Below are 134,703 nucleotides of genomic sequence, written 5' to 3'. Positions count from 1 at the left end.
TGAATATTTTAAAGAAGAAATGCAATTTGATTTGACATAAAAGCCAATTTTAATTTTGAAATGATATTTGAATTGAGTTGAATTCAACACTTTTACGGGAAGAATTCAATAAAGCGTTGGGCGAATGTTTCAAATATTCCAAATGTCTCAAATCTCCTGCATCCTGATGAAATATTTTTAAAATATTATTTTATTAAAACAGCGACTAATAAACCGAAAATCGTAGCCTCTCAAGGACTCAACGATGTCAGCCATTCCATCCCCAGTTACCTCTGGCCCTTTTGCAACGTCCTTTACAGTCCCTAGGTTGACTGTCGAGTTCAATTGTCTGAGTCACGTACCAGAGTTTTCCTTGCGTGTCGTCACCTCACCCTTCCGCCATCGTTTCGCGAGCGCCTCCTTTAGGAAAAGTTCCGGCCCTTTTCAGTACAAGAACAATAGGATCAACACGGAAGCAGTAATAGCTGCGGGTCTAGCTGGGCTGTGTAAGACAATGTCACGATTGTTCGGAAACATCAAGATTGCAGCTTCACACCGTCCGTCCGTCCCCACATCACGCCCCAAAACGTTCGGAAATTGCGGTCTATCTCTTTGGTTCATCACCTGAACACTTCCTCGTGTCTGCAAATGAGCACACCGAGGGACAAGGAACGTGCCTTTCCGGTTGTTTCTTTCAAAACACTCGCCCGCACACACGTTCACAAATTTACATGATCGTAGAAGCGTCAGAGGATGTTAATGTTGTTCCGACATCGGATGCTGGCACTGCTGCTGACGTTGGCATTGTCGGTGTCGTGTTGAAATTTGCCAACCCAAAATCTACCAAGGGGACCAAGTTCGTTACGTTCTCGCACCTTGGGCGAGACCTGGGCGTGATTGGTGGAAGGATGCACCGAAATTTTCCAAATTGAACGTTGGGATGATTGGGGCAAAGCGAATTCAACTCCTACTCTCGTGACTTTTGGGTTTTGGCTGATAACGAACTTTTGCACGACAGCAATTTGTTCCACGTCCTGGTCACGAGCAGTTGATCCTATCTCGACTTGGTCTGCGATAATATTGAGTTGAACCAAAACGGGACATGTTTTAGAAGAGTCGATTTGGTTGTTTCTATTTCAATCGTTAATTGACATGAGTGCAGGATATTTGATATTGTAGATATTTAATAATATAAGAGTTACAATGAGAAATTAAAGGGTTGTTTTTGATTTTTATTAATAACATCTGAAAGTAAATTATTGTTCATAGTTTAAAAACTACACAATTTGAGGCATTTAATGTATTATTCAACTTTTAGAAAGACATATAATTTGTCTTGTTCTCTAGTATTTCCAGAAAAGAAACAAATATTGAAGATGATGGAACATTGTACACTGCCTTTTAAATAAATTGTTAAATATGTTTATTTTCACTGAGGCAGCTGCAGAAGGACAGCAGAAAAATCGCTACAATAATATGATGTATAAATATTATTAGATTTGCTAGGTTTCAGTGGGCTGATCATGTGATTAGAATGACACCGAACAAGCCACGAGAGCAGACGACCAAATTGGTAGATTCAAACAGTTGTCAAGTCAAGTTGATGCGTCTGCGAATTTTAGAGCAGAGGAGCGTAAATTCGCTACGTAAATAAGGAATCGTAGAATTATGTTAAAAATCTAAAAATGGGTAAATTTGAATATTGAAAACTCGGTAGAAAATTTCTGCCCAGTGACCTAAATTTTAAAAGAAACCAAAGCGACTCAGTTGGATTGCACAAATGTTGTATTATTTTCATTGAAAAAGCTTCAAATTTTAAAGAATCTTTTTTTAGTTCTTTACCAATCATTTAAATTTATTCAACATACTTTACCATTATGTAAACTTTTCAAGATATCGTTAAAATATATCAATCAAGACACATTCTCAACCAAATTCACGCAATAAGTTTCGCTGTGATGATAAATGATATGGACTCATTTACATGTTGTTTATTGTACTCGAAATGTCAAACCCCTTCATTTGACTTCTTGTTGATGATGGCATCAATCACGTCCTTCTACTACTTACTCCAAAACCACCTTCATTTTGGTGAGCTGATGCTTTAGCTTAAATTATTCATAACCAACCACTGGATCGGTTTCTTCCGTCTTGCAAGATCATAAATCTTTCTTCGTACACTGGTTTTGCCGCCCAGGAACACATCTTACGAAGGCGAATTGGGACGAAACACACGCCATCTTCATAGTCGCGAGGCTATTGCCCTGCTGTTTCCTTAGCGAACAAACAATCCGATAACGATCGGGGAAACGATTTCTGGCCGTTTGTTTCGAACTCTTTGCCGGCAGCTGCTGTGGGATGGTGTTCCCTTTTTGGAGTTGCTCAAAAATACGTCACCGGGAGCTCCCCCATTGGGCTAAAAGATAGCCGTTTCGTTCCGACCGTAAGGTCGGGGGTTGTTTTATTCAAAATTCATCACCATTTTAACGAATACAGTACAACTTGTGTGCTTAACAGTGGTAAAAATGTGAAGGCGTGTGTGTGTGGTTCTTCCTTTTTCTTTCTCATTTCTTAACGCGCGCCTTCGTCAGCAAGGAAGGAAATGAAAAATGGCCGAGAACCCCTTTTTTCTAAGACCTTTATTCAGATACGTTTTTAAACGTCTTGTTCTTCCTTTTTATGCACCAACAAAAAACATCCCGCCTGTTTCAGCAGTATGAATACTAATTTTGATGCTGCGCCCCATACTTTTTGGCGATAACGTAGAACTTCGTGCCTTTAATGACGGTAAGATTGGGAATGGCAGAACCATTTTTTCTCTTCAACATTTGCTTCTTATGCTTGGCCTGGCATGTTTACATGATAGCAATAGAAAACTCCTTTCTTTTGGTTCTAAAAAAGTAGAACCGAATCGAGATTATATCGCGATGTTGAAGGAGTCGTCAGTGACGCGAATGAGGTCACTGGTTTTTAGATGTCCTTTACGGGATGGTAAAATAAAACCTCACTTAAGCGTGTTTCTTACTAAATAGCGTTTTTGTTTGGAGTTTAGTCATTTTTATCCATATGAAAAACCATGTTTAACAAATGATTAATTTTTAAAAAAACATTTTTTTTTATTTTAACTGCATAATAAATCGCAGTTTTACTTACCCAAAAATTCCTGGGTTTATAGTCAACGTCTCAAAAATGTTAATGATAAAACAGATTAATAATATTGTGTTAAGGTTCGAGAACTAAAAACTGGTTTCAATATGAATTCAAAAATGTAAACTAGCATTAGCAATGAAATAAATATCTATCCAATCCATCCAATCCACTTACCCAAAAATTAAAACAGTGTGCTTGTAAATGGAATTTTTTAACTGATAACAAAATTCGACAAGGGTGTATATGTAAAGAAAAAAAAACAAAACGCCGATAATACATTTTGCATTCGTTTATTTATTTTTGCTGATTTATATTTTTTTTCTTATATTCTTATGTTTGTTTTCTTTTCATTCCATTCGTGGTGGAAATCATTCATCATTCGTACAATATTTCCTGCCAAACATGTTTTTTTTTCTGGCCACACATTCTTTGTTCGGTGTATGCTTTTGTTACATGAACAACTAAAACCCCTTTTCTATGCGTATTCGTTTTGTATGTAATTTGCACCTGCTTAGTTTTGTTTCGTAATTTGTCGCTTTTGTTTACCATTCGCTTCCTGTCATCGTTTATTGACTAATCTTTTCGTTAAGTAAAAACCAAATTCTTTTTAAGCGCAACTTTACATAAAATTCGCATAACCGGTATCGATTTGTTCATTAAATACCAATTAAGAAAAAATATTGTAATTTTGCATAACAATTTTCTTATCCTTTATGTTGCATTTGCTGTTTTTAATGAAGCGCACCGAACTTTTTGCACAATTTCGGATTGCAGTGTGGAAAAAGGTGAATGAACGAAATGCAAGTTGAATAGTATGAGAAAATTAACGTTTACTTTTCGATTATTCCTAGGTATCGTTAACCGTACAATCGTACTGTGGGTTTAACGAAAAGTGTTTCCTCGCAATTTACACCGTGACGCGCCTCCATCATTCGGTTTACGCTTCTTAGCTGTGTGTACTATTCATTAATTATTTTATGTACCTTCGTTTAAATATTACTATTATAGTTTCCGCTTGATATTCGAAAGTAGCAACGGCCTCGTTTTGTTTATCCTGCCAGCTCGCTGCTGCTGTTTGATGTTAAGGAAGTGGATCAAACTTGAACTCCACGCACGCTCGGGAAGAAGAAGCTTCACCCATTCGAACTTTGTCGATTTAGCACGTTCAGTAGAAACTTTCGCTTTTTTTCAATCTCATTTTCGCTACAATGAGAGTTACACCGGTTTGTTTAATACTCTTTCATCTCCAAACTATTCGCAGCAACTGCCGATGACTCCAATTGCAAGTTGTCTTTGTTTGGTTTGAAGTTTTTCTTTTGTTCTCCATTTTGTTTAATTATTCAATACTGTGCGTGCTTAAATCAATGCTCGATAATACAGTTATTTACAAACGTGTGTGTGTGTGTTTTTATGACGTCTATCAAAGTGTGCGCCACTTGTGTGTGTGTCAGTGATTTAATTTTTTAAATTCCGGAAATAGGTACACTTGGAACATCAGGATCTTGAATACTTTTGTCTTAATCGTAAGCTATACGGCACGTTTCACTGAAATATGAATCGATCGTACCAAATCGTTGTCCAACTTCAGCCATTTGTACGGCACCGTACAACGACAGATAGCTTGCCATCGAAAAAAAAATAAAAAAAACTTTATTCCTACATCTCATCCCAACCGTATCCCTTCTGAACCTTTCCGTCTACTTTCGATGTACGAAACTTCACAAAATAACCTTTGGGAGCGCGTTCGTTCTGAACAATCTTAAGCCAAATTTGATTAGTTTGCGTGTGTTTCCTTCGTCTACTAACTTAAGCATACCCTCCTGCCCCCTCCCGAGGAACAAAGGGGACCTGTTTGTCGGTTTTTTACTTTAGTTTTGCTTATTTAAAAAATATATATTTATGTATAGCTTTATCATACACAGAATGGGCAGCCGCACGTCGGGAGCAGCTGCTGCGTTGCTTTATCGTGCCATAATTCCTTACAGTGATTAACGGTTACACTACTATGCCTTGCAAGTGTTTTCGCCCGTGCGTAGAGAATGTATTGTACTGCTTGTTTTTGGTTTCGAACGCGTGCCCTCAAATCCAGTTTCCGTTTTTGTTTTTTTTTTATATGCGTGGGGAAACTCTATGCCGCGAAAATGAGGTTGCAAAATGTCAAAACTGAAACCAACGCTACACACAACAACAAATCGCTACAGCAAAAAGGCAAAACGAACGTTTTCTATTTCAATACGAACTATAGCACGGCAAGAGAGGGGGGAAAATGATTGTACTGCTGGTACGCTATCGTTATGTACAGTGTAAGTTTTGAGACGGTTTCAGACGCTGAGCAGTACTGGATGCCGCAATTTCAGCTGAATAACACTGGCTAACAACAACAACCAAAAAAAAAATTCAAGACTCCAAAAGCAAATACTGCATGCGATTGTAAAAAGCTTTTCTTAATGGATGATTTTTTAAGAAAAAAGCTTTAAAACTTTTGGTTAAAACCAAAAGATACAAAACGATCAACACTAATTGTTGTTAAGTCAGATCGTGCAGGTGGAGAGTAGTACCTCCTCTACGCTGCGCTGTGAAGCTCGGTTTAAAATTCAGCAATAAAATACTAAACGCATCGAATATCTTCCGAACAGATCATACCACCGACGGCACGGAACGTAACCGATTCCACTAATATTACCAGGCCCGCGTCTGCAACGGCAGATAGCCTCCGCACTGCTGCTGGTGGCTGTTCGTCATGAAGTTGTTCTGGTTGCGGTACGCCATCGCCAGACTGTTGGACATGAGCGCATTATTGCACGGCTGCTGCAGCATCTGATGCTGATGGGCAGCACCATTGTACGACGATAGCAGGGCCGCCGTGGCCGTATCGGGCGAATGTGCGTTCGTGTCGTTCAGCAGCACGATGCTACCGGCACTGGTTGGACCTCCGCTGCCGTTGCTCGCACCGCTGCCCGCACCGGTTCCATTGCTGGCGCTGCTGCTACCATTGGAGCTAGGTCCGCTCGTTCCACTGCCGGCCGAACCACCGCCCGACCCACCGGCCGAACCCGACCCACTGCCACCTACGGCCGACTGCTGTTGGTGTGCATTGTGCTGCTGCTGATGATGCTGTGCTGGATGCTGCCCATGCTGGGACGGATGCTGACCGTGCTGCTGTTGCTGGTGTTGTTGATGCTGCTGCTGCTGCTGCTGTTGCTGCTGGACGGCGGCGGCGGCAGCGGCGGCCGCGGCTGCAGCGGCAGCTGCCGCACTGCTGCCGCTAGTGTTGTTGGCGCTCGCGTTCGAACCGCCGGAACAGGGTTTGCCATCTTTAACTAGTACTGGTACGGCCACACGTCGTGGTGAGCTGGCTGACTGGGATGAAAAACAAACCGCGCATTAGTCGGGCGAAGGGGTGCGGGCGTCGATCCCGGGGGCAGCAGCGGCGGCATCATGCCGACCAGCATCGTCGCACCGGGACCGTAATGTGCCCCCGGAAGCAACTCGTCCTGGTCCTGATCGAGCAGCTCCTGGTCCTGCACCCGTAGCTGATCATGCTGTTCCTGCTGCTGGTGCTGGTGTTGCTGTTCGTGCTGTGGATGCTGCGGCAGTTCGGTCGGGGTGGTGCTGGACTCCGCTAGTATGGTCGTGGTACCGGCAGCAGCAGCACTACCACCACCACCAGCAACAGCAGCAGCAGCAATAGAGCCACCCATCGATGCACCGGACACAGTACGACCGAGGCTGCGCACGTGGTGCTGAGCACGATTACTAACCTGATTATGTTGGTTCTGTTCCGCCATCGCCTTCTCCTTTGCCTGTCGTTTGCACTTGTACCGATGATTTTGAAACCAAATCTTCACCTACGAAACATGGAAGAGAAAGGTACAGAACTTAATGTCGTTTTGCTTTTGAATTTAAAACTTATTTACTTAATGCATTTAACAAGATCTTAACTAAAAAGAAAAGGAAATATTTTTTTAGAGAAGAATTTCGGCATGATCTTAACACTTTTGTATTATTGCAGATTTGGATAGTGGAGAACTTCTTATATCACCCAACCAAGGAAATTTGTAATCAAAACTTGGCGATCACCTGAGCCTTGGTTTTGATTAAAAATATATTGCAGGACTAGTCTGTTTGAGGTTTGTCCAACAGACTTCACTTGTTCGTATTTTGGGGGTTTGCAGGTTTTGATAAAATATTAATCCGCACTCAATTCATCTTGTACCTCCGAGAACAGAGCAAACTAAAACATTACATTCTTCGCACATTACTTTCTACTGAATTTCGCAAGTTCCAGAAGACGTTGTCCCGAATTACCAATACCTGAAGTAATGGCCATTTTGTTTTTCAAGAATTGTCTAGAGAATGCAGAGCTTTTATTGGAAACATGTTATGAGAATTATCAACAGTATTCTTCTTGGTGGAAGACGTATTGTACCAAACACTAAAGGCAGCCATTACCATTCAGTGTGAAGAAGATCTCGTCTATCCTTAGGTTCCCAATATCTTCAAATCCCCAAATGCAACTGACAACGACAAATGCTTTCATATCACAACGTCTATCTAGTGCAGATAGGAATTGGATTAAATGCTCTCTGGGCTTTCATCAATAGAAAGAAGATATTATACATTCTACACGGCTTATGATATCCAACCTTCCATCGAACATAAAAAGCCAACTTATTCGTTCCAGAGTGGGGCTAACAATTTTTCGTAATGGCTGATATAAATTGAATGATAATGGTATCATTTGTTGTCTATGCTGAATATGTTGGCGATTGCCGATATCTATGCTGAATCATACTTCAAGATCACTCATTACCATATTCTTTTGTAAGGCTTTTCATAAACTCTATGTTAGCTGAAGATAGAAGAAACAACTGCTGGAATGTGTAACAATATGGTTTCATCTCTAACATCCGTTAACAGCCGTTGATACGAAGAATCTTTGAGAGATTTAACAAGCAACTGTTTGAAACGTCGTAAATCAAACGAAATCCTCTCTACGACTTTAAATGCTGATCATTGAATCTTACGCTTAGTGCATGAAATTTAACGCTTCGCAAACTTGGCAAAGTTTAGTTTTTGCATCTCTCATCATACCATGGGGTAAACGATGTGGTAGGTATGTTCCCATAGACAAGTATCTGACAAAAAGAAAGAAAGTTCTGACAAAAAATCCACATCCGTGGAAGACATCCACCGCGGATAAGAAACAGGGTTTAAACGTCACTGCTAGCTGAGCCGTGTTAGAAGTGTCGTCGGCTTAGGTAATATGATTTAATATACGGCCACCATCGTCGTACCACAGCTCGTGGGGGTTAGGCACAGGAAGTCGTCAACGCGGATGCAGGAAGTACGTTCGTGAACATATCTTCCGGCGGTGGTCTCGCGCCACACACGTACCACGTGCTTCAAAGAGCGTACATCTCGTCTGTTCTTTAATTCTCAAACCCACCCCATTTCGCCACTTTGTCAAGCAACCCAACGAAGCAGTCGTTACGGGAACTTTACTGGACAAGTTTTATTGCGCGTTCTTGGCTTTTTTCTTCCCCCTTCTTTTGCCTTCTTGCATTGTGGTTCGTTGGTTCTTTGATGATAGTTGAATTTGCTTATGCTGCTGATGCCTCCCTGAAAGGGAGCACACTGAAATGGGTGCCCGTCTGAACCGTATGCATATATGTGTGCATGTGTGCGTATATGTAAAAGTGTGTTGAGTAAAATTACACATAAGTGTGCACTGTGCTTTTCCACTGAGGACCCTTGTGCTAAAGACCCCGAAATAAGTGATGCAGTTTTACACTGCTGCACACTAACAGCAGGTCTGGGAGATTTGTGGAATCACAAATTAGTCTCGATTTGAGAGCCTTTGCCTAGTGCCACATGTGTATGTGCGTGTGGGTGTTATCAGATGGGCCATTTTTCCTGCTTAAGCAGATTTCCGCAGTTTTAAACCAATTTCTGTCTTTAAAAGAAGAAATTTAATACTTAATTGTTGCCGCAGAATCTATGCACTTAGTAAATTGTTTGGTAATCATTAAAGTAACTTCTTTATTCATAATCTTTAGAGATTTTTTTGTTGGTTTCTTTTCGTTTATTGATATAATCTGTAATTTTTGAAATAGATTCTTTTTTGTTTTTATGATTTTTTCTTGAATGAATTATATTAATTTAGTAAATGATTAAATAAATGACTAGTAAATGGTTAATAAATCAAATTAAAACAACGGTTAAAGGCTATCAATTGTTAATACATAACAAAATCAATATTTGTGCTCAAAATAAAAAAAAACTTACTAAAAAAATATTTGTATGTAAGATAATTGAACCTCCATTTTTAATGCATTTTAAAATTGTATGTTTATCAAAACATATTATTATCTCACGTTCCCAGTTATTGCTTATTGTCTTAGCTACCCATTGAAACATTTTGCAACTAATGAAGTGCATATTGAGTTAGCGGTACAATTGCATTTACGGCATACAGCAAAAAAGCTCCATAATCGTAATGTATGCACCATGCCGGACAAGTATCTGCGGCATACGATGGGATAGGATGAAATAAAGCGACAAAAAAAACACCTCCCAAAGAAAATGAAACATCCTGTGCATCCTACTGACCCGGTGGCGCACTCCATTACGCTGCCTTTCTCCACACCGGAGGGACGGAGTTTTTGGAGAGGCGTTTTTGTGTTACGTCGAAAGTGCTGCAAGTAGTGCCTGCGGGAAGAGAAGCTGAAAAACATTGCATGTGTTCACAACACATGGCCGTCCAAGTGTAAACATTCATTTAGTATTCTCTTTGAGTAAATAACACACAAAAAAAAACTGGAATCATTTCACCGACCGAAGGAAAAGCTGAACTCCGCTGACTTAAAGTGTGATGATGCATCCGGTTGCATGGACTAAGGCAAAAAGCTTTCCCCACCGGCAACCCATACATGTACGTAAAATACGCCTTTCTTTGTAACATTGAACATTAACCAAGTGAAATGCAACTGGGTTGAATTTTTTGTTTATTCCGCGTACGCGATCCCTCCACACGTCCACGACAAGCTCGGTTGAAGGAAATTGGAAAAATGACTGATAAAGGATTATGTGTATGGACGCTAAGGAAAGCAGTCCAGCAGTACAAGTAAAGCATCCCATTGAGATTAGGTTCATTTGGGCGATATTCAGCATTATGTCCACGGCCAGCACGAGCGTGTGCGAGCGTGTAAGTACCTATTCTATACTCAAAGTAACCACTCCGGTTCGCTCTGTGTGAGTGTGTGAGGTGGCTATTATACAGCCCGGCCAACTTCAAGTGTTGAGTCTTTTGCTTGCGCCCAGATTGATGGATGCAGTAAAGGGATGTTGCATCGCCACTAATGCCGAACGCCTGAATAGCGATGCATGCAACGGCTGGGCCACATTTAACACTAGCGGCAGCCACTTTCCTGCTTTTTAATTACGAGCAAAATCAACCACTACATTGAAACCAATTCAGCGCGAACGCGATCGTCCTGTACCCGGGCTTTTGTCCGCTTAGGGTAAGGGACACGGAGGCCACACAGCGATGGTGTGGGTCCTATCTATTTTTGTGTGCCCCTGGCCTCTTGATATTCTCTCTCGGCGTGTGTGTGTGTGTGAGGGGAAAAACGGAGGAAGAAAAGAGGCGTTGAGAACAACAACCGTGTGCTGACGGTGCTGTATGCAAACAACTTCTTCAATTCAATCCATCTCGAATGGTGGTAAATACAAGGGAAGCTGGGAAGAAGCTTCGCATGGAACCAAACCTAGGAGGAAAAGCTTTCAGCGAGCGCATGAGTGTAATATTATCTCATCAGCAGCATTCTCGTGGTGCAATTAGTAGCGTAATCAAGCAGCACCAAACCGACCATCGACGGGAACCGACCGGGAAGCGTTGTGGAAATGGGGCGAAAAAGGACACTCGAAGCCAAGCAAACACTACACCGTTCCAACTCTCTCGTAGCCATTTCCCGACGGCTTTACCTTTGGTGTGAGGTACATTTTTTATTCGCCTGCGTTTTTTTTGTGCATCCTATCTTTTATTCAAGACAAGAGAGTTAGCGTATGCAATTATTGGAGCACGATGCATGGTGCGATATATGGGCGAACTTTTGCAAGAAAACGGTGCAGATACATTTTATCTATTGTAAGCGCGCGGAATGGAAGAAATGCAAAAAAGGTGTATAGAAAGTAAGCATTCAATCCAATTCCGCTGCATTTGTTTAAGGGATAGTATTCACTTGTGGAATAGTATAATTACAGCAACGGACAATCAGTAGATGTAGTCTGAGGCAAGCATTGTACCAGGCGGTGTCTTCATTAGTATGTAACAACACTGAAGCAAGGTAGTTAAAATAATCTACCAACTGAAAAGGATGCAATTTAATTTGTTTCTTCTTGCGGTATCATAATTAAGTCTTGTGTCTGTCTCTGTGGCTATTTCCCTCCAGTCCAAATGTTAATTTAGTCCAAACAAATAACGTTCGCGTTGAATGGGAAAAAAAAGGTTGGAACGATGAATGAGTTAATTGTTGTAGAAAATGAACCCTTTTTAGCAAAATGTTAAACTGAATAAATGCATCAATTTGTGCATCCTTATCTTTACGTCCTTAATTACGTACGCGGTGTAGATTTAAATAATTGTGTTATTAGTAATTTGCATATAATTACGCGCTTTGTTTCAAAATGCTGTTAGAATGATGAAATTATGATTTGGTTTATATACCTGCGTTTATGCTGGTGATACTTTTCTTCACCGAATTTTCGATCTTTTACATGTTTGCAATTTTTTAAGAAAGAAAAAAAATATCCAAAAAACCTTCAACCTCAGTCAATCCTCTTCTATTACTCATTGTACGCACTCAACCGTGCATGCAACCAAGGAAAACTGATACCACCGATCGTTCATCGCTAATAATGATGCTGTTGATGATGATCATAATCCATGCCAAAGCACTTGTTAATTGGGTAGGGTAAGCCGCGTGGGAAGCGATGCGTCACATTCTAACCTCAACCTCAAGTCAGGCGTCTTAATTGGGCGACCCCGATCCGGAAGTGAGGAACGGATCTGGGAAGGTTTCGGGCTGCCGGGTGGCCGTTTTCTGCTTGGGCCTGTTCTCTCCATCGTACCACCAGCGTACCTGCAAAATATCGGGACGAACCAAACCGGAGGTACGGTATCGGTCTGTTTATTTTAAGATTCAACCCTCCTTCGCACAATCCCAAAAACCAAACGCAATGAACCAGTGTCCTAATGGCCGTAGCACGTTATCCTTGCAAAAACGGCCAACAGTTTGGTTTTTCCCCGTTGGGCTGTGTGAGGGATTAAAAAGGTAGCAATGTTTACGGAACGTTCATTCGGAAAGGGAAGTTTTTTGTTGCTTCTACGATTCCACATTTCTTACACCGTCAGACAAACGCTGTTACTTTACTATTTCACTGACTCGTTCTACCACCATCCGATTCCATGGGTGAAATGGTGCGAAAACATTGATAGGTTGAAGCAACAACAAAAAAATGTATGCACCCACATCGGATCGGAACGAAGAGATTAGGCAAATTTATAAAAATAAAAAATAAATGCGAAACACAATAACAATAACAGCATCACGCTAATCATTCGCATCCGGATTGGGAGCGACCGTATCGGGGGGGAAAAAAGGTAGTTACTGACTGTGGCAAACTCGGTTTGACAATTGGCATTAGCCAACCGGTTAACCGTGGAAAGGGGTTTTCCCTTAGTGAAAGGAAGAATATCCGCTGTGTCTGGTGTAGGATGCATTTGTATCAAATCGAAAGAGTTAAAAATAACAACAACAACTTTGCATGGTTGCAACTCGATCGACGAGCAAACGGAAATCCTAATTAAGGGAAAGAATTGGAATTTCCACTAAACCATTGCCAGGCCTTTGCAAAGCTTTCATCAATGAAGTTGTTAAGCTATGGAAAAGAATGCGTTTGGTATAAATAAAAGTTGTTCTGTTTGTGGTTAGCTTCTAGCTATTCTTGGAAAAGAATTTAACGACCGAAATGGGCAAAGGATAGAAATTGAAATAAAAAAGTATGAAATAAAAAAATTATGGTTGTGGTATAAATAGAATACAAAATTAAAATAATACATAGGGTTTCTCTTTTAATGCAAATACATATATTACACCAGGGTTCAACTACAACTTAACACAAGTAGCTTTTCTGAGTCAACTTTACTTTTCTTTTTTTCGTAGCTTTTTGGTCATTTAAATCTTTTTGTTATTTCAACCAAATTAATATTTTTTTATCACTTCATAAATTATGCAAATATTCGTTATCTAGATGGCTTTTAATATGTATTCTATCATATTTTTTAACGAGTTTTACAGAAATTTGTTTGAATGGATATTTTGACGGAATTCATGGAAAGATTGTTTAGTGCCAAGATTCACCTTCATACTTAAATCGTTTCCTCTACAGTTTCCTCTAAATGTTGTATTAAAAAAAGTAAATTAAATCTATTTGATTATAAGATGGAAATTATTTTGTATGAAATAATCTCACGATAATTGGTCGTTCAATTACTTTAAAAAAATAAAAAATATATATGAAAAAGAAGAGAAAAGCAAGAAAGAATAAAAAAACAGAAAGTTTAAAGTAAAATTGATGTAAAATGAAAAAAAAACACACAATCACAAAAACAGATTGGAGAAACGTTGCAAACAGAATTAACTATAAAATGGGCAAAAAATAAGAAACAAAAAAGTACATGTTTTCTAGTTCGTTATCTTTTTTGACATGAAGTAAAAAACGAATGTGCATAACTAAGATGTACTTCATTTTTTTTATCCTAAATTATCCTAAAATCGAAAATACTAATCTGAGCAAATGTTCCGGGGAATTTGATTCTGAACATTAAATTTAACATTTTTTACCGACGGTCGTTTTTTACAGTAAACTTAAACGATAAACGACGAATAGAAATATACGTCTGCACTATCGTTCGTTTATAACTTGGTAAATATTATGTACCTTAAATAAATTAAATTATTTAATTTCTTATCGGTTTTGGTTCTGAAACAGTTTATATCAAAAATTTGGATCGTTTTGCCAGTAGTATGAATAATTATTCCGTCGGACTATGCATCCCAATTTCATGTGTTTTCGCTTGCAAACCCATCTACGGCCGTTTCGCTGTTTTTACAGTCGTCATTTTGCGTTATTATTTTTGCATTCCTTGCTTCCCGCTCGCCGTCCGACAATATATGTTTGCCTTCGGTTTTCCAAATCTGTTCCATTACCACACCGTCATCCGGCAATTGTATTGTATTTAACGTTACCTTTCCAAAACGACGAGCTTACCTTGGCCGTAGCGCAATGCACATCGACACGTTAAATAAGTATGTATGTCTAACAGACTACACACCGAAGGGGGAGAGAGAGAGAAAGAGAAAAAAAGCTTGAACCTAAATCCGTAGGGTCATGATTACCAGATGTTTAAGTGAAGTCCCGAACGCGTCAAGCACCACCGGCTGAACCTTGACGGCTCGAGAGGTTTGTGGAAACTGCTACGTTACGAAACGCCCGGGAACGGGGAACGGTTTTATACGTACAAATCAGCAAAGGCTATGAAGCTACAACAACGAGTCCGGAAAGTGGAATAAAAAAAAAATCAGGTATAATAAAGAATAAAACGCAATTCTCGTGAAAATAAGAAGCGAAACCACTTGAACTGCTTTCAAACCACTCCACCGTTGGCTTAGCGTTCGATTCGTCCTGATTTTCGTCCTGCTGATCCTGCTGCTGTTTGCCTGCTGGAGCCGACGCAAACCCGTCAACATCTGCCCTGCGATCGATAACCGCACGCAAATATTATGGTTCCTACCAGAATGCTACCAATGCACAAAAGGGGGTAGCCCCCGTTTATGTTGCACGCGCGCACACGTTTGCGAACGCAATCCACCGGACAAAGGGACGGGTGAAGTTTGCGACAGAACAAAATGGATTCTTCCCCATTTTTTTTTCTTTCATTTTTGTAGCATATTTTATGATTTAAAAATTCCCGGCTGTACAATCCAGCTCGGGATTAAAACGGGATTAAATGGCAAGAAGCAATGTTTTTTTAAAAGATACAAATTTATCCATTTAATTCCATTTTCATACACAAGTATTTAATGTGTATAATGTGTTTTTTTGTCACTGATTTGTTCAATCAATTGCTTTTTACTGTTATCTTGCCCCTGGGCAACTAAATTCCAGACCGTTTAACGCCATGATCGATACTTATTGCACTTATTGCTTACGCTTCTATTTTCCCCAAAATTCGACACTCACCGTTCCCCGGTTGCGATTATCGTTTCCGGCGTAATGTTTATTGTTACAACAAGCAAATCCTGGCCTGCCCTGTTCATGCTGCTTATGTTTACGTACGCGCTAATCCAAGTCCTCTTTTGCATGTCAAGATTTCCGTACACAGGTTCCCCGTTCGTGTAGAGTGACTTTTGACACTTGGCCCAGAAGACCATGGAACTCGCCGCAAGGAAAATCCCATTCGGAAATTCCAAATTCTAAGGATTCGTTTGTTTTTATTTCTAATGTTTTTCTTCGCTCAGGGAACGCTGATGGTAGATTATGCTTTCGTTCTATTCGTAATGGCAGTAAGATTTTTTTTTCGATATTCAATGAGGATAAATCACGTCTACGTCTTGGGGCGCGATTAGTTGTACAAATTTAGATAGCCGGATTTTGGCTGATTATATATGGATTTAATCAATATTATTAAAGTGAAGCAATTAGCCTAAAACCGATAGAAATAGGATCTTTCTGAAAAGCTTTCCAACGGTTATATATTGAACATTTTAAGCTAAACATCTTTAAACATCAATGCAGATCATTTTGAAGCACTGCAGTTCATTAAAGAAAAAAAAATAGAGAAATCTCTAGTACTTCAACTTCATCTACTTCAACTTGTATATGTTCGATGTTTACAAGTTTTTGAACGGAGAAAAATGAATATTTCATTTAAATATTATCTACATAAATCACTTTGAAGTACAGCAGTTAGTTACAGAAAACATTGGAGAAATCTTTAGTACTTCAACTTCATCTCATTTAATCACTATTCGTTAGCTGGTGCTTTGTTACTGTACTATTTATCCCACTTGGAGTGCACCAAAAAGCAACAAACACCTTCTCAAAAGGGTAAAAAAACATTCACTTTGCTGGTGGGCCGTTTCATTTTTATTGTTCTACCAACATTCATCTCGAGCAAGCCAACCACCGGAGCCAAAGCGTTTGCCCCCCAATAAACAAAAAGCATAAAAAAGTTAATAGTACCCGGGACTCGAATGCCCCGAATACGAAACCCAAATGTCCAGTTCCGGTTTCAAAAGCAGACGCACACACGGCGAGATAGAATATTTGCTGCTGCTTTGTTGGTATTTCAATTTTTTCCTTTATGTACCAGCAGTTTCGTATATCATCACCTTGCTCCATCCATTGAGGCCCCCCCAAAAAGCAGGCGTTTTAGTTTCGGAAATGGCAATGATTTTTGCACAACCGCTCCACCATCAAGCGGGAGTAGTAGCGGCAGCTGAGGAGAACTCCACGGAGAGGGATCTACAATGACACTCTTGACGCTTGCACCCATATCACCCACGTGCGCGCTTCCGTCATCAACGGTTGTGCTTCGATTTCAATTGACAGTCTCGTTTGTCAAATTGAATTTCTAAAACGAAGTGTCACTTGAACCGTTAATCAAAAGTGACATCGTCAGCAAAGGAGAAGAGTGGCGATTCAATAGAAATGGAGCGCGTGTATGTGTGCCAAACTGGGGGAAAAGCCAGTACCGTGTGTTTATGTGTACGTGTGATTTTTGGGCTTTGTGCAAAATGAAGCAATAGAAACAAAACGCCTGTCTGCGGGAGATTGCTTAAATTTTTTTTTTAATCTCAGCGCGAATGTCGGCGACTGCAATGGATGACATTTATGCATACAAACGGAGTATTTTTAGTTGTTGCTTTACATCGCACAATTTAATGTCAAAGGTTTTTTTTTACTTGTTTTTGCCATTCGTCACACGAAACCCAACACACATCGAGAGTGTTTTGTGCGCAGAAAAATCCACTCCATAGTGAGGATCAAAGTTTCCCAGGCCACCGGTAAGTGGCATCGATCCGAATGGTGAGCAGCCATTGGAACGTAAAATCCCCGAAAAAACTGTATCTTTATCAGTGGAATCGTTGCGATCGAGTGCGATAAAGCTGCTTTAAATTGATGCTTCATACAAATCATCGGACCATCAGGTGCTATAATCCTTTCCACTCGTTCGGCTTTTGTTCGGTAAAAGAGAGACAGCTTTTTTTTCGATTGTGAAACAATTTTTCTATACTCGTGCCGAATGAAATCGCCTTTCCCGGGTTGCACATGATGCTTTATTGTGATTTTTTTTTTTCGTTCGTCCAAAGGTGATGTTATTACAGCGAATAATTGATAATAAATACTAGCAAACTTTCCTTGAAACGCCCTTCTTTTCTAATTACACAAGGAAAACCTTTTTTTACTGTATTGTGCAATAACTCAGCGGGAGATCTCGGTGTACTGATGCTAAGGATACGTTTGCTTGCGCAAACTGCAAGATGAGTAGGAGTTTTTTAACAAAAAAAAACAACAAAAACGAGAGCATTGAAAACACCCTTTTAGCAGATTTTAGGATACGCATGCGAATAAGAGATTTGTTACAAAATCCAACCAAAAAAAAGTTATCGCCCAACTTTTCTTGCTTCCAAGGATTCTGCAACGCAATGCGCCAGAGCCTTCCGATTCGCATCCCGTCGGTAATCTGATTAATGTGTTGCAATGTTGTGGCCAATGTAAAGACATCCTCTACGGAGAAAGCGAGAAATTATTTCAACGAAAACACTCCACCACGTATTAGGACGACTCCTGCCACGATCCTGGCCGGCAGTCCATTGTTATTTAACAACCGCTGACGATACGCTGGTTAAGATTGTTGGTCGCTGTGTAAGGATTTTCACGCGTACTACAATCAGCTATAGTTTATTCGAAAAAAAAATACCTCAAATGTGATGAGATAAAGTTGGCTTACTTCTTGTCCATTGTGATACAAAGACACAGTTCGCACTCCTAGAAATTGAACAATATTTTGTGCCTTTGTGTATGATTTTTATGTGTAAGAAATAGAGGTTTTTCATTCTCTTTTCTAAGTGCTCGTACAATGCCATTCTACAATTCCAGCACAAAAAAATGGATAACGTAAAGATACCTCGGATATGAGCGTATGAGTACAGAATGCCATTCGATTGTCAAACGAGAGAGTTGATTTTTTTTTATTTAAATCAATCAATTTTTCAGCTAAGCAGAATTGCTTAATTAATTTGTTCTCTTTGCATTCTCTTTAACTTCAATTTTCATTTCTTTTTTAACATAACTCAGATTCAATTATCATTTCATTGTTGGGAATTTCATTGCCTTTTCAATTCGTTGGCTGTGTGTAACATAAAGTTGTGCAAATTTTATGTTTTTGATTAAATTATTTATTGAGATCTGTGCAAGGTGAAGGTATTTCTACAACACTTTGAAAGTTCTATAACTTTAAAGTCTCTTTAATATAAAAAAATAAATTCGGAAAATTAGTTAAAAAATAATGTCCTTTATCTTAAAACGTAAAAATCGTCTACCGACACCCAGAATAATTCAAATTTTGCCTGTCTCACTGAGGCACTAAACTATTTTCCACCCTCTGTATCAATTACTAATTAACGACGGATTCATTTATTTGACAGCCCTGACAAACATTCAGCATGGTGAATTATTCTTTGCCAAACATCATCGGGCAAGTTCCTTCACACTACCGGCACCACTGATCCTGAACGACTTTTCACACATTTACACGCACCCTCGCACCAATCTACCCTCAGCCGGGCCCGGAAAAAAGGGATCACTTGAAATGTCCGCGGTCCATGTTTTATTTCGCCCGCACGTGAACACCAATGCACGATGTTCCGATTGTTTGTACGTCCTTCCGACAGTGTGCCAAAGGGCGCGAAATGGGCAAACAGATGCAAACGGCAGCCAGGAAGCGATTAGAATCGATTAACCCGTCGACCAAACAAACTGTCACCGGCAGGAAGCGAACCCGCGCAGCATCCCCCCACCCCCCCTCGCTGAAACCGGAACGAAATTTGGTGGCTGTCATAATCGCACGGTCTATTAAGTCTATCTGCCCCTTGGGTTTTGTGCCCGTCCAACGAATGTTTGCACGCACGCACGCGAATGGAACTCACACTCACGCGCAAAAGAAATATTATTGTGCGTGCGTGATGTGTCGGGTATTTGGCTCGCCAAGGGGATAACTGTCAAGTTCAATGGTGCGATTTTCCTTTCCGGAAAAGAGAAAGGTGTTTATCGGTGCGATGGGAAAATAAATGACACTCACTGGAGCGCGAGTAGTGCTGCACAACACTGCGTTGCACTGTCAGTGACACGCGTATCGAATCAAATGGCTGTGCGGTGCAAATATGGTGGAAATATTTATTTTTCCACTCGGAGGTTTTTATTTTGATAAGTGTGACGAAACGACATAAAAAAGCCTATGTAAACAAAAATGAACCTTTCTAATGTATCTAACGTTCTAATGTTACTTACCTGGGTTGGTGTGAGATGTATTAAGCTGGCTAAATGTTCGCGTTCCGGGGCGGATAGGTATTTCTGCTGCTTAAATCTTCGCTCCAATTCGTACACCTGTGGGAGTTAATAGATAATGAAGCGAGTTAATTATAACATTTAAAATCGTTGTTTAAATAAATAGAAAAAATAATATATTTTAAGCTACATTTGTTTGCCTAATTAAATTCTCGATCTTTGAAGTTTAGGAATTAAGAGATCATTGTAATGGGTTTTATTTGAATCTTGAGTGGATTATTTTCTATGTAATTTTTTATTTAAGTTGGTAATAATTTAATTAAAATTAAATTGGTAATAAATTAAAGCGATAGGGTTGAAAAACCTTTTTGCTTGGAATATGTCATCACAAAGTACTAAAATTGCTTGTAACAGATTTGCCAAATTGGGAATAAATTTTACGATCCATTATAGTATTGTATCTCGGTGACTGTATTTGTAGTTTATCACGATTGTTTATTATTGCATTAAAAGGAATTAATATCTCTGAGTTTTTAAAATTGATTTATTGGTTTAAGATTAAGAGACAATTCCTAAAGTGAGGCAGCAACGGAAAGGAAAGATTGAAAGGTGTCAAAGAGAGGATCGACGTCAAGCATGATAATGACATGGTCAAAATTTTAAATATGCAAATACTTCTATACTCAAGAATTTTTAATCAACGTGAACTATAAAGTCGTGAAATTGAGAACTCTGTGATATTACATTTGCGTCCATAAATGGAACAAATACTTTTTGTCAGCCGCATTCAATTACAATTATTGTATTTTCCTGGTGAGTTTTACAGCACGCAACATCAGCACAAACCCTCACCTACTTGACCTTCTTCGGCAAATGGTTTACGAAGCAGTAGAGGATTCATCTGTGAATTGCAATTCGAAAAACCAAACAACACAAACGGCTGATCCTCCCTAAAACGCACAATGCTCTACGCCGGTATTATTTTTACCATTCGCCCTTGCCCACATTTTTTTTGCACCAGCATCCACCCTTAATGGTCCGGGTCCAGGCCAGGAAAGGCGACCAAACAAAACCCCCACCCCGACCTTCTGCTTAGTCGCTCCCCTTTTGCTACCGTAACGTGTGTCTAGAAGTCCAGTGCTCCTGTTTCATCGTTCGCATTCGTGCAGCAACGTACCATCTTCGACGAACAAATATTTGCCCTTTCGGATGGCAACGGTCGGAACGAACATGAAACATGCATAAAAGTATTGACAAACAACAGCATACTGCTGCGTACATGGTTTGGAGCTAAAGGGAACTCGGGACTGTTCCGATACGGTGGTGGGCCATCGAAAGGACAAAGTTATGATAATCCCTTTTCGCTTTACTTTACCACCGGAACCCTGTTGAATCGTTGTCTCTCTGTCTCTCTCTCTCTCTCTCTCTCTCTCTCTCTCTCTCTCTCTCTCTCTCTCTCTCTCTCTGTACGTCACTTTAATCGTTGATTGTTTTGGAGTTAATCGTACCGTTTGTCGAGAATAACAAAACGGTTATACCCATTCCCGTACTGCGGTAAGCTTATTGGCTACGCAATGGAATCTGAATCAAACATTTGCCCTGGATGGATAGGGCGAAAATGCTGTAAAACCTGGCAACGAATTAACAATCGTTCCGGTTCGGAAGATTTCGTCACCAAGCGACGAACCCTCTTCGGCGGGTTTGGGGATTTGGTGTGGTGCGAATGTTAATCAAATATTTAAACGAAGAACGCTCCGAAACGCACGCAGCAGGAAAAAATTCTAGCAGAACCGAATGAGAAGATTAATTTTGTCTTTTACTGTACTGTCAGCAAAATGTGACCCCCAAAACCGTAAGAAACTAAACAAGGTGGTTTGCACTAATCCTCCCACTAATTCTACCTCCATTCTGAGAATGATTTTCATTACTACCACATCCATCCAAGTCTACCAAGCTTAACCGAGTCAAGTGGCAAAATATTGACAAATCGATCCACGAACCCACGCATCACATCCCTCCTCCATAGTCGGGACGGAGTGCCAATGTGCCATGTTGTTCCAATGTCTAAAATTTCGATGATTATTTAACTTTTTCCCAATTACTCGACTACCGGGTGTAGAAGCACACGGTTGCGGGGTGGAAAACATAGGGAAAAAAAGAAGGAACAGGACAGAACTCGTAGATTTGGTGGTCACAGTGGCGTACTTTCGGTGACATCCACTTAAAATTAAAACTGAGGTAAATATTGAACCACGAGCCGACGCATTGCGGATCGTGTGTTTTGACATCTTTGTTTTTTATTCATCTTTCGCTCTGCGGTAGCAAAATACGGCTAATGCCTGGACTGTGGATCGGTAAACTTTTCGGCTTTTCGGGCTGTTTGGTTTGTTTGGTTCGGGGGGTTTTTTTCTGTGTGTGTTGACAGTTGTTGAAAGCGCTTGTTCGACGGCACGTCAGTCACCGGTTTGAGTGGAACGTGATCATGCTCGACCTTGAAGTCTTCCTCGCCGATTCCTTTTCGACCCATTTAGATTTGAAGCTCAGCGTCATTTATAATTGACTCGCATTTTTAATTATAACTGATCATTTTTAAAAAAAGGTTTTATACTGGAAAAGACTAACGAAATTAGGAGAAAAGCAATTAAAAAAACGATATCTTTTGGGCAACGACAATACGAGTTGAAACAAGTAACGAGATTACTTGCCAACAGTACAAACAATACTAATTACTTTCAAACTCATTTCTTTGCACCCAAAACACAAAAACAATCATGAAGCGAAATTCATTAGAATAATCGCTTCCCCGAGGGAAGGAGAGAACTCACTCGAGTACAGCGCGCATCGTCTAATGATCGAGTTCATCAAGACGAACTTCGGTCAGAAAAGTTTTCCGCAAGCAACTCGTGGCCGGGTCAGTGTGCCCGGACGCTTTCATTCTGAACCCTGCTCCTGCAGGCAATTCTTAAACTCTAAACAAAAATCTAAGTAAAATATTTGAATGTCCGTGAGCGTATATTTGTGTAAGAGAAGTGAAGGGATGCACTAACGGGCCGGAGGCATGGGGAGATTGGAAATAACTGCCGAGACCGAAGCCTTCAGCTTGATGCCATTGCCGGTAACAGAACTTTCCAAAACGGATGGCGGACCCCCGGTTGGGGGGTTAAGAATGTGCTGCTGTTACGTTTTATATAAACACAATGTTAGATTGCCAAGAAGGACCCACCAGAAGGGAAGGGGAGCAAACTAGGCAGAAGCGTGGAGGAAACCGTCCGCCAGGAATATCTATTTACAAAGCACTTGAAATGAAATGCCAAGTTTCATCAGCAAACTAATATAGGAAGAGACGGTGCGGCAGTGGCAACAGTCAGTTGTGTCAGCAGCCCGGTAGCAGCCCGGAATGAGTGACGACAATGGAAAACGAACAACCCCAACGGGGCTGCCGGAATGGAACATCACTGGATGCGTAGAACGGTAGGCGGCGACCACTACAACACTAGCTGGTGTGTCTACTAGCTGCTAGGACGTGTTTCGTCTTCCGCGATCCAAAGGCTATTGTGTCGCGACGAATCGTCCTCTGGTGGTGTGTTCTGCTGGCACGGGTTTTTGGTGGTTGGGCGCGCTTGTTTATTGACAGCATGGCCTGTTTCTGCGCTACCAGCCTGTCAAACGGTAGCTGATTCGGTGAAATGTCAACCCACTGTAAGAGTGTGTGTGTGTTTGACACACAAAATACTAATGGCCGATTGGCATGCATCGACATTGTGAATGGTGACGACAAGCGGGGAACGAAGTATAGCGCGTTTCTGGATTAAAATTTGCTGTTGATCGAAGCTGATTGTTTGTGTTGTTAAAATCAAGAGATCTGTACGTGTGTGTGTTTTTTTTATTTCTAAATGTGCAATCAACTCCATCATAGCGTAACGCTCACTGTCACTAGAAGATGAAGAAACTGTTCACTGCGATCGTAGAGAAAGGCGCTCAAACAGCCATACCAATTGCGTTTCATAATCAGCACGATCACGTTGCGACACGGATGTCAATAACAGACAGCTAGACAGCGCTAGACAGTCAGCTTGCAAAAGTTTGCCGTTACGATCCTCATTAGCAAACGTCTGTCCATTTGTTTTCGTGGCTGTTAGAGCCTGCGTTTAACTCACGTAACTCACGTAAATCCCGTGTGTCTCGTGTGCTGCATGCACACCCTAGGACAGCTAGGAAGGGTAGGATGGGCCATTCCATACGGGAGATCATCCGTGATCAAGGTCGTACGACCACCTTGCTTGAAGTCAGTATGAATGTACTCACCTGAGCCTGTGTGAACAGCACCCGTCGCTTTCGTCGTTGGGCAAGTGGAAACTGCATCGGTTTGGTGTCGGATACGCTGCACGCCGCTAGACTGCCCATGTTGGACATGGCGTGACCCATCGTACCGCCAGCCGAACCACCCATCAATCGGGATACTGAAATGATAACACGTTGTGGAGGGTTTTAGACATTGAAGAACAGAATTTGAGGTTGTTTAATTATATGTAGGTCTTTTTTAATTTAAATAGATTTCAAGATCTCTTTGGCTCTTTGAGAGTCCAAGTATAAATATTATTAGATTTATCTTATTTTTTATGTATAAAAATTGGTGGTTGTTTTTGTGGAATGTCGAATTTAGTTGGGCTTTTTGTGAATTTTTGCTTTCAAAATGTCACTCAATAATCGAGAATCGCGAAGACTACTCAATTACCTCCATGTAGAGATGATATTGTTTGCGGAAATTCGACGGAGACTAACCGCTTTTGAATGTATGTAGTATTTTTATTAATTTATATTATAATTATAAGAAATACTGGATGGATAATGTGTGTCCAATCTTATAAACCTAATGATACAACAATTTGAACTTAATTATAGTAAATGAATTAGGAATCAACTACGAACCAAGATTGGTAAATTGGTAGCCATTCGAGAGACATCATATTTTCATTGGAAAACAAATATAATTATTCTCCGTTTTTCTTCCACGATCGGCGGGGTTATCCTGCTGAGTTGAAAACAGTATCTAGATCTTTTATTTTTCAACTTCCTACGAATAATGGATGCCCGGCCAGAATTGCATAACACAGCAAAACTGTTTACTACCGTACCAACGGCAATTTGCATAATAATATGATTTCAAGTGCTTGGCAAACGTTGCTCCATTCCAGCGTGTACATCGGACCCATCGGCAAAGAATGCTCTCCGATCAAAGAATGGATGCTGCGAGGATGCGTTTGAACAGAAAACAAATCCGAACCCATTCATTCTTGCTGAGCTGCTGACGAAATGCAAGGGAATGGCTTGATAAATATTTATTTGCAGCACTGCACATTAAACATAGTGCGTGACCAAAACTTATACCAATCCCCAAAAACTCCCACCGCCCCATTTCCATTGGCATAAGCAAGCCACACCATGAGACGTACTTAATAAGCTCTTTTTCTTCACCTTGTTAGCACATTCTCCAATTACCTATTGCCCGAAACTTGCCACACTATTATAGGAAACTACAGAAAGGGAAAATCCACCAACAACTCCGTAAAGTCATTTTCATTCTCGTACAGCGTCTTGTTTCCTTCTCTTGAAAACCCCCAAACAAAACCCCTGAACCACTTAAGCGTACTGACAAGGCACAGGATCATTTAAGTAGCATTGCTTTCACATTCTCGGCACGGAATGTGCCACCAGAAAGGCACACGGAAAGAAGTAACTGAGCCTTGCCGTAAAAGAAAAGCTTCCCAACCTCAACTATTTAACCGAGTGTGTGGAACGTTACGGTAATGGTTTGGGAAGTCGGAAACACATTCATTGGCTTTCATCCGAAATAGGCTTGATATGCCAGAAGAGGCAGGGTGATTACCCACACATATCCTGGTGCCTAAAGGATACGTCGGATGTTTTGCCATCGTATAGGCAAAGACGGCAAGAAACAACCCCATCTCAACCGATGGCTCAAGTTACGAGGAATGTACCGAACACATCCAAATCACACCACAATGGACCATTTTCTTAAGGAAATTAGCTGAAAATTTGACTTTCCCTAATGGTGACCAGGAATGTGGGTTCCGTGAATCCGCAGGGTATGAGTATTACCCGACAAAAAAGAAAAAGCCTCAGGATCGGCAATGTAATCGGATATGGGATCCGCCACGGCAAGTGGGCTTTCGTGACTGTTGGCTCTCACCTTCCCGAAAATGGGATGGGTTTTTTGTGTGTAAAGGCGAGCTGTCCGTGTATCGGTTTCTGTTTCTAGTAGCATACACAAGGCAAGGCAAGACATCTCGTGTCAACACCATCAACACTTTGCAAACGGAACAATAAAATTCTCCAATTTCATCCTAACTTTTCCATTCGGGTCTTCTGTTCACCGACCTCAGTTATGCCATGATTATTGTTTTTCATGCCCATGTGGAATACAATAGCACGATGATTTAACTTTTTCATATGAAAACGATCTTTTGGCATCATCACTTTAGGAACACTTTTGTTGAATAATTGAAGATGATTTGTAGAACAAACTGTGGTAATAGAAACTTTAAGTGAAGGAATAATGTTTGTATCAAGATCGTGCAAGGTGATATTATATACAGTGGTAGGGAAAATAAAGTGTCCAGAATCGTCATCTCATATCCAAAATCCTTAAGTTTGATCCAAAAACCTTAAACATGAAGAATTCTGGAAAATGATTCTTTAAACGGATGAATATTGAACTGTTTAGCAAAGTCGTGGAGTTTGTGTATGATGCAGAACTGGTACGAAATGTCAGAAGTACCATATCTATAGCAAGGTGCACCATGGATGAGAACACGACTTGGTCTAGAGATAATTTTCGCTAGGACTAGGAATTCTCGTGGAAATTGATAGAATTCCTACATTCTCATTTTGACGGGAGAATAGTTGATATTTCAACAGAACAACGACCCAAAACATCAAGACTTTCTACCAGTTTTTTGTATAAAACTGCCAGGATGGCCTTCAAGAATACGGAATGATTTGTGAGCGATTCTCGATGCCATGGGTTGACTAAAACTGGAATTGCAAATAAAATTAATTAATTTGAAGTTCTATGTTGAGACAAATTGAATACAAAATTCGCTTGCCACAGTTTTTCCATTAATATATGTTTTTTTTTCCTTACGAGAGCATAGTCTGTTTTAGTATTCCGTAGGGTTTAGTATTATGCGTAGTCTTGCATTCTGTTTAATTCAATTTGAATCAAATAATCGAGTTGCGGCTAGTTCGTATGCCTCAGGCTCGTTCATGTTCCTGTCGTAACATTAAAGGTATTCAAAATAGAGTTCTATCTTCAGTTGGAGATATGAAAACCAAAACAAAAACTAACACTGAGGCTCAATTTCCCATCCACTATTGTTATTTCCAACATTCGATGACATTGCCAACTGTCCGTAAAGTTCACAAAGAATGACAATACGTGCCACTAAACAAATGACGATTATTTTCCAATTTTCTTCCCAAATCCTTTGACCGTTTGCTGCACGTTCGCTCTTGGTGAAAGCTACCAAAGGTGCCAATAGCATTATTCCGACCATTCTGACCAAATAACACGGCACCGATGGTAGAACACATTCCGGCAGCAAATATCTTAGCGTGCAAATCCTCTTACCTTTCGGCAAACGGAGAACAAACATTCGGACAGATAACGATCTGTGAGCTGTAGCCGTGTTTGTACTCTGCACTATCTTGCAAAATCCACCTGCCGGTCAGGTCGAGAGTTTATACGGATTGTGGAGCACGATGCTATCACGATGTAATCCTATTGCTACTGCCGGTAACACAGAATGGCCCGTGTTTTGTCTCTTCTGCTTTCCGTATCGATGGCCGATAGAAGCACGAAACAAAAAATCCAGTCCAAAAAAAATAAGGGACACGTGTTAGTTTTAGTTTCAGCCACAGGACAGTTTGCATAAGCGGTAGTGAAGGAAAAAAAAAACATACACAAAAAGCGATCAAAAGATAGACCATGTAAGCTACCGGTTCCCCTGAGGACGATCGTTGAAGGAACGATGTTTGGCTTACAAATAGAGCTATCGCATTTGCGTGGATTCGTTTTTTGATATTCCATTATTACATACTGCAAAAGGACGTAAGGAATTCTTACCGAATCCACTCACTGGACACTGGTCGGTACGGGCTATGTGTGTTCCATTTTTTCCATACTTGCTACCCCCTCCATACTGTCAACGGCGTTATTATTCAACCAATTTGCACCCGCCTCGATACGGGCCGATAGACGAGAGATCAGGGTTCCCATTATTTTCGCTCCTCGGTCGGACGGATCAGCGAACCATTCCACGGTCCAGACCCTCATCTTTCGGGGCGCACATTTACTCAACCGCAAGAACCAGAAGCAGACGAAGATGAACGCCCCTTCCCTTATGATGACGAGCCACTTGAAACCGGTTGCACTTAATCGAAAATTTATTGTTTCCATTTTCCGGTTCCTCCGGCGGTTTCCCTCATTTTTCCCCGCGTGTGGAAAATCTTCCCTATCTGAGCAACACATCGTGTCGGGGTTTGAATCAAAGCAAAACCCGCCTGCCGTACACGCATAATTTCATTCCGGTAACAATCGTTAACCGCTCGCTAGTGGGAACAAAACAAGGGGGTGTCTATGTCCTATACCATGGTTCCTAACAAAATGTTTAGTCGAAAAAAAAACCAACCTTGTGTCTCATTCAATTGAATCAATGCTGTTCAAAGCTGTATGGGTGTAGATGTTTGGTGGTGTGATGGAAACATGTCCTGCTTCCGTATCGCCTCCGGGAACTAGGAAATTGATCACTTCCGCCTGAGGTTGTTTTTTTCCTCCTATTATGGCATACGTTTAAGTGTCCTGGTATAAAAACACCCTCTGGTCACAACTATCGCAGGATCTCTGGTTACGGAAAGTTTGGGTTTTTTGTTCCACGTGAAACAACGCGTGAAATAACACAAGTCATGCGTAGATTGATAAGTTCACTAAAGAAAAAAAGGACTGTACGGTTTAAGAAGAAACGCAACAATGATTATGTCCACTTGAAAGCAATTTCTATATAGGATCACTAAACTATTTCATCAGTTTTAAATTATTATGGCTTATAGTGCAAACTGTTTTATGAGTATTAAATTAAAAAAAAAAGTTAGAAGAATACAGGCAATAAACCAAAAATATCAGATTTTTTCTAGTTTAAGAAATTCATCTTCTTTGTGAACTTTGAAATCTTATGACATGTATGCTCTTTGGGATATTCATTAATCTTTTAAGTATTGACTAGCTATAAAATAATTTTGCAAAAATGTCGTAATGCTTTCATGCTCAAATAACGTTATTACCAATTTTACTCCAAAGAAAATAGTTGGAAAGTGAAATTGTAGAAAAGTAATATTTCTTAACATTGAAGTAGTTTTTTAACTTCCTCAAGCTACCCTTAACTTATCAATCCGTTTCACTCTGCGCCAAATATCCCTGCACTGTCTTTTAAGCGCCCTCCTTACTGTGCTGAGTTTGAAACCCAACAATTATTATTCTAACTGAGAAAATCTAATTTTCACTTTCTACCCCATCGTAGCTTCCCATACGAATCACCCCATTTACATTGCTCCTTCGGCGGTGATCCGATGGGTGCATAATTGTGCGGCAAATTGGTTGTCAAAATATTGCCTCAACAAGCCACATGTCCACATGTGTTGGTGGAGGCGCCTTGTCCGAAACACAACAACGTACATCGCTCGAGGCGCTCGAACGTGACGAACAATGGGGACTGCTGAGGCCCACTATATGGCTTGTGATTAGCTTTAGCGCTGTGTCGACTGAACCGGGTAATTCGGTAATTCGATAGTGACTGGGTGGGATTGTATTGTGCTGGTAAGATTTGACATAGTGTTCGTAAGGGACAGGCCTTTACCTTTACATCGGTTTGGATTCTATTGACGGGTGTGGCTATATATTGTGTGGTTATATAAATCAATCAACCTGTTACCGAATTATGGTACAATAATAGGGCAATTAGGCGTGTGGATAATATTACACCGTTGATCATGATCCTACGGTACCATCAAATATTGTTACCTTTTTGGCATAAGAATTTATCATTCAAAATAGTGACAATTTATTGAAGGCATTTGAGAAGAATGTTACTTACTTAAACGTATAAAATAACTCGCAACAAAATAAATGGCGCAACATTTCTTTTAAGATGATCATTATCTCCTTAATACGGTTGCTTTTAATTTTTGTGCATTTTCTTCCTCCTACTTTTGCAATCATCTCTGCTCTCGATAAATATCAAAATGCACTAAAATGCAGTTGCAAAAGTTTGTCCAGTTAAACTCATTGAGCGAACGTCAATCATCAACGTTGCCTTTGCAGTTCTCACTGTTGATTGTTGTCAGTTTCTTTTTTTTCTGTCGTTTGTCTCGATTACTTTTTTGCATACCAAACACTCACACACACATACATACATGCGGACATTTCCTCACTACAAACCAAGCACCAGCAGCACAACACAAGACTTCACAATTGTTTGCACACTCTCTTTGGGGATTGTTCGAACGAACGAACCGAACACATCGTGAGCTCGTTATGCACCGAATGTACGGCCTGGTTGGTAAGGTTGAAACCGTGGCCCACCACGGTGGCATACATACATCTCGCATCCTCGGCACCGTGTACCGTTTTGTCAACATGCCCACCATCTCCGGCAAGGTCTGTTTATGCTTGCAAAACGATGCATCGCAATCGATACGCCGGGCAATGGTGTGTGGTATATCTGTGGATAGTTTGCGGTGGCTAAATACAGTTAAAATGCACATATTTTGTGCTGCAATTGCATCCCGCGGCTGGTGGATTAAATCCATTAAAATCGCAACCGCAACGTTGTCGAGAGTGGAGTTGTTTTGTAGATGTATGATTTTGGTTTTTGTTTGCTGTTGAGCAAATGGATGAATTTTAAATTTTGAATGTACGTGAAACTTGTGAATGTGAATGGTGGTGTTTGTTTCCTTTAACTCTCTCAATTTGATTTGGACGAATTCAGATGAAACTTTCAGCACGAAAACTTCCAATGAAGCATAACTTACAATATTACATATTCAAAACTCTGGCTCACAGTCGTTCACGATTTCCCCCAAAAATATTTTGCTAAAAAAGTTTAATAGGAAATTTTGCTGAGGATACTTACTCGCAAAACGTGGATCACTGGCGGTGGAACCGTACCAACCGGCGGCGGCCGAATTGCGCATGTCGGTGTAGTGGCCCGCCAGCGAAAGGTTGTCCGTCGGCGCACAGTAACTCTGCACACCGGGACTGTGGTACAGTGGACCCATTGCGTACGGGTTCGCCATGCTACTGCTACCGGTCGTCGTACTGCCGGTGGTCGTGTTTGGCCCGAGGGCACTCGGTGAGTTAACGCTGCTGCCGCCGCTACGGAAATGAAACAAAATGAACATTAGCGTACATTAGCGGGATCACAACAAGCTTAAGTGATGGTTTAAATATTTGCAAAATGAACAATAAATGAGTATTAGTGAAGTTTGAAGGTTTCCATTCCATTGGTCTTTGATCATCAATTTTGAAAGTTAAAACACTTAACATTCGATTCAATTAAATGAGACTATTGTAAGCTTAATAAAAGTTGCCATTACTGGAAAAATAATCTTTCATTTAAAGGTTAAAAATGAGCTGTGCTTTTATAGTACATATATTTTAATCTGCTATAATGCGCTAGTATAATTACTTTTAAAAAGACTTGATGTAGTTAATTTTTCTCTTAGATACATGAAAAACGGAAATGAAAATGTAGCTTTTTTATTGTAATCTGTAATTGTACTTTATTATTTTCAAGTTATGCTGGAATTTCGAGATCATGTGATATAGTTGAAGTAATTATTTTTATGTTAATTTAGAATGTGTTTATGTAGAAATCGAAAATAAATGTAGAATGTTGTTTATTTTCTTGATCATGCTCTAAAAGAATTTAATTCTGTACAAATCTCTCTCGACTGACACATCCCGGTTATATCTAGATACTTAGTTTAGTATAAAGTCGGCGGGTGATCACCTCCTAGATCATACATTTGTGTGATTATACACTGTGATTCTTAAAACAAAGAAATAAATTATAGCATATGTGAGTTCATTATTGTATAATATTGCAAATAAGTTCATTGGGAGAGCATTTCATCAAAATCCAGAAAGTAGGAAGGATTGCAAAACTAACTCGGAACATTCTAGCTCTAACTTTACCACTTCCCAAGAACTCTAAATCCTTGAAACAGAAATGATGCTTTTTGTACTTCAAATGGATGTTGCTTTATTAAAAGCATTCCATTAAATTCATTTTCAGTAGAACTCAAACGATCTTCAGAAGGAGATCGCTCGATAATTTATTTCAAGATCACTACTTCAAGAACAAAAACCATTATCACCCATGTAACTGAGTTTAAAGTCAAATAAATAATCTATTAGGCTAGAAACAAAACCCCTTCATTCGCACCTGTACGGAGATGGTGGATTCGCGGTCAGTTCCAGCTTGCGGTACTCCTCGATCGGGCTTAGTATGTCGGTGACGCTAAACGGTGTCGAGTGGCTGTGGAGGGCCGAGTTGTGCTGCAGATTCTGCAGATGCTGCAGGCTGGTCAGATGGTGATGATGGTGATGGTGGTGATGGTGGTTTGGCGCCTTGGGCGACAAGCTCATAACCAGATCGACACCATTCAGATCCGGTAACAGTCCATGCTCTTGCTCGGAATCGTCTGGATACACTCCAGAGACACTCGATAGCGTGGTGGACATGTACACCCGAATTCGCTTGGAGCGCCAGCCGACAGGATAAAGAGTGGAGCTGCTCCCGGGAAATGGGTTTGGAACGTGCGTACGTTAACCACCGATCCTCACCTGGCTATTAACGCCCGAATGGATTCGTCACCTTTTTTTTTGTTCGATTAAACTTACAAATGTTTGCTATTTGTTAATAATTTTTTCCTCGTTTCACCACTGTTGTTTCATTGCAACAATGCTTGCACAAAGTAATAAGCACACCCGATCACACATACTCTTCTCATCGACACTAATCCACTGTTGTGCTCACTGTGCAAAATGCATTTTCTTTCATTGCAACTATCACGATGAACGGCATCGGCATTTAATCCATGTATCGATTGTTGAGCAAATTACACTTTTCTTTCACACGGAACGCATTAAGTTTAATTGTAAATCCTATTTCTTGAACTCTTTCACTACAGGAAGTGGCAAAAGTTTCGATGCTTGGTGAGGTGAAATTAAGTAGCTTCTACTGTATAAAAGATATTTGACCCTTTCCGTCACTTTTGCATCACTTTGAAAAACGCACTTGACACTTTCTAGATTCTGAACTGCTTCTCCCTCACCCCGATATCAATATTCTTCGTTCTTGTACTAAGTAAACCACACTACACAAACACGCTTGGGAGATTTTTTTTCTGCTGTACACCTTTTTTTGCGCTCAGCCACGAGATAAGCGACCACCGTTGTTGGTTGTTTGTTTGTATCTACTTCAAAACCATATCATCACACTTCACACCACACCTGCTCTTCTTAGGATGGAAACCGTTTTTCTTAGTTTCCTGTTTCGGGGAAAAACTTTTCCCTCCCACTAAGGGTGCATGAGATGCATCGGGAGCGCGTGTGTGTGTGTGTGAGTGTGTTGGTCACTTTGCACACCGGCGTGGCGTGTTTACACAAAATTAGACTCTTATCGCACGACACGACGCCACAACAACTGCACGGACACTACGACTGCAAATGCACTTTTTGGGGGGTCCGCGTAATATTACCCGCTTTTGCCAAAAGGCAAGCAATGTGCCATACGGGCGATGGTACTAAAACGCGCGACAGTGAAGAAAAAAGACGTACCACACCACCACTCGAGACGACCACTGTTGGAAAATGTGTCCGTCAAGCGGCTGAAGAGGTCTGTCTGCCAGAAACTGAACGAACGTACTGCAGGCATACGACACGGTACAGCTTCCTTCATCCCTACTACACAAACCGACGACCTGGGGATGGGTGTTTCGTCGAAACGGTTGTGCGTTTTTTTGAGCGTGAGCGGAATATCTCATCGCGTGAGAGCCGCGGTGAGAAATGTGGGCGGAGTCTGTTGAATCGTCGCCGCGGGTGAGCAATGTTGTCGGCAACCGTTTGCTTTGGTGGTTTTTTTTAATGCTCAGGATGTTTTTATGCTGTTGGAAAGGTGAAGTTAGTGTAAGTGGGAGAGGGCGAGAGAGAGAGGAACGGTGATGAAGGGAAAGTAGCACGCCCACTTTACGAGCACCATTTTTTTTCTTTCGTTCGCCATCATCACCATCCGATTGGTTCCTCGAGTGCACTTGAAAGGCGTGTCTTTCATCCCGAAAATTGTTATTGTGTTTTGTCGTCTATTCTTCCCATGTGAATGTGAACGTAAGGGAAGAAGGGTTGGAAAAGTGCGGTAGAAAGGGAGGAAGGGAGGGAAGGGAAAACGGTCCCGGAAACGGTAGGATAGTGTCGTTGTGTTGTTTTGTTGCTTTGTTTAATGCGCTCGCTATTTGCTATTATAGTTTATATTATTCGCTCCTTTACCGTTGTCGCTTTGTCATTTTTCATTTTCACTAACAGTGAAGGTACTTTCCCTCCCGTGGGGAAGAGGGGGGTTTTAACGCGGGTTTTCCAGCTAATCCAGAAGTGAAACAACACACGCGAACACGCGCAAGGACTTTCTTTCTGCTTGCCGATGGTGTTCATGTGTTTCTGTGCGTCTCCTATTGCACTGTGCGCCGTTCGATTGCAACACAAGCACGCATGCTCGCACGTGGAAGATGGAACGCGTTTACTACCCCCAACAACCTCCCCCTGCCCCTGGGGAGTGGGCAGCTGCACGCCCGGAGGAAACGCGCGTTCCGGTGGCTGCCGTTTGTTTCTCTTTTTTTTGTGTGTGCAAATTTTCCTCCCTTTTTTTTGCACCACTCCATCAGCTCATAAAGAGCGATAGAGATGAGAAGTGGCTTCGGTTTGAAATTGGGAAAGCAAAACGGAGCAGCTCCGACGTGAAGGACGTTAAATCAATAGCAAGAGGTTTTTTTTCTTCTTTGCTGTTATTTGGGCCTATAGAGTGTGTGTGTGTGTACCGTGCTGGGTGGGTAAGGATGCTGGGAAAAACGAAGCAATGAAACACAGCGCGGAATGCAAGAACAAAGGCAATCCTATTGTTCTGTGCTCTTCTGACAAAGCGAGCGACCAAACCTACTGTGCATGTGTGTGTGTGTGTGTTTGTGATTTTCCACCAGAGGAAAATTAGTTTGTGTGTGTGTGATTGAGAGCACAAACAGAGCGCGGCACGAGAAGAACGAAACCGTGCCGGATGTGATGGAATCACAATTAAATGTTCATCAAATATGCTTCGAGGCAAGGGACGCCAACACAAGCCGAAACCTCGTTGAGGTGCCGGTTTTCGGTTAAGAACATTGATTTATTAAACATTAAATCCAGAATGAAATGGTTGCCTTTATTTCGTTTGAACAATATACAACTGGTTTATTTAGGGAATATTTCTATTTTGAATATTGCAAAAAAAAGGAAGTTTGATAGAACTATTTATTAAAAAATGAATCTATTTAAATAAATTATTTCTAACTCGTAAAAACTATGGGAAACGAGAAGAGGATGCAAATGGAAATAGAAAATAACTCTTTCTCGCTCTCTTCTCCATCTCTTTCGCTCATAAGCACAGACTGGGATAATAATGAATTGGTCACTGCTATTTTTAACCACTGACGGACGGTCCCGAAAAACAGACCGCAAAACCACCAGTAATGAAATAAAAACAAAACCCTGATTTAAAGTCTGCAAAGAGACGAAACCAAAAACAAGCTGGCAAAACAGAACGAGAGAGAGAGAGAGAGAGCTTTATATTTATTTAACAGAAAAAAAAGAAGAGAAGTTGGTGTGGCTATAAAAAGAAAAATTTAACCCCCGGGAACGTGCAATTCGCCATGTCCTTAATAATGATGGACGATAGTTGGGCCTGATAGCTAGGGACGAGGGACGAGCAAAACTACTGGTTCGAGGAAGCAAAATAAAAAAAAAGGTAACCTCTGTAATGGTATTAGAAGCGGTACCGAATAGTGTTAGTTCTGCTACTACTACTACTACCACTACCACAATTACTACCTTCTCTACCTACCCTTAACCAGTTTGCCAGTAGCCAGAAGTTTGTACAAACATGGAAGGGTTGGTAGTTTGTGACCTGACCTGGCACCAGCAGCAGCCAGCCAGCCAGCCAGCCAGCCAGCACAAGCAGCATAGATACGGTACGAAAACTAGGTGTCAATAAAGTACGCTTGAGCGCGGTCTAGCGAACTTTGGAGTGGCCACTTTAATGCCGCTCGAATGCTGAATCTGGCGTAGTTGATTTTACCACTACTGCTGCGACTGCTTTTATAGCAACCACCAGACCCAGCCAACGTTCACCTAGAAGTTGTTGTTTTGTTTGGTGCTTCTGATTTTATTACTAGCCGTTTCTGGTTTTATTTCATTTTTTTTTTTCGTTGGCTTCCTTCTTGTGTTTGTGTGTTTGCGGGACAATTCTCGGAAACATCCCGTACCATCGAATCGCGCACGGACACTTTTCCACTGTGAGCTTTCGAGTTGCAAAAAAAACAATTAGAAAAGAAAAACAAACTTTGCCTATTTAGCCATAAAGTGTAAGTGTGTAAAAAAAAGAAACGCATTGCAGACGGTCCCATCGTTTTGTTTTGATAGTTTTGTATTTAAACCAAGCTAATGAACACTTCACCCTGATTTTATGCAGCATTTTCCATCGAAACAAAATATAATTTCTTCCTCAAGCGGTTTCAATAATGATCTCATCTATCGTTGAATATTTTGTGACATAAAATCAAAAAAAGACCTTACCAAAGCGGAAATATTAAGCCCATTATGTTAGGCCTGTTCCTTTTTTTTCCTTCCAAAATTTGCCCCGCAGTGGCTTAGTGTTTATATTTGAAACAGTTGAGCACACCTTTTTTTGTTTTGGTGCAGCCATTCACGTTCGTGGCCTTAACTCATAGATGGAGTAGCCAGAAGTAGCCCCATTCGAATGCACACTTCTGGTCGCATAAGTTCTGGTGCGCAACCACCCAAAAATGCAAACGCGGTCTGATTAATCCACCACCGTATAAACACATATGCTTCGAAAGCCCCCACTCGTCCGTTCTCATTGGGCCCGCCGAGTTGTGTCCCTATACCCGGTTCGCTGATCCTCGCTGAATACTTGCCTCAGCCTCAAGGGTGTGTCAAAACATGCTCTCTTCGCTTGGAAGTGCTCTTCATATTGTTTCCCGCGTCCTCGTCGTCGTCGAGGAGGAAAAATTCCAACCCCACCGGACCTGCGTTAGAGCTCACAAGCTCTTCTCACAATTACCAAGAAGTAGTACCATTTGGAAGTAACTGAACGACCCCTCCATCCGCCCGGGCATGAAATGTGCCACACAAATAGGTCACTATTAGGATAAAGATGTGGTCCCAAAATCGGTAAATGACAAGCTGGAACGATAGTGTAAAACATGATCTCTTCTCAGTATAAAGATCCTTAAAGTCTCTCAACGCTTTTTAAAGGATTCTTTAACTCACACACACTCTCTTAATGAAAGTAAACAAATCGAGATGCCACATTTAAGATAAACTTCTTCAATTGCATACTAGAGTTCAAGTTCTGGCAAAATCCTTTTTTTTTGTTAAAACGACCACTAACAGCTTTTTTGTTTGAAGTTAATCTAAATGAAAGCGATCCTACCGCGATCCTTCCACTCTTCCGGACCATAAGAGCTGTATGTGTGTGTATGTGTGTGTGTGCTTCGGCACTCATTCGCACTGACCAATTTTCCCACCGTTGACAGCACTTGATGCGCCCCTTGACATCCGCCCAAGTGTGTCCTCCAGAAGGATCTCGAGCATGGCGTTCGTGATCGTACTACGGGCAAATACACCGATCCTTCAACATTCAAACGATCATCCAAACTTGCTACCACACTTGTCACACACCATACTCTGCACACACACACACATGAGCATGTGTGTGTGTGTTTTTTGTGTAGTTGAAGAATAAAATGAAAAATGTTCTTTTCTGCTCGCTTTACAGCAACATCGTACTCCTTCAGGATGAGTACTGTTGACCGAAAGAGTGCCTCTTACCGCGCACACACACACATGTCCTAGAGCCACTCCAGTCCAACTCTTCATGCCGTATGTGGTAGTTTATCCCTGCAGGCATGAACCTGTCCGCACGTTGCGTTAACCTTGAAAATCGGACCACGAAAGGAAGAACCAAACCAGAAATCAGGATTTCGTGATTTACGTTTTGCGTAGCTTGTTGCGTTTAAACTGTGTTTTTTTTAAATTCTCTAACCACCTCTGCGAAGAACCCGGGAAACTGTGGGCCACTGCATTACGAAGGACGAAAGGACGAAACTTTCTCGCTCGTGTACAAACAAACTTGAGATTAGAGAATCGCGTAAACAAGTGGACCACGAAGTGGAAGCGTGGAAAGGTAATGATGAGATGAGCGGGTCGGAAAATTTCCAATTTTCTCAGCTAGTTTCTGAACTAGCTAGGAACTAGTACAACACCCGTACGAATGAAACGATGCACGTCACGTAAAAGGAATTTCTTGCGCTTCATTTGCTGACCTGGATGCTGCCTGGAGCTGAAGTGCGACAGCGTAATGATGAGTGGTGAAGGATTTTTTTCGGGTTTTTGTTTTGAGCTATTTGTTCAGGACGTGTTGGTCAAAGATGGTTTCTTCTCTCCTTTTTCTCTTATTCGTACTCGATTTAAAGGAAGATTCGTCATTCCTATAAATGACAGCTGATAATAGTACTTCGAGAATTCCTCCTGCCACACAGTCACGTTGGGTGGCCATGAATTCCTTGAAAGAAGATAGGTAATGTGAATGCATATTTTAATGGACAAATCTGGCATCAGGTAACTTTTGAATCCCTAATAAAATCAATTCTAAGTCTAGTCTAGAGTCCAATATTGGGGACTTTTTGACGGATGCATCAACGCCATCATTTCATCTCAGTTTTGGGCCTACCACGTATCGTTTGTCCCTGTGTATAAACTTTAAATACTATAGGGGCTTGGTTGTCCGGTGTTATTTTAATGACATGGTCAGCCCACCGGAACGTTGCGAATATTTTTTTGGGCTATTAATTTAAATTCTGAATCGTAGTTAATCGTAAATTCTACATTCCCAAACCACATAGCTTGTGAATCATTTAAAAGTCCTTAGGACATTCCTTAGTATTCTTTTCCCTGGTCACTGGTTTTTGGTTTCTCGTCTATTTTTCTCAATTCGCACTAACTCCAAGATGGATCGCCTTTCGTCCTTGCATTACTAACGGTGTTGGCCGTACCTTACAAAAAATGCCTAATATTGTTAGTGCTGATTTATGAACCAGAATCGCAACAAACTACAATAAAGTACGGTGCTATAAGTATCATCTAGCATTGTCCAAAAGTATAAGCTTGAAAATTCTTAGTGATCGCTCCCAACATTGTAGACATCTGCCAAGAGTTCTAAAATACTTACTGAACTACATTTGTCGGCGCCCATTTTAATCTTTTCAGTGCTATAATAATGCTATAATTGTGTACTTAGCTCTCGCTACACTGTGTTTTATAACTTAAAAAGGAAGTATTTTGTGAAATTTAGAGTGAAAGCATAATGAAGGGAAATAATTCAGAGACAATCTTGAAAAAAGTACTTTATTTCCTCACTTTTAATAGATTGTTATTGACTTCCAACAATGACTTATTATTGAAAGCTACTGAAAATTGAAATTAATGTATTTTGTACCCTATAATAATTTAGGTCGATATTGAGACATAATGTAGAATGAACTTTCGTTTTTAGGTCTGTACACAAATATGCTAAAGATTGTTGTTGGCGGTCCAACAAATTGCACAAGGGTTTGAGGCACGTGATGAAGATGCCAAGCGCATGCCCCAGCAAGCTTTTTTGGATTTCGACAGCAACGAAATGGAAGTTTTAAGCTCAACATTGTGACAACCTTTGATGTTAGAGGCCATAATGATAGAGTATTGTTCGGTTATATGAAGCTTGTATTAAGTTCATACGTTCTCGTTTGTACATTCAATCGCTAATACTACACACTATCAGGTACAAAGTAATCGCCGCATCTCTAAAAGCAATGTCCTCTTGCCACACTCACTGTCAGTCCGTTACAGTTGTTATGCAACAATCGCAGCCAAAAGCATAGCAGAACCAACCAACAAACACCACGAGAAAAAAAAACTTCACTATTCACAATAAATAGCGGACAACAAGAGTGAAAAAAAACGCCGTAAAAAAAAAGAACTCAACAATTCAACGATACCTTCGCTAAATGGTTCGGCGATTGAAAGATGAAGATTAGCACACTTGAGGACAGGATTTTAGCCCTCCCCGGTGCAGCACGAAAGTTCTGTTCGGGTTGTGTGCGAGTTCCAGAGTGCACCGCATAACAGTAGCATCAACAACAATAGGAGCAGGAAAGCGGGAAACTCCAACACGTCTCCTGCCGCTTCTACGTCAGACAGAAACGTGGCGGAAAAAGTCCGCCGGGGGTCACTGCACCGTTTCGGTGAAAGAAACAAAAAAAACCCAGAAGCGCGATTGTTTTTAACAAACTCCCGTTTTGAAAAGGCCACCCCCCCGGGGGGGTGCGAAAAGCAGCCATAGTATACATGGGTACTACCGGTATAAAAAGCATATTTAGTGAAGCAGCCAGCATGAAGCCGGTGAAGAGGGTTGTAAATGTGGTCCAAGTAAGTGAAATCGCGAAATATGTTACAAATAACACCACACACAACACCCTCGATGCGCAGGTCTCTCGCCCACCAGGATGGATTATCGGCGCCATTGCTGTGTTGTTGGGGAGACAAAGCGAGCAAAACTGCTTGCGCGCGCGAGAGAGAGCGGGAGAGCGAGAACGGGGGAAAACAGAGAGGATGTGTGTGAGAGAGCGAGAGCGAGAGAGCGAGTAAAAGAATAGAATGATAGCGTGAGGGGTGTTTTACGCCCTTTAATGCGACCGAAGGTGTTCCGTATTTGTGCATTTTTCTGTTCTGTTTCTGGGTTTGTTTTATTTTATCCCTCGATCATCATCATCACCATCCCCGGTGTGGTGCTTGGGAAGGATTAAGAATGTATTCGTTTTTTTTCATTTTACATTAAGGTTGGGTTTTTCGGGGGGCGCGAGTTTTTGTTTCTTCTTAAGCTCCTCCAAATGGCGCCCCACTGGTCACTTTGATGGGTTGAAGTATTCGAACAAAACACTCGAACGCGCATAAAGTTGCCCCTTTTTTTCGAGGCATTCGGTGAGAAAGATTAACTGAAGGATGATGCTACGAATGAATATTTCGATGGAATTAGAAGATCATGTGAATCGCCGATTTTATTAGGTGAATATGATTCCAATTTATGCAAGTATTTAAGATCAATTGGGTGAAAATGAAAAAACTTTATTAAACTTTGCTTATATTTTGCTGCAATTATCATGCAATTATCATGGTGGTCCGATAGTTTAAATCGAAGTGGAGCTTTTTTTTACAAGGCTCAGGGGCAAAGCGCTAAATCCCATTAGGAACGGTTCTGCAACACTCAGCTACGTAGGGTTAAAGAAAAGAAAGTTAAGCAAAGGCCAAACTAAAGCTAAAAAAATCAAAAGGGTTGACCTAGGCTAGGACTGAAAGAGGTTAACAAGCGCTTGTTGTAGTATCAAAAAGTAGAAAAAATACCTCATGCAAATACCATCGTATTATTGTCGTTTTAAGAAAAACCATTCTGATTCTGTTTTGAAGTATCCTTCGTATTCATCCGTTGGAAGTAAAATTACGAATTTTTTGGTTACAAAAGTTAAATGTTTAGACAGCATCGGATAACTTTCTTGGCCTCTACAGTAGGTGTAACGTGGCACTTCTGACAACTATCTGCCAAACGGTGGAAGTTATAAATTCCAAAGGTTGAATATATTATTATATTTATATTTATTTATTTTATGATTTATATATCCGATTAAAAAATTGAAAAATTGACCACTTTTCGGGACACATCCTGGTTTGTAATCGTAAAAACAAGAAAGCTTGTCCTTGCAAAAATATGTTTTGTAATTAAATGACTGCGTGCGATGACAGAGACAAATATTTTGATTTTTAAAAATTTAATTTTTAATTATATTTTTAACATAAAGTCCACCAAAAGTTTGAACCGAGTTTAAAGTTTAGCTCGCATTTAAAATTTAGAGTCGGCGCTTCTGCATTTTCGGTGTTTGCCTTCCTAGAGGAGCATCTCATGAGCTTCGAGGAAAGTTTACGATAAAGTAGACACTACAAAGACATTTTAAGCAACGACAAAATCGAATTTAAACCATGCAGAGTGTACTACATTGAAATACGAAATTTATGTAGGCTGTATGTTTAAATTTCAAGAAAAATACCTTTTTCAAAGCTCCAGGAATATTTGGTAGAAAATTCCCAACAATTCACCGACAATAAATGGAGATTGAACTTAAAGAGTATGCAAATACTAATAAGTTTAAAATTTAAATATTTAAAGAAAAAAGAAGTACTTTTGAATGTGTGCACTTCCATACAAAACACTTCTAGATTAATATACAAGATAGGTAGTTCCTCTTTTTTTTAAATTCCTTTTGACATTTATGTTAAGATGTTGTAAATGTATTCATATTTTCCACAATTTTAATTTTTTTTTACTTTAAGGACATTTTAATGAGAGATAACACACAACAAAAGAAAATTCTGTTTAATAAAGAAGAAATATAAACAACAATATGAAAATTTACAAAATTAAAATCAATGAAGAAATAATAACATTCAAACAATTCAACCTAGACAACAACAAACAACATGTTAAAGGATTAACTCACATTGAAGAATAAACAGTTTAACGAGAGAATCAAACCATCAGATAAATCACCATAATCTGGTTACTGATAGCGCAATAGATGGGGGACTCTTTCATCTGAAGTTAATACAAATCGTCTAACAAACACAATTGCTTTCTCCATTTTCCATGTTGCTAATTGCATATCATCATCATCTCTACATCACTCGCCTTGTCTCTTTGTATTCCCTTCCTGTGGGGCTTCTGGATATCAGTACGTTTACCATCTTAAATACTTTATAAATATGCACTTTAAAGCTTGCGTGCCGCTGCCCGAAAGGCAATCCGGCTATCCGTCGCAATGCTTTCGGGTATCGACTCGTCGCCTATTTGAGTCGCCTGCTCTTTGGTCCCAATTCTTTGTCCCATCCATGTGCAATGAGCCGTACGATGGGTTTGCCGTTACAGTAGTATGGTGCAAAAAAGGGAACACTCCACGCCGCCTAGGGTTGAGCGGCCATCCATACCGGTACAGATGAAGATTTACGATATGATAACGACAGTGGCAGAACGAAATGTAAACAATCTACAACTATGTAGGTTCAAACCGCCCATCCGGTGTGATGAAGATGCACCACCGTGTGAGATGCCGTAGATTGACAGATAACATTCACCAGTGCGTGCTCCGGAGTGTTACGGAATGTGATTACGTATCGTCTCATTAGTCCCTTTGGAACCCAACCCAGGATGAGCCTCAGATGAGTTAGTTGTGACGCTCTTCCCTTGTCCAATCCCTGGGAACCGGTTGGTGCAAAAACGATAAATGTCGTGTCAAATGCGCTTGTCAAAACGGTGGCGGTGGTAAATGTCCTGAATGATTGATATCGGGATGATGATGATGCTGTGCGTTGAATTTAGCTCAATCCGAAGCGATGCACTATTTGTCGACCGTGCAAAAGCACCCACAAACGATCAGTATGGTTATCATGAAAATTTAATTAAGTGCAAACCTTCCCAAAAGGACCGTTCTGCATCTATCCGTTTGTCAGTTTACGCGCACCACGGAGGAATAATTCATTTTCAGCTTTTGTCCCCTTTTTGAGAACGCTCGATGCTGAGGAGAAATTGCTGTTTTACAGTTCTTACAGACAGAATAGAGAACACCATCGCACACGCATACATTGTTTCAAGGGTAAATATTGAACTGTAGCTAAGATAACAAACACCACTTTGTTGGATGGTGTTTGACGAATGAGGATGAATATCCTGGGAAGATTGATGCTGGAATCTGCTGTAGGAAATGGTGGAAAATTTGCCTCTTTTGCTGGATTTAGTTCTTAACCATGACGCATCAGGCTAATGGATAAATCAATAGGCATATTTAAAAATGTTTGCACAATTTGTTTGTCTTTCTAACGCAAATGTTTATTGATTGTAGGTAAAAGGTGAATTTAGTGCGTTATGAAAATATTAAAGTTGTTAATCAAATAAATTTTTTCGCAAACTTTTAACATGCAGACAGTCAAAAAATGTTTCATTTGTTTAAACTTCATCGAGCAAAAACCTTTGTCTGCGTTACCAACCGTTACAATAGAATGAGATAACCGTATTTGGTTGCTATGGTGAGTGGTTAAAACTGCTGCAAGCATCCAACGGTATCCAACCCAAAACCGTCAGCTTCTCCTAGCGTTCCCATGGTAACAGCCGAAAGTGGCATCACATTTATTTGGAGCAACCGAAAGTGTACAGAGCACTCCCGGCCGTGGTACTATTTTAATATTAATTTGAAAAATATCGTTCCTATTGTTTGTTTGCATTTAGTACGGCCACACTGCAGCTCTAACTGGCTGACTGACTGGCTGACTGACTGGCACGGACGGACTGTTTGTTCGGCAGTCGTCAACTCTCCCCCAAATCGCTCCTGCCACGTGTGCCGCATTTGCTTATTTTGTTTCTCCTTTCACACTCCTCTCCTTCCATCGCACCTCGTCTCCTCTTCTAGCGTTGACGTTGTACGACGAGGGAGCTTTTTCGATCGATGGTGATCAGCTTCATGGCGGACGCCAATATCGTCGATTGGACCGAAGCGTACACTGTGTTTGGATACAATTTGGGTTACGAATTCGTCCGAGGGGAAACCATTCCATGCGAGACAGGCAGAAACAATAATAACGAAACAAAATCACCATCCAGCGGTGGCCACGGACAACTGGCCAGCACACACATACACATACAACGGGCAAACACGTGGTACACACAGGAAGACGGAGGAGGGTGAGTAGCTGAAGCTGGCCATAGCCAGGCCATGGGCAGGCCATATTGCTGAGGGTGAAAAAAAGTAATTAACATTCAAGTGTACGGTAAACAATTCGTCGGTAAACGATGCGAATGCTGCTGCTGAAACGATGGAAAATTGACAAATACAGCGCGAATTAGGAAATCGATGACGCACCTCGCACTGCGTAGAGTGCCGGAATGATGTTGTTTGGGTGGCCCCGTAGTGAGTGAGGTGTTTGGAGGTTGGAATTGGGAATTGGGTGTTGAAGTTGATTTTATCGCTTAATATTATGGCGATGGTAACGAAAATATAAGTGGCTATTATTTTATTAATTTGTTCTGCTGTTTTATAATTTTTTAGTGAAATTACTGGTAATAATTTGCAGGAAAAAAACATAAACCGTTTATATGCACCTTCATATATTCACATATTCCAGTAGCGCTTTGTAACGTTTCTTTTGAATACCGTTTTGATTCATCCTTCTTCCGATAGTAGCGCCATAGTGGAGAAAAATAAAAGCTTCCATTCGGATACGAGCGCCACAGTGGATGATAGCCGAAGCTGCTGTCTGTCAGAAACGTCAAACTGCATTGTTTTGTTTTGCAATCGAATCACACTTTTCTCGCTAGTTCCAGTACTTTGTTTATTACACCGCGATCGTTAACAGATTTCACATGTTTCGAATAGTCTCGTCCGGCGATTCGCTTCTACGTGCGTTTGCAGCATTAAATATTGGACGCCAAACTGCATCGATATGTAGTGCACCGAAGAAGTTTGTTATCTGCCACAATAAACCGGCAAACGAGGAATATCGTGCCGGTGCATTACTACAACCCGTCGTTCCTACATTATGTAATGTACGGCAAACAAGTTTCTTCAACAAACGTAAGTAGGGTCCTTGTTATTGAACTGCTTTCTGTGGACATGCAAATAATTACACCAAAATCTGTTTGTTTTAGTTCCCGCGGAGCAAATATGGAAGGGTGTAATCTCTGTCAGTAATGCCGGTAAGAAGCGAGGTCGTGGTAAAGGATCGGGACGCATCACTGCGAAGGATCTCAATAGGGGACAGATGATTGGCTACGGTAAGGCTAACATCGTATGGCCCGGTTTGTCGGCACCGGTCATACGGGGCCGCGAACTGGTACAGCAACAAAGGCTCCCAGAAGACAAAGAGCGTGAGGCAAAGTTGAGACGCATCCGCGATGAGATGGTGAATTTCAAGCGGCTCAAGTTAAGCCCGCTCGAACGCGGTTGGTCTGGTTCGAAAATGCCTGGCCGTAGCATCGGTCCGCCGGATACGATTGGCGAGGATGAGTTCGTCGGATTTGACACGAAGTGCCTGGAGCTGAAGGCGGTAGTCAACATGAAAGGTAACCATGGCCGAAAGCGACGCGTTTCTGCGATGGTGGTAACGGGCAATGGGAACGGTTTGGCCGGCTTTGGATTTGGGAAGGCAATCGAGGGACGCGCTGCGTTGCGTCAAGCGAAGAACCGTGCCGGTCAGAAGCTAATGCATTTCGATCTTTGCAATGGACACACGGTTTTTCACGATTTCCACTGTCAGTTCGGGGCCACGAAACTGTTTGTCGAGCGAAAACCAGAGGGCTTCGGGCTCAAGTGTCACCGAGCGATTAGAACCGTATGTGAGGTGCTGGGCATCAAAGATTTGCGCGCCAAATGTGAAGGGTCCACCAATGTACAGCACGTGGTCAAAGCATTCTTTATCGGATTGCTTAGACAGAAGGATCATCAACAGATAGCTGAGGAAAAGGGTCTCCATGTGGTGGAATTCCGGCCGGAAAATAAGAACTTCCCGAAAGTGGTGGCTAGCCCGACCGTGTGTCGCACCGAACGGGAGCTAGAAAATAATGAAATTCTCGACTTCACACAGTACTGTATGGATGGCAAGATTCAGCTGCAGAAGAAAAAGCTTCCTCCCTTCTACACTAAATTCCGTTCGTGGGAGATTTACCTCAAGAAGCAGGAGTATCTACGCAATCAGGACAAGGTGCGGCTACGGATGATGGCCGAGACGGGCGAGGTGCGCAGCTATCTTACAGAAAAGTATCCCGAATGTAGGATGGGACCTGGTCCCAAGGATGAGTAAAGAACGGAGGTGTGAGAGAGTGTCTTTAATCCTAAATTAAAATATTGACGAAGCGCGATAGCCTGTGAGTTTGTAGCGTGTCTTGCCGTGAGAGGCAAAATAACAACTACGGAAAAGTGTGCAAGCATGTTGCACAAATAAAACAAATTGTATTAAAAATAACGTTGTCGTATTTTTTTACGACTTTCTTCAGACAGATAAGTCTTGTAAACTCTAATCCCTCATTGGCCTTACATTCGCCAATCGATCATATCATCTTTTCTGGTATTGGATCCAATTACTAATCCTTAAATAATTGTATTTAATTAGAACTGATAAAATCCTTAAAATGTAAGAGAAATCTGTAAAAATGTGATGGGAAACCTCATGCATTATCATGAGATGTTTCGTTGATAAGGTATGAAATTTGAAAGAATTTTATCCATTTAAGTATATAATGTAGGAGCGAATAATTTTAATTTAAAAGTAGATGTTTATAAAGCCATTCTTTTTGAATTTAGATAATAGTTGATAGCATTTGGAAACACTTAAAAAATAAACGATTTATTTGGCAGCCCAAATGTCACACGGCAAAATGACACATGAGCTCACATGTACTCACCTGCCCCGTTTCGCATAAAATGTAGACTCGTGTGGTAAACAAAGCCAGTTCGCAGAAAAACGCAGCATTGAACCATTCGCATAAAAAGAAACAACGCAAAAAGTGTGATTTGCCAGTCTCGATGGCAAATCGCGACAAAGTAAAGGGCAGAAAAGAAACAAGTTAAATCGACGCAACTGTAGCGGTTTAAATGTTTTGCAAATCAATGCACATTTCACTAATTACGTAAATAATAAGTTTAATAACTCACGACGAGCCCTCGCAAGATCCGCAAGGCGGAGGTGGTCGATAGTGAGACGCAAATGCATTTCGACAGAGGTGTGAGTAAACAGTGAAAAAGTGATATGGTGGTGCTTTGTGGTGGAACTTCCGAAGGTAAGATTAAAGATCCCTGCAAAAGGATAAAACAACAAAACGGAAATGTGTATTGCTTTTAGTGAATGATGTAGAAGACAAAGCAGAAAAAAACGGAAATTTGCTGGACAGCAGTTTTAAAATCAAACAAAGTAGTCTCCGCATTCTTCCTGGGGGCCATTCCATCCGTTTTGTATGTATAGACGGAATGGGTAAATGCTGCGACGGGGTTGTTTTCATCGAAACGAAAGAAACAGAAACTACGACGAAACCAGCTAGTGTGCGATCTCACGCACACTAGCAGCCGCAGCAGCAGCAGTGCTGCACAAACCGTTGTGTGTTGAAATAGTGTTGATGAGGTTGTGTGCTGTTCGTGAAGGGAAAGGGTGTCCGGAACTTGAAGTGCGTGTAATTCCTGTATCAAAAGTGAAATAGTGTTAGATTTTTTGTTGTTGCTATCTCTTGCCTTATATTTATTTAGAAAGGAAACTTATCTTTGAATCTACCTATCTATTTTCTTTTCGATAGTAATTCGAACACTAAATGCGTGTTCCAATAATGATATCGAAACATTATACACAATGTTTGTTTTTTTCCTCTCATTTTTTTAACAGGCCTATGCTCTAAACAAAACAATACAGTTTTCGACTGCTTTTGCGTGGAGCGCCGTATTCGCTGCAGAAATATACACACGCTATTATTGCCCGTGTAAATTTTGACAGATCGCGCATGGTGCTGTTGTTTAGAGTGAACAGCTGGTAGGAAGAGAAAGAAGAACGTAACGTTGTGTGTGGTGCGCGGGTGCTGCGAGCGTGAACAAAGAAATCGCAATACATAGCGAACGTGCGAAAGAGAGAACAAACGATCCCTTGGCTCCAGGTTGGAAAGAGTGAGAACGAAACGGAAGAGAACCAAAGGTACAAACACATGCAGAAACCACCACTCGCACCAGCACCAGGCAGCAGCATTAAACAGCATCGCAGATCACAGTAGCCAGCCGTTGGGAACAGACCTTGTTGTATTAAACCATCGTCAACGGCTGCTGATCCGATACGGGATACGGGGTTAATCTCGAAAGTTTTCCTCGTTATAAAATTTAAAAGACCAATAAACAGCGCCATATAAACCTTCAGGCAAAAGTGATCCGTTTGCTGGATGTAAAACTAACGCGATATCGAAGAAGGAAAACTATCGCTAAGCAACGGCAAAGAAGAAGAGATCGCATCTCGAGAAGTGTTCATACAAGTATTCACCCCCTTGTTTCTTGGTTTGTGGTGGTGAACGTTTGTTTTCTTTGTTGCAAAACATCTGTGTACGGTGGTGTACTTTATTTAAGTTGTTATATTAAGCAGTGTGACGGAATTGTTGTTTAGTGAAACAAGCATCATACACTAGAGAACGGGTAAAATCGTGTAAAGCGCTGCAGAGCTTATCAACCGTCAAGTGGTGCGTACACCTAAGTAAAAGGTGGATAATTGGCCTACCAGCCGATAACGACACAACACCACACCAAAAGTGAGGCTGGCAAACGTGTTCTAACGTGTAACCGAAACACACGGGTGTAGTGACGAATCGTTCTACAACACAAGCACGGTGTGTGTTTCGCGGTTTCCGGCAGCAACACCCAGCATTCGATCAATACTCGATCGTATTTCCGTCATCCGATAGCCGGTACTGTTGCAATCAGCCACGGACAAGCATCCTGCGTCATCATGCCCTGGTATGCGCCATGGTCGGACGTGATCAAGAAGAAGATCTGCCGCTTTCTGCTCCAGCGCTATTTGGGCCGGTTTCTGGAGGAGAAGCTGACGCTCGATCAGCTGAACGTCGACTTCTACAATGGTACCGGAACCGTGCACAACGTCACACTTTACTGCCAGGTAAGAACGGTGCAGGGTTTGGCATTCATGTTTAATTAATGATGCAAATGTCAATTGTAGACTGCGTGCCATTTCACGGATCGTTGCGATCGGGGAACGTTATCGATTGTCGGCGTGTAGTATCAAATTGATAATTGCCAGTGTCTCCACTATCGAACAAAGCAATCTTTCGCCGTTTCTCTTTTATCAAACAGCAAGTAAATGTCGATGAAATGGTGAATAGTGTAGCGACAGACGTAAACGTGCCTTATCGCGAGAGGGATTTAGGTGTCTGGTTGGGGGCTCTATTAAAGTAATACGAAAACAACAATAGGAATCTGGACGAAAAGATCCCCTGCTGACCTAGAAACAAATGGGTGCCGAGCGATAATCAAAACGTGTGATTGCAAGCATGGATCATGGAGTTTCCCGAAGGAGTTGAAAAATTCAATCAAATCATCATTAAAACTTTAGCGTCGTGGATATTTGCAGCAGACGAAATAAGAAAAACACAAATGCAATAACAGATAAATAAGTTCCAGCTGCAGAACAACAAACATCGTAGTAAGCACACTTAACTGCAACTTTACCTTGCCTCAGCTATCAATCCAGGATTGGCTGGTCATTTTGCAATTGCGTTGTGTTTTGTCGATTTTGTTATTACTTTTGCGTAAGCAACTGCGACTCTTTATGGTGTTCCGGTGACTGTGTGACGAATGTCATATTGTTTATGTCCAGAGACTTGTAGCATTTACTCTTGTTTATAGCTGTAAAAATTTAACTTAATGTTATTTTTAACATTTTTTTATTTTATTTGTCAAAAACGCGTTGCATGCGTTTTACTATCAATTTTAGAATCTTTCTTGCATATGAACAATTAAACTTTTATTAAAAGTTTGACATATCACACGAATACAAAACAAACGAGTAGATCTGTTTTAGTGTTTGTGTATTTGAGATTTTTTTTTATGAAATTCGTTAATACTTCTGTTACCATGGCAACAAAAGATCATTTTGCGAATCGCAAATAGATCAGTGGTCGGCAAAGCGCTTTTCGCGAGTCGCATCCGGCTCGTTGACAGTTTGAATTTAATCCTTCGCCTCGAAAGATCCATCTCATGCTTATTTTGATGAAATTTTACCAAAAATTGATGTTTCATTTGAAGCATATTGCTATGTTTATGAGAATAATTGAACATATTTTACACTGTTTAAAGGTTCTTTATCAGTTTTGATTTTAATTTTGCATACAGCTAATCAAACTATTCGATAGAAACCACCTCCTCATGATATTTTAACTCCACTCGGGCTCTTGTTATTGCGTCGCCCATATGTAATTCTAATATGTACGATCCGATTCTAATCCATTGGAGAAATTGCAACAGGGATTGAGCTGTAGAATGGGAATGAAATACATTCCGTGATTGCAAAAACAGTTCCACCCCTGTCTAACGATGTATGATATTATAATTTTAGAGTTGTCCTATAGAAATTGTGCGCCAGTCAGTAGCCAAACCCGGGAACCGGTGACGATCAGCGGTCAGTTTGATGCATGGGGAAGTATAAATTCAAGTCGAGTTATTGGTGGAAGGAAAAGTGGCTATAAATAGTGCTGGCGGTAGTAGGAACGTGTCATGCAAAGTAGTAGGTATCCCCCCAAACCAACATACCCAGACAGAGACGATGCGACATCTTTCGTCACGCGGTTCCCGAGTGCACCTTGCCTTGTTTGAAGATGAGTTTGTCGTGGATGCTGATGGTATAAGTAATTGTTTCTCCTGCAATCTGTACGTTGAACAAACCCCACAACACGCAGCAGCACCAGATTGAGAAGTTTTGTTTTGATTCGGTGGAAAGATGTAGCCGTTATTATGGTCACAGCAGCCGGTGCACCGGACAGTATTGCGCTTGGTTTTGGGTGTAGTAGTAGGCGAATGGTGTTGTTGTTGTTGTTGAATGGTTGCTGTTAAGATTTCGCCGAGGGAGGTGTGTTTCCAACGAGAATCAATTGCGCGTTACCCGCGTTCCCCGATGGCGCCGTTAAATTCTTCCGTTTCTGTAAAATTTTAAGTACGCGCGGTGTACAGAAAGGTTAATGCGAATATGGGAGAGCAGCGCCCCTTCGTACGTCAGAGCGTAATGGTCAAATTCATGCGCCTTAAAGCAAAAGAGGTGGCCCGCAACTAACCTATCGATAAGTTATGATTGCCCCAAAGAAATATCAGGCAAATATGAGGAAGAATTGTTAAACTTTAAAGCATGTCGTTAATCAATTTTACATCCATACACATTTATGGCGGCCTACACACGTTGCTTTTGCTAGCAAAAAGCCATGCAACAACCTACGCACCGGTCCATCATCGTTGGGGGGTACACACACATACATTTTAAGATGAAACGCTTCAATGATTGGGCCGTTCATTTCGGACTACGCAACTGGTGGTGCGTGTGTGTGTTTTTTCCCCATTCCTTTTTAAGATAAGCGCGCTTGATGGGTACGCTCGCGACCGTTTATCATGCGTAAAGCTTTGTTTTTCTTGCGTTTCCGTAGTTGAACGGGTTAGCTTTTTTTTTTGCATAGTTTGTTTTCCATCAAAAGCACCGCTTGCGATGATGTTCTACGTTACCTTCCGAGGGCAGAAGCATTTTTTGCTTCAACGCTTCCTGCATTGTTTTAATTGCTTGTATGTTTGGTGGTATTTTTTACACCTCTAGAACATAACTGGAAACGGTTTAGAATATCCTTCAAATATTAGATATCTTTTGATTAAACGAAAATGTCCATTATGTTTCCTTTTGGAATTTGTTTCACTGCTTTGTTTTACATTGTTATTACATTATACCTGATCAGAATTTACACCTTACTAGTTAATAGGCCCGGTTACATGCCTACACAACAGATCTACGTAATGCCGAGGTATGTTCTATGGAGTTTTCGTCACATCTGGTAGAAGTTTTTTTTTATCATGCTGAAAATGTTCTGATATAATTACGGCTTACATTGGCGATACTACGCTACTTACAGTTAAATCCAGCCTTACAGACTGAACATGCCAATTTGCTTCGAACATTAGGTGAATTTCATCTGCTACAACCAAAAGGAAAAATATCCTGTAAAACAATTTTTCATCAAATCGAATGATTCCTTACCCTTCACCGCGAACTCCTAATATCCGATATGAGAATTCGTTCGTTTTCAGGATTTCAAAGTTGGTCAAGGCCAATGTCAGCCCGGCCATCGTGGCTTTTAATTGCTTCTTTTCAACCATCTAAAATTTCGAATTTACTGTCTTGGCTCCGTCAGAATTTCTTTACAATAGTTCTGCTACAATCGCCAAAATAGGGAAAATCCAAACATTGAAGATGTTGATGGAGGGCTTAGAAAATTCCGTTTAAGACGCACTTCGGGTTTTTTTCGTCTTGGTTTCATGATGTGCCATTGTAAGATCGACCACGGAAAAGAAATATTTTCGAATAGAAATATTTTTATATTAAGTAAATTGAAAAATCTTACCGACAGCAAATAAGATTAGTTTAGCGCAGTATATTAATGGATGTTTTCACTGTTTTTCAAAATTTACAGTGGTCAATATACGGTACGGTGGCCCGGGCAATATTATCACCATCTTCACCAGCTATTCCTTTTCTCCTGGATGGGCATCACCATTTACTCTCCTTCTTTTTTTAAATTCACTACAACTTGAAGAGGTCATGGCCAGCCATTGCTAACTTTCCTTGGCTTTATTAACCCGTGGCGAGACAGTCTGTCCTGCGTACGGAAGTTTAGCCCGGAAGGGATTTGATCGCCCGTTCTGTGGTGTACAAACCCGCGCCGCTACCATTCAGCAATTCCCGCTCAGCAATTAAAAAATGACAAATCTTCGAGGAATTGCTTCAAACTAATGCTCTGCTGTTAAAATGTAATTAATTTTGCTTTCTTCAACTTTTGCTTATTTTCACTTGGCCAACATCTGGAAACCGTACCACTTGTACCATTTGTTGAGCCAGCCTACTACGAAATATTTAGCCTCGTCCTACCGTAAAACATCGTTTTGTATAATCCATTCACATTTCGATAAGTTGAAGTAGGCTTAAATCCTGTACAACAACCAAAAAACGAAACCAATCCTAGTGAACATGCAGGGTTTGTTGATTGAGCTTTCATATTGGGCAAATTAAAGTTTTACAACACGGGCTTAGAAACACAACTATACCAACACTGCAGTAACGCTGCGTTACTGCACGAGTAGAATTTATATAGCGATAATAACATAAAAATTAATAGCAAAAACGCATTAGTTTAATTTTGACAAACGTTTTTCGGAAATTGGTAACCCACCCTATATCATTAATTAAATTATTACATATAAATTGTTTAAACAGTTTTATTGCTTTAATCTTTTTTAAATGTCAACAAACACACACTTAGTATCTCTCAAAACTCAAAATAATCGCTTACGCATCATCCCTGTATGGTCTGTGTGGTTAATGCGTTTGTTTACACCGTTAGCAATTGGTGAGCTTTAGCTGTGTGAGTCATTTTTGTACAAATGTGGCGGAACAACACTCGCAAACGATTTGTCAGGCTGCTAAACAAACTGCTCGCTTTCCACCATGTCAAATGCTGATGCTTTTTTTTCACCACTTTGTGCAAAAGAACTAAATCAACGACCAACACACCCCAAGTTAACCAGTTGGTTGATCGAAACCGGTTCAAAGATCTTCTCCTCCACCTCCAATCCTCGAACCAATCTCTGAAAGGAGGGAGTATGTGGCGTTGATGAATATGATTTGAAGTTTGCTTGCGATAGTTGATGCTGATCTCACTCACAAAATTACTGGTTTGATCATTCGCACCAAACAGGCACAATCGTGCCAAGCCAGTGAGCGTTTGTTTCGCTGATGCCAGCTGATTGCTTTCTTGCCTCGTGGTACTTTAAATCTGAACGTTTTTGCTGTTTGTAATAAGAGAAGTGTGAAGCTTAAGTTTTGGTTTAATATTTTTGTTTCCATCGAGAATAAATCTCAGAGTCCCCCCAAAATGAGGATATTCAATTCAAACACCAGCAATAAATTCATCCCATTCGTCAAGTTGCTAAAGGTCAAGTGAGTTCAGGTGTTTCCAATATGTCTTTTCCTACATCACACCGAGCTTTCCTTCTTCGTTCGTCCTCAGTTCCGGTGTAGAATTGAACGCTTCCAATCCACCAAACATCAAAGTTGGGAGTAGAGAAGCACTGCAAAAGAGAGGGAGGTCCTGAAAAGGAAGTCTGGACTTTCCACCCTTCTAAACTTCCCGCGCGTTGCTCTCGTTTCGATTTACACATTCCTTTCATTTTCTTTGTCCCTCACGACGTTCGTCCGTGTGGAGCCCATTCATCCAGTGACGAGATTTCCTTCATTCGGGTTGTTTGGATGGTGAATTTTAGCAAACGTTTGCTTTACATCCTTGTTGTCTACTCGCCCTTTCGCGCTTCCGTGCGCGCGTCGCACGATTGATAATCATCGCCGTGCTTTCGACCTATCAAGAAAAGTCGCCCCTGTCTAGTCTGTATACATCGGTCGTTGCCGTCGTCTGCTGATCGTGTCTGGATGTGCCACACAAATGCTCATCGGTTCCGCAAGCAATCGCGAGAACTGCTGCTGCGTACCTTTCAACCTCCGCAACACCATCTAGCGTCATGCATCGATAGGTTTTTTTTTTTGCTTTCTTTATCACATTCACGCGTCTCAAGGAGTCTTTGTTTTGGAAGAGAGCTTCTCCACAAAAAAAACGCCATGTTCAAAGCTGTTGGCACGATTTATACACCTCCACGACACTCTACAAATGGGGTTTTTTTTAAATAAAAAAATGTTTAAAAAATAAACCAAAATCAATTATAAATATGCGTAAGAACAACAGCTGTATATCAACTTTATGATATCTTTAATGCCATGACTCATAAGTGCCACACCAAAAAAAAAAACTCGTCAAAGTTGCGATTATTTCCGCTAGCTTCATTTGCCCTTTCGCGGGGGGAGCTCTTTGTTAGTTGTACCTCTCTGTCTCTCGATTGTTCTTCCTCCCATACTTTGGCTCCAGAGTAGCAGTAATACGATGGTAATGTCGGAAAAGAGCATCCATGGCCAAAGATGAAGCGCATCGCAGTCAGAAGTGCATGCTCTGCGCATTTTTTCCCAACTCCAAAGAAAACAATTTTCCCCCTGTATATGTGTGTGTGTGTGTTACGTACATAAGCAAACAAAGGAATTGGTGTGATGTACTACGAAATTTATATAAAAATAAACAAGAAACTCGCAAACCATTAATAAATGAGTCTTGGCTATTGTTGCACCATAGCAGGATGCATTTTAATTTCGTAATTCCGCTCATATAATAAGCAGACTGCGACCGGAAACCGGGTTTGAAATGAATATGAAATTTGTTTGAATTTTGTTCACAAATTTGGACTGCATTTTTTAACACTAGAACTAATAAGCTTTTTGAGCATTTTTCATTAGTTTTAAGCAATTTTTAAGAGCTGGAAAGAGAGAATCATATAAAATAATAAATATTCAAAAAAGATTGTTTAATCCAAAACATTAATGTAATGAAAATTAAGCTTTTCAATCAAAAAGACTGCAACTTCGGTAGTTCTATTTAGTGCGAAAGACAAAATGCATCTTATTAGTTGAAGCGTGAACGTTACAATCAATCAATGACAATATTGGTGCTATGCAGCATCAAAATCCGCGCAATAGCCTGCATCATGGACTCATCATGTCTGTCTGTCACTGGCTGTCACAATCACACAGATATGTGCCCCTTTGGAACGATTCACTACCGGGAAAGGGGGTCAAATTCATTACCAGTTTAATGACAGATGCTAAATCAATTTAATTTCGTGTCCATCCGCATCACCGTCCTGACAAAACGAATCATTTCGGGTGAAAAATTATTTAAATTCATTTCGAATGTTACCCTATCAGTAGGGCGATCTTTTCTTTTTAAATATGTATAGTGGAAATAGTACAAAGTCTGCAAAAAATCTTTGAATTGAAATTTGCCAACATCGCTCAATATTTATAATGCTGACGAGTTGCATCGTCACACACTTGTCCAGCCAACTGTTTACTAACAAAAGCCCTCCGAAAGCCAATCGTCTGGAAGTGATACGGGTTGACTCCAAACCCTACCCTACTACCCTACTTCGGTAGTGCAGATGCGAAAGGGCAATCGGCAGCAACATTGACAGTGGCAGTCAACAATTTGCCACGCAAGTGTAGTGTGGACGAGACGAACCTACCACCATGTGCGCTCCTTGGAGCTTGGAGACGTTATCATCGCCACCAATTCATCCATCCAGTGTGAAGTGCAATGTACACTCTTAAAAAATTTAGCCGAATCTCGGTTAATTATTGCCGAGATCTGAACAACCGAGATCTCGGCAATGATCTCGGTTAAATTTCTGTTACCGAAATCTCGGTTAAAAAATAAAAATGACAGTTTGTTTTGACGTTTACGTTTAGCCGAGATTTTCGGTTAGAGCAAACTGAGATTTCGGCAAAAAATAAAAACAATCATTTTTGATTTTCAGTGCTTTTATTTGCATAAAAATTGATTGTTGCTGTATTATGTGCCTTTTTAATGACTTAAAATGGTTATATGTCGATCGACATTTCGGTACCATACAACCATAAAACACTTTATCCGTATGAAAGTGCTATTACCGTATGTGTGCATTTGTTCAAGCTCTTCACTTGTTCCCGGCCGAAGAAGCAAATTAGATCAGGTACCGTAAACTGAAATGAAAAAAACTTGTCATTCAAACATAACTACTAAAAATGTTTTATATTCTTACATCATCTTGCTGCAAAACGTTCAGAAGATCATCCATTTTCGCTTATTTTTTTCACTTTTAACTTTACACCACAATATTACTCCAAAACCTGTTTGTTTCAATGACAGATAGTAAACCGAGCCTCGGCTAACTTAGGCTGGTGTCATTGCTCGGTCGTATACGACTAGTTGCAAGGCAAATGTATGGGATTTGACAGATAAGGTTGCAAGGCCAATTTGGTCGTACGACCAAATCAAATGATTTTGATTTGGTTGCACGGTCGCTTGCAACAAGTTGAACTCGCTTGTATAAACGCGAAATAGGTGTTATTTTCTCGGCGTTCATGTAAACAAATTGTTTTAACTGCCAATTCAAAAAAAAATCGTACGACCAAATCGTACGAGCAATGACACCCCTTGCAATTTGGTCGTACGATAAAATCGTATACGACCGAGCAATGACACCAGCCTTAGGCTGGTGGCACAGCTCCATCGCTCCGCTTTTTCGCATATGCGAATCGCAAGGTATGGCACAGCTCTTCCGATTTTTCCGCACGATTTCACTATGGTTTTGATGGATTTTCTTCGTCCAAACGCACGTTTGCCATGGTTAATGGTTTATTTACAATAAAAGTAAACATTTGCCATTGTCATTTCGAGAAAAAGAATCATTTGAGAGTTTTGTACGAGCGAGTTCAGTTTGACAAATAAAATCGGAAGGTACCTTCCGATGGAAACAAAAATTTTTGTTTCAACCTTCCGATAAAATCGGAAGCTTTTGAGATCTGTCATATCCCATACAAAATTTTGACAGGACCATGCGAAAAAATCGGAGCGATGGAGCTGTGCCACCAGCCTTAATGATAAAGCCGATATCTCGGTTATTTTGACGTATCAGCTCGGTGACAGCTGTGTTAACGTATGTGCTCGGCATGCAGTGTTGCCGAGTATCGGTTAAAATATATATTTAACTGATATTTCAGTTGTTAATAGAACTTATTTTCGGCAAAGGCAAATATTCAGCTGACATATCAGCAAAACATGAAAGAGCCGATGAATTTCGGCAGTTTATTTAACAGAAGTCGTGAAATATTTCTAAGTGTGTAAGGAGTTTGTAAACCCCATGGAGAGATACTGCCACACTGTCCCGTACGGTGGGATTTTAATATTATGGGGACGCTTTTGGCTTGTGTTCGCGTGTCACTAACAATCATAGTCGCTAGTATCAAGACGGCTTGAGAGTAGAATATCTACCGCCGTGTAAATGTTGGGAGCAATTATGTGTTCCGTATTATGGTACTTAAACGTCTGACAAAACCATAGATTGGATTGGTTTACCCAATTGACAAGCGTGAGAGCTTTCTATTTGATTCAAGTGTATCAAAACGAAGGCTTGTATTTGTTAAATTGGAGAAAATAGTTTAAGGGACATTAAAATTACCAGACTAAATATCTTTAATCAACACTTTTGTTAAGTTAGGAAGGTAAAGATTAAGGATTATATTCAAATAGAATACATAAATGTCTACAAAACTACCTTGGCTATTATGCTATGTTATTCTATTCAATTTCAATTGCTGCAAAATTGTAGAATAATTTGTAAAATATCCTGTGAATGTTTGAAGATTTCATATGCTTGAATATTTGTAGACAACTTGCTTGATTGCAAATGGAAGGATGACTCGTATTAAATTCTTTTCTTTCTTCTTCTAGCTGCAGGTTATCCTTATTTTTTCTGTTCATGGATGTGTCTGCTTCCAATAGCTCAACCAGTCAGGGTCGTTGGAGGACATGAAATTTCGTTTGAGACCGTTGATGTTTGACAACCGTAATACGGTTCTAAGTTTCATGTTGCAAGTGATATCAATTGTTATCCTCAGGATAAATCCTGATCATGATATATTGAAACCAAAAAAAAACTTAATTCAATATATGTCTAATAAAATTCCTCCCTTATATCGTATTTTAATAGGTATACTTTTTCTTCATTAGATAGGACGGGAGTAAATTGAGTCGTTAAGTTGTTGATAAAATTGTTTTGCATTTTTTGTGCAATTCTCTCTCAACTACGAAGTGTCCACTGGGCGTTGTATCTGCACACTATTGACACCTTCAACGACGATTGTCATTCGCCGTCACCAAAAAGGCATGTTTGCCTCCCAAACGCAGACAAAATGGTGCCAACAGCTGGCATTCACTTGACGCCACGATTGCTGTGGTTACGATTACTCCAGCTCTAGTGACCAACAATAGCAAGGCCCTTGGGGAAACGTTGGGACCGAAACTGTCTTAGAAAGGAAATGCTTTCATACGAGGCTATGTGGAAGCTGTACCTCACCCAAGCCTTTATGAGCACAACTCAAGGATAGAGAGAGCTTGGGAGAAAGAAAACTAATCACAGACTTCCTTTTATTGGAAGCTTTCACTTCCCTAGCGGTGCTGTATTGTGTGGCTCCGTAACAAATCTTGCAGCCGGTGAGGATTTTATCGCCCAGTCTGGAAGTGCAATAATCGATTAATGTGCTGATCATACCAGGGTAGAATGGGTCTTGTCTTTTCTCCCTTCAATGGGTGTAACTCTGTAGATGGTGTACTATGCTATATGTTTCTACGATAAATAATGAGTCACAAAGCTTGTCGTTCAACCACCAGTATATGGAGAGCTCGTTTTTCTAAGTACATGTTTTTTTAGTATCTCTATACTGCTGTTGTCTACTTCCGACCGCTAGCTTTCGATGGCCGATACAACAAAGGTCAAGATAAATAGCAGCTGTACCGTTGTACTTAGATCGTGTCCGTGCTAACTGCAACCCGGGGAAAAAAGGTGGCAACAATTTGTTCATGTTCGTGCTAAAAGATCATGTTAAGTATAAATGGTAGTAAAAGATGACAGTGGAATACGGTTTTAAGAAAGTTCAAGTCCCAACCATATTATCATCTTTTTCTTTCCTTTCAAGTTCAAGATCACACAACAAGAAGTAGAAGAAGTTGCCTACCGGATTAATACCATGTTTGGAGTTGGACTAAAGGTTTCCTGATGCTGCTCAAACATGCAAACTCGGCAGACACCAAGTTGAAGGTTGGCCGCTATGCGCGATCACGATCGTACGCGTCTACTCGCCATACACATACTGAAGCATATACGTAAGCGCGTGCGCTTCATTAACAGCTGATTGCCGAGAAACAGCCGTTACCGTGGGTTCCCACCCTGACGGGGGAACGGCTTGAGAGGAGCACCATGTTTGGATGGCGTCGCACAAATCGACATCTTCTTCCGAGCTCCTTGAACCTGGCTCGTGTGGTATAGCTCCGCTTACTACATGCAGCCAATGGTAGTGTTGTTGTTGTTGTGTGGCACGATGGCCCCCGGACCGATGTGTGAGTGAACCGCGGCTAGTAACGCGGACTGCTCGGTCCGGTTCTTTGCGGGCAATCCAAAAATGGAACGACAAAACCTTGTAAGCGCGCTACAACAACGGAGAACGTGCGCGCGGAACCGAGCCGTTGGAAGCCAACGTCGTCGTTCTCGATTGCGACGCAAATTTTTGTTCGCACCACAAAAGAGCGATGTTCCGCCGGGGTGCGCTTGTTGTGTTGCGAAAGGTGGATTATTGGTGTGTTTAAAAAAAAATATTGTTTGTGAGTGTACGCTTACGCGGTTACTGATTTATGGGCCAGTTTGCTACACTTCCTCTACGATGGATGTAATAACATTGCTGCAATGGATTGGCGATGCATTATCGGTCTCTTAAAGCGAATTGACAACAAGAGGGTTAATTTTTTCTGCTGCTGCATTATGGGTCACCCCATCGGTGGAAGTGTGTGAAAAGGTACTTCTGGCCCCAACCGTCAACGCAAAATTTGCGTGTCGACATTAACCTTGAAACAAAACGAAGCAATTGTGTGTCGTATGCACGCAACTGCATTTTCCAAACATGACTAAACACAAACCTAACTAAAACCGTCCGGTGCCCGGTTTCGTTTTGCGGTCTGGTTCGGGCACCGGCAATGGAAAAGGCAGTTTAAAGGCACACCGTTGTTTACTAGCTTCGTTTTCTTAGCTCAACCAGAGCTCTATCTGTATGGTTACCATTTGGCAAATACATCTTCCTTCAAATTCCTTCTCCAAAAGCGAACAAACATGGAGCGGGTAGGAGACCGATTTTGGGAGATTTTTTTGCGAGTTTTGGCAACAAAAAAAATCGTAGAAGGAAAACAAAAATTGGCACATCGTACCACCACACAACTGACCTTGCCCAATAGCTATGTCATTGCGAAACGACGATAGAAAGCGCCGTTTCCAAACAAACAAATATCGACAGTAAAAAACATTGGTGATTTTTTGTCCAAATGAAAGTCACCCGTTTTGAGTTTTGACAAAAATTTTAGTAAACACTAAATTCTTTATTTATACACATTTTGATTTCATTTCGGAAAAACAATCACATACGCGCGATAATGGAGGAAGTTGATTTGAAGTCGAAAAATGTGTGAATTCTAAATCGATTTGCACAATCGATCGGTTTCACTTGTTATTCTGCATTTTTGCTTGCGTTTGCTCTGACCATTCTGATTTGCTAAGGAAATTTCATTATTATGCACAAGACGCAACAATCCACCTTTTTTAACCCTGCCATCTAATAAAAACTTACTCCGATACTTCTGGTTTTGTGCGGTCGTGTCGTGACAACTCGATTCGTCTATTTGTGTGTTGCATGATTTGCTGGTGTTTAGCACGCACGCACACTTACACATACACATGTAACAGAAGACCTATCAAAATCTCCAATGTCCTCAATCCGGTGGGGCAGAATTTATATTCATAATGCCAAAAAGACGCCACTTAGTGTAGAGCCTGGTCGCGCTGGATGAAATGCAGAGGAAGACATTGAAATTATGCAAACACATGGCAGAAGTGTATGTAATGGTTGGTGATTAATATGCCACGGGTTTCCACTTGCCTATCCACCTCGTCTTTGCTCCCCCCTTCATTCCCACCCTGCCGTCCCCCGTTCTGGCACGTGTGCTTAGCAGCGGAGTTATTGCATTTTATTGTTGGTTTGCGCCAATCTAGGGTGGGGTCAGTTCGTCAGTTTCCTGCTAGGGTTGATTAAAGGTTTGATTTGTTTTTTTTTTGTTTTGTGCTGCATTATTTGTTTGATTGGTTGTTAGTTTGCAGTACAAATAGATTTCAATATGTTGCATAAAAGTGTACACTATCACACCCTGCTGCTAATATTTCGATCACAAGTGATCGATGGTGTGAGTGGATGATTGGTCAGAAGTGATGGCGGCGGAATATTGTTCCAGAGTACAACCATCATGAGCATCAACGAAAGCTAACGATTAGTAACATTGTTTTCAAGTACCACCGATACATACTCCAGCTGGCACAACATAAAAAAACGTGATCTAAAGGGCGTGATAAATACACAACCTATTGTTTCCGTTTGCGCTTTATACAACGGCGCAGCAAACTTCAATGATCCAAAGTGCTGGATCGTCTGCATCGTTAACGCAAGCGCGGCCTGTAGAACGACATGGGGCACTTAATTTTCTTGGCTTCCAAGTATCAAGTGGGAATGACCCGTACCTTACAGGGTAGGTTCGTTCCATTTGCTCAGTTAAAAGCATCTGTGTTACGTCTGGTAGATACATTGTAATCGGAAGCTAGAATACTGCCACGCACACTTGCTTGTAATGGGTGGGGAAAGATTATTTCGTCTAGTGTGGACAAGCATTATACAAACGTTTACCAGTGTGTTGTCTCACGTTGATTTATGTTTAGTAAGCAAAAATATGGTCCTAAAGCTTCAACTTGTCACTTTTTTCGCTCTTGATAGCAATTTACACATAAATGTGAGATTGTAGTGTCTAATTAAGGGTATGAGAAATAAGATTCTAAATCATTCCCTTCAGCTTAAATTCTAATGTTGTCGAACAAAAGCGAAATTTGCAATCCGAAATGCGAGTCTGTTAATTAGAGTAGGCGGTAAAGGCAGTGAACTTAACAACATATTCGGTTAGGGTTCGAATCTCACCTGGACTGTGTTCTTTTCTCATACACGGAAAAGATTATTTCGCTGTATTGAATTGTATATTGAAATGACAGAACCAAGGCCACAAAGGTTTGACATCAGGTTTTGTTGAAGTTCCGGAGTATTATTGACAGCATTATTAACCAAGTTCTCTTGGACCATATGTAAATAAAGGAGAAGCATTTTTATATCTCTAAAGCACTCGAAGGCAACCCAAACGACTGCGCCACACATTTCATGTCACACCACTACACACTCCAGCACAAGCTCAGCGACTTGGTTAATGCTTCGCATCTGTTTGCATTAAGCACGGTTTGAAGCAACGCATTCATCACAGTGAATTCATCCCGCTGTCGATCGAAGCACGCACGGACCACGTGGCGTAATAACGACAGGGTGTTAAAATGCGCTATTCAAACAAAACGCCAGCCGCCTCACTTGTGCTGTGCTAGTAGTGTCGGTCGAGATTGTAAAAGTGTGGCAAAGGAGAAGAATTGCTCTGCTTTCCCTTCACGTGATATGGAAGTGTTCAGGTCCTACTCATAACCGATGTGTTGTGTCGCTGATCCGGAATCATCGCACACACCGTTACGCTTACAGTACAGAAGATTAGAAATAAGAAAAAAAATACGTCTCATATCACAAAACAACTCGCTCGCAAACAGACAGTTTCTCTTGCCGTAGAAGAGTCCTACGGGTATAGCATATACACAGAGTCCGGTTATAATGCTGTGCCTCTGCAATGACCCTGAGCCAGAGACGCGAATGGAACGCGGAACAACATTTGGTTCCATTTCGAACATTTGAAACACTTCAAAATGTGAAGCGTGAAAACATCTTCACGTGGTGGTGGGTGAAATGAGTTGCTTTTCTGCTATTCCAAGTTTAGCTTGAAGATCGACTTGGCCGCGTATGTTTGCGGTGATTGACCCATGGACGTGCGTATCCTTGGGCGTAGTGGACTGTTCAGGGTCTGAAATCTATGTATACAAGTTCAAATTTTGTTGGTCCTGAACTCATTTATTCAACGTAACGTCCCACGTACATAAAGTCGCTTATCTTTCGCTTCTATTCTTTTACAGGCTCTAAATGAACTGTGCGAAGGGCAAGGATGGGGCATCGAGGTAACGGGTGGCCACATTGGCTCGGTGACGGTAAACGTACCGTACGATTCACTGCTCGCCAAGGACAGCTCTATCGAGGTGTCGAATCTAACGATAAGCTTGCGACCGAAGGCACGACCAACCGATGGTACCTCGATGCTGGAATCCATGTGGTCGTCAATGTCCAGCTCGATGCAGCTAGCACAGGAATATCTCGAACGGGAAAGCACCGGTGGCAGCATAGCGGACTGTCATTCCACACACGGTGGTCATGGCCGGGGTGTCAGCGTTTCCGTATCTGGCCAACAATTACCCGCGAGTGCCATGGAAGGGCTAGAAAACTTCGCACAAATCATTGACAACGGTAAGTAGTTCGAGTATGGAAATGAAGACGATTTTATTTTTCCTTTTTCTTTGCTATAAATAGGAAATTAAATTATTTAGGGCCAAGGTTACGGTTAAACAGCTAGCTAGAATGTTGGACAACACCTTGCTGTCCAAACTTTGTTCGGGAAACACACGACAACGTTGCGCAGAAGAAGTAACAGCCATCGGTTTGACCTAATTTACGGTGCGCAACGGGCAAAGTCACTGATGATTAGATTGGACGCGCGCTGCTTACCTTTTGCCTTTGTGTGTAAGACCGTGACGTGTTAGTGTGCTTCAAAAACGATACGTTTGAAAGTTCTTGGGGATTGAGTGTGATACGATTTTGTATAACATATTGTTACGTTGTTTTTTATTTACGTTATCTCAATCATGCCCCTCGTGTGCGTTTGTATACGATGCAGCAAACATTTCGCGCACTCAACATATATAAACGTAGATTAGGCGGCTTTCTTTAGCTGTTATAGTAATTATTGGCAATTTAATGTCCATTTAATGATAGTAATTAAAATCAACGTATTACGGGCACAAATTAATATTGTATGATTCTTTTGGTCTCTTCAATTCACAGTGCTAAATAGGATTAAGGCAAAACTTTATGACAGCGAAATTAGAATAGAATATTTGTCACCTGAAGGAGACCGGGGTGTTGCTGTGATAGTGAAAATCAAAAGGTAAGCTGAATAATAATTTAAAAAAACATTTCCTAACATTTGATTAATCGCTTTTTTTAAACTCTTTCCCCCAGTATCGATTACCAGAATGAAGCTGGTAATGATCCACCTGACCGTAGCCCGAAAGCATCCACCTCATCATCATCCGGTTCGGATGTGTCAGATCACACCATCACCGGTGGAAGTAGACATCAGCAACAGCAACAAAAATCGTTCCTAATAGCGACACACGCCACTCATCATATAACGATCGAAGGCATCACATTCTACACGGAAGAGTTTCGGATAGACAATCCGCGTACGCGCCGCCATCAACAGCGTACGACGGATGCGGAACCGACCGTACCAGCGTATGGGGAAAGTATGATAGACAGCGAACAGTTCCGCAGCACGATCTCACACATGTCGGACGGTGGTGGTTCACCGCCGAATCTACTGACTGGTGGCACCGGTGGCATCGATGGGGACGGATACTTTAGCTATAGCAACACATGTGATAATAGTAGCCCAAACAGCCGTGGTGCAGAGTTTTATAGACGTAGCAACAGTAGCGGTACGGATCGTGAAACGGATCCTAGCGAAGAGGAAGATGCAGAAAGTGACGACGAATTGGGCGAGTCGGGTATGCGAATGTACCGGTCTGGGGAGATCATTGTCGGTAAGATCACTTCGAAGCAGGAGATCCGACTGAAGATGAAACAGGCAGATAATTTGCCCGGTCCAAACGTGGAGCTGGAGTTGTCCGTTGGTTCGATCCAACTATTTCTGACACCGCGCCAGTTACATTCGCTAGTAGTGGTTTGTGATAGTTTTCTGGGTGGCAACGAAGAACCACCGCCACGGCCAACAGTACGGGAGATGAAAGCAGCCGCTGGTAGACGGCATGAAGCAACTTCGACCACCGAAATGGAGTTCCAACAAAACATGACACGTATGGGCGGTGGAATCGGCATTAATCAGGGCTGGTCGCTAGCCGATCCGATGCAGACGATGATCGAGGAGCAGGCCGAATTTTTGCAGCGCGATGCATACCGGGATGAAGAGGGCGGTGAAGACTACTCCGAATCAATCATATCATCGACCAGTTCCATGACCAGCTCGTTCACGTCGAACAGTACAGCCTCAAGAACGACAGCAACATCGGCAGCCAGCCGTAGACGCATGATCGATCCGGATGCAAATGCGGACATATCCAAGTTCAACGTACGCGTGGCGGCTGTCGCGTTGGTTCTGCTGCATGAAGATATACTGCTGGAAAGTAGTCAGCTTGGTACGGTGGAGTCACCGCTTTCGGAAGCGAGCGTACAGCAGCTGCAAACAAAGGCCGATCGGTTCTTCCGTTCCATCGGCAACTTGGGACTCGGGCTCGGTGCTAATGACATTAGTAATGCTGGACTAGTTCTGGACAGTGGTTGTGACTGTAGCCATCTACGGTTACTTCTTGCTCCACTTATTCTCGAAGGTGATGAACAACGGAATCGATGTGGATCATTGTTACGGTTTTCGATTTCAATCGCTCGAGCCGATCTGCGCGAGGTACTGCTGGAAATATCCGTTCCCCTAGTGGAGTTTTATCGCGAACAACGGCCTAACAGTTCCGGTAGCTCGTTACCCAAACGGCCCGAAATAAGCATAACTTTCGAACAGAGCTGCAACGCTTTACGGGGCACGAGCGGTAAACGGTTTTCGCCTCCCCGCACGAAAATACACGTCATGATGGCACCGTTTCTGACCGAGTTTGACATTACCATTCTGGATCGATTGAGTTCGCTGCTTTACCAAGCGCCTTTCACGTCATACTATCATAATACGGGTAGCGCCTCGGCAGCCGTACCATCGCCAAGCGGTCCAGCAGCTGGCCGCTCTAAGCTGGAAGCAAAAACTGACCTACAACTAGAATCGCTAGCCGTGGACTTCCGGTTGCGTTTTCCAATACCGGATCTGCGACCAATTCACGATCCCCAGCGTGTACCTTGGTGGCGGCGTAACATTCGGCCGGATTTTCTACTACTGAAGTTGGAACAGGTGCGCACAGGAATTGCCCTAAGTCCGCATCCTGTGTATGACATTTCGGCGAACGAAATCAAACTGTTTTACTACGAAGCGGAACCGAAAGGAACCGCAAACAGTTCGGGCGGTGTCGGTGGTGTAAATATAGGCAAAACTGTGATGCAAGAGAATGCTGCTCCCGGGCAGGTTCCGGCGGTTGAATATCCGCGTATAATAATCGAGATCCCGAGTGAATGTTCGTTACAGAAAGCACTAGAAGAACCCGCACACTGTGCCACCGATAAGGGCACCAGCTGTACTGCGGGTGCTGCTAAATCGTACGCACCGAAAGCGGGCTCCGGACATCGCAATTACGAGGAGAGCGATAGTGATCCAACTTCGGGTGAAAGTTTCGGTGTCACCACTGGACGCTGTAAGGAAGACACACCGTTCAGTGCTAAACGGGTGTGTCGGGAAAGTGATACACCGCACTCGAAGACATCCGCGTCGGGTGTTTCGGATACACCGGAAACGCTCACCCTACCAGGTGACACGGACGAAATGAATACGTTTTGTTCGTGTGCGATGAAACGTGCGAAATTGCAAATTCGCGTGGATCTTCCCGTTGTTAGCTTGCAGCTAAAGTGAGTATTTTTACTGGTGCGATATAAGTGTCTGCGCTAATCTATTGATTTCCTTTCACAATCTAGATCGAAACATTTGTATGAAGTTATCTACAATCGCATCAGTACGGATCTGTTGCTGTGGGAACCTAGTGCACCTTCGGCGACGGCTGCAGCTGAAGCGCAACTGAATGCACAGCATACGGCTCGAGTTTCGTTCCGTGAGCCAGAAATTAGTCTCGCCGGCATGGGCATGATGGACTCGATATACATGCCCTACACAATGTGCCAAAGCGGTATTCAATTGGGTAAGCAGTGGATAGATAAAGGATTTGTGATTCTATTCTAAATTTCTTGTGTTCTTTTGCTCCACCTTTAGATTCCAGCTCGTCCGCAACAAATTCGGAATCAGAGTCCGATTCGGATGGTATTTTCTACTCGGTGTATGATCGTACACGCCTCGGCAACCCTGATAGTGGCGGTGCTGCTGGTACTGGGCGAAAATCCTCCTCTCATTCGCACCGAAGTTCATCGCACGGTGGCAAACTGGCACTGGCTGCTAGTGGCGTTGATCGTGATGCAAATAGCGTAGCATTCCGTTTGAATATAGGCCAAGGCGTGCTAACGATGTTTGCACCGGTTCGTGACGCTCAGAAGCACGTCATTCCGGGACAGTTTGGAGAGTTTGTGATTCGATTGAGTTCGGGTTATATATTCTCCGTGAGCGGATTCCACGGCAATACGAACTTGGGTTACCTATGCATCCAGGCAAAGTCGGCCGAATTCTACCATTGTGGACTGATTCCGACACCCAGCAACAATCCACCGCTGCGTTTGATCAACAGTGTGCTGCCATCGTACTTGCAGAGCACGCTGTATCCGACACCGAAAAGTTTAACCCTACACGAGCAGCGTGGTTGCGCGAATCGGGAGATGCTTTCACTTGCGATACAGATTAAATCCGTACCGGATTTGGCGATCAAACGCATTCGGCTGGCGGCCGGTATACAGTTGACTACATTGCGGCACCATTCCACGTTGCAGCAGCACGCATGGCTTACGCAGCTGCTCGATATGTTGGATGTGGTCGATTACCCTGTGCAGGGATATGTTCCGCTTGGCGTAGTTACCGAAATGCATCTTCATCTGTGGGATTGTGCAATTGATTATCGGCCGCTGTACTTCCCTTACCGGGCCGTCATCACGGTAGGGTCCTTCATGATTAGCAGCAACATCACGACAACGAGCAGCGGTCTTACGTTGAACTTTATCGCCGAAGACGTGACACTAAGCCTTGCGCCGCAACAAATTTCAATCACTGCAAGCGGTGGAAAAGATTCATCCAGTAGCGGACATCAGGTGGCACACAATAGTAGCAAGATCACCGTGCTACCGTCGAACGAATTGGTATGCGTGCTGGAGGTAGGACTGTTCGAGATTTCACTGATGCTCAATGAACGGGTGACGGTGAAATTCCCAAAGTTTGATTTGCGCACTGCCATCAACGATGTTCACGTACGAACGTGTGCCGATTCTGCTCGTGCACTGGCACAGTTGATCGGATATCTAGCGGCCGAAGGTGATCTTCTGTTACCGGAGGGTGATGCCGGTGCGGACATTTCGACGAGTGGCGGTGGAATATCGTTAGCGGGTGGATCGGACACTGCGATCAGTGGAAGTGGTGCTCTAGAACAGAAAGACGTCGGTGGTATGCAAGGGTTGCCGATGGGTGGTGAATCGGAGGGTGAATTGCTACCGGTACGTCCACCATCCAGCGCTAGCGGGCCGGTTGTGACGCCGAAGCAGCAACAACACGTTAACACACTTATGGCCGATGCAATGGAAGAAAGTTTGTACATTGAAAGCACCTCAAGTGGCGACGGAACAGGGGATGATGCGTTGCTTGGTGGTGGTGCTGGAGTGGAAATGTTTTTCTTCCCCGACGAACGACAGCGCCGAACGAAGGACGAAAAGGATCCCAGCGGTGGAACGATCGTGTCGGACAGCAATAGTAATAAGCGACGATTCGGTTCGGATGATGATTCGCTAAGTATCGATGATGGTTCAAGCATACCGTCATCCTACCATGATGATGATCACTATTTGCGGCAGCATGAGCACCATACAACCACACACCTTACCGGAGCTGACGTGGATGACGATAATGCCAGTGTGAATATGCGCGAGCTAATGAACTTTGAGCGATCGGTACTCGGGCAGCATCCGATCAATTATGGCATAGGAGATGATGATGATGATGATACGGGTGTTGAGGCACTACCACAGGTAACGAAGGAACTCGGTGACGTGAACAAGCTGAACCAACATCGGGTGGAATCGAACGTCAGCAGCGGTGGGTCTCATTTCGCGCAGCGTAAAATCAGCTCCGATACGGATGATGATTTTTGTATCATCGCCGATGAAGAGCGTCCCCATCGGGATGATTCACACAATCAGGAGGTGCCTGTATCGGAAGATCCCATTCGCATTGTGGACAATCATTTCAGCATACCAAGCGGAAAGCCAGACCTGCTAAAAGCGCCGGAAGATTTCCCGAGCGCTGTCGAACGGTACACCATCTGTGAGATGACGGTAACGTGGCACATTTACGGTGGTCGTGATTTTCTCACGAAGGAGGATCGACGTCGTAAGGCGAAGCAACCGATGGCGGTTGGAGTGGTGAGCAAATCGGAAAAACAAACAACCGTACCCACCACAGTCGGTACCGTTCATTTGCCCACCGCTTTGCCGATGTCGGAAGCGTACAAATCGGGTGTAAGCTACTCGAAGGGTTCACCTTCGGTGAGCTTTGGAGGGCCGACCAATGCAGCGCTGGCAAAGCTAACGTGGAAAACGCGCGGTGGCCCGGATCGTAAGCACGATGTGACGATGGAAATTCACATCAGCAAGGTACAGTTTTCGCACGAAACGTACCCCTCCAACACGAAGGAAGCCTCCCGGCAGGTGCTGTTGATCAACGAGTTGGAAATCGTCGACGGGCTGGCCGTGTCGAATATAAAGAAATTTCTATACCACCCGAAACTACCCAGCCGTCCAACGAGCAAGCAGAGCACGAATCATATGGTGGTTATCAAGGCGCTACACATGCGCCCCAATCCGGCACTGTCGGCACAGGAATGTTGTCTGCGTGTTTCCATACTACCGATACGGCTCAACATCGATCAAGACTCGCTATTGTTTTTGATCAACTATTTCAACCAGCTCGGTGGTGGGGGTGATATTAACGATGCAAATCTGCCAGCCGCAGGACCAACCGGGGGCCGTGGCTCGCAGACAGCGACACCGGCCCATCAGCCACCGGTAATGACGGTAGAATCCATCCCGGATGCGGTACAGGAACTGCAGGCGAAAAAGATGGTGTCGGAGAATTTAATGCTGCTCATAGAGGAAGAGGAAAAGCTAAAGGACACCCAGGAAGGCACTGCATATAGTGAGGCAGGCGATTCGGCTCCGATTTACTTCCGCAATGTGATCTTCAGCCCGGACGTACCGATTCGCATCGATTATCACGGGAAGCGGATGGAGCTGTCACACGGTTCGCTGGCCGGTTTGTTGATGGGGCTCGGCCAGCTGCAGTGTTCGGAAATTCGGCTCAAAAAGATCTCCTACCGTCACGGGTTGCTCGGTGTGGATAGGTTGTTGAACTTCCTGCTGCAAGAATGGTTGCAGGATATAAAGAAACATCAGCTACCGAAGATTATCGGTGGTTTTGGACCAATGTACTCGCTGGTGCAGCTTTGTAAGTAGAGTTTGTTTGTACGACCATTTTATGAGGGAGATAAAGTTAACACACTGCATTGTTTATTTTACATCTTTCAGTGCAAGGCATTTGGGATTTGTTCTGGTTGCCGATCGAGCAGTATCAAAAGGATGGCCGAATCGTTCGTGGATTGCAACGTGGAGCACAAAGCTTTACGGCCCGAACGGCACTGGCAGCATTGGAGATAACCACCCGAATCATACACCTTCTGCAGGTAATGTAACGATGCAAGCCTGCGTAATTTTGAAAAGGACGCATAATTAATTTATTGTGTTTTTTTTTGTAGATTACGGCCGAAACGGCCTACGATATGATTTCGCCCGGACCATCGATCCGCCGCGGTAGGGGCAATCGCAAGGGCAAACGGAAGCGTCTACATCCACCGCAAGATATTCGCGAGGGCATGTCCAACGCCATACAGATAGTACGAGAGGTAAGTACCCATCCAAGCGAATCGCATACAAACGGGATCGAGAGCGTAATAATCTATTTGTGGCATCGTCTATTCACAGGGAATCACGGAGACGGCACACAATCTAGTGGAGATCACTGCCCTCGAGCATGATCAGAAAGGTTACACGGGTGCCGTTGGTGCGGTAATGCGCCAAATACCCCCGATCGTGGTGCAGCCAATAGTGTTGGCCACACAAGCCACGAGCAACGTGCTCGGTGGTGTGAAAAATCAGCTCGTACCGGATGCACGTGCTGAAGCGCGTGAAAAGTATAAGGACGATGTGGAGTAATGCTGTGAATGATGCTATCGTGTTTTGTGGGGGAGATAAGAGAACGGTTTTTTTTTATTATTATTATGTGTATTTTTTATGTTAGAAAGAAGAAGAAAAAGAAGAATGTGTTCCATAGAGAGTGAGCGCGATCGATGATCGCTTTTATTTTTTTTTTATTATAATCCTTAGCTTAGTACGTGTGGGCTTCAATGTTTGCATTCTCTATATATGTATCTCTCTCTCTCTATTGAAAGGGTGGATAAGAACCCTCCTAAACTAAACTAAGGCAGCTGTATAAATAAGAATCCACCAAGATTCATAATAATATTTTGTCCTTTTTCGCACTCGACGAAACTGAAACTTAAACACTAACCCTATTGAGAAGTAAGTGATACATGAGACACAGGCATGGCGGCAAAACTTGAAGAACATTAAAGCCGGAGCAAGTAATTTCGTGAAATGAAGCACGTTAACACTGACTGACTCTTAAAGTATCCGATGAGCGAATGTATCCGAACGTCTCTCTAGTATGGCGAATTGCAGCAACAGTTCACTATCAGCTGATGTTCGTAGCAAGAGTTGGCGTAAAGGTAGGAACATCCTTTGTAACCGCAACCACCATCTCCACCAAATCCCGGCCCACCGAAAGCTTGGCGACCGAATCCACCGAACCCGCCAAAGCCTCCACCACCACCGCCGAACGGTGCCGCACCGTTGATGGAACCGCAGCAGCACGCATCATGGTACACCTTTTCATCGCAGTAACTGTAAACCGAGGCATCGCACAGCGGACAACCCGGTAACGAGCGGGTGCGTGGTATCAGGAACGTACGGACTGGTTCATCATGAACACTGTCCTGTCTGGCTTTTGAAGACACTTTAGCTGTTTCATCGCTCATGTGAGATGGTTTCTTGGGATCTTTCTTCGACGCTGGTTCAGTCGCGGGTTCGTCTGCGACAACATTCGGATCGGCGGCGACCAGTGGTCGTGGAAGAATCAGTTGCTGCACGACGGGTGATTGTAAAATTTTTACTGCGAAGGATAAGAAAATTTTGAGAAACATCTCGCATTAGGTAAGTGATATTATAGGCAATTTCGTTGCACATTATTTAACTGTGATTGAGGGATTAAAACTAGAAAACAATTGCTATAGGCTTCTGTTACGAATAGGTGAAACCGGAACTAATCTCTAAAGATAGTTTTTCCACTTGTTTCGATTGGGTCATTGGACCATTTTTAGAACTTTGTTTTGTTCATAAAGTCTTGTAACTTTATACTCATACAGATAGTATTTGGTATGGGTTTTGATGCTTCTAACACAAAATCACCATCTCATCACAACACTCCTACACTTAGTTAGGTTAGTACACCGTCAAGGTTTCGACCATCGCATACGGTTTTAGAGTAAATAAAACCTTCAACACACAAAAATTGGGCAACCATAACACAAAAAAGTTGATTGCCGCCAAGTTGCATATTTTTTGTTTGTGTTTGCAGTCTGTGAATGGCCATACCGGATGCTTTCGCCTTTCCGATATCTGGAACATTCGAAAGATGGCTTGTTGCTATCCTTGTACTTTAACTTTTGCATGCAACTTTGTGCGACCGGTATCAATTAACTTTTTCTTCCATCCCACGCACACACCGGTCTCAAGCGCCAATGGTTGTGATAAAAAATGTATTTTTTTGTTTTCGCCATATTTTTTATATTGTTGATGCCCCTCCCGAAACACGAGGTTTTAGTTCCGGGTTTAAGTTATCTGCGTTTTAAAATAGAAAGTGCAGCATGGATGAACGTCGTTTTTTGATCAATTGTTAATTCATTAGCATACGTTACATCCGCAAAATTACTCATTTTCTGGAGCAGCGCAATCTGGGGTATACAAACAATTGAATATGTTAAATTAATTAAGCTAATTTCTCTTTCGTGAAAATGGTTTCTCCTTGAAACAAGGTATAAAAGATATTGAGAAATTTTTATAGCTGATAATTGAGCGAGTGGTAATGAGGTGTTATTGTCCTTGCTGGATTTTATGTAGAGTCGAGTGTCGTTCCATTTCCATTTCCAAAACTACTTATACTTTATTATTCTACTTCTTTTGTGACATTACAACCACAAGAGGTTTTGGTCAACAATTCATGACTTTCTTTACGTTTATTTACAATACTTCCCTAACCAATAATTGTCCACCCAAAAGCTTATGCTGTGTGAGGTCTAATAACGTGCATACCGTTAGTCAAGGGAAAGCGAGAACTTACGGTAGTGAAACAAAACATCAAATCAATGAACAGTCCTAAAATTTAAATATTTTCCGTTTTACAAATCTCCATAATGGATCACATCGTTCCAGACGATTCTTTGCGTGGCGAATGATGGAAATATAAACTTCCTAAGATGAATTCACTGGAGAGATACATACTAAACTGATTGTGAATTTGGTTTCGTTCAGCAACTTACTAATGAAGCACGCAAAAGTATAATTCATTCGTGATTTACAACTCTGCGTGTTGCATAGCATATCGAGTTATAGAAACTTTTTTGTGGAGATTAACTCACTCATTCTTACTCAGCATGCACATCACTGCTGATGACTCCGAACAGCTGACTTTCTGTTAAACTGTGGTGCAAAGTACAGCATTAAACCGTTTGAAAGTCTCGTGATACGATTGTACCAATATTGCTAGTCATATATTTTTATGATTCCTTGCACCGAAGCCTCTTGAGAGTTCCAATTGTTAGATCATTGGACTAGCTTAAGTTTATAGCAATCGTTCCTTGCTGCCGATAAGATTGTCCCGGTGTTGGAAACACCTTCAGAAATGTTTTAATTATAGCCTATCGGTGTGTTATGTAACTGTGCCTTTGAAAAATACTTTGTAGTAATTTAAACTTGTTTCAATTACCTACTGAAACATTGTAAAAAGTAAAGACGAAATATGAGTTAAAATTTCGTAAGGTGTGCAAAAAATTAAGATTAAGTATTTTCTTTATCTGTTTGTTTTTTCAAACTGCAACATATGCCAGTGAAAGTGTGCCCCTTACAATGTGAAGCTTTTGGTTTTATGGCCCTCAGGTTCCGCAGATATCATGGATGGGGCTCGTCTTAGTCAGAGCCTTTAGAAACCGAGCGACTGTTTACGAGAAAGAGTGAATCCCGTTCAGAAACAACAACAAAAAAAAACAGCCATATTATCCTCTATAGGCCGAAACCCGCGTCATATTCCGACCAGACAGGTGGTTTTCAGTGTCTTATCCATCCTCAGGGTATTACCGATATTATCAATCGTCGGTATCGTGGCCTCCGCCACATGATGGGGATGATCCTGTAGCATCAACAGCACACAAACGCCGCCGATTATCAGCTGCAACGGTAATGGCCATGCCCGTCGAACAGTTTGTCTTATCGATGCCATCCGTACTATCCCAACTGGGGCGCTCAGTAGCTATTCTTCTTTGACTGCAACCCGCTTCTTGATGACGTTCACGATTATTCTTGTGAAGAATCGCGAATGTTGCGGATTTGATTTAACACTGATTTTTTTTGTATTTGGTTTTCTTTTCCTTGGTAACAAATTTGGAGCACGTTTGTGTCACGTACGTTTACAGCGGTATTAATCTTCTGGTCACTCAGGACACGGGAATACACCACATCAACGCATTAACTTTTGCTGTGCGATCTCTCACTTTTGGCTCACTTGTTGCGAACAGTGCGAAATTCTTCGTTAACGCGATCACCACAAACCGATCGGTTCAAGCAGCACGTTTCGACTGAACCGTGTGTTCCAAGTGTGTCAACCAGCGAGAGGCAACCAGCGAAGATCGAACTTGGCCTGTAATGTGCTTCCCCGGGCCAAACCCGTCCGGTTCGGTGCAACTTCAATTCGAGATCGTGCTTCGGTAACGAATTTCACCCTCAATCAGTTCGCCAATGTCTTTCTCACTCTTGCCTAGTTCCGCCCACGGGAAAGGCTTCTCTTTCACAACACGCGAACACGTTTCGATCCGGCGGGTCACTAACTCCCAATCCAATCTCCCGTGTGCGTATGTGCTTTTTTTTTCGCTGTGCATGTTTATTATAATTTCCTGCCGCAAAGAAAGCCGCATTTCTGGAGCCACGTTTTCCTTCTTTTGGTTGGGCTCGGCTTATCGTCGTTTCCTTCGTCTGCCCGCCATGACGATCACCATCATCATCATCATCATCCCATCTTAGATGATCGTTTTCGCACTCTTTTTCGGGCCACTACATTACACGCTCTCCTCAAAAACCATCCATTCCATCCGCCAGCAGGGAAACCATCCAGATCCGACTGACAGGAAGCTTTAAGACAGTGCGATCCACCTTCAACTGGTGCGTCGCTCCGAGGGGGAAAACATCAGCCGCTGGACAGGGCCTCACTAAGGGTGGTGTACATTTTTTTAAAAACCCATTTACCCTTTCCATTTGAAGGTATGTCGTACGCCGTTAAGACGACGGGCTAATCCTGCCACAAACCGAGGTTGCTGCGTGTTCTAGCTGCTGGACATGAACGTTTCGTGCCCAGATCAGGTTGTATCAGCGGTTAGCGGTACTTTGTCTGTCGCTTGTGAAGTTCTTGTCCATCAACAGCTTCCGTTTGTTTTCCCTATGATGTGGTGGGATTCTATGATAGTTAAAATCCGTAGAAGGTTTTTTACCTTCAACCTGTCAGAATGATCGACGATTAGCTAATTGGAAACGGATCACGAACAACAAGCCAACAAGTAGATGATGATGAAGGAGAGTGCTGTTTTTATCACGATCGATCGAAGGCGTCGTTCCGCTGACGATTAGAAAAGAATCGGTTTTTGTTTCTTCCCCTTTTTATCCCATTCCTTTGAAGAGTATCCCAGCTGGATCGTTTTGTTTTTCTCGGTCGTGTTTGTGTTTTTGAGGCTGTTGTTTGTTAAATTCATTTCCTATTAGTTATTATTGCGCTGGGCTAAGAGACGATGGTGGGAACATTGTTTCTCGTGGTCAATCTTTTAATCTTTCGCCGGGGGAGCTGGACGATCCGCTAGCAGCGAAGTTAATAGATGCAGAAGCGAAACGATATGCGTTAAATGGATTTCGATGGGAATCAACATTGGGACATGATGGAACAGTAAAAGAAGCTTTTTAGTTGCTAATGAATGATTTTGATTTAGTTTTGTTTTGGGTATACTTGTTTGTTAATTTCTATTTTTCGTCTATTTTTCGTTACGTCTATTTTTTGTGTATAAATAATATTTAATTTTGACCATTTATGATGCCTTCAACTTAGATTCTATTCAATCATTTGTTTTAACATTCCCATTAATTTTTCTGTAGCAAAAATACTAATAGTTTACGTCTAATGTTTCAATTCAGCGTGATTCATTCTGTACTTAGAGATAGATGAGATTATCTTGAGATTGAGATGGGAATGGGAGATAGAAGATAAAGTCTTAGCTCTTTATATAAGCTAGTGGTTTGATACAAAAACTGCGATGTTTTGGGCAAAGAAAACAATTACAAGAATTCGGAATTGTAGGAAGTTTTGCTAGCTTTTTGCTATGATATTTATGGTAGATCATACAACAATTATTACTCGTTATCTTTAAGCTAACTGGAAGAGGAAATTTAATATTATACCATACAACCTCGTGAACTCTTTCCTAACAAAGAAATCGGTGACAGAGAAGTCTTGGTAACATAGAAGCGTTCAGAATACAGAGGATATAACGGTCGATATGAACCCAAACATAAGGCTTTAGCTCCACAACAAAATTATCTTTACGACGTTGTAAGTGTATTTCAGAAAGAGTCATTTATTCGTTACGTTTAATGCCATATTAATTTCCTAGATCGCATCAACCAAGGCCTGGAACAGGTTCTGATCGCCAGTCATGGACACCTTACCCTGGGCGACGGCATCCTTAACCGGGATCGCCTTCGTACCGATGGCGATAAAGTCCTCATCCTTCAGGTTGATCACCACATCAGGCGAACTGGCCTTACCATCCGACACCTTCAGTGCCTTCAGATCGACAACTGTTTACAGAGATAGAGAATTGAAACTTAAGTACTCTTCGTATATTGTGGGAAAGGAGCCAGATGAGTTACTTACTAATTTCATGCAGGCCATCGGCGGCCTCAATGTTCAGCTGGAACACACCGAGAACCTTGCGTGGACCGTTCGGGTCAATGGCGGCAACACGGGCCTTAATTTTCTCGATCACAGCGTCGCACTTCATGATGATGCTGATGGAAAGGTGTTTGCCAGAAGGAAACCTTTAGAAACCGAATGCAGAACAAGGTGTGGCACGTTTACGAATCTGCACGGTGCATAATATGTGCATCTTTTTATAGCAATATCTTTACCGGTGGAAGAAAAAAAAACACGTCATAGACAGTTGCAAGGGTGACACACCCGGCTATGACGTGTGCAGCCACAAATCCGTTGACATTGAAGTCACACATCGTACCACCAGAGTTTTCAGGTGGTTAATCTCGAAACCCGTATGTGTGGCGCGTCTGATTAACCATGGATTATATTATAACTGAGTTAGGAAGTGAAGGTGTGCATTAATCCCGGTTTTCATTTTTGGATCCCTTTCGGTACGGGGTTAAGAATAACGTGTACGTGTTGATAAAAATAGGCATCCACAAGATTATCCTAGGCCTCGGTGTGTTTGTCTTTTGTAGGCTTTTTAGTATAAAAAAGCATTCATCGCCCTTTGCAAAGGTACAGTGCTCTGTAGGATCTCTTGGTACAAACAACTAGCCACCAACCTCATCATCATCATGAAGTGCGACGCTGTGATCGAGAAAATTAAGGCCCGTGTTGCCGGTATTGACCCGAACGGTCCACGCAAGGTTCTCGGTGTGTTCCAGCTGAACATTGAGGCCGCCGATGGCCTGCATGAAATTAGTAAGTAACTCATCTGAGTCCCTCCAATATGGAATACCTAAGACTCAATTCTCTATTTCTGTAAACAGTTGTCGATCTGAAGGCACTGAAGGTGTCGGACGGTAAGGCCAGTTCGCCTGATGTGGTGATCAACCTGAAGGATGAGGACTTTATCGCCATCGGTACGAAGGCAATCCCGGTTAAGGATGCCGTCGCCCAGGGCAAGGTGTCCATGACTGGCGATCAGAACCTGTTCCAGGCCCTGGTTGATGCGATCTAAACGAAGAGACTGAATGATTTGTTAAAAATAAATATTTGGAGTGTTTCCTCTATCTCCAAGTTGCTACACATCGAGTTCTTTTTGACCCGCCTTTGGTGACCAAAAGATGGTGCAAAGATTGCCCAACATGGGTTCGTTACACATGGTTCATAATGAAAAAAAAAATCTCTTAGGTAACTTAAGTCACACACTTGTAGCATTCAGCTATCGATCGCGTATTGTTCCATTTTCTGCCTATCATTCTACAGCTTTTTTGTTTAGTAACTGGTTGAAATCGAGCTAATCAGATAACCGAATTGGTGGCATTATCGTGAACCAATATATGCAATATTGATAATCAATTGCAGCGAGTAATTGTCCAAATTAATGGGGTTTTATCAAGAGTTGCTTGCTCCCAAAAAAAGCACCCGGTGTGCAATTTTGTTACATTTATGCTGTCTCATTACGGAGATGTAGGGAACTTATCTGGAAGTGGAGTGGATCTGAAAAATTTGTTACTATTTATTTGCAATTCCCCAAAACCGGGACATTAAATCGGGAACTAGTCTTAAGTAATTCTCAACGAACCTTCGGATAGTGTGGTAGTAGTGTACCTGCTTCCGAACTGTGGAACACACCACAAATGACATCCAATTGGCGAACGGCATGAATCGGCCCGTCTGCCAGACCCGGGGCTCTCGTTCAATTCACGCTCAATAATCCAATTAAAAGTACACCGTTCGGCGTTCGGAGTACTCGAAAAGGAACCCGATTGCGGATGATGACTCGGTCGTACCATGCAACCACTTCAGTGTGAACGAGGGTCCCCCATACCTTACACCGTGGGTCCATGTCGCGGTGATCCGCTATGCCTTCTGCTATCTGTTGGGCCAAAAGTTAAGAAGATAAGATAGTCATCTTTCGCCCGAGGGACTACCGAGAACGAGTTGGAGAGAGAGAGAGAGAGCAAGATGCCAATGTGTGTATGAAGCGGCGAAGCTTGGCGTCTTCCGCCCAGCCGTCGATTGTTCACTAATCATCAGCGGTTGGGTTGGGTCGAAGATCTTAAGGCCAATCTAATATGTGTGTCTACCTACAGCTGCTCGGGTGCATGTGAACGCTCTAGTTAAGCGATTGTTCGAAGGTGCTATAAAACCACCATTCGAAGATCCTCCCGGTCCAGTCGGGTTGTTTGCGCTTCAACACGTAGCAGTACACAGGAACACGTAGTCGTACGTCGACCATAATGTCGCTGGAAACGGTTATCGAAAAGGTGAAGGCTCGGGTTGCTGCCGTTGATCCGAACGGACCACGAAAGGTGCTGGGAGTGTTCCAGTTTAACATCAAAACTGCATCCGGTGTGGAACAGTACGGTAAGTATAGGGCAGCGTAGAGTCTTGAGGGGTCTCCTGGGAAGTCTTAAGACTTCTGAGGTGTTGTGTAAAGTGGCATAATACCTTTCTCTAACGAATGTGTTTTTTGGTTGTGTCCTGGGTATCCGTATGTGTGTGTGTTTGTTCAGTGATCGATCTGAAGCAGTTGAAGGTGGAGAAAGGTACGACGACGACACCGGACGTGACCGTTACACTCACGGTGGAAGACCTGATTGCGGTCAGTGCCCGTACGCTATCCGTGGGCGATGCGCTAACACAGGGAAAACTTGAGATTCAGGGAGATGCCACGTTGGCCGCCAAGTTAGCCGAAGTCATCTAGACGATGGGAACGCCCTTAATCTCTGATGTGATTTAAAGACCTACGCTTCGACTCCTTCACCCGACTTTGGTTACTTTTCATGGATTTATATGAGTTTTTTTTTAAATAAACCATAACAAAAATTTCACCAAATTTGTAATCATATTCTTAGAGAAAGAATTTGAGAGATAGAGAAAGAATTGAATATCGAATTACTGAACGTCGTATTCGATATAAAGCTTATGCCATAGCAATTGACAAGTGCACTAAACGATGCAAAGTAATCTCACAGTAATCATTTTAATTTAGTATATGGCCATACGGAACTCATAATAATTGATTTCTTTACAATCCCACTAAATGCACTTTGATCACAATCGTCGTATTTGTTCCATTTCTTTATTCGCAGCGATCATTTGTTCAAGAAAAATAATAAATTTCATTCCGTTTGTTCAAGGTTTTGTAGAGGGAAACTCGATCCATCCTAATTTCAAGGTTTCTCATACTTAAACCTTAATAGTAACATGGACAGGAACGTTCTGTACTAGAGATGTGCAAAGTGAGTAAGAGTGAGTTGAAACATTGTATGGAACGAGCTTCGTTCACTCACCACGAGGAGTTTTAATTTACGGAGGCTAGTCTGATCGCCAACTGTATATTTTAATTTTTTTTTTTTGAGTGAAAAGAAATACATTTCAACAAATTCGCATTAAAACATATCAATTTATAAATTTTGCTAAATTTCCCAAAATAAGCTAAGCCTATAGCCTTAGGAGATTTCTAAATTTATAGATTTTTTTAATTATTTTTTTATTCTTTTTTTTATTTAAAGCATCATTTGAGTGAAAAGAAACTTATTTCAACAAATTCGCATTAAAATACATCAATTTATTAATTTTGCTAAGCTTCCCAAAAAAAGCTAAGGCCTAAGGAGCAGTGGCGGATCAAGCGTCTCGGAGGCCATAAGCGGAATGGTAATTGGGCCCCAAATCTGAAGAGAGTCGCACAGTCGATGAACTTAAATCAATGAGGTTTATTTTGCATTGATCCACTATGACCGATCGGAGGAAGCGCCAAAAATTTCCGGGCCCCTTTAGCCTCGGGCCTCGTTTCGTTTCAACTCACTTATTTACTCTTTTTGCAACTCGACTCACCACGGCTACATGCTTACACTCATGAGTGAGTAAAATGACCGAACCTTAACTTCACGTTTATGTCGGGTTTTTTTATGACTCCGAAAAGAGTCGTTAAACGAGCAGACTCCTTATAACGACTCATTCACTCTGAGTTGACTCTCTAAAAAAAGTTGTTATTCTCATCTCTATTCTGTACGAATAAAAAAAATGAAACTTTAACACAATATTACTAATATGAAACTGTACAGGGGTGAGTTTCAATTTTATCAATAACGAACTTATGAACACGAACTATGAAAACTTGACAAACAAAACTCAAGAACTTTTCATGTGACGCTCAAACTACGAGCTTCTTGGCTTTAACGACCTTACAGATAACGCCGGCCATTTCTGGCTTACTAGACTTATTTTACCACGTAGCCGGATAGTCAGTCCTTGCTACGGGGGAACGGTCCGGATGGGATTTGAACCCGGTCCTGCCGTGTGGACCGGCGCCGTTTATCACATGCACCACCGGGCCGCCCCGACACTCAAACTACGAGCTTCTTTTTGAACCCAACTTTGCGTAATTGAGTTAAATCTGTTTTACGATCACTCTCTATATCTTATATGGCCAATACTACGACTACTACCATGCCGGTTAACTTCGATTGTTTCGGTTGTTTTATTGACATTTTTGGCAAATAATAAAACAATTTCTCTTTCCACAATCCAATATATTCTTTCCGTCGTAAATTAAACTTATTAGTCCGTTTTTATCACATTAATAAGATTGTTAATGAAGAACCAATAGATAACAGGACTACCTCAATTAGAACCGATAAGGAATCAAACTAGAAGGCACATAGGCTCCACTTATTTGTCTCACATGAACAATACACACTGGAAGTAGAAGTAAACCTATTAGTCACTAAACAGGGCACAATTAATTGTGACCACTCGCACGGAATGTAAATAAACTACGAGAGAGATAAGACAAACGCTTACCCGAATCGCATCCGAATGAATGCATCGAATCGAATGCACCTTCTCTTAGGTATTGTCCCTCCCTGTATGTTGTACATCTCCGTTCGCGAACACGTGTGAAGCACTAGCACTAATTTCTTATCAACCCACAGTATGAACTTGAGACATCAACAGCTGACCGGGGCACGACAAACGACAAACTGCAAACAATGCTGTCGCTCAGTCTCAGCGCGAAAACCCGCGTTCTAAACCGTGGGTGAGTAGATCCTGTGAAATTTCACGAGAGACGACGCCACAAACACACACTGGCAGGCAGAGAAGAATAGTCGTTGGTTTCGTCGTCGTCGGTGTGAATGAGGTTCGGAACACGTGAGAACGATTTGTTACCGAGGGATGCACGAACTTATCCCGCCCATCCGGATGGCGCGTTGTGCCAGTTGTGACACCGAGGATCGTCACAATCGGAGCAGTGTATCGTGTGATCTGCTGGTCAGCTGGTAAAAAGATGAATCCGGTACTGTGCGATTTCATTGCCGGTTCCTTCGGTGGTAAGTTGGACCGCAGGGAGCAGGGGGATGGCTTGTTGAAGCGTGTGTGTGTTTTACACCTTTTTATTTCATTCTACAGGGGCCTGTGGTTTGCTGGTGGGGCATCCGATGGACACTATTAAGGCATGGCAGCAAAACTCAAACTACGGCATGGGCAGCGCTATGTATAACATCATCATACGCAACAACGGTGTAAGTGGCCGTCAGACACATCGTGGCAAAACGTCATCAAAAAAAAACACACATTCGGCCGCTCACCTCACTCTTCTGCCAGACATAGACGCCAGTACGAAATTAATCCTAGCGTTGTGGGACGCGTGCAGAGTCGTGAGAGCGCTATAAACATCGTATAACATTTAAAAAAGAAAACCGCACGGAAGTCAGTTCCTACGGGGTTGCCAAATTTAGAACACACACGGCACAGTACTCATACTCATGCACAATCAGATCAAGCTGATCACGATACGACGATGATGATGACGGTCAGGGTCGATCGCAGCTTCCCATTCATTCATTCCGTCGCCGGTTTGCTTCTTGTTTGTGGGGTGTGTGTGTGTTAGTTAGGTTGATGTCTTTTTCTCCTCACCCCCCACCAAAATGCTTCCCGGCATGTTTACTTGCAGCTCAAAGGATTCTACCGTGGAATGTACTTCCCGCTACTATCGAACGGTGCCTTGAATTCGGTCGTCTTTGCCGTGTACGGTTCCCATTTGCGCTATCTACAGAAGCAGTAAGTAATGGCTCGGGTGAGAATTTCGTTTGTTTTGGATAATCTATCCTACGCTCTCTCTCTCTCTCTCTCTGATTGTAGCACAAGATCGGATCGGCTACGGAAAGCTTACTGGAGGAAGCATGTGTTTCTGGCAGGTTCCATGGCAGGATTGGCACAAGTGTTTCTTGCCTGCCCGATCGAGGTGGTTAAGGTACGACTGCAGACCCTGTCCTGTGAGTAGTAGATCCAACGGTGCACACATTCTGTACCTTCCAGTGGATAATGTAATGCTATTCCCATCCGTTTTCCCAGTTATCGGTCATCCCTGGGCCTGCCTGAAGGATATTTTCCGACGCGAAGGACTGTCGGGTATTTATCGTGGCATCACACCGATGATGTTCCGTGATGTGCTACCGTACGGTGTGTACATGTACGTGTACGAGTACATGCTGGAAATTGAGGAACGGTTGCACCGACTCAGCAAGGAACGGCTTACCGGTGTTCCGATCGGTGGTGCTCTACAGGCATCGCTGATAGCGACTGCTGGTGCCGTCGCCGGTGTTGCCTCGTGGATGTTTATCGTACCATTCGATGTGGTCAAAACGGTCATGCAGGCAGAAACGGATCCTTCCGTACACAAGAGCATGATGCACTGTTTCCGATCGATGATTAAGGTAAGTCCTTCAATTGGGGGGGGGAATAGTTCACAACAAAAATGGCGCTATTCTTATGGTAACTCCACAACTCCACAGAAGCATGGATGGCGCTCACTATTTCGAGGCAGTCTGGTCATTATTGCTCGTGCGGCTCCCGTCAATTCGGCTACCTTTCTCGGTTACGAGTACTGTCTGGAGAAGTGTCACCATCTGCTAGATGAGAAGTGAATAGAAACGATCGATTAGTGTCGATCATCGTTCGCGTATAATTGTGTTGTGTGATCGAAAGGTTTGGAGTTGTGGAATTGTGCCAAGGTTGTGTACACAGTGATGTATAATATTTGTACCTTAATATTCAATAATCTAGTGTTAAGTCTGTATAATAAATCTTAAAGCGCTCGATATTTGCGCTAATGCTGACTAAAGAGGTGGGATTTCTTTACTGTACAGAGTAGTGACAATTGAAACCATGCCTAAAAAGGAACAGATGTATAAAATATTAGGAACGATGAATTGAGACTAGTGTTACCTGGTTTGTTACCTTCAAGGTATTCCAAATCTGGAGGACTCCACCACAACTGACGGAGATTTTAGAGAACGAACAGGAAGTAACGTTCTATATAATTTACGAACCTTTTATGCTGTACTAAGTGCTTTGTTATAGGTAAAAATATTTGATAGCTAAGACGATCACCTATCTCTATCAACGAATCGAATCAGATTAGAAATAACTAATATCTTTTTGTGAGAGGTAAAAGTAGAAGTAACTAGAAGTCATCTTTCTGTTATATCCCAAATTCCTTGTTTAAGATAGCAGCAGGTGTTGCAGGTATTGCAGGTGGCTTGCAAGGCCTTTCCCCCAACCCCTCGTCGGAGGGCCTACGCATCCTAGCTGTTTTAAGTCCCGTAGGGTGGCAAAACTGACATGGAGAACAGACGTTGGCTGTTTCCCTCCGCTCAATTTACCCATATACCACATCTTCCCAAGGTTTGGGTCTCCCCAAGCTCAGATATTTGGAGAGATATCTGTTCGCCGTGGACCCATCTTCCCAAGGGGTTGGATTTCCCCGTATACCTAAGCTCAGATATTTGGAGAGATATGTTATCATTCTGTACGACGGGGACGTATTGAGTCGGAGTAGGGTATGGAGTGCCTATATTATCCTTCTAGAGTCTTCGGATCCATACCCATATCAGTGCGGTATTGCTACATACATTGACAACAGAAGAGGCAAGGGGACGAACTCTCCTGTTTGTTGTTTAACATCGCTTTGGAAGGTGTCATGCGAAGCGCGGGCTTCGTCATCCGAGGCACGATTTTCACCCGTTCTCTCCAATTTCTCGGCTTCGCGGATGACATCGACATCATCAGACGGACATCTGCGGCGGTGTGCGACGCGTACACCCGACTGAAACGCGAGGCCGACAGAATTGGATTGAGGATCAATGCGACGAAGACAAAGTACCTGCTTGCCGGAGGCTCTGACCGTGATAGAGCCCGACTCGGGAGCAGAGTATCAGTTGACGGCGACGATCTCGAGGTGGTAGAGGAGTTCTGCTACCTTGGTACGATCGTAACTTCGGACAACAACATGAGCAGCGAAATCCGAAGGCGCATTGTTCAGGGAAATCGTGCCTACTACGGGCTCCACAAACTCCTGCGATCCAGAAGACTCCAGCAACACAGGAAATGTACGATATATCGCACACTGATACGTCCGGTAGTCCTCTACGTGTACGAGTCCTGGACCCTGCTAACGGAGGATGCCAATGCACTCGCTATTTTCGAACGGCGGGTGCTAAGGACTATCTTTGGCGGTGTGTGCGAGCAGGGCGTGTGGAGAAGGAGAATGAACCACGAGCTAGCTGAGCTGTTTGGCGGTGCAGATATCCTGACGGCGGTCAAAGCCGGAAGAATACGATGGTTTGGGCACGTGATGAGGATCCCGGACTCATGCCCCAACAGGAAGGTGCTCGTCAGCGATCCATTCGACACGAGGCGGAGAGGAGCACAGCGAGCTCGTTAGCTGAGTCAAGTGGGGTCAAACCTGTCGGAGATCGGATGCAGCTGTAGATGGAGGACTGCACCTCTGGACCGAGTTTCCTGGTAACGGATTGGTGACCAGGCCATGTCTACGCGACGTGTTCGACCGTGAGTAGGCCAGAAAAGAAGAAGAAGTAAGTTTATACAGGCAACATGAAAAAGATAATTACCTTCACGGCTTCGATTGCATCCTTTGTCATCTGTATGCACATTAGTTTACCTTGTGTAGTGTTTTCTTTATATATTTTTGGAATTGTTATATAATCGTATTTTTCATTATCCTTTTAAACACTTTGGTTTTACTAACATTTTATTTGTGGTTCATGTGTTTCATCGATTTCCTGCTCGTATAATCGTTTAGCATTGTTTCTCATTACTTTTTCGCGCGTACCGCAAGTGGAACGAAAGTTTCACCAGTTATCGTTTTGTTTTGGTCTACGTTGACTGTATGGCCACTCCATGCCTATACACGTGTACGCGATTATTGTAGTGCAGTTTTGTGTGAACAGTTATAAGCGCAACAATGTATGTACCGGCGATGGCAGTCATGTACATCGTTTCAGGGGCTTTCGTCCTTGCATTCCTCCATCGACAGTATTCTCTCTTTACCCGTGTGTTACACACTTTCATTTACATGTGTTTTATGCTTAATTTTCCATTTTAATCTTTTTCTCTTCTCCATACATCGATATTTTGCCATTTTGTAATAATTATGCCAGCTTACTAATAAATATTGTATTCAATAGTTTCACTTTCACCTTTATTCACAGTGTTTAGGTTGTTTTTTTTTAAATGTATTTATGCACACAGAGCGTACAGCAGGAGAACCAGAAGGGTAATTTTCCTGCAAGCTTGTCGGTGCTCTGTAGCTTGGTTTATTTTCTTGCCCTTAGTAACCTGAGGTTCACCGATCGGGCTGTCGTAATTTGCATATAATTCCTATGTTTTCCTTTTTTTATCATCCTACTATCAATACACCACCAGTGCAGGTTGGCATTGCAGTAGAGGAGGCTGTGAGTTTAGTTCTTTACGCTTACTTTTAACAAATCTAGTAGGCGTTTTTAAAAGAAATGGTTGTAGCGCGGCTATGTAATTATGGTTAGTAAGTTTTTTTTTCGTGTTTGTGTATTTAAAGTGTTCTTTTTGGTGGGGAAGAAAATGAGATGTTCTACCATTTTCTGTTTCTAGTGCACTAGATGTGATTTATATGTGTTGTTTTCTTTTGTTTTTTTACCTTACCCTACACCGAATCAGGTTGAACTACAAACCACGGTTAATGCGCTTATTTTTTGCTATAAAAATTATGGTGAAAAAATAATATCCTTGCTGCACGCTTTTTTCACACTAGTTAGTAAGGATGCTGTTTACCATAATTGTTTTCTACACACTTTCAATTTCGCTAACAACAATTCCACCACTATGTAGTGTTGTTACTTCCTTTCTCGTTTTGTTTTAGCATTTAGAACTAGTATTGTGTTAAGGGATGTTTCTCGTTTTATCGTACCGGGTTTTTGTAATTTGTTTTACTACTTGTAAGCGTACAAACTAATGCGTTTTGCACCAATACATTGCCAATACATTTTGGCTACTAACAGAAGAAACAGAAACAGTCTCGCTTACTATTCCTGCTGTTCCTGTTGCTGGTTCGATCATCCGGATACAAACGCATCATACACTAATGATTGTGGTCATGTTTACCCCTTCTGTACAGAGAATGGATGTGCCTACCGTTGCTATGTACCTAGTGCGGTTTGTAAAAATGTTACAATTCTATTACATTTGCCGCCTACTATGTCCTGACTTTAACTGCCTGTTATAGCCGAAGCAATGATCATGCATGAGTGTTTAATTTATTCTTTACATTTTCACTAACAAGTCCTTAGTCCGCTAGCGTTCTATATAGCTCACCATTTCCATAAGGATTGCATCCTAGAGTAGTCGTGGATGTACCACCACCACACTCGTGTACACCATTTCAAACACTTTCAACAAAACAAAAATATAAATAAATAAACACGTACACACGCCGGGACATCTCTTTCTGATCTGACAGGGAAACAGTACGTGGGTTACACGTGGATACGTGGGTAGCAACAGTTAAGTACGGGCCCATCAATGTGTGTGTTCTATCGTGCGCGCAGTTTACTTAGATCATCGCTTCCAGGATGCACACACTTCTAGTTGAACAAAACGCAAACACGTCCTAGTCGTTGGGAGAGAAAGAAGAAGAAAAGAAAATCGAATGAAAAAAACTTAATTAGGTACATACTACATGTAGAGACGAAAAAGAAATCGAAACTTTCCCCCACTTTAGTACATTAAGTAAAAAAGATACAAAACTCGATCACTCACAGCGGCCCCAAAAAGGGGTTTGTAGGAAAAGTGGCTCACAACTTTCGAAACAGAATGCACTGAAAAGATAAAATTCGATTAGCGCAAACGCAACAAAACATTCCCACACGTCAGTTCCAATCGTGTTCAATCCCTTGTTTCGGTCGATCCATCATACAAATCCGCTGCAGCAACACACACACACACACACACAGCTGCGAAAACATTGCGGGTTTTTCGTTTTTGAACGTTCACATTTTGTTTTATTGATGCATCTATCCATCTGTTTGTTTTTTGTTTTTTCCATTGCTTCCTTTAGTTTGAATACAATATTGTAGAGTAATTATTTTAGCAGCTGCTGCTGATAACAGACAACTTTTGCTTACTTCTTTCTTATTTTTTTTTTTGTTTGCTCGCTTTTTTCATCTTTCACTTTTTTGTTTTGCTCTCTATGCTTTCTATCTTTGCTTCTTCTGTTTCTCTTGCTCTGCTTGCTCACTTGCTCTTTCACGTTCTATGCTTACTACACCAGAATTTTTCCAAGCTTTTCCATTGCGATTCTACACGTGTATACGAAAGGGAGGGGGGGTACCGTTTTTAGCTTAAACACAGCTTGGCGCCTCCATATCGGCATTTTAGTAGTTGTTTGCATGTTGTTGTTGTTTTTTTTTTGTCCGGTATTTATATTATCCTCTTTCTTTCTGTTTTTTTTGTTTTGTTTTTTTTTGTTAATTTTGTTTTTTTTTCTCTTTTAGGTATGTGATTCCTACCAGGGAGGGTGTGTGTGATTTTTGCTCCTGTTTTGCTTTGCTCGGGTGGGCGGTGAGTGTGTGTGTGTGTGTGTATGTTCTTTAGTATCACGTTTTTTAGTTGTTTTTTGTTTTATCATTTTAACCCCGCATAAATCCTTTTTTAACGTGCAGAGCGCGTAGGCTTGCTGTTGGGCTTTGTTGCGTCGTTCGTACACTATCGATTAGACGACTTTTGCTCCATGTTTTGTTTTACGCACTATGTCACCTTTCTCTCTCTCTCTCTCTCTCTCTCTCTCTCGTGTTTAAACTGTATAATAGTCTAGTTTCGCTGCAACTAATCCGCAACGGTGTTTTGTTTGTTTTTGTTTTTATGTTTTTCTCTTTTCTTTATTTGAATATTTGTTTGCAACCTGTACTTGGGACACGGTAACAAGCTATTCATAACACGAGCATATGCATATCTACGGACTAAAGAAGAAAGAGATGGGTGAAACAAACAGTGAATTAGTTTGCAAATGAGATGTGTGTGTGTTTAAAATGACTAACATTAACAGAGTGGTTAGTAAAGCCACACAGCCCCCCGGGGGGGCATATTGTAGCGGGGTGATAACGCATGAAAATCCTAACCATTGTTGTGATTTTCTAATCACAAAGTCTCAACCTGAACCGAAACGCAAACCAAGCAAACTGTAAATGGCACCCCGCCGATGTAATAAGAATCTTCAAGGTGCCGAAGAAAAGAGAGGAAAAAAAAAAGAAAACAAACACACATTTGAAACAAAGTTCCCTACCAGTGGCAGAAGTATTTATTTGGTGGGTGACAATAAAGGCCAAATCTAGTAAGTAGTAGATTTACTGGACACAGGTATCTTTGCATGATCGAAGCACAAACCAACCACCAACAGGACTCACAGCAAAAGAATAAATAGCGAACCTGATAGTCTCTCTGTCTCTCTGTCTGTCTCTCTCTCTCAGGACGCTCGACGAACAGATTTACCGGAAACGATCTACACAAGCGCAGCTTTAACAAATTACTCGGTGCTCTATTTTCTTCCGATCGTTTTTTTTTGCGTGGTAAAGGGGGGCCGTGGGAAAGAATTATGAAGGAATTACGATTATTGTTACAATATACAGGAATCTTCTTTCTCGTGTGTAAGTGTGTATGTGTGTGTGTGCTGCTGTCATTTTTCTTTTCTCTATTTTGTTTTGTTTTAGTTAAACCCGGGTTCATTACATTTTCCTCATTATTCATTTCTTGCATTAATTACGGCACTTTTATACGTTTAATATATAAACCGCTGTCAGTAGTAATATTGTTGGCCACGTCTTAAAACTGCGTCTGATATCATATTACACTCTTTGTCCGGTCCCCGGTGTGTTTGTTTCTCTCTTTCTATCTCTCTCTCTCTATGTGTGTTTGTGACTGTTTTCTTTTTTTTGTTTTTTAGCTTCTAATGGTAATGTCGTGTATTCTTGTTTGTGTGTATGTGATTGTTTATGAATTAAGTGATTTTATTCCTTCCATTTTTTTTGCTTCTCGTCTCTATTTATTATTTTCTATTTCTTCCTTATTTATAACGCGTACAAGAGCATGATGTGTGTGTGTATGTGTGTTTAGGTGGATATAGCTTTTTTTTATCTTCTACTTTTTTTCTCTCTCTCTCTTTCTCTCCCTCTAATCCCATTGCTACGAACGGTAAACAACAACAGTTCAAGAGGGACGAGAAATGTTGCTTCTGTGTGTGTGTGTGTGTTTTTTTTTATCTAACCATTCACATCGAAAAAATACGGCTACACACGGGATAGACACACGCATGCACGCACGCACGAGGTGCACGCAACCACCCCCCTTATCGCACCCGTATCACCCCCACACACCCACCCTTCCCTTTGTTCGAGGAGAGTGTGTTTTGAACTCCTCGGGGAGCTCTATATGATGATGTTCGCGACGAATTTTCCTGAATTAGTTGCCCACACGCCTTTTCCCCTCCCCCACAGGAGCGTGCTCTTTACAGAGAAAGAGAAAGGGTGAGGAGGGAGGTTTGCACTTTTTGTTGTTGTTGTTGTTGCTAAACTCACGCAAACGATAAACAAAACAGCGAAAATCACACCTACCTCCGCTTGCTTACTACGTGCTATAAACCGGTACGTACACACTTCCGTCTCCCGTCTCTAGCGATTGCCCAACAGAGACATGTTCCTTTACAAACGCCATTCACCTGCGCGCCACACATAATAATAGCGTTCTTGCCTGGGATCCGTGTTCTACACACACAGGACACACACACAACTTATACGTTTCTTCTGTGTGTTTTTGTTTTTGCGTTCGTTCGCGCCCACTGCGGAGTAATAATAATTAATATTATAATTTTTCATATAACTACAACAAATACATCTTGTTTTCAGCAATGCGCACCGCTATGTGTGTGTTTTTCTTTATGCAGGGGCGTGCGCGTATGTGTGTGTGTGTTTTTCGCACAGCTTCACAACATATCCTCTCTCTCTCTCTCTTTCTCTCTATCTCTTTTTTTCATCCTTCTACTCCATTGTTCTTTATATATCGCCTATATGCTTTTTTTTTGTTTTACTCACTTCACCACTTTGTTATAATCATCATCTTTTGTTTGCATAATATTTAAGATGATTAGCTTGTTTGTTTCTTTTGTTTTACATTACTCTTTAATTAGACGTTTTCTTCTTTTTTTTTACTGCAGCAATTTGGGATTTTTTTCTTTTTCTCTCTCTCTCTCTCTGCTGCTTCTCCTCGCATATTTTAGCTTTTTTCTACTATCTTGCACGTGTTGCCCCTTTCGCAATGTTTCACCCTAGGTAGTGTATATGCGCGTGTCTATGTGTTTGTTTTTGTTTTGTGTGTATGTGTGTGTCTATGATGTGGTGTGTTGTTTGTTGTTGATGCGTATAAATTGTCTCAATTTTTTCCGTTTTTTTTCTTTTTGCAATTACTGTTAATAAATCTATAGAATATTAAGCATGCTTTTGCAGTATTCATGTTTGCCGCTTCTCGGTGTTAGATGAATGTGTTTGTTTGTTTGTGTGTGTGTGCGTGTGTTTGTGTACTCTGCGTGTAGAAGGTACAAGTGGGGAAGGGGGAGAAAACGATATTGATTGATGTGTTTTTGTTTAATTCTTGCATTTTATACTTTATGTTTTTCGCTGTTTCCCGCTTGAACCTGATTGGTTCAGAGGGTGGGATCTACTAAATCTCTGCACGTCCCGCTCGCCCGCTTACCCCTGAAAAGGTTTTATTACATTTGTATTACACTGTGTTGTTGAATTATTTCACGCTTTTACTTTAAACTCTCCCTTCCCACACATCATTAACCCCACACCTTCCTCTAACCGGGTATTCTAATGCTATCCGATTTGCTGCTGCCAAAGCTGATTCTTTACGCATTAAATGATATTGTTATGCTATTGTTTCTTCTTCTTTTTTTTAAGTGCCACAACGTGAGTTGATGAGGGTAGTGTGAATTTGTGTATGTATATATGTGTAGTGAATGCATTATATTTCTGCGATCACTCTGCCCCCCCCTTGAAACGTCCTTAGTCCACTGCCTGGTTTTGTTTTTTCTCTATCAATATTCCATCAGTTCTTCCCAACCAGTTGGGAGTGTTAATCTCTGCACAAAACAAAATTTTTAACACACCTGCATTGTGTATGTGATCGCTGCGGTAAAGCTTACACGTTATTATTTGTCGACTAACATGCGCAGAAAAACGATAAAGGATTCTCGTGAAACAAAACAAAAATAAAACGATTAAGTCGCTTTCAAAGCGGCTAACAAAACGCTTCTTGTATACATATCAGAAGACGTTCATTATTTTTTACCTTGCTAATGTGCTTTATGAACAAGTTTTTTTGTTTGTTTGTTTCGAGGGAAATAAGCAAATAACATATATCCTTCCAATGGGTGAGGTGTGGTGTGCACTGGATTATTGAACTATTCATGAATACCTAATATAACTTCACAAAATCTGAACGTCCTGGAGTAGAGATATGTATGTAACATATTTTCCACATGCTTACAAGTCCTCATATTACTTGTCAGGTCAACAAAATAAGTAGTTTAAGAAGAAAAAGGTGTGAAAAGCGATATCCTTGCATTAGGGATCGGACCACAAGTACGCTCACACGCGCGCACACACACACACACAACAAATCACGGTTTTTGTGATTTTTGTCTCGTTTTTTTTTTAATTACTTCAAACTGCCTTTGGGTGATGGATTAGACGTTGCGCCTACGGATTAGGAAGCAAATTATCACCCTTCGGACAGTGTTACAAATTTCGCACATTGCACACACTTTTGCCAGTACAAACTATCATTTCAACAGGGTAGTGTCCACTACTTTACACCCAAATAGTTAACTAATGTTATCCTTTTCTGGTTACATATAAAACGGTTAGCGTTTGCTGATAGATACCATCGTATTACATATTCCCGCGTAACAACTTGTGTGCCTGTGTGTTTCTGTGGACGACGATTGCGTCGAATTAAACGTTCCATGGTTGAAGGATCAGTTAACGATCCTCGTCCGTTGGTAGTAAAACAGAAGGATGTTACTACGCATACGAGTGAACCCATACGAATATAATGCATGTGTAAGCAACACGCGCACGAATTTGGCTACGTGTCCGTGTGAGTGTGTGTTTATGGAGGATGGGTCGGAGTGGTGTGGTGGTGGTGTGTGTGTGTGTTTTTGTGTTGTTATGTAGGTATGTATGTAGGTATGTAGCATTATTATGCATGACGCTTCTCTGTGAGGAAAGCGGGTTTAGAAAAAATATTATTTATTACATCACTTGCTTAACGCGGCAGCCGCATCGACCGCCGAAGCATTCTGCTGGGAAGTGGCGGCAGAAAGCGCTGACCCGGCACCCGATGATCCCGGCGGCTGGGATGCGCCCGCAGCGGTGCTATTATTGTTGTTATTGCCAGTCGAGTTTGCCGACGAGGGCGTGAAGGATGATGTGGATGTTACGGTGGGCGATGAAAGTGAGTTGGTATTTAGCTGCGCACCGCCAGCGCCCAGCGATGGATTGGCGTCCTGTATTAGTCCTCCTGCCGATTGATTGGTGAGCAGATTTTGTTCCTTGTTTGGCGCACGGGACGATATTTCCAGTTCGTTCAGTCGCTTCCACAGCTCTTCCCGTTCTCGCTCTCGTCGCTTTTCTCTGTCGGATCGGAATGAAATAATTAGTAAAAATGGTTTTCTTATTTGCCTTAACACTCTGTGTCTCGCATCGGCACAATATTGACGGACAAGACTTAAGTCACAAAAAGCTTAACGTGATGGGTCTATCAAAAGGATCTGTTATACGTCCAACTATTATTTTATAATCTTTTAGATGTTGAAGGTTTACCATACCCACAGGAAAAGTTAGCTACCTTATTAGTCTAAACTTTAATTGTTATCCTATTAAAAAAAAGCTCACAAGCTCATACGCTCGACAAATGTCAAAACAACACATTTGTCTTAGTTGTTAGACAAAGTTAGACAAAAAGAAGGACTAGGTTAGGTAAAAATACCTGTGACTATAACATTGAAACATACTTTAAATGAAAATTATAAAAGAATTCCTTTTTTAGACCAGAACTAGCAAATTATTAGACACGAGACAACCACTCAATATTTGCTCGATTGTTTGACTGATACCATCTTAAAGCTTTAGCTTTCTAAGCTGAGCTGATCGCCCATCCGTAGTGTGAAGGGAGGACTATACTTACTTCTGCCTCTCGGCTTTGTAGCTTGCTGTTAGTTCGTCAAACAGCTTCGAGTTCATCTCCATGAATGTTTTCAGCACATTGTACACTAGAGCAACAATTGTTTGATTCCAGTGCTCTTTGCTGATCCGGTAGAGCGCCGGGAACATAATTGGCATTATAACGGCATTGTTGTCCTCGATCAGTGACATTGCGTACTCATTGTTCCAGAAGTAAAGCGCTCGTTCGGCGACCTAAATAAAAACAATAAAATTTACTTTAATTATACCAATCCGAAAACGCAAACCGATGTCGACTGTAATCTTACCTGAAAGTGTGGACTGGACACGCACTTGGCGATCTGCCGAAAGAGCGGTTCTTGTATTTTAACAAACTGCGGCGGCTCGATCACGTCCAGTATTTCTTCGATTTCGCCAAGAAACATCACCTCTTTCTGCGAGCACGTCTTTGGCCAGAATTTTAGTAAACCCCGCACGACCGGTTCAGTCAACGAGGCATCCTTCTCGAGGAACTGCACCACGCAGTAAGCGAGCTGGGCATGGTAGAGGGACAGCACTTTCACCTTGTGTAATGGCAACAGAACCTTCACCAAAAACTGTTTGTGTTCCGCCTTCAACGGCAGAGCGAACCCATTGATTATGCTTTAAGCAGGTAGAGGAAATAAAAAGAAAAAAAAAACAAATTAAATTTGCATCCATTTTTTGACCAAGACAAGCATTATTCTTTTGGTAAGGATATATCAAAGTAAAAAGCGATACCGTTACAATACGTAATCAAACAGTTACGAAAGACTTCTGGCATAGCTATATATGAACGAACAGTAGCATAAAACGGTTCGTTTTTTCCCTATCCTTTTCATATCCCTTTCCTATCGAATACTGACGCGCGCGGCGTACGGTTCGCATGTATTTATTTTATGAATCAATTTTTCCTTCCTCACGACACATGCGCATGAACACACGTTAATGCTTGTTGAGCGACTAGGGCTATACAATGAATGAACGCTGAGCGCTGAACGACCAAGAACGTAACGGAGAGTGAGTTATGCGTGAAAGATGAACATTCCCGTTGCATCGCGGTACGAACGTACTTGCTGCTCTCTTTCCTAGCAGCATGGTGGCACATGCACATGATATCAAGAGTGTCACTTTATGTGTTTGCGTTTGAGTGGAAAAAATGCTTTCAAAGTGTCTTGGCAAGTATGCTACAGCTAGATAATCTACATTGCAAAATGTACACACACGCTATTAGTAGACAGTTTGCGCTTTATATCAGTTCTTACCTTCCCAAAATTTCCAGCAGCTCGCCGACGCCATTGAAATGTTCCGTTTCATATATAAAACGTAGGAATATATTATTAATTTGCTTACGAATAAACGCACGTAATCCTAGAAATTTGCCATAGATGCGATGCAGCACGGTCTTTAGAAAATCACGCTCTCTCGGATCTTCGGAATCGAACAGTTCCAGTAGCTAAAAAGTGATAAGGAAAGCGGGAAACAGATACGATAATTATCATCAGTCTTCGGCAGATGTTGTGCTCATTAGGTTCCGTAATTGTGAACGACCTACTGACCTGCAGTACAAATTTCTGATCGATTACTTTCTTCCCGAACGTCGCTTGGAAGTCGGCTGATTCGAGAAACCGAAGAAACACTTCGTACACCAGCTGCAGATGGGGCCAGGAAGCTTCTAAGGTAGGATCGTCCTCTTCCGGATCGAAGTCAGGATTTTCGCTGGGCGGCAGGGTTCGAAACAAATTCACCGATATCTACAAAACGAAGGGAGGAAAAGGGCTGATAATGGCTACCGTTTTTTTTAAGAAAGACCGTTACACGCTTCTTACCATTTTGATAATCTCCGGATAGACATTTTCCGTCAACACGCCACGGCCGTGTGTGATGTAGGCTGAAAGATCGTTTAGGGCGGCCCGCTTTATTTCCTTTCCCTTCAGATCCGAGAGTGGATCCATAAAATCGAACGAAACGCAACATTGTCGTAGTTTGCGTATGAATAGCTCCTCCTGCTCTAAGCTGGAACAGTCAACTAAAACGAAAGTGTAAGAAAACGTTTAATAAGTATAAAAGTAGCAACACATACACCCTGTGTGATGTCCTTTAAGGTGTGTTTCTTACCTTTGAGTGGGGGTAACTGTTGCAGCTCGACATCCTGTGAATTCCTGTACCGTGATGAGCCCTGAGATTTTTTGCTTTTCTTCTTGAGCGAACGTTTGGCGAACGGATCGATTCGATCTACGAACGTTCCGGACGACATGGTTTGGTCGGCAGGTTGCAGTTTTGTGCCCTTGGTTTTTTCACCCTTTCCGAACTGATGCTGCTGCTGCTGCTGCTGTTGCTGCTGTAGTATACGGTTGTATTGGCTACGCCAACTATTGTGCACCACACGTGGTGCTGCAAGTACCGATCACTAGATCACACACATACACCACTTTCTTGCCACCCTACTAAGCTGGACCTGGGCGATCGGTTTCCCTCGGATTGGTTGGGATTTAGAGTTTGTGGCAAAGCAACACTGGAGGGATGTATTACGCCGTGTTTAAGGCTGTGTTCAGTCACTTGCGATTGTGTGAACGAAGCGATCCTCACGCCACCACTACAGACAGGGGGGCCGAAAGGATGTCTTTGGAGGATTTATGTTTCGTACCACTTACATACTCTGCACCGCCAAACCGTACGGAAGCATCAACACAAGCACTTACTAGAAAGGAAGTATAGAACACACTCTCTTTAATCAATATTACTATGTTACACACCCACGTTACAGGCAAACGATATATGGTAAACTATTTTCTCACTAACTAGAGTGTGCTTCTAGGGTTCCTCTTTATTCTAATGTTTAACAACAGTCAACGCACGAACGCTATAGCAAAAGCACGGCTCCGAATGATCGTGTTTATTCGCTACTGTACAACAGCAGCATCGAGGACTCGCACATTAGCTGACTGGTGTAAGTTGATGTTAAAGACTGTCTCCTTTTTGCTGCTTATCGACTTTCACGCACACATATACGCTCATTTATCGATCGCGTTTAGTTTCAGGAGCCAACACTGCTGTAAGTGTGTGTCGAATTTCACACTATCGAATTATACACGCATTGCACTTCCTACTGCTTAGTATCTTCCTTTTGTCACACTTAGCTTATCGGAGGATCTTTCAGCGTGCTTAAAATAACATGCTTTAACAGTATGATCAACTCCAGCAAAACCTTGCAGCAAAACTCGGTGTACACGCATTAAATCATCATAATTTCTTCTGCATAATATTTCTGCACTCGTTTAAGATTATAGCAAACTATACCAACTAGCCACTCTCGTTGCACTTTGCTTTCTTATTGCAATCGGGGATGATGTGCAGCTGTAACTTTCAGAATTCACACACGCGGACACTTACTATTTCTTACTACCTTTGCCTTTTATGTTTCACTTCAAACCGTCAACATTTCTTTGATTCATTTTCTGTATTACCCGGGGCGGGGGAGGCTAGGCGTTGCACGTTTGCTGTAAAACAAAAAGGAAAACCTTCATAAAGTTATGCATTTGGGGGAGTAGTTTTTACCTGGCCAATAATGCAATAATACTACTAAATAGATATTTCATTTTTGTTGAGGAATGTACAATTTTTAGATTCATTTTCTGCTGCTGTGTCCTACAAATGCGTTCTACATATATGATCATATTCAATAATGGTTGAAGGGCCTGACGTCATTTAAGTAGTACATCAGAGTTCCTAGCGCAGATCAAATCTGTAACGAGAAGAGAAAAAAAATATATTAATATAAAAATAGTTAATAGAACAAAATAATTTTAATAACAATAATTTAATAATAACGATAATTTATGTTTGGATTCAAAATCGAAATTAGAAACGCCTATCTCCACAATTTGCTATAATAATGACTCTAGACCAGGGATGAGCAACCTTTTAGAGCTTCGGGCCACATTCAAAATCAAAAACTGGTTGGCGGGTCACATTGCATTGATGCATTGATATAATAATGAATGTAGTAATGCTGCTTTTTTCCGAACTTTTTCGGACTAGACGCATTGCTGTATTTTTGAAAAGAGACTTAGGATTAAAAATCTATTTTTTTTATTTTTGAGTGTTGTATTGACCGGGTAATTTGCACTTTTAATTCTTAATAACATTTGAAATAAAACTTACTATTGACTTGAAACTTTGAAGCTAGATTCGCGGGCCGCATAAAACCTCCTCGAGGGCCGCATGCGGCCCGCGGGCCCCAGTTTGCTCATGCCTGCTCTAGACGACTATCTCGACTAAGTTCAGAATCGACTTCTCTTATACGCTTGTAATAGATTTAGCATTCCGAGCCACGTTTTGAAAGAATACATTGGCTTAAAGTTAAAACATTGTAACACACTAGAAGTCATTATGAACCATTTTTTTTCCTTATTTGTTTGAATTTGGTACAATACACTAACTGAGCTGTTAGATTTCAAAATTGATAACTACCTGTAGTTCTACATTGGGTCTCTGATTTAGTTTTGAAGTTCGAGGAAATAGTGCCACTCGAGAAAAATTCATTTTTTGCTTCTCATTAAACCTGCAATATACCATCGGTATGATAAGTCCCGAGTCCGGGTGCTGATAATCATTACAAATATAGCAGATATAGCACACCTCTGATTTTGTGTCTACATTGCGCGCTGCATATTATCACAGCCGGCAACCGACAGGAATATGATAAGAAGAAGCGAAGTTCCATCACTACGAGGCCATCCTTATCGGGCGTGATGGTAATGTGCTAACGTATTTGAAGGGTATTAAATACACACACACACACACACACACACACATACGAGCGCGTGAAAGGGTCGACTCTATAGTCGTCTACATATTTGTTTGTTATTGATTTTTTGCAGCCTTATCAAGCCGTATTGCAAAATTGCTGTTGCTACCGATCCGGCAGACACTAGACACTAGGAGTAGGTTAGGGCACCGACAACACATACGACGTCCGGAGCAGCACACTAAAGTCCGATAGGTTGAGAAGCAAAACTTGAAGTCACTCTTGGGGAATCGTGAGTAAGAAGAAGTGGCTGAAAATGCTTGTCAAAAGATAACAGACAGTGTCACAATGCGGACTGGTGGTGTCGCCAATACGCGAAGATACACCCGTAGAGAACCTTGGTGAACAAACGCTTCCTGTTCCTAATTGTAAGAAAATGTCTGTACACACGAGTGGAACATACCATATTGTAGCATTGTTGTCATTTTCGCAACTTGTCGCTCATCCCTTACATAAGAAGGGAGGTTTGCTGCATCAACCCTTATATAGCATAGAGTGAGTGGGGTTAAGGTGCACTATATAAACACAGGTGCACAAACTCCTATCATCACCTTCTCAGGAAATGCAATGTTGCTGGTATTTTTGACCGATTAAAAGCTGAGAAGGAATCGTCCCTTTGCGTAATCTGCGCAGGTGCAGCAACAAAGACCGTGCCAGAGACAAACCGAAGCCACTGTGGGGATCATCTTGCGAACAGACTCAACACCACAAAACAGGAGAGTTCCCCAGCGTAAAATATCATCGTTAATGCACCCGCAGTCCAACAGAAACGCCCGAATTGCAGGCGGAGGAATCAGGAATCATCTTGAATGTTGGAAAATACCAACACACACAGTCAGCATCACAAACAGCATCCTTCGAGATGAATCTTTCTCGTTTAATTTCTCTTACACAAAATTTACTGCTCGCTCTTCTGTTTTCTCTCTCCCTCTCTCCCTCTCTTCCCTATCATCACCAATATTCTTATGATGTGCGTATTTTATTTTTGCTGTTGTTGCTTCTGCCAGAGAAACACGGACGGAGAAAATCGAGAGTACTACAGCACATTGGGACATATTTCAAACCAGCTGATTTTACGATTTCACGTCGCATCATTCAATGACCACTGGAGGAGTATTACGTTGCAATTTACACTAAGGCGATCGTGAATGCAGCACCAGTGGTTTGGTGTGGAGGGACAATCATTTGCTTAATTCAGACGTGTATTGTTTTAATCTCGGCTTTTTTTCGTCACAGGCGAGTGTTGAAGCGTCTACATAAATGTAAATTACATTAGACGGAATATGAGTTGGAATTACTAAAAAAAAGGATAGTTAATGATTTTATAGCAAAATTTAAAAATCAAATTAGAAATAATTGGTTAAGTAGATGCTATAAAATAAACTTTGAATGAGATTTAATTCCATTACGGCAAATGAATTAAAAGTGGACTACAAAGACAGATGATTGAATTGAATTAAATGCATTGAATACATTAAACTACTGTCATTATTATAGCAAACCGATGAGATACGTGTATCACGAAAATATTGATGAATATACTAAGAATTCTAAGTTATATTTCAGTCAATTTTAGTCAACATTTAAAAAAAATGTTAATAAGGATTATTAACCAAATTTATTGCATCTTATTAGAAGGCATTATTAATCGATTTTTCTTTGATTGGCTTGAGTTTTGTGGCATAAAGTAAATGATTTTTAAATTTTCATACATCATATTTGGGGGACTAACGCGAATATAATCCATGAACCATGTGTACTTCCTGTTTATAAATTTCCTTCTCCTTTCTTTTATTACTGAGATACCTTAGTCACAATTTAACCTATCGTCATTGTTTCATTGTTGAGTTCATTGCACAAATATGATAACCCCATCGATAAAAGCATGATAATAGATGAACGGCCAGGACGTAAGGCTGACTGTGCTTTGATAATAATGATGTCACATCCGTTTTACCGTTTATTTTTCAGGCTGACTTATGTCCATATCAAACAAAAAATTTTCTGTGAATTGGTGAACAATTTTGTTTTGTAAAAAAATCAGCCTTCTTTCAAGTAAAGTATTGTTAGTTTACAAAATGCGTCTACAGTACAACAAAAAATTGTATTCCGGCTTCAACTCGATGTGGTGGTATGGAACGAATACTACGCCAAAAACTATTGACAAAACACAACCACTTTTACGAGCTAAAAATAAATCGAACACAAAATAACACACGCGTTGTTCTAAGCTCGTTCAACGGCTTCTTTCGCATTACCCCCAAACGGCCGTCTTCGACATACCGTCCCCATCGGTATTTGCCAGCAACGCGGGAAACGCGATCTCACCTTCCCCGTCCTTTCGGCCCCTGTACTACCGCGCAAAACGAATCTCTCACTGTCCGCCGATCAATTCGGTCGGTTGATGGAGAAAATACGTACACTAAATTTGCATTTACATCAATCAACGCGCGTTGCCGTCAAATAATCAACGGCAACTTACCCATCATCAACATCATCGACAACCAGTGCAGGTGCACATCAAACACTGGGCAAATGAAGGGAAAAACGATTTGCCGCGAGGGGAAAGGGAGGAACTTAACAGGTCCGAACTATTTCCAAATTAGAGATTCATTGTTCTTTGCACATGATAATTATCTTGTGATTCGATACGAAAAGCCACTTTGCTTAGAATTCTCACACGCAGCCCCCTTCTACATGTAACCCTTCACACCGTCTATGGCGCAGGACACCCTGCCCCGAGCCGCAAGGGAAATAATGAAGGGTCGAGAAAATCAATAATGATTTACGTTCGCGTTCGCCCTCCTGTGCTTGGCTCATTCTTTTGTGGGCACGAATGCGCCCGGGTGTGTATGTGTGTGTGTGCATTGACGATCGCCCCCGCACGACCGACCATGAACTTACGCAAAGTTTGTGTGCTTATAACGCCACACACACACACACCCTGCCTGTGAGTTAGTTTTTCCATCCCATTAAAATTCAAGGGTTGTCGATACGCCCTCTATGCATGCATGTGTGACCTAGGGAGCTTATGGAGACAAAATGACAACTGTGCACCAACTGCTAAATGCACATCGCATTGTAGATCGCGATCTTCGTCGATATGGTAAACGACCCTGGCCTACTCACCCCAAAGCAGATTGAGCAAGATCGACCTTAATTCATCGAAAGCACACAGGGGCAAGTGCTTTCCTACGCAGTATTAGTGAAGATCATCCAAAAAAAACCCATATGTTAAACATAGACAAACTCACACACACACACAAAGCTGTTAGCGACGAAAAAAAAACCGACCCTCGTAGTAAAAAGACATTCATCTAGCCCTTCTCTAACAACAAGGAAACTGCGAATGAGGGAAATACATCATACACAAGTAAAACAACCGATCGCGCGCCCACAAACACCAACGAAGATATGCTTCTAAATATAAATAAATCTACGATACAAAAATATCATCAATAAAGTGTCTCGGCTGTTAACGGCGGGGACGGGCAAAGGCGGGGACCAAAAGGAACACTAGTAATAAAAAAATGAGACAATTTTGTAGAATAAACCCGATACACAGCGAGTTGTTGGGAGAATTGTAGAGAATTATTTTAAATTTTATAGTTTCTTGATGGATACTTAAATAAAATCCGGAATAGAACTATTACAACGGACGGCAGATATCCCCCGGCAGATAATTCTTCGTATTTCGAATCCCAGTACAATTTTGTTTAAAATTTATTTACTTATTTGCTGAAACTTTATGCTATAATATCATTGAGCTGTCAAATTCCTAAATCCGCGTATCTTCGAATCTACACAAAAGAGATACCGCGTATCTCTTCTCTGAAATTACACCTACAGATAAATAAATTGAATTTATTGTATAGCTTAAAAAACGATAATCCACAACACATAAAGCCGATAGTATAAATAGAGCTTTATACGAAGTTTGCTTGAATTATAGCAAATGAATTAGGAATGAACTAGAAATTAGAGAAAGACGTAAAGATGACTAATCCAAATATCCTTCTTTTTTCATGACCAAATAAATATCCTGCACGATCTTTCGTATAGGTTCGTAAATTTAAGGAAAATTAAATAAATTGTTAGAATTACAAATGCCAAGATGTATTGCAATCTGTTTTCTAATATTTCGACTTTTTGCCGTTAATTAAATCAATTTGAAAACCAAACCAAGCACGAGATGAGCTTTGGTCAAATAAGTTTTAGGTAAAACAATGCGTTGGATTTTTCACATCCTTTAACGCACAGGTCCTAGCGGCAACTGTTCTTTGAGGATATTCATAATATTAGGAAATATGTTATGTCTTGTCCTCAAATATTGAAATAAACTACATTTTATTAGATAAGCAAATGACAATAAGGCGAAAGTGTGAATTCTCAATTGTAATTGAGATCCATAAATATTGGACAAACAAAGAGTAGTTAATTGATCTTCGAAAGCAATCAACATTAATTTGCATAATTTTGCATAATTTAGTCGTTCTTTGACATACTGATCATCTCCACATTCACTTAGTCAAATGAACACCTCAGCGAGATTGACAGCCAAGCGTGTGAATGAACATGATCCAGTCAAAAAAATTGAACCAAGGTCGGGCTTGTTAGTGTGGCGTTGGTAATGTGGTAATAATGTATCATTAAGCAGTATATCTGCTATAATTAATCGCATTCCCAAAGCATTGCATTCACAAATTCACCGGACAGCAGCCCTTTTGTTTGGAGAAAAGCTCCATCAAAACGAGCAGTTATCACTTTTATCCATCTTCCCAGCATCCCAGCATTGCCCACATTGCCTATGTTGTGTTGATGGGAGTGTGTTTTTATCGCATCAATTCGTGTGTGGTTCTGCAATCATCACAAAAAGCACCAAACACGTCAAATCGATCACTGTACTAAGATTTATGTTGTTCTCCCAGTACGATCGTTGTAATACGAGCTAGATCAATTAAGTGAGAGTATTTTTAAATGTACAGTTCCTATTAAAATTATAATAAAGTGCCAGCCTTTTTACAAACGTTAAAACAACCGGATAACCTAACCGTCCACCAAGCCAAGTGCAGAAACGTTGAAATAATTGCCATCGATCTTCCAGCGAACAATAAACGAACAAAAGTTCAAGTGCGGGACTTATTTTCATCGTGCACCAGACCAGCAGAGGAGAAATGTGAAGTCAATTGCACGATAACAGTCGGGCCCATTTTGCTTCTTCTCGGTGCTCAAGAAACTTTCCTTTACCGTTGGCTGGCCCTAGGAACAGATGTGTACTTCTCGTACATTTTATAATGCTTTCTTGTTTGCCGTTCCGGTCCCTGGTGGAAGGATGCGGATAAAATAGTCAATTTTCCTCGCCCGTGTTTTGTTAACCTGACTCTAAATTTATTTGTTTTTATTTTGATTGTTTGCTTTGTTATTGGATCCCCCATAATAAGAGAACACAACAAGCTTTGCAATGGATGTTTTTGAACGATAACATCATTAACTGAACGGAGAGCTACAAATACATTTGGCGTAGCTTTTGCTTTCAATTACAGGCAAATCGAAATAAATTGCTAAAAGAAAGAATTACAATCAAATACAGAATCTTATCAATTATCTTTACCTATGTGTTTGTTTTATTATATTTATTTTTTAAATAAATCAAATGTCTTTCCTTGTACCTATTCAGTACCTTCCAGAGCTCGACAGAACTAAAGCCACATATACACGTTAATTATAATCTTCTGTCACTTCACACACTTCCGTGGCGATAGAATCAGGGTGCAAATGTCTCTCTCGTAGGTTGTGTTGCGATAGTGTTTCGTCACACCTTTTCCTCTTGAAAGAGCAAACTGTAACACCCAGAAGCGCCAGTACCCGCGCAAGCAGTTTTGTGGGATATGGACAGACTGTATTACTAAACGCCACCTCCGCACGCTAGGTGGGTGTGCAAGCTTATCCTCGGCCATTGCAACGGTGCAATACATCCAGACAACGGAGGCCACATAACACATTGAGGCACAGCTGCACTCGACCTACAATTAGCATCATTTGAAGCAGTAAAAAACCCAAAGGAAGAAAATTATTTTAAATGTTATGGCAAAGGAAATTATTTTAGCATCACTTAAATCAAGTATGTTTCATTGTAGATAATAAAAAATAAAATATTTTTTTTAATTTTGGGAATTCTACATATGATCTCCACTATTCAGATGGTTGGTAATTAATTTCATGGTCAAGGATGTTGCTTCAAGCGACTTTGCCATTTGTCAAGAGAGATGTGTGAAATGAGCTCGTCTCGGGGTAGTATACATGGTCGTTGTACGTTCTATTGTAACAATATGGAAAACCCAGATGATGAGGTAAACCACCAGTGAGTGACCGGGGTGTGACACAAAGAACTGGTAAATAATTAATTTGCATCCACACGTGTATTTTGTTACGTATTTCGTTTTTTTTTCCTTCAATAGATATAGCGCAAACGCTGCACTCCGAGTTGAGCATTGTTTTTAATACAAAAAAAATACACACACACACACATACCAACAAACACACAATGAGGCATTATGAAAAACAAACGTACATGCAGAGTGTGTCCCAGGGTGATGCACATGCACTTCTGACGATATTTAACTATTCCTCAGCAAATGGTATCCACCAGGCACTTGCATGACTTTTAAACATAGACTCAGGATTTGTCTCGTACAAACTGTGACAATGTTTGTCGGGAGGGAGCAAAAAAAAAACCTTAAAAAACTACAATCATTAGAAGACAATTTTGCGCAACACTTCTGATGCATATGCACGATAGGAGGTGGTGGTGGTGATGGTTATAAGATAATTCGTGTATGTAGGATGTGTGGTTGGCATTCGGAATGATTTAAACTGACCTAGATTAAAAACTTATGCATATGCAAGGTGGAAATAATTCGTTGATTATAATGCAAATATTTATAGACAACGTAAATAGTGATTTACGTGATACGAACTACAATAGATGGTTTTAGATTTAAATAAGTAGGATATCTTGTGAGGTTTATAATTTATTTTAATTATTTTTTTTATTAATGGATACCCTAAACCAGTGATGTCAAACTCATTTTGGCTTGCGGGCCGGATTGGAAACAAAATATATCTTGCGGGCCAAGACAAGTCAAAAGGGTAGGGTGAAGTCGGAGAAGATTCAAGAGCGGGATACTTAAGTTATAAGAGTACATACACAACATAAACAAATATATTTCCAATTTTCCTAGCTAAACCTCACCCAAGCCAGATATTAATCGATTATCTTATTAAACGCTGAACATAATACAGTGGAACGCCGATTATCCGTGCTCACCGGGACTCGGCCCTGGCGGATAGGCGAATATCACGGATAATAGACACAACAGTTTTTACTGATAAATATTATTGTTTAAGGTGTGTAATGGGTGCATTTTTTTTTCTAAAGCTTAATAGTAATATTCTTAGGTGCACTTTAGCCGAACTTGAGCTAATTGTATCATTTCCTATTGAGGCTTTTATTTTTTGCCATCACCGGATTGCAGTTAATATGTCAAATCGCCTTGGGAACAGTCATTTCCGCACTGCACGGATAAAAGGTACCCGGATAATGGGCGCTCCACTGTACATAGTTTAATAAACAGCACCTTGTAAGGTGTATTTTTGTGTAAGAAATTTAATGCAAAAATTTAAAATAAAATTTAATTTAATGCAAAGGTTTAAGCTAGAAAGCTCAAGTTTTACGACGGCATCCATTAAACAGAAGATTTAAGCCAAACAAAAAATATCAGTTGAAGGTCTCCCATTTATAATATTTCCCCTAAAAACCTAAACAGATATGAGACGCACATTTTAGGATGTAAGAAAGCTAAGGGAAAATCTAATCTTTTCAATCACGACCAGTTAAAATTTCGACCAAAAAACAACCAATCTCTAAACGTCACCCGCAGAGTTGGATGAACCGGGTGGGTATGGGGGATGGCGTGTTGGGACAATGGATGAAAAGGAAAATGTAGATAAAAAGAAAACACTGTTGCGTGTTGGTTATGTGAAGATGATACCATGTGTTGGTGATCGCTAATCAGCACCTGACTGTGACCGCGACTAGATGAAAAGACGGACGCATAACATACGCTAACGCTATCTTGAGACTGGCGTAAGCGAAGTGATAAAAAAAGAACATTTCAAACATATACTACTACACTACTGTGTCACTTGTGTGGTCACACAATTTCATTCTCGTTGAGAAGATCGAAGCGTCGCTGGCTTTGGCAGGGGTAGTTATGTAATGCAAACATGCATTTTTTTTTTCATAGAAAAACGTTTATTAACCAAGCAGAATAATGAAAAGGGATAACATGGTGAATAGTAACAAAGAAAACATCTCCAAAGAGGAATAAGGAAAATGGATTCGAACAAGGAGTATCATAATAGAACTAAAGGTAAGGAAAAAAATAAAAAAGGTAAATCCAACAGAAATAGAATAAAATGCAAAGATAATGGCAAAAAGTGTAAAAACAAAACAAAAATCCATAAGTAACAAATGTATTAATGAAACAATACAATACGTTATTACAGAGAGAGAGAGAGAGAGAGAGAGAGAGAGAAAATTACACCACATGAAAACACGGAATGTAGGTGCAACAGTGCAAAGCAGGAAGCAATAGCAAAATAATCCTTACCACACTAACCTACAACTCGGCTGTCAAAGTCAATCGCATGAACTCTCTTATTTGCGTAGGCGGACCTTGAACAGAATGAGAACCAATTCCAACGCATTCTAATACGAGAACAGTCCAACAACAGCATAAACACCCCTTACAGAAGATGCATTAACAATGTGGCAACGACTTAAAACAAATTGCCAAAGCAAAAAAGTAAATTAAACTAAAGTTGCAGATCGTTTTATTTTACACCCGTGCCCACACTAATCGAGTTCATTTCACTTCCTTCTATTATTCATCTAGCTGTCAAGTACGGGATCTCACGACAGTGTGGCACACACCACCACCACCACCTTCGCACCGTACGCCTATTCCGCACTTCCAATATATGAGTGCTTCTATTGATTCGCTGATGCGTGTGGTGGAGAATGATGAAAGGTGGGTTGTGTTGTTGCGTTTGCGTATTAGTGAGAAGCTCGACACCAAAAAAAAACACACCAACATTTGACAGATACCTTCTTCTCCACTGACGTTTGTGTGAATAAATAAATCCACCAAATTAGCCGAACTTTCAACAAATCACACGTTTATCGGATACAAAATTTCATAAACGGAATACTTTCTTCACCGATTGCTGTTAAATGTATGCAGGAATCGGGTTAAACACTGACAACACCTTAAACGAAGCACAGACGCACACACACGCGCACGCAAACACAACTGAAAATGGTCGTTCGTGCAGGAAACTTCTACTGTTTTTCACCTGCGACCTGATTGTCCCTTTTCTTAGTGCCTGTGGAAGGTCCGACGATAAATCCGGTATCAAAACGTAATCGTTCCGACCGGGACGATGCGGTCAAGCGCACATATTGTGGAGTGCAAAGTAAGTAAGTAGGTACGGTAAACTACACTATCGCGTCTCGACGATTGCTCACTACCACACTACGCACACGCACACTTTCGTATTTCCACTATATGTTGGTCAAACGCAAAACTTCTTTTCTTATTGGAAACGGTTACTCTTAGTTTCACTTGTCACAGCCTTTCGATGACCGATAAAAGACCGCTAAACAGCAACCGCACCGCCTCGTAGTACCACGTAACCATATTATAAACCAGCTCCGACACGAAATCCTCGCAATCAACTGCCCATGGCACACGCTGCAAGATAATCTTGTTAGGTGAATATACTACTCGGGCAAACGCACAACCGCCTCTAATGGTAGACGGGGCCGCTAGTTTAGGATGTGTGTTTTGCATACAGCATGATAACTGAAGTACTGAGGTGCACCATCTGCATAATCATCGACCACCTTAATACACCTACCCCCACAAAACGGAGGGACCGGGAATCTCACAACGGAATGAAATGGAAATGCAAAGAAAAACGACACACATCACACAAAAAAGGTACCTTAAGGACCACGAAAACATTACAAGATGCTTTAATTTCATCGCGGATTGGTTGGCGGTACGCAATTTTCACCACTGTTACACTGAATTTGTTCGGGAAGAGAGGGAGGAAAAAAACGACCGGTTTTTGAACGGCAAAAAGCCACAGAAAGACGGCAATTCTATTATCGTACAAAACATGAACACACAACACCTGGTAGGTGGCACCGTATCTGGCCGTGTGGAGAATCATCGACAGGAAGTTATCACGACACTGGGTGCACGGTTCACGATTGCCAGCAGGAAGAACACACCGTTACCACCCTTGCAGAAGGTGTCGGTGCGCTGCTAGTGTGTCTAGGAATGTGAAGTTCCGAAACAATCTTACGTACTCCAGCATAATTCTACCGTCGGTTAAAAGTTTACTAAAGACGATTGTGTTCCCACTGCACGCAAATAATACACCACACCGAGGGAATCCTTACCAGCCGAAATGTGGGGAACTAAGTCAGACGACTTTCCACTAAAAAATAATATGTAAATAAAAATCAAAATGGCGGAGCGAATTGAGCTCCGGCGAAAGAGAAAGGCACTCATCCATCGCGCGTACACACCACTCACCCCAACGCAATCACGTTCCGACACGGCGGATACTGCTGCTGCTGCTGCTGCTGGTGCGTGCGTGCTAGTAGTGGTGGTGCATTCCACGCTTTTTTTCTCCCCGTCCACGATGAGTGCTTTGTTGACAGGTCTGCTTCCCATCGTGCACGGTTGGTAGTGTGTGCGGGTTTCTTATACCCTCTGCTAAAGGCGTATACGTGTGTGTGTGTGTGTGTGTGTGTGTACGAAGATGCTCGCGGCAGCGAGAAAGAAGAACAAATTAGCAGCTTGTGTTTCTTAACGGGGTGGAAGAAAAAAAACACACACAGTAGGCCAAATCTTTCAAACAGACGGAGTCACCACTCTACTCAAAAACTATAGCCCCGTGTGTCCTTCAACAGTCAACAGTGTGTGACGCGTGTTCTAATCGTTTTTCGTTTTCATTTGTAACGAATCGCCAATCGAATAATTGTCAATTAATATCGCACCAAATCAATAAAATTTACTACACTAAGTTTAAGCGGCACCACACCAATCAGACGTTGTGAGATATACACACACGCAATAGCGCAACGATCGTGGCTCATTTCTTCAATTTGCGTGCGTCACACAACACACCGAAGCGGACGCGTGTGTGCGCGGGCGCGTGCGCGCGCCTTAGCGATCACCATTTGTGAGTTATCTTGTCCGCCATTCCAGCCCTTCCGACGGTAGGGTACAGGGTGTGGTGATTGTTCCGCAATCAATTTACTTAACCACGTGCAAAGACGGTTTTTCTGTGACGGTACAGATGGAAGATGGGTGGGCACACATGTTTTCCGGTGATTGGTAAAACTCATCCCACAATACCCAGCCCACCGGTGCGCGCTGTCACTGTCGGACAATGAAAACAATAACAACCAAACAAGTGCATTAGAAGGTTTACAATGCTCCCATCATGGCATGGAAGCTGTGCTGTGTGTGTTTGCTTCGTCGATCAGTTCGAAAACCGGAGGCAACAAATGCCGCCGTTCTGCTTGGTAAAGGTTGAAATCTAGTGATGATTTTTACCTTTAGTCCTCCTCAAAAGGGGTTCCAAAACAATTGCGATCCTCTGCGTGTGTTTTATTAGCGCAAATATTGAGGCTACGGTCTAGTTAGGAACCACGAAGCCACTTACTGCCTTCTTTATTTTATATTGCACCGTAAGTGGTTCCAACATTACAATTTTCTATTGTTTTGTTTTTCATTTTACATTAGCCAAAGTATTCCTTCCGTTGTGGTCTCTCTCTCTCTTTCGGTCTCTACTGTACATCAATTCCCTTTATGGCAAATTTCATTCACAGTCTGCAATTTTCTAACTAAACGAAAGGCATCCTCTACTTAAACAAGGGTCATATTCTGATCCGTAGCGAAACCGGATAAGCTGGAGACTTAAGCGACGTCGTCGCCAGTGTTTGATACAGCAAGCAAAAGCGAGGTAGTGAAGAAGAAAAAAAAACACACACAGTAAAATTAACGACCCATAACGTCATGTTTCGGACTGCAACTTCGCCCGTCTTTTGACCACCGAAAGACGATATGCGCGCACCGAGCGGCGCATAGCGCTTTCTCTGCTGTAAAAAAGAAAAATTTATATCCACCCAGGAATTCCCTCACTTAACGCGTGCCTTTTGTTTAATTTCTTATTATGTGCTTGCGCTAATTCAATCGTCGTTGGTCGTTGGTTATGTTGATGGAGAAATTCGTTCAACTGTGCAGCCGCATCGGACGAGGCCGTTTTGTGTTTGGCCCGGGCACCATGCATCTACAATACACTTATATCTAAAAAGGCAATATTTAAGTTATTTTGACTTTTGCTCACCTTTTTCAGCAATTTTCAGCGTAGTTTCGGACTGATGGACGTTCAAAGGTTTGTTGCCGTCTTACATCGTTATGTTCCGTGTAATAATATCCAATTATGGTGAACCAAACCCGGGGGGTTGGTGCAAAGACATCTGCGCCAGGAAAACCGTATCCTACGAGTTTATGTTCATTGTGCTAGGCCCATCCTAGTATTTGAGGTTAGAATGTATCGAACGACAATCGATGGATGATCATCGCTTGTCGATCGTTCGGGACACAAATCCTTCTTCTTCCACACCGACGGCTCGTTGCTTCAAGTTACGGACACATACACATGCACACACGCGCATTCTTATACGCTCTCTCATTCCATTTTACGCTCTCCCACTCACACACTCGTGCAGACGCACGCACGTACACGCACACAGTTGTAAAACGTATTTGTGCACTTCTCTTTCTCTCCGATTTCGTAAGATCCACGATTAGCCCTCGCACAAACACCACACCATGCTGTCCTGTGACAGTGTAACAGCCATACCTTCTTGGTTCGTTACCGTACGCAATGATATAATAGAATGCAGCGAAATGGAAATGGGACACCATTAATTGGGTTTGTATTACAGCAACAACACCAACCACAAAAAAAAACAAAAAATAATCTTTTATAATTCGATACGTCCTGGCTTCTGCACATATAAGAGAGAGATGGTCGTAATTGTATTGGTGGTACACGGAGCGGTCGAACAGAACAGCTCCATCCAACCACTCAAAGGTTATGGAGAGAAAAAGAGCGAGAAAAAAAAGATGGCGCACGGCGAGCTGTCACGCACACACCAATGCGGTTGCTTTTCTTCCTTGACTCATATTCTTGTGCTCTATCTTTTTCCGATACCTCCTGCTCCTCACGTTTCACCGTTACCTATGATGGTATTTTCACGAACCTTGCTGTGCTACCTTTTTTTTCCGGAAACCAAAATGCAAATCGAAACCCTTTTTCTGCAGCAAATTATGCCACCATTTCGCTGCCCATCAAGTGCCAATCAAACGCTCAGGCGCCTACTATTTCCTTGCATTCGTACGAAATCTGCAAACCGGTTCTGTGTTCCGAACGCGAAGTAGCAGTCACGGAAAAAATCGTACCGCACATGATGATGACGGTATCTCTAATTAACGCTGACTGCGACCTGCCTTTGCCTAATCGATAAACGTCGTCTCACAGTGCTGCTGCTGGTGGTGGCCCGAACCCGTACACTCAATGGCGGAATATCCTTTTTCACCTCTACGCCACAAATTAGCGCATCACGATTTTTCTTTACATTTCCGGCGACCGTCGTCATCGTCATCACTCAAGGCGCAGTAGGCCGTTTTTCATTCCGTGCACATACACACACATCTCCACACTCACACACACACATACATACGCATACCCACGCACGGGTGTTCGGGAGGAGCTACGCCGTTGGTTTTTTTTTTATTTTAGCCTGTCTTCCGCCAGCAACTAATTTGGTATGTTTGATGCGATCCTTACACTTCGGTGCAGCAGAATCACGCACGATTCTTTCACGCAAACCGTGCACAGTTCGCGAAACCCTGACACTTTTTCAATGGGGCGACGCGATGGCGTACTTCCGAACCGACGTCGACTACACACAGAAAAAACGGACGACAGAGGAAAAATGCGTGACTCATTAGGGTGCTTTTCCACCGAGCGCAATCGCTACCGACGACGAAATGTCAAAATACACGTCGCATCAAGGTGATTACAGCGGTTCAGAAAATACATTTGACACAAGAAGGTTCATTTGAACGGTACCTTCCTGTGAATTATTTGCGTAATGTTCAACATAATCTATCTTATAATATTTTACGTTGCTTTTTTGCAATTCATAAACTATATTTACAACTATATTGAAATGAAAAGTAAAAAGATATCTTCGAAAATAAAAACCATTTCAGTCACACAATCAAACAAATTAGATTCCAATTTTGCATGCGAACAATTATTGACTATTTTATAAATATGGAGGGCTTTATGTTGAAAAAAATGAATTGATTTAATTTTATTTTCATCCATTGAATTAATATTTTTCTGAAGATTCAAAAATGACAATCGAGTTTTACTGTCATCTGCCTATGCATCTTGGTCGGTGACGCGAACGGTTTTGATACGTCAAAAATAGAAGAAGAGAAAAATCTGGAGAAGAAAGAGTGCGAAAAAGGAAGAGGTTTGCCGTGAAATTCACAAGTTGTGTGTGATCAATTTTGTGTTCGCATCACACTTTTTCACGATTTCGTGCAACGCGTTGAACGGTTTACAGCCCAACTGAACAACCTGTTCGTTGGTGAACTTTCCCCAGGGGTAAGTATCTACTGCGGCAGCAACCAATGGTGTTGATGTGTTGGCCAGCAAGCTTTCCGTAGCGACACGTTCACTTACCGTGCTGGCCCATCAATCCACGGCCAGTTTCTCGGTTGGTGGAAATTCTTGCGCCATAAATGACCGTGGTTTTTAAAAAAGCAGACCTAGATGTGCAAGCGTTACGCTACCTGTAAAGTTAATGACGCGTCGTTGTTACGAATGGACAGGGTCCAAATCGTCGGATGTTTATGATCGAGGTCGTCCTGGCGCCCGACTGTTCCACGTACATAGGACAATCTTGAAGCATTAAGGAAAATACCTTCCTCCATTCAAGTTCAAGTGTTTAACATAGTTTAATCGGAACCCGCGTTCAAGGTGACAATTTATAAGTGTGTGATACACGCTGCAATAAAGCCAGAAACTTCACGGAAAAGGCACTTCCATAGCGCGGAGTTAAGGTGTAGTAAATTTAGGGCATAAGAACTGCGGGATTGAGCTGTGGTATGCGGATGCTAATTAGCGCACCAGACACCATAAGCATAAGGGATAGCAGCAGTGAAAAAATAAACAGTCTAACGATATTAACAGAGTGTTCGGACACAAAGGGGGAAAAAAGGGTAAAGTTCATTCAGAGACAGTATAACGCATAAAGTCATGTCCGAGTGAGCCCCGGAATGATCACGTACACACTGATACACTCGACGTGCGCATTATATACACGCATCATCGATGCAAAGTAACCCTATCGTGTGGTCATTTTATTTATTCACCTTATCAATGGTCTTAAAACGCACATTTACACAAACACACACCGTTCCCTTCAAACGGCAATACTGCGCAGCCTAGGTGACCGCGAAAATCTGCCCAATCATCATCATCATCATCATCGTTGCCGTCGCCATCGTCATCGTTAGCGATCGCTAATGTTTGTAATCAATTGTTCTTGTCTCCGTTTCCATGGTTTTTATTCTAACTGACAACATCGCAGCCTGCATTGTGCGTTACGGCTTGTGTTTGCGTACGTCGCCGAACACCGAGCGTGGGGTGGTAGATATTTTTGGATTCCCATCCGTTCGAGCGTTACCAGGGCTAAAAGCAGGCTAGTGTGACATTGCCAAAATGTTCATCTGGGACTGGTTCACCGGCGTTCTAGGTTACCTAGGTAAGTGTCACCCTGCGTCGATGTTGTTCCCGGACGCAAAGGGGATCACAAATTTGGGTCAGCGAAAATGTTTCGCTGCTGATCGTGTTTAATTTTTTAATGCTATTTTGTAGGTTTATGGAAAAAGTCTGGTAAATTGCTCTTCCTCGGCCTAGACAATGCTGGCAAAACAACACTGCTACACATGCTGAAGGACGACAGACTAGCACAGCATGTCCCAACGCTTCATCCAAGTGAGTACTTAGGATCGAAAAGCGTCCATTTATGCCTTAGTAAAGAAAAAAATACAACTTTATTAACGATATCGTTTTGATACACTTTACCTGCCAGCTTCGGAAGAATTGTCCATAGGAAATATGCGTTTCACAACCTTCGATCTGGGTGGACACACGCAAGGTATTACGCACGGGCGCATTTGAATGTTTCTTACCAAAGCACTACTAACGTGGCACTTTTTTCTTTGCACCTGCAGCAAGACGCGTTTGGAAGGATTACTTCCCAGCAGTAGACGCGATCGTGTTCCTTATCGATGCCTGGGACCGGAGCCGTTTCACAGAGAGCAAAAACGAGCTGGACTCACTGCTCACCGACGAAGCACTATCGAACTGTCCGGTACTGATTCTTGGCAACAAGATCGACAAACCTGGCGCGGCGAGTGAGGACGAGCTGCGCAACTACTTCGCACTGTATCAGTTGACCACCGGCAAGGGCAAAGTGCCTCGCTCCGAGCTGCCCGGTCGCCCGCTCGAGCTGTTCATGTGTTCCGTACTGAAGCGGCAGGGTTACGGCGAAGGGTTCCGTTGGTTAGCCCAGTACATCGATTAATAGTGGTGCTTTGAAAAGCGGCAATTCTTTTTTTTCCTTCTTTCGGGTATCAATGGGTTCGTGGGAGGGACGGGGCATCGTCAGTGAAAAGAAGAACGCAAGGAAAACACAATACACAAAACAAAAGCCGAAAGTCTTATTACTTTACATACGCATACGCAAACAAATTAATTGAAATCAATAAGATACGGAACGGTCGCTGGACGGAAATTGGAGTGGAATCCCGTGTGCAATTGTGGTCGATGTGTGTGTGTGCGGGAAAAGTGCAGTGATATCGAATGAATTGTGCATTTGCCAGACTGGATTCCTGGTTGCCAATGTTAGCAAAAGAGAGCACGTGTCCAATCAAACACACACACACACGCGCGTGCCCACGATCATAGCATCAGAGAAGTTTTAAATATCAGTTAAATAGCGTACGCTTGGCGAACAAAAGAAAAGAACCGGAAGCATTCCCGCGTTTGCTATCCATCCTCCAAATAGACCAGGCGAAACACAAATGATCCATCGTTCCATGATTCTTTATTTAAATACATACAATTTGCTCACTGTTCCTTGCTCCAAACGACATCTCAATGTAGCTTTTTCTGATCTTACCGGACATCGGGCAGTTCAGTGTTTTCCTTTTCTTTCTTACGTTACGAGTTCTTTTCTATTGTAAATTACACGCCCCGAACGGCTTGCAATAAGGCACATAAATAGTTATTCCATTCATTCACTCAACGAACGTATCAATCATTTCCAGCAGCAGTGCACTCGATAAAAGACAAACTATCTCCCCCTCTCCCCGTGGGGGAACAAATGTGGCGCATTCTTAGCACACTGTACTTTATTGCTGCGCATGGTAAACCCATTTACATTGCTGCTAAACTTGCAAATGCATACTTGTGACAAACTGATCATACAAGAAAAGTTGCCTCCAGCGGGCAAAGAAACAGAACGGGATTGAACTGATCGCAACAGCAAAAAAAAACTATTGGGAAACGAAATGAAGAAGAAAAAAAACATGAAATGGATGAATCGAACATTTTTTACGTTATGTTTCTAACTGTCCCTTACGCACCGGTACGATATATAGAATCCGAAACAGAACGAAACAAAAACAATCATTAAACAAGATCGGGTTTTAAAACATGTGTTACTGTAAATTGTTTACTTTATTCTTGTCTTTCCGGTTAACGGAATAAGTTGCCCCAGTCTATACACAATAGGAAACAACACACACCACACAACACAACACAGCTTTGCTGTAATTGGCTTTCATCTTATCTGCTAGTAAATGCACTTTTGGAACAGTTCGGACGTGACTGCAGAACCGCCCTGATCTTCCCATTGTTCATTGGGGGAATTTCTCTTTACAAAGACGCTTTCGGTCCATCGTCTTCGAGCTGCAATTCGCTTCCATCTGGCAGCGGTCCGAAGTACTTTTCAACTCGTACCGGATCAACCTCACCCAGCGTGGTCGGATTCCAGCGGGGTTTCTGATCGCGATCCACCAGCAGCGCTCGGACACCTTCCTTAAAATCACTATCAATCACATGATGTACGGCTAGCCGGTATTCCATCTTGAGGCACGTTTTCAGATCCATTTTGCTGCCCAGTTCAAGCTGCTTCTGCGTCACTACCATCGACGTTGGGGACATCTTGTGCAGCAACTTCAGCGTACCTTGTGCCCATTCGCTTCCATCCTTTTCCAAGTTCTTAAAAATACCCTCAACCGTCGGTGCACCGAAACACTCGTTGATTTGCTTCATCTGCTTGGCCAGCACAAACTCTACCCCGGCATCCTTCTTCTCCGAGAACCGGTCGAGCACACTCTCCACCTCCGCTCCGCTCGTTGTGGCCAGCAGCTGCTGTTCCAGTGCGGTGAGGTTTTTGCTTTCCACGTAGTGTGTCGCAACACCCGCCTTGTGCACGTCACGCCCTTTCAAACGATACCCGGTCAAACCGAGGTACAGGCCCAACTTTCCTTCAAGCCGTGGCAGAAAGTAACCACCGCCAACATCCGGGAAAAGCCCGATAGCCGTTTCAGGCATCGCAAACATGGTACGCTCGGTCGCAATCCGATACTTGCCGTGCACAGACAAACCTACCCCACCGCCCATCGTAATGCCATCGATAAACGCAATGTAGGTGGGACGATAATTGCCAATCAGTGCATTCAGCCCATACTCGGTGTTGAAAAACTTCCTTGCCAACTCCACATTGCTCGTTTCCGTGATTGCACGTACATCACCACCGGCACAGAATGCTTTCTCACCGACGGATTTGATGATTACGAGACTCTTGCTATTTTCCCAACTCTTCATGGCATCGTAGATGAGCCGCACCATCTCCAGATTGATGGCGTTCAGTGCTTTTGGGCGGTTCAGCGTTATCACACCCTTGCTACCAACCTCCTCCGTCAGTATCAAACTGTTGCTATCTCCATCTGCTGGTGTGGAAGCCATGGTGCGACGGCAAAGACTTGGAACCAGGTGCGCCGATCGCGTTAATCCAGTGCGCACCGCAATCGTTCGCAGCTAAAATTAATGAGACGAATATTTATGATCCAAATAGCACGTTTTCTATCTTGCCTTACCATCGTATTCGTTCGCTAACGTTCCGCTTGAAGTTGTTGGATGCGCGTTGACGCGATTATGCAATGCGTGTGTTGTTTCGACGGGTGCTTGTAGCTAAGCAGCAAGGTCTACTTGATTTAATTTCTTCCGCAGCAAGCCGGGATGACGTCGAGTGTTTTCAACGATGACTGCTGTGTCGTCGTTGATAAGCAAACGTCATTTCATAAATGGTAGTGGAAATACAGCAGGCGGTGGAATGTTTGGTGCTGGTGAAGGAGCTTAAACACAGGGTGGTCTGCATGCGTATCCATCCACGATCGCCAAGAGAAAAGTGGGGAGGATATTTTTTTTATCAATCACTTCCAACATTTGCAGTTTTCTTTTATTTAGACAATTTTACGAAGAAAAAAAACACCATCCAACAGATTAATTTCCATTTATTGCCTTTTCTTCTCTGTTTGTTCTATATAGAGCGTCCTAAGGATTAGTATAAAAAAGATTCTGAATGCTGAACCCGCTTTGATTGCACTGAAACGTCGAGGCTAGTTAAAAACAAAGACACACACACATTCACAACCACCGAGAGGCCAGTCAGTTCGTATCCTCGCCGAACGTATCGTGGTCTGGTTTGGTTATTACTTCAAAATCTGAGCTCATCGATAGCAACGATGCGTCCGATTGTTGCTTGAGCGAATGAATGGAGGGAAATGCTTGGCCAACGATCGCTCTAAATGCTTCGTCCGTCGGTATTAACGATTGGTGTGAGTTTTGCAGTGCCTGCACGGCCAGCTTCTCCGCATCTGTCATACTTTCCAGCGCTTTTAACCCATCCAAATTGTTGGGCATTCCTAGGGCGGAGTGCTGTAGGGCCAGCTGTTGCGATATGTTAACGCACTCGGACGCCAGATCGAGCACGTTGGCCGATTGCAGCTGTAGCGGATCTTTCGCATTGGCTAGGAAGCGTAAATGTTTCAGTACGTCGATGATCATTTCGCGCGCTTTGGAAATGACCTCGAGCTGCTCTTTGTTCGAAGTTAGCAACAGTCCATTCCGCTGCAGCAGGCTCGCTTTCCAGCGGGCCAATTCCTCCACCATTAGGCTGCTGGCGAGAAACTTACTGCGCCATACCTCACTCTGACCGGCAAGGAACTCGATCTGTTCCGTGTGCGATGATAGATTTTCGGCCGAGTTCAGCAGCTTGCGCGCTAGGTGCAGTTTGTCCTCGGTCAGCACGTTCACCTTCGTCTGCAAGTCTTCACCAACGGCGGCCACCAGCAGATTCTTCAATTCCGCATTTACTTGGGCTTGAAATTTTAACTGTCCCTGAAAATAGTCTCGCTCTTTGCGCAGCTCTGCCAACTCTTTCTCGTACCGCAGTTTTTCTTCGTCTTCCGACGAGGGGGAGTCTTTGGTGCGCAGTTCCTTATCGGTGATGGTAGACATCTGCGAAACGAGTACGCTCAGATCCAGGTTGTTACGGTTGGTAAGCTTGACGCGCGATCCTCCACCCGGTATGTTGTTGCGACCGGGTATGATCGGCGTGACGGCACCTTTGTACGGTTCGAACGGAACAAACTTGGGCTCTTTGTGATGCATCGTGGACAGCTTCGGTCGTCCACCGGGTGATACAAGACGGGGCACCAAATTGAACACTTTTCCCCGTGGCACAATCGCTGACAGTGAGGTGTTTCCGCTGGTAACGAGTTCGGTCGGTCGGTACACTGGGTTCGATCCTGAGTGTGGCAGTAGTCGTTCGATGGAAAAGTTGGCTGGCAGTTTGATGTCGCCCGATGGTATCAGTGTAGATGACGCAGTGGATGACGCGGACGATCGCTTTGCCGTGAATGATCCAGCTAGTTCCTCATTTTCCATACCATCGCCCTCCGTACGGCGGCCTGTGCGGGAGCAATGCAAGCAGTTAGATTAGCAAAGAAGGAATGGGTGAGCCGTGTCTGCACACATTTTACCCGTATCCATTGTGCTTGATTTGGAAAACATATGGTTTCTAAAGTTCTTTACGCTGCTACGTACACAAATAATCGACGAAATGTAAGCACCCTTATCATGGGATTTCTAATCACTCTGCAATTTTTGCACTCACTTTGTTGTGACGCGAACACAGCTGATATTGACATTAGTGATCTTTGGGAGTTGTAAATAGGCGATTTGACAACAATGAAAAAAAAAACAATACTTGACGTTTCTTGAAACAGTTGCATCTTGGTTGCGTTTTTGCGCAAAAGATTTGGAGATGTAACTTTGCAAACATGTTTCTTTAAAAACTTTGTTACAAAAAAAAAATGCTTTTCTGTTTCCTCATCAGCTTTGTCGAATCGTTATGGTTGATATCATACAAACCAACCAAAAAGTGGGTCGACCTAGCTCTGCTCAATTATGCCGGATCATTAACAAAACAAGAACTCTAAACGAAGATCGTACATTTTACTACTACTAATTGTTTATTGTTTAAAGTAATTCAAGAAAACAGTTTCTTATTTAGTTTCTTCTGGCGTCGTCGGTGACCCGCTCTTGGCTGATGTATTCCTTTGCGCCATATACAGCTCGAATAGTTTCTCTGTGGCACTCGGTTCGTCCTCCTTTAGTTTCGACAACTGCTTGCTAGGGAAGTCTGTTACATTCGTCGACGGATGACGATGGGTGAACGGTGTCCAGGCACCCTGCACACTCGGCACGTCCGTATGCCAGTGTTTACGTAAGCGCATCTCTTCCGCCCTACCGTTCGATTGTTTCAGCACCTGGATCCATTTGGATATTTCCTCACGCGTATTGTTGCGGCAGTTTATCCATGTTCGCTCTCCGTTTAAAAATTCGGCCGACATTACGGCCGTCCGGTGACGCCGGGGCTTTACGTACACCACTACACCCGGATTGGAGCGGCTGAAATCGACGAGTTCTTGCTCGAGAAACTCGCGCATTCCTTTGCTGGAACCGCTGGTTTTACAGTACTTCAGGGTGATACGCTGCAGCTGGCACACATAACGACCGATTCCATTCTGCAGTGGCGCTCGTGGGAAACCAGATTTAAGAAATAGATGTGAATTGGACATTGTTTTTCCGGCGCAACAATACGGAACACGCAAATGAGCACACCGCGGTTTACGAACAACAACAAATCGTGGCGTAAAATGTCAAACTGAGGAATGCTAACTGTCAGTTTGGCTGACAGCGCGTGGATGTTTGTTTTGATCGGAAGGAAAAAAAACAATTCAATTTCCACGCTTGCAAAACCATGGAAGATACGAAAGAAAATACATGCCGAGTGTTGGAACTTTTCAGTGGCATTGGTGGAATGCGAATGGCATTGGAGCGTAAGTACTTCATAGCAGGGTTCCTTCGCAGTTGAGCCTAATTTTCTTACTTGTTTTCATAGACGCCAGCAAAGCTTTTACCATCGAATCAGCGATCGACGTGAATCCAATCGCAAACGCAGTTTACAGCCATAACTTTGGCGAAAAAACAGTCCGCAATGGAAACATACTCAGCCTGAGTGGAGCGAAAATTACCAAACTAAATGTTAACACAATACTAATGTCACCGCCATGCCAACCGTTCACAAGGAATGGGAAATTCAACGATATCAATGATCATCGGTCCGATCCGTTTCGGCACATTTGCGATCTGCTAGATAAGATACCGCTAGTACGCTTCATTTTGATGGAAAATGTTAAAGGATTTGAAAAATCACAAGCATGCCAAATGTATAAAACCCGTTTGGAGGAGGCAGGTTTCCATTACCAGGAATACATTTTATCACCGCATCAATTTGGTGTGCCCAACACTAGACACCGGTACTATTGTGTCGCGAAACGTAAGGGAACTGAATTTAAATGGAAAAGTGAAGAAATTATTGTTCAACAACAGGGTGACCACGGTGCCCAGCAAACTAGTATAGGAACAGTAGTGGAACAGCACTTACCGGAGCCGGAACCGTATGCATTGAAAAGTGCAGCGCTATTAAAACATCTTCCACTGATGGACGTTTGTACGCCGGAATCAACCAATTCTATGTGTTTCACGAAAGCATATACACACTACGCGGAAGGGACCGGTTCCGTATTCTGTCCCCTATCGAAGGAGGAATTTGACAAAATTTATTCCCGCGCAATGAGTGTTGAAGATGACGATCGGAAGTTAGCTCTGCTGCAGGAACTTCGCGTGCGATATTTTACTCCGGGAGAAGTGGCTCGATTGATGAGCTTTCCGGAACAATTCAGCTTTCCGGATAGCGTTACAAATAAGCAACGTTATCGTCTGCTGGGCAATAGTATCAACGTGCTTGTCGTCGGTATGCTGCTGCAGGAGCTGTAACAACACAAAACAAATTGAGACGGGCTTCACATAGTCACGTGTGACCATCCAAGGGTCACAGTCCTGTATATATTCCATTCAAAACATATTAAACTATGACCACAACAAATCAAAAAGCGCTAGTTGGAACATTATTTCTTCGAAGGAATCTTCTCAGTTATCCCAGTCCGAGTCATCTGCCCATTCGGATTCCGCGAGGGATGATTCCTCTTGCAGCGAACTGCCGATTTCGGTATAATATTCCGGTGTCCACCAATCAAGCACGCTAACGTTGCGTACAGGATCGAACACAAGCTCGTCTATCCGTTTACCGCAGTAGTTCGCCAGCTCGAGACTAATCTTGTAGCGCATCATGCTCTGGGAAAGGGTTTGAACAATGTTTTTCACAAACAACGTCTCGTTGTACATCGGTATCACTTTGAGAAAATCGGTCGTTATCTGAAAAAGAAAACAACAAGAGGGAAAATTAAGACTAAGTATAATTTAATTAAAATTCAATCACCTTACCATCAATATCTGACATCCTTCCTCCGGATTCATGAAGATATCCTGCAGAAACGCGAGTGACTTTTTCTCGCGTTGTAGCTGCGCTGATCGCGCAGGACGACTGCCAGGCGCTAATCGTGTTTTTAGCCGAAAACAGTACGTCCAGCAGTTCTTTGTACGCTTGTGCCAAGTGGTAAGTAGCTGCCGTCCGATAACGCGGTACTGATGTCGGTTTGATAACATCGTCAGGCGCTCCACAAACGGTGGGTACAGATAGTACAGCGATCGTATGACGGCCGAACGAAGACCACGCAACCGTACCATGCTGTCCGGTTGAAAGCGTGCCGGCATATCGATGGATTGATCGTAGTACGATCGGTACAGTTGCGTCCAGAACCGGCCACTCTGAACAACCTCTGCCGTTTTGCGACAAATCAGTGCAAAGCGGCAAACGTCTTCCGGGCGAATAAATTCCGACACCAGGAACCACACATCAATGTGATAGTCATTGTATGCGACTACCTGTGGTGCACCTTCGACAAGACACTTATTTTCCGTCCATCCTGACCCACTGATTTGTTCGGGATCTTCACCTAATGGTTCCGTTTCTAGTGCGATCTCGGCTAGCGTTATCTTGTTGCTGATCTTAGATGCTCGATTGGAACATTTTGAACTATTCGCATAATCGTATATGGTAGGGTCTGCAAACAAAGAAAGCATGTTATGTTTGTTGACGAAACAAATTGTGTGCATTTACCTCTCCCGTACGTGGAACGATTTTTAGTTGGCTTAACTTTCACATTTAATGCCATGAAAGATGCAGGATATTAAAGGGTGGGATCGAATGCAGCCAAAGGAGGACGGTTTGCTTGAAGCGTTAACACATAAAGGGGGTGGCAATCACAAAACGGAAATTTGTTGTACTAGATATATTTTGCAACATCCATTTGATGGAAATGCTGGGCGCGATGTAACAGCTTAAAGTGCTATTCGGGTTTTGTTAATGAACCATTTTGTGGTGAACTTTTTGTTTTCTTTTTGTTGCAGGAATATGCACGAACCCTGGATAAACGCAGCGGGGCAGCTTAATAGCTATTTACTGCTTCAAAATTAAGATAATATTGTAATTTTTAACTTTCTGAACGCGTATGTTGTACTATGTTTTGTTTACATTTTGATTGAACTGACGTTTTTCCTGTTTTCTTCGATATGACGTTTGGTGTGTTTCGACTGCCTGAAAAGCGTTTAGAACGTATGACAGTGGAATGCATTCCATGTTGCATTCTAAATGGATGCAATTTTGGCCCCACGAGATGCTGTTTATAATTTAAAAATGTATCGATCATTGCTATTGCTTTATATTTAAACAATAACCTATGCCAAGAAAGTGTAGTGGGATTCAATATGTGCTCCAAATACCCCCTGTTTTCAAATATGCGCCATGTGTGAATCACCATTGTTCGTATAACAGTATAACAAAATGTTGAGCTGCAGTTTTCGTACATGCTTGTTGTACGAAAATTTTAAACAAATAGTTGAATAAGTATATCTTTGTTAATATATGAACAAATCAACGATTTTTAACAATCTTTTTGACTTCGTTTAAACTTTTTATGCAAAACACGAGCACGTGTTTCTCGTGCACATTCGTATGCTTAAGTTAATCCCTTTCCCAATGCTCTCCCTCATCATCCGATCGATGTGAAGCCTTACTTAAGTCAGCCGTATCACCGAGAACCCGCATCAGTTGTGCTTGATCTTTGGATAGTGTTAGACCAAGCTTTTGCTACGATGGAAAAGTGGATTGGTAAAGTGGCCCTAGTTACAGGCGCTAGTGCGGGTATCGGGCAGGATGTGGCACTTGCTCTAGCCAACTCGGGTATGATCGTCGTAGGGATCGCTCGGCGTGCTGAGCTGATTACAATGTTCTCTACCAAAGTTACCGGTACGGGTAAGATCTACGCCAAAAAGTGTGACGTGAGCAATGAGTCGGAAATAATGGAAACGTTAAACTGGATACGCCGTGAGTTTGGTGGTGTGGATGTACTGATCAACAATGCAGGAATCTATCGTTATCAATTTATTACTCGTAAGTTACGGGGACAATGGGGCAAACGAGTCCTGAGTCAGCGAAATTAAATCATTCGTGCAATTTCAGAAAGTGAAACGTCCGATTTTCGGGACACGTTTAACGTGAACGTGTTGGCCACGTGTATTTTTATTCGGGAGGTAGTGAAGGACATGAAGGCTAGGGAAGCTTACGGTCATATCGTTGTGCTCAACAGCATGTTGGGTCAGCGTATTCCCGACGTTTCGGTGCCACTGTTCGGTGTGTATCCTGCTTCCAAATATGCACTAGTCGGGCTAACGGAAGTTTTGCGACAAGAGTTAAACTTCTTAAAGATGCCCATCAAAGTGACGGTAAGCCGGAAGGGTTTTAATTAGTGGATAATATTCAAAAGAGTTGTTGGATAAATTTGCTCGTTTTTGCGTTTCGACAGAGTGTCCATCCGGGCATGGTGGAGACCGATATGATCAAGGTATTTGAGTCAGCGCTAGCGGAACGGCTTCCAAAGCTGCAGGTCAAGGATATTACCGCCAGCATCATACACTGTCTGGAAACTCCTCCAGAAGTTCGTGTAAGTAAAGTCTAACGTTATACCTTAGAGACAAACGCAATATAAATCGCTCGTTGTTGCTGTGCGCATTGTTGCATGGATCGGTAGACGAAGGTATCGAATTACCGAATGCCATGGTCGATTTTGAGTTTGTGGTTTGATGCTTGAATTAATTTCAAACCGGTTGCTATTCTATATCGCATGAAGGTTACATGTGGTCGTTGTTTATTCTTTTCCACAGATTGATGAAATAACCGTAATGCCAACTATGAAGTGAAAAGATGCCCCACCGCATGTCCACCTATTTGCATATAATATTGCGATTATGTTCCAATCAAACACAGTTCGCTTCAATAAAGGATGATCGTGAAAGGTTTGTGGTATTTTCCTTTTAATTCCATCCGAACTCTATTTGGACGAAGTTCACATGAGGTTAATTTGTTCTAATTGATTGTAATGGCTTTGCAGGGGGAAGGAAATCCCCAATGATCAATATGCAAACAACGAGAAAGAAAATTAAATTAGTCGATTATAGACCATCGCGCAATGATGATGGGAGTGAATTTTTGAAGAGTTGTGTGTGTTACAAATCTTTATCAAAATGTGACTTTAAATAAACCAAAATGTACTAGATTTTTCCTATCTGTCTTATTAATCCTTTTTTCTGAACAGAACGATCAGAAATTCGTTCTGTTTAGATATTTTCATTGCCCCATACTCCTTTCCGTTCAATTGTTTCTATTTGTTAATTTGTTACTTTTATTTGCTTTTATTTACTTTTGTTTCGTATTACTGATTATGTTCCTTTTATCACTTTTTGTTGCTGTCGTTCTTGTTTTTTTTTATTCTATATCATTACTTTCTTTCATTTTGTTTTCTTCGTTCCTTTTCTTATTGGTTCCTGTGTTTTTTGGGTGTTATATTAATTCTTTTAGTTCTTATTTGTTTTGTTTATTAGTTTTTAATTTCCTTCAGTTCCAAGCACTTCTTTATCTGTGTTTATAGTGCAAATCAGCTTGATATAAAATTCAGTACTTTTGAGGAACTTTCTAGGTATATCCTGGAACCTCGTTGGCTAATGCTCAACCAGTTCTCGCTTGTTTATTTGCTTGGTAGCCAATCAGCATAATCCAAATTGAATGAGAGCTGTACTTGCGATAAAAGCTGTTCATATCTCGTCTAAATGATGAATAACAACTTTCCATCCGCCAAACCAAAGTAACAAGAAAAAGTGTACTAAAATGTGTTGCACTTCCCGCACTAGCGCCACATTGCAATATGCACCGAAGGACAGTTCCTTTTTTTGGGAATTGCACTACTAGCGTTAGTTCTTGTTTTTTTTGTTGTTCTCGCCCACCCTCGTTCGGTATGGCTACCCGTTAGGTTGCATCAGAGCTTTCCCGCCGTGCAACCGGAAATAATGGTCATGTTCTTCGGGCGCTTCATTCTCATTGAAACCGTTGGCACTGCACTGGTTGCACCCGGTACGATCTCCCAGGCGGATTATATGGAGCAGAAGCAAGATACGTATTTTATTAAAAGAATTATATCAACGAACCCCCAGGCGGAACTTGCACGATACGTACTGTACGAATGGTTTGCTAATGCACCTCAGAATGCATTTGTAATTCGCGATGTGGGTTAGCTGTTGCGTGCAGGTAAATGGTCCACATTCGATATGAAGTAATGCGAATAGGTGTAATCTAAAGGTTCGAGCTTGAACTTTGTGATATTGAAACATTTGCTAGATAAGTTTATATCAATTTAAACGAGCTTGAAAATTTATTTTGAGCTTTTCACAATGTAGCGCATATAGTAAAATTATTATAATTTATTTCCACTATTTGTACAAATAATACTGTCTAACAGGGTACCATGATTGTTGATAAAAGTTTTTGGTTTTTGAATAAAATTACTCATTGTGTAGAGCCTTTTCAAACCAACGATCCGAATGAATAACTTCACTGCCATTATACAAAAACATTGAGTAGAGATATGTAACTGTAAAACGATTAAAAAATGGGGGATCAACAAATGTACGAGGTAGGAAAATTCCTTTCCATTTTCTTGCTAGAAACAACTCTTAAGATGTTTCCTAGTTTCCATATGGAAAGCTCCCCAAAATAAAAAAATCAATTTTGTTGCGTTCCGGATGCGATCCTCCGGTAACATTAATAGCAACGAAACACATTGCAACCGCCAGCTTTGGCTGTCCGTTTGGACTTTTATCCTTGTTGCTATTTATTTGCTGTCTGCCATGCTGCTGTGTTGCAACACACGCGACTGCAACGCGTCGTCCGATCTGTCCCGGGTTTGTCGTGCGCTTTTGCTAAAGCTTTCTCTTTTCAGCAGAATGTGATTTTGATGCTCCAGTATTTCTACAGGTATGGGAACGCGAAAAACCTGGATCAGATCAGTTCCTGGTCACGTCCCATGGATGAGTTAACGTTTAGTTAAATCCCGTGCTTGAACCGGGGGGGGCAGCAAGCACAGTGCGCACTGTTGTTTTGGTGTTTTTTCGCGGCCAGCGAAATGTTTCGGGTTTTCGCTCGTGTGGAATGTAAATTATTCAAAGTCTGTTGTTATGTTGCTGGTGTATAGGAGTGTTTTTTTTCGTTATCACTCCCAACCCTCCGGTGCAACCGGCTGGTGCGAGAGAACACATCCAGCTAGGGGAAAACTTGAAAAGCATTCCAAGCGTCTTCATCATGGTACAACGCTGTCCGATGTGTTGAGTCACTACGTACGAAAAGCCGTTTGTTTTTTTTTTTTACTTTTCACGATCATACTGTTGCAAGCTGTGTATGTTTTTTTATCTCTTGTCCTTCACGCCTCTTCCTGTCGCTTCACGGAACCCACGAGAACACCAGAACACAATTTTCCATTCCTGTGGTCGTGGTTCCGTTGGGAGTTGGGTGCCTTATTATAGAAAAAAAAAACCTGAAAGTAACAATAAAATATTTTTCGCGCAAATTTTGTTCCGACCTTTGCCTTCCGTTCCGTTGGCGGGCAACTTGGGCAAACGGGCACGTGACGTTTCCAGCGGACTTCATCTTTGGACACCGTTGCCTCTAGGGACGCGCTGTACAACAGACCAACAGTTGATGAAAGTACACGATTCAACTTGGGCCGGAATTTGTGTGACGTGGTGGACATTATTACGAGGCAGGTTGGTTTAGCTTTTGTAGCTCCTGCAGTTCCGTTTCGTGTGGACGTTCGCTAGCGACGGTACGCGGACGTTTCGGGATGGACCAGAACCGTTGATCACGTCCAAACTGGCGACCCTCGTCCATCGTTTCCGGTAGCTTTTGGTGTAGCGTTTCGGGTAGAAAGATGGCACTGAGTGCACCGACAAACATAATCAATCCCATCGCGACGAACGGCAACCGAAGGTCGCGGCTAGTACCGAGGTAAACGATATACGGTCCAACGGCACCGAAAACGTTCGACACGATGATACCGAACGAGGTACCGGTCTGCCGGAGGGACGTTGGATATAGCTCCACGGATTGAAGATACAGTGCGAAATAGGTGATGCATACGAAAAATTTCACCACAATCGCAAGCATGGTCACGTACAGTTCCGTTCCAGGACGGTGGATTAATAGTACTACCGGCAAGCACGCGATGGTTGCGGCCAGAAATGCACCACTATTGGTGAATCGTCGTCCAAGTCGATCGCAGCAGAGTTGACCGAGCAGATAGGCCGGTAGCTCGACGGCACCCTGCCAGAAGTTGTTCAGAAACGGATTGCCACCCATCTGAAGGCTGAGCAGGAACAGTGTGAACGTTGGTATGGTGTTACAGATCCAGCTGAGAAGCAGCAGACAGGTCAGCTTACTCATATGCCAGCCACTGAACAGGGACGCAATGCCGTAAGTTTTTTCCTGCTCTGGAAGTGGTATTAACAGCTTCAGCTGTTCCTCGCTCATCTCGAATGGTTTCCCATTGACGGTGGCAATTTTGCGCAGCTGTGCCAAACACGCCCCATACCGCCCTTGACTGGCGAGCCATCGTGGTGACTCAATAGCGTACCGTGGGAAGCAGTAGAACAGCAGACAGGGCAGTGAGGTAACGAGCATGAACCATGTCCAGTCACGCATCCACCAGAGGATCAACGGTGCAAGACAAACGCCCGCCGTCCATCCGACCAGCTGCCACAGTGAGAGAGCCGCACGGTTGGCATCTTTGGAGATTTCCATCGCAATTATTAGTGGCGACTGGAATGAGGTGTTGGTGGAGAAGCTACCGATAAACGCTAGGGCCGCAAATAGCCAATAATGGCGGGCGGAAAAGATGGCAAATACACGTCCCACTGCTGCCGTTACTATACTGAACAGATACACTGGAAGTCGTCCGATGCTGGAAAGATGTTGGAAAAGCGTTACAGGGTGAAGGTCTATTACCGCTTGCGTTACGTACCGATCGCCCAGTTGACCAAGAATAAACGTTCCACATACTTCCGATACGCGCACGATGGCGAACACATTCGTACCGTAGAGTTCGCGCTCACAGACCCAATCCTGTTCCGTGACTGGTGTGCGATCGTAATACGTACGATCGTAGTCGTACCCATACTGGCAGGAGATTGTAGTTGTTTCGTTTGGAAGAGTTGTATTAAAATTGGTAACATCATCGTTGTAAAGACGTTGGTACATCTGACAGGAACTGGGCACATAATCGCCCCGACTATTGAACTCCCTGTAAGTAGTAGCAGAAGTAAAAAAATATATATATTCTATTTTTATTTGTAAGAATAAAATTTTATCTCATTTTTTTTTTGCTATGTTGGCAGATCATGAGCAAAAGATTGCATCAAACGTGGACGGCACTGCACTGCACGATGAAAACTGATAAGATAGCTCTATTGCTCCGGCTATGATTTAATCTCCGTAATTACAATTCCTTTGAGCCGCGGATATGTTTAAGTACCGGCAGGATTAAATTCTTATCTATCTCGTAATTTGGTTTATTTAAAACATTCGTTAGTGTTTTATCAGTTGAAGAACAAATATTTTTTCTTTTTTACTTTTTTTACTTTTTACTTTATACTTTATTTTTTTTTAGATTAAAAATAGTATACTAATGAAGTCGATATAAGTTTTTAATTAATTTTGGAAAAAATCAACAAAAAAAATATTTTTAGAGTATATTAGAGTATGGAGTATAAATATCATTTGAGTGAATAAAATAAAATTGTTTATCTAAATTTTTTTCCAAGCATTATTACAGTGTTAATACACAAATCTCCTTTCTCGTTGACTGCACGATCTTAGCTAATTTATACACAATACGATCATACTAATCTAACCGGCGCAGTTACCGCTGCGTGTTTGTCATCTACTCACATCGGATAAACGGACTCGTTCCATCGTTCGTTGTGCGTTGCGTTGACCATGGCCGGAATACTACACCTATGATCCGGTACGGCCAGTATGAGCAACACATTCACCACACACATGGCGAAAAATAGTACCGCGATCACGTTGAAGATGATGTTGTACCGTCGCTGAAATGGTCCATCATTGCCGATGGATTCCATGATCCGATCGAACGCTGCATCGGATCCAGCATTTTCGTTCTCGTCCGATGTCATCACTATTGTTGGGGGAGTGCGCGTTCTATATTTCTTTCCCCTTTGGTTTGCTTGCAGTTGAAGCAAATGGAACCTTTCCGTAGCTGATTCAGCAGCACATCATATCACTAACATTTGCACTGCTATCACACCGTTTCGTTCACCTTATCACATCATTGTTTTCTGTTCAGGGTTTAAGTCGCCGCACTAGATACGCCGGAATGGGGACGCCTCGATGCGGACTGGCAGTGTCAGCACTCTGGTACACTGTCATCACAGCGAAACGTTTTCGTCTATATGCAGTCACCGAAAAACGTCAACCGTACGGCAATGGCCAGCAATGGCCGATGGCTGTAGTGGTAGCAACATCTGTTGAAGTCTCGCGAGCGAGAGAGAACCGTGCGATGCAATCCGCGCTTTTAAGCGCCACACATTCAGAAGTCGCGATAAAAAAGAAAACGATTTCAATCCGATCGTGGGTTAATTTAGCTCGATCGTTGTGTTGGTGCAATCGTTGTGTTGTTTGGGTTTGGGTTGTTTACTTTTTTTTAGACCACGCGATTAACACGCTCGAATGCACTCGCTGCTGCAACATGTGAGGGCGCGATGCGTTTTGGGGCGATGTGGACAATAGTGGTGGTGGCGTAAATGACTCAGTTGGAACAGCGTTAGGTAAAACAAGCAGTGGCATTAGTTTCATCAATTTTTA

General features: G+C 42.1%; 16 protein-coding genes across 26 annotated transcripts; 8 read left to right on the top strand and 8 right to left on the bottom strand.

Annotated features, from left to right (window-relative positions):
- Nucleotides 1-3,385: 3,385 nt before the first annotated feature.
- LOC125760560 (thyroid transcription factor 1) lies at nucleotides 3,386-34,452 on the bottom strand. Its single transcript, XM_049420811.1, has 6 exons — nucleotides 32,286-34,452; nucleotides 30,972-31,213; nucleotides 24,070-24,224; nucleotides 19,768-19,863; nucleotides 6,891-6,977; nucleotides 3,386-6,489 (listed from the first exon to the last, which is right to left on the bottom strand). Exons 1-6 carry the CDS (start codon nucleotides 32,582-32,584, stop codon nucleotides 5,809-5,811), a joined length of 1,560 nt encoding a protein of 519 aa, XP_049276768.1. The 5' UTR covers nucleotides 32,585-34,452; the 3' UTR covers nucleotides 3,386-5,808.
- An 11,110-nt stretch (nucleotides 34,453-45,562) lies between these two features.
- LOC125760563 (28S ribosomal protein S5, mitochondrial) lies at nucleotides 45,563-47,260 on the top strand. The gene is made up of 2 exons (XM_049420814.1): nucleotides 45,563-45,873; nucleotides 45,948-47,260. The coding sequence occupies exons 1-2, from the start codon at nucleotides 45,663-45,665 to the stop codon at nucleotides 47,096-47,098; spliced, it is 1,362 nt and encodes a 453-aa protein (XP_049276771.1). The 5' UTR covers nucleotides 45,563-45,662; the 3' UTR covers nucleotides 47,099-47,260.
- Nucleotides 47,261-47,721: 461 nt separating this feature from the next.
- LOC125760542 (autophagy-related protein 2 homolog A) lies at nucleotides 47,722-73,117 on the top strand. Of its 4 annotated transcripts, none has more exons than XM_049420751.1 (10): nucleotides 47,722-48,074; nucleotides 48,668-49,933; nucleotides 64,852-65,236; nucleotides 65,831-65,933; nucleotides 66,008-68,566; nucleotides 68,633-68,853; nucleotides 68,925-72,305; nucleotides 72,386-72,540; nucleotides 72,613-72,759; nucleotides 72,839-73,117. In XM_049420751.1, the coding sequence occupies exons 2-10, from the start codon at nucleotides 49,766-49,768 to the stop codon at nucleotides 73,067-73,069; spliced, it is 7,350 nt and encodes a 2,449-aa protein (XP_049276708.1). In that variant the 5' UTR covers nucleotides 47,722-48,074; nucleotides 48,668-49,765; the 3' UTR covers nucleotides 73,070-73,117. The 4 variants fall into 4 exon arrangements, with proteins under 4 accessions (XP_049276708.1, XP_049276709.1, XP_049276710.1 ...); XM_049420752.1 differs by lacking the exon at nucleotides 47,722-48,074 and adding an exon at nucleotides 48,346-48,455; XM_049420753.1 differs by lacking the exons at nucleotides 47,722-48,074; nucleotides 48,668-49,933 and adding an exon at nucleotides 56,489-57,271.
- Nucleotides 73,118-73,184: 67 nt separating this feature from the next.
- On the bottom strand, nucleotides 73,185-84,125 carry LOC125760577 (uncharacterized). 2 transcript variants are annotated; one of them, XM_049420837.1, is made up of 2 exons: nucleotides 84,015-84,125; nucleotides 73,185-74,084 (listed from the first exon to the last, which is right to left on the bottom strand). In XM_049420837.1, exons 1-2 carry the CDS (start codon nucleotides 84,037-84,039, stop codon nucleotides 73,576-73,578), a joined length of 534 nt encoding a protein of 177 aa, XP_049276794.1. In that variant the 5' UTR covers nucleotides 84,040-84,125; the 3' UTR covers nucleotides 73,185-73,575. The 2 variants fall into 2 exon arrangements, with proteins under 2 accessions (XP_049276794.1, XP_049276793.1); XM_049420836.1 differs by lacking the exon at nucleotides 84,015-84,125 and adding an exon at nucleotides 76,325-78,000.
- On the bottom strand, nucleotides 78,305-79,546 carry LOC125760588 (uncharacterized). Its single transcript, XM_049420848.1, has 2 exons — nucleotides 79,158-79,546; nucleotides 78,305-79,081 (listed from the first exon to the last, which is right to left on the bottom strand). Exons 1-2 carry the CDS (start codon nucleotides 79,282-79,284, stop codon nucleotides 78,891-78,893), a joined length of 318 nt encoding a protein of 105 aa, XP_049276805.1. The 5' UTR covers nucleotides 79,285-79,546; the 3' UTR covers nucleotides 78,305-78,890.
- Nucleotides 79,767-80,297, top strand: LOC125760587 (uncharacterized). The gene is made up of 2 exons (XM_049420847.1): nucleotides 79,767-79,961; nucleotides 80,030-80,297. Exons 1-2 carry the CDS (start codon nucleotides 79,835-79,837, stop codon nucleotides 80,218-80,220), a joined length of 318 nt encoding a protein of 105 aa, XP_049276804.1. The 5' UTR covers nucleotides 79,767-79,834; the 3' UTR covers nucleotides 80,221-80,297.
- LOC125760586 (uncharacterized) lies at nucleotides 81,235-82,044 on the top strand. Its single transcript, XM_049420846.1, has 2 exons — nucleotides 81,235-81,572; nucleotides 81,722-82,044. The coding sequence occupies exons 1-2, from the start codon at nucleotides 81,446-81,448 to the stop codon at nucleotides 81,910-81,912; spliced, it is 318 nt and encodes a 105-aa protein (XP_049276803.1). The 5' UTR covers nucleotides 81,235-81,445; the 3' UTR covers nucleotides 81,913-82,044.
- A 321-nt stretch (nucleotides 84,126-84,446) lies between the features above and the next one.
- On the top strand, nucleotides 84,447-86,334 carry LOC125760573 (solute carrier family 25 member 45). Its single transcript, XM_049420831.1, has 6 exons — nucleotides 84,447-84,541; nucleotides 84,621-84,733; nucleotides 85,165-85,271; nucleotides 85,353-85,486; nucleotides 85,566-85,927; nucleotides 86,006-86,334. The coding sequence occupies exons 1-6, from the start codon at nucleotides 84,499-84,501 to the stop codon at nucleotides 86,135-86,137; spliced, it is 891 nt and encodes a 296-aa protein (XP_049276788.1). The 5' UTR covers nucleotides 84,447-84,498; the 3' UTR covers nucleotides 86,138-86,334.
- Nucleotides 86,335-95,778: 9,444 nt separating this feature from the next.
- Nucleotides 95,779-115,775, bottom strand: LOC125760557 (serine/threonine-protein phosphatase 2A 56 kDa regulatory subunit epsilon isoform). 6 transcript variants are annotated; one of them, XM_049420803.1, is made up of 9 exons: nucleotides 115,608-115,775; nucleotides 100,193-100,299; nucleotides 98,918-99,500; nucleotides 98,629-98,828; nucleotides 98,359-98,553; nucleotides 98,065-98,255; nucleotides 97,090-97,423; nucleotides 96,786-97,015; nucleotides 95,779-96,232 (listed from the first exon to the last, which is right to left on the bottom strand). In XM_049420803.1, exons 3-9 carry the CDS (start codon nucleotides 99,054-99,056, stop codon nucleotides 95,857-95,859), a joined length of 1,665 nt encoding a protein of 554 aa, XP_049276760.1. In that variant the 5' UTR covers nucleotides 99,057-99,500; nucleotides 100,193-100,299; nucleotides 115,608-115,775; the 3' UTR covers nucleotides 95,779-95,856. The 6 variants fall into 6 exon arrangements, with proteins under 6 accessions (XP_049276760.1, XP_049276763.1, XP_049276759.1 ...); XM_049420806.1 differs by lacking the exon at nucleotides 100,193-100,299 and having other exon boundaries at nucleotides 115,608-115,758; XM_049420802.1 differs by having other exon boundaries at nucleotides 98,918-100,299; nucleotides 115,507-115,620.
- A 444-nt stretch (nucleotides 115,776-116,219) lies between these two features.
- LOC125760579 (GTP-binding protein SAR1b) lies at nucleotides 116,220-118,580 on the top strand. The gene is made up of 5 exons (XM_049420839.1): nucleotides 116,220-116,438; nucleotides 117,427-117,600; nucleotides 117,714-117,833; nucleotides 117,931-117,996; nucleotides 118,073-118,580. The coding sequence occupies exons 2-5, from the start codon at nucleotides 117,558-117,560 to the stop codon at nucleotides 118,423-118,425; spliced, it is 582 nt and encodes a 193-aa protein (XP_049276796.1). The 5' UTR covers nucleotides 116,220-116,438; nucleotides 117,427-117,557; the 3' UTR covers nucleotides 118,426-118,580.
- Nucleotides 118,581-119,563: 983 nt separating this feature from the next.
- LOC125760567 (3-hydroxyisobutyryl-CoA hydrolase, mitochondrial) lies at nucleotides 119,564-121,316 on the bottom strand. Its single transcript, XM_049420821.1, has 2 exons — nucleotides 121,007-121,316; nucleotides 119,564-120,947 (listed from the first exon to the last, which is right to left on the bottom strand). Exons 1-2 carry the CDS (start codon nucleotides 121,007-121,009, stop codon nucleotides 119,781-119,783), a joined length of 1,170 nt encoding a protein of 389 aa, XP_049276778.1. The 5' UTR covers nucleotides 121,010-121,316; the 3' UTR covers nucleotides 119,564-119,780.
- An 87-nt stretch (nucleotides 121,317-121,403) lies between these two features.
- Nucleotides 121,404-123,298, bottom strand: LOC125760565 (golgin-45). 2 transcript variants are annotated; one of them, XM_049420818.1, is made up of 2 exons: nucleotides 122,947-123,298; nucleotides 121,404-122,881 (listed from the first exon to the last, which is right to left on the bottom strand). In XM_049420818.1, exon 2 carries the CDS (start codon nucleotides 122,856-122,858, stop codon nucleotides 121,578-121,580), a length of 1,281 nt encoding a protein of 426 aa, XP_049276775.1. In that variant the 5' UTR covers nucleotides 122,859-122,881; nucleotides 122,947-123,298; the 3' UTR covers nucleotides 121,404-121,577. The 2 variants fall into 2 exon arrangements, with proteins under 2 accessions (XP_049276775.1, XP_049276773.1); XM_049420816.1 differs by having other exon boundaries at nucleotides 122,954-123,298.
- Nucleotides 123,299-123,422: 124 nt separating this feature from the next.
- On the bottom strand, nucleotides 123,423-124,146 carry LOC125760580 (39S ribosomal protein L43, mitochondrial). The gene has a single exon (XM_049420840.1). It carries the CDS (start codon nucleotides 124,052-124,054, stop codon nucleotides 123,479-123,481), a length of 576 nt encoding a protein of 191 aa, XP_049276797.1. The 5' UTR covers nucleotides 124,055-124,146; the 3' UTR covers nucleotides 123,423-123,478.
- Nucleotides 124,147-124,213: 67 nt separating this feature from the next.
- On the top strand, nucleotides 124,214-125,330 carry LOC125760572 (tRNA (cytosine(38)-C(5))-methyltransferase). Its single transcript, XM_049420830.1, has 2 exons — nucleotides 124,214-124,315; nucleotides 124,378-125,330. The coding sequence occupies exons 1-2, from the start codon at nucleotides 124,237-124,239 to the stop codon at nucleotides 125,313-125,315; spliced, it is 1,017 nt and encodes a 338-aa protein (XP_049276787.1). The 5' UTR covers nucleotides 124,214-124,236; the 3' UTR covers nucleotides 125,316-125,330.
- Nucleotides 125,331-125,340: 10 nt separating this feature from the next.
- On the bottom strand, nucleotides 125,341-134,401 carry LOC125766004 (solute carrier family 22 member 5-like). The gene is made up of 7 exons (XM_049431577.1): nucleotides 133,768-134,401; nucleotides 132,842-133,120; nucleotides 131,582-132,781; nucleotides 127,677-127,731; nucleotides 127,515-127,587; nucleotides 125,823-126,502; nucleotides 125,341-125,753 (listed from the first exon to the last, which is right to left on the bottom strand). The coding sequence occupies exons 1-7, from the start codon at nucleotides 134,013-134,015 to the stop codon at nucleotides 125,469-125,471; spliced, it is 2,820 nt and encodes a 939-aa protein (XP_049287534.1). The 5' UTR covers nucleotides 134,016-134,401; the 3' UTR covers nucleotides 125,341-125,468.
- LOC125760576 (farnesol dehydrogenase) lies at nucleotides 127,529-128,791 on the top strand. Its single transcript, XM_049420835.1, has 4 exons — nucleotides 127,529-127,890; nucleotides 127,960-128,222; nucleotides 128,303-128,440; nucleotides 128,661-128,791. The coding sequence occupies exons 1-4, from the start codon at nucleotides 127,593-127,595 to the stop codon at nucleotides 128,694-128,696; spliced, it is 735 nt and encodes a 244-aa protein (XP_049276792.1). The 5' UTR covers nucleotides 127,529-127,592; the 3' UTR covers nucleotides 128,697-128,791.
- Nucleotides 134,402-134,703: the final 302 nt, after the last annotated feature.

This window comes from Anopheles funestus, chromosome 2RL, assembly GCF_943734845.2.
Source record: "Anopheles funestus chromosome 2RL, idAnoFuneDA-416_04, whole genome shotgun sequence".
Taxonomy (NCBI): Eukaryota; Metazoa; Arthropoda; class Insecta; order Diptera; family Culicidae; genus Anopheles; species Anopheles funestus.
This window is presented reverse-complemented; position numbering and strand designations above follow the sequence as displayed.

Coding starts and splice junctions, on each gene's coding strand:
- LOC125760542 (XM_049420751.1), top strand. CDS start 49,766: ATGCCCTGGTATGCGCCATGGTCGGACGTGATCAAGAAGAAGATCTGC. Junction 68,854..68,924: donor CCAAAGCGGTATTCAATTGG/GTAAGCAGTGGA, acceptor CTCCACCTTTAG/ATTCCAGCTCGTCCGCAACA. Junction 72,306..72,385: donor GTACTCGCTGGTGCAGCTTT/GTAAGTAGAGTT, acceptor TACATCTTTCAG/TGCAAGGCATTTGGGATTTG.
- LOC125760557 (XM_049420803.1), bottom strand. CDS start 99,056: ATGTCGTCCGGAACGTTCGTAGATCGAATCGATCCGTTCGCCAAACGT. Junction 98,554..98,628: donor ATCCGGAGATTATCAAAATG/GTAAGAAGCGTG, acceptor TTCGTTTTGTAG/ATATCGGTGAATTTGTTTCG. Junction 96,233..96,785: donor TACAAAGCCGAGAGGCAGAA/GTAAGTATAGTC, acceptor CCGATCCGACAG/AGAAAAGCGACGAGAGCGAG.
- LOC125760580 (XM_049420840.1), bottom strand. CDS start 124,054: ATGTCCAATTCACATCTATTTCTTAAATCTGGTTTCCCACGAGCGCCA.
- LOC125760587 (XM_049420847.1), top strand. CDS start 79,835: ATGAAGTGCGACGCTGTGATCGAGAAAATTAAGGCCCGTGTTGCCGGT. Junction 79,962..80,029: donor CGATGGCCTGCATGAAATTA/GTAAGTAACTCA, acceptor TTCTGTAAACAG/TTGTCGATCTGAAGGCACTG.
- LOC125760560 (XM_049420811.1), bottom strand. CDS start 32,584: ATGTCCACCACGCTATCGAGTGTCTCTGGAGTGTATCCAGACGATTCC. Junction 19,864..24,069: donor TGCTGTTCACACAGGCTCAG/GTGAGTACATTC, acceptor TAACTCCCACAG/GTGTACGAATTGGAGCGAAG. Junction 6,978..19,767: donor TACATCTCACACCAACCCAG/GTAAGTAACATT, acceptor CATGTTTCGTAG/GTGAAGATTTGGTTTCAAAA.
- LOC125760563 (XM_049420814.1), top strand. CDS start 45,663: ATGTTTCGAATAGTCTCGTCCGGCGATTCGCTTCTACGTGCGTTTGCA. Junction 45,874..45,947: donor AACAAGTTTCTTCAACAAAC/GTAAGTAGGGTC, acceptor TGTTTGTTTTAG/TTCCCGCGGAGCAAATATGG.
- LOC125760577 (XM_049420836.1), bottom strand. CDS start 76,466: ATGGCATCGATAAGACAAACTGTTCGACGGGCATGGCCATTACCGTTG. Junction 74,085..76,324: donor ACCGACGATTGATAATATCG/GTAATACCCTGA, acceptor TATCCTTCGCAG/TAAAAATTTTACAATCACCC.
- LOC125760588 (XM_049420848.1), bottom strand. CDS start 79,284: ATGAAGTGCGACGCTGTGATCGAGAAAATTAAGGCCCGTGTTGCCGCC. Junction 79,082..79,157: donor CGATGGCCTGCATGAAATTA/GTAAGTAACTCA, acceptor CTCTGTAAACAG/TTGTCGATCTGAAGGCACTG.
- LOC125760586 (XM_049420846.1), top strand. CDS start 81,446: ATGTCGCTGGAAACGGTTATCGAAAAGGTGAAGGCTCGGGTTGCTGCC. Junction 81,573..81,721: donor ATCCGGTGTGGAACAGTACG/GTAAGTATAGGG, acceptor GTGTTTGTTCAG/TGATCGATCTGAAGCAGTTG.
- LOC125760565 (XM_049420816.1), bottom strand. CDS start 122,984: ATGTTTTCCAAATCAAGCACAATGGATACGG. Junction 122,882..122,953: donor ATCAAGCACAATGGATACGG/GTAAAATGTGTG, acceptor GCTCCCGCACAG/GCCGCCGTACGGAGGGCGAT.
- LOC125760579 (XM_049420839.1), top strand. CDS start 117,558: ATGTTCATCTGGGACTGGTTCACCGGCGTTCTAGGTTACCTAG. Junction 117,601..117,713: donor CGGCGTTCTAGGTTACCTAG/GTAAGTGTCACC, acceptor GCTATTTTGTAG/GTTTATGGAAAAAGTCTGGT. Junction 117,997..118,072: donor TCTGGGTGGACACACGCAAG/GTATTACGCACG, acceptor TTGCACCTGCAG/CAAGACGCGTTTGGAAGGAT.
- LOC125766004 (XM_049431577.1), bottom strand. CDS start 134,015: ATGACATCGGACGAGAACGAAAATGCTGGATCCGATGCAGCGTTCGAT. Junction 133,121..133,767: donor AACGAGTCCGTTTATCCGAT/GTGAGTAGATGA, acceptor TACTACTTACAG/GGAGTTCAATAGTCGGGGCG. Junction 132,782..132,841: donor CTTGGTCAACTGGGCGATCG/GTACGTAACGCA, acceptor ACATCTTTCCAG/CATCGGACGACTTCCAGTGT.
- LOC125760572 (XM_049420830.1), top strand. CDS start 124,237: ATGGAAGATACGAAAGAAAATACATGCCGAGTGTTGGAACTTTTCAGT. Junction 124,316..124,377: donor AATGCGAATGGCATTGGAGC/GTAAGTACTTCA, acceptor TTGTTTTCATAG/ACGCCAGCAAAGCTTTTACC.
- LOC125760573 (XM_049420831.1), top strand. CDS start 84,499: ATGAATCCGGTACTGTGCGATTTCATTGCCGGTTCCTTCGGTG. Junction 85,272..85,352: donor TTGCGCTATCTACAGAAGCA/GTAAGTAATGGC, acceptor CTCTGATTGTAG/CACAAGATCGGATCGGCTAC. Junction 85,928..86,005: donor GTTTCCGATCGATGATTAAG/GTAAGTCCTTCA, acceptor ACAACTCCACAG/AAGCATGGATGGCGCTCACT.
- LOC125760576 (XM_049420835.1), top strand. CDS start 127,593: ATGGAAAAGTGGATTGGTAAAGTGGCCCTAGTTACAGGCGCTAGTGCG. Junction 127,891..127,959: donor TCGTTATCAATTTATTACTC/GTAAGTTACGGG, acceptor GTGCAATTTCAG/AAAGTGAAACGTCCGATTTT. Junction 128,441..128,660: donor AAACTCCTCCAGAAGTTCGT/GTAAGTAAAGTC, acceptor TCTTTTCCACAG/ATTGATGAAATAACCGTAAT.